Here is a 143,440-nt window from a genome sequence, read left to right on the forward strand (position 1 = left end):
AGTTTTCACTTCAATGCACCGTCTTTAACTCGTTTTTAGTTGGCCAAACGGAAAAGGAAAAAAGATTTTTCCCGAGTAAATTGCTTTTCTAAAAAACCCGTCAATAGTAAATTAGCAAATGCTTATTTGAGAATAAGTTGTTGAGAACCTTTCAAGATAATTTATCCTTCCGATATCAACATTAGTTTTTCCAATGATAGAAAGAAATGTAAAAATCACGAGGGATCCAAAGTCTTTCGATACATATACTCGCCAAATAATATCGACATATATCGAATGACTGATGAACTCGACAAATTTCAAAACTTAGATATGATTCCAGTGCGATATTTGATTAGGGTAAAGTTTTGAACCCCACAATTCAATATACACTCATCATGTATCCACATGACATTCTGAGGCAAGTAATGAATAGCTTTCCCTTGCCGTAGGATCAACCTATTCTTTTCAGCCCCTTCAATGATCCTATTGATGACTGATATGAACACTTTTACACAATTGGGAGCTTTGGCATTGCCAAAGTTGGGCCAACTGTTCTCCCAAAAAAGAGTTGAAAAATCCAAGATTTACCCTATAAAATGCGCACACACGGGCGACCAAGTTGGAAATTTTCCTGACCTACCAGATTGGAAACCTTGCCAAGGAAATGCTGATGCATTGGTGAAGTTGGTGTGACCGCAAAAGTTTTGTACATGGCTTTCTTGGATCCTGGTTCTCTCACCATATGCGGAAGAGAAAGAGAGAGAGAGAGAGTCCAAGAGGATCAAACACAGGAACCAAGTGAGAAGGATACTCTGCAAATTTGTAAGCTTTCATTTGATCCCACCTCACTCTTTAGCTTTGATGCTGTCTAGCTACAGAGAGAGAGAGAGAGAGAGAGAGAGAGAGAGAGAGAGAGAGAGAGGAGCACAACTCAACTTTGCTTCAGTTCCAAGCCTGCAAGAACTGTGGTGGTTACTCTGTTTACCAGTCAATGTCATAATAACTCCCACCCCCATGTCTTATTTGAGTCTTCTTTCACATATTCATGCCACCTTCTCTCTCTTCCCTCTCATTTTCACATTTCCTCGCCCGCCTTCTTCTTATTCTTTTTCTCTTCCTGGCAAATTGTTGATGGGTTCGACGTAACTTTTGATCCTCAAGGATAGCCATTGCAAGTTAACCTCAGAAAATCTTGAGTTGACTAAACTTTCTGGGCATTCTCTCAAAGCACTTGAGCTCAGAGTCTCATTAATGGTACTTTTTTTCTTGCTTTCTCTACAAACCAGTTCATGCCTTCTTGCTCTCACTTTCTTGAGAAAATTTTGCCTGGTATATGGTTGCAATCTTGCGTTTTCTGCTTCCAGCAAATGAAGAGGTCTATGAGACTAGAGTTCAAATTCTTAATTGACAAAATAATGCTACATTTCACTACCATCACACCTGCTTAAGAGTTGATTTTACTCATTGTACAACTTAGACTTGGTTTTTTATGTCCAGGCCCTTCTTTTCCCATTCAAAAAATTGAGCGTAAAACTCAAAACGAGCAACTTCTTTTTAAATATATTAGTATGTTTCAACATGGGCTTGCCTTTACCGAATCACTCTAAATAGACAAATCCATTCGACAGCATCTAGTCTCAAAAAAGTGAATTACGAAGGGCAGAGGAATTGAATTGTATGTTTTGCATCAGAAGAATTTGTGTCATCAACTAATTATGCAAAAAGATTGTAGTTTGAGGAATCTGCTGCGAGTTTAGATGTTCTTTTGGAATGAAACAGTTGAAAGAACTGGTTTCTATCATTCCTAATGTTTTTCTTTTTCAATCTGTCAATGTACTGCAGTTTACCTGAGGGTCATTGCCTGAATGACAGGAGCCAAGAGGCAATTCTGAGCTAGGAGCGCTAGTTCAAGTATCACGGGAAAGAGATCATCGAAAAGCCCCAGGCTATACGAGAAGTACCAGTTGGGTTGCATGTCTTGGGATTTGATGAACGTTCCTGAGCTTCTGCCTGGTCGTTTACATATGAAGCTGCTCACAGATGCGAGGCATTCAGAGAATAGGCACAACCATGGTGAGAATTCAAACTGGACCGCATCACTTATCAAGAAACCATCGACATGATTATCATTTTAATACGCTTTCCAGTTCAAAGTTTATCAGTTGCAACACGGAAGGGTTAACTAAATATGCTCAGAAATGCAGCATCCAACATCCACGCACAAAAGAAAATAAATGTCAAATATAAAAAAGTTAAGTTTGAAGTGTAGAATTTATTGATTTATTTACCTTTGCAGACGATGTGCATATGAAAGGGAGACCTAAAACTCTTCACACGTCGGATAAGAAGAGCCAAGGTGCTGTTGTAAGTCTATTTATTGTTCCCTCTGCTATTGAGATCACCCAAATTTTTGCATATTTATATTCAAAATCTAAACTCAGCCATCGGTTGCATTTACATTTTCTGGTGGAACATTCTTGTAATTGTAGTCTCCACTTCTGTCTCTTGTTTTATTTCTTAACATTTGCTGGATGAAGCAAACCATCTGACCGCCAATCTGTAACCTCTAGGGCGAACAGGATCACACAACTTCGGTTGTCAAGTTCAGAGATGAATGTGTAAATAAAATGAGGCAAAAGGAGAGGCTCATGAGCAACCGGTTAAAGAGAGAGAATGCTGAAGCAAAACAGGAAATGAAACATTTTCTCGAGACTCCAAGTCACTCATCCAAAAGCCTAGGGAAGACACACCGTAGGCGTCGACGAAATGATTCAAATATGGGTTCTCCACGGAAACTTCCCCATCCTATGTTAGTGGATGGACCTTCTCAGTCGACATTCAGAGGACTATTTTGCCATCAGGTACACCCCAGAAGCGGAGGAGGGATTGGCTGTAGAAGCATCAGTGTGGCAGTAAATAAAGATTTGAAGAAGACGAATGTCCAATCCCTTCATAGGAACGAAGTGGCGGAGGCACTGGTAAATCAGAAGTTCGTCAACGGTGGCCACTTTGGTGATGATCGGACGGGCCACAAGTCTAAGCAATTCTTGGAAGCGTTGCACGTGCTGAATTCCAACAAACAATTATTCTCTAAACTCCTGGATGACCGAGACTCTGTATTAGCGAAGCACATCCAAGAATTGCGGGACTCTCAGGAAAAAGAACAAAAGTGTGATAGTACTATTGATACAAGTGTGATTCAAGAGAAAAGTACAGGTATGCTTTCCTGGAAGAAGATCATGAGCTGGGGAAAACTCCGTCCCAAGAGAAGCAGTGAAGAGCACTTTTCAACAGTGGTTTTAGGGCCTGGACCACAAAGCGCAGGAAACATCGAGAAAAGCGGCTCATCTTCACAAACAAACAATAGCATAAGAAATGAGGTCCCAGCCATTAGACAGTCACACTTTCCATTTCAAGGTTTGAGAAGGAAAACGAGGAATGCTACTGAGCTAAGAAGAACAAAGAAGGGACAGATGCCTAAATTTTCAGTTGATATCGAGATGAAAGATATTGCAGGTGAGCATGACAGTCCCCGAGCGAAAATCGGACGTGAATCTGCTACAACAGGCGGAGGTGCTTGTCCAGGAAGTCACAGAGATCACAAGGAAGTAAACTTCAATATGGCTGAAGCTAGGATACATCTCTCTCAGCCATTAAGTAAAGATCTGAATAAAAAGGTTTCTGAAGAGCAGTTCATTAATACAAGAAGGAGGTCACTCTCTTTGCCTGGGCAAGACTTGTTGTCCTTCCTCAATTCCGGGAGAACCGAAGAAGTTGGGATGTTTACCGCTCAGATGAGGTTCAGCTCCTACAGCTACTATCTAAACAATCAGAACAGACTGGGGATTCACAAGGAAAATGATAATAATGTTCCGAGCCCACCGAGGCCAAATGAGGAGGTCCCCACGCTGAATGATGATACTTGCAGGAATCCCGATGATCCGTTTAATCATGCTAAAGCAAACCTAGAAATGCAAGAGAAACTTCTCGAAACTGAAATGCATGAAATTACCCCTTTCCCTTTTGATTCAGGCTCCGAAGATATATCTTTACCTTGCGAGCTTGGTCAAGCTCCTTCTAACCAGGCGCATCTTGGCATTGCTGAAGAATCTGTTATTGCAGAAACAACAAATAATATGCTCCCAAATAGTGTCAATCCTTTCAAAGAACCTGAAGCATTGAATTGCGGGCCATATTGTTGCGCTAATCAGAGCATCAGTGCAACTAAGGACCCCCACAAAGGAGAATGCTTATGTTGCTTTGAATTGGTAACACTTTCTCTTGTCAACTTTAGTCGATAAGTTGTTGACTTCATTGTTCTACTATCACCTATATGTCTTTTTCTCTGCCCTGTCCTCTTCTAACAGTTCCTACTGTCATTCTAGGATATTTTATACAGCTTACAACTTCGTATCTTTGACATTTTCAGGATTCACCTCTACAAAATCAACCGGAAACTTCTTTGGTGGATGATTCCTTATTAAGAGCTACAAATGCCCAGAATGCAGATAATGTGATTACTTCCAGAACTACTGTGAGCTTGGATAGAACCATGTCTGAACCGGGTAGGATTCACTTTGGAAAAGAGACATTAATCTTATTCTGTTCTTTTTTCCTTTCTTTTGGTATTCTGTTTCATTGACCTAAGTATGTTGTGACACTTGCAGCTGATCCACCATCAGGGTCACCTGAAATTGCTTTAGTGACTTCCCCATCAGACTCCAAATTTTCTACCAATAAGGCTGATGATAAGCTTGGATTCACATCTGAGTATGTGAGGTCACTTTTGATAGCTTCGGATTTGAACTGGAATGAACTCCTGGTGAAGTACCCCGAGTCGGAGCAATTTCTTCCCCCGTTTTTATTTAGTGCAATAGGGACGCAGCCAGATCGGTCCGGCATCGATCACACGCTCCTCTTTGATTATGTTGATGAAATCCTCCAAGAAGTTGCAAACGAGTGGTATTTCAGATTTCTCAGACTAAATACTAAGATGGTTCCACCAGATGAAAATGTGGCTCGTGAGGCGATCAAATGGGTAGATTGGAACCTCGTCTTCCAAACGAGGTTAGGCACTTTGGAGCAGCTCGTCAAAGAGGACTTGGCAAAGCCTCAAGTTTGGGTGGATACTCGAAAGGATGCCGAAGGAATTGTTAACAAGATGGTAGAGAGCATCCTAGAGGATATAATAGAGGAGATGGAGTCGAATTGCTAATATGAAGGGGAACTTTTGTACCGAGGATTAAATGATGATCGGAAATCCCGCAAAAAAGCAGCAGCCATCAGTGAATTTTCCTGTAATTATATTTAATGATGTGTGGAAAAAGCTTGAGATGGACCAAGAAACTAGCGAGTTTTGTTGTAAGGCCAAGGATTCATCTGTGGCGCCATCAAGTTCACTCGATGGATCCAAGTTACAATTACTCACACATAGTCCGACAGCAAGTTTTGATAAAAAAAACTCGTAACTTTTTCTAGGATTTGCTATACTGCGATTACTAAAAGAGGCTGAACAGTTTTGGGATGATTGTAGGAAATTTGACTCCCTGGATAGTCATTTCAACTATCAGTAAGGAGATAATAGATAAAATTGGCAGTTTTGCTAGTTACTTGACACTCTCGCTAAATTCCATTAGATTCATGTCATGCCGTTTTGTCTCCAGGTTTGCTGAATATTCAAGTTTTGGTTGAGTTGGCCAATGGCCTATGCTGGAATTTGTCAACAGATGGCTTTTGCGCTTTAATGTTCCCCTTTACCAGACGTTTGATAAAACTATTTAGGGGCAGGTATGCTTTTAAAGCAAAATTGAAGGACATAATGAGTGCTCTGGAGTTTGGATGATATGAATTCTTCAAGAAAAAGACAATTGAATTTGATCCGAAACGAAAATGCGTTGCATCCAAATTTGTGTTTATTCGGAAGCAGTCTGCAAATTGATGGTGTAGCAATCGTTTTGAGGAGACAATATCGGGCAGCTGCGGATCAAGTAAGACCCACATGCGCGGTTATTGCATTGTGCTACTTTCAGATGATTTAAGGAGCTCCAAGATTGAATACTTTTATTAAGCAGTGTCCTCATGGAACCGTGCCTGTCGCAAGAGCCACAAAGGAAGATCTACTGATCGCAAAACGGTTTTCACAACATGGACAAAGACCATTCCCAAGTGTGATGGGGCGCAAAAAGATAATGTAACGGGTAAACGCGTAAGCAATTCTTACAGTACTTATGGCAAATATAAAGTTTCTCCGGTAGTTCGGAGAATGCAGAGTGCTCTGCTTACGTTCTAGTCAACAATATCCGACAAATTACTCATTATTCCCTTGCAATATAGTCGGTGTCGACGTTATATACAGGTGGCCATTATGCAGCAAGGGCACAGATAAATGTCTGGAGTCCTAGCATGAAGGACGGCCGATTCGGCAGTGCGAGCATTTGGGTCGTGGATCTTGTGGCACCAGTCGATAGTACGCAGGCAGGCTAGATAGTAAGTAAATGCCTTGCATCTTTTTTCCTCTGGGGATGAAAAGTCGAGTTTTTTCGCTTCTGCGGTCTAATAACAGAATATTACAATTATCTGTCAAAGGCACGGACAACTTGCATAGAGTTAGCCGGTGTCCTAGTCACATAGAAGACTGTCGACAAAGTTTTTGAGGCTCGTTAATGCTTGCTCTTATACATGTTTAGGCCGATGATTCATGACATGATGCTATATAAATTAGTATGAACTCACCTTTTCCAGACGGTAACGATGTGCTGTAGCATAGTGAAAGACGAATGTTATGCTTTGTTTCTACTCTCTCTGTTTTTCTTTCAATTACTGTCGAAAGAAAGCAAAATATGGTTTGAATTGAACCATAGATGGTCTGGTTTATTTCTAGTACCTGTCATTCACCCCAGGTAAATCCACACTTATATGGGAACTCAGCTGCCAACCATAAGCTATATTGTACTATCTTTAAGCTTCTGTCGTCCAGTTTATAAATCAGAAATTTTCATCTTTTCTTCCTAATCCTTCTCTCTATTGCAGATCAGCTCCAAAGTGCCCCTCGGCCTCGTCCTAAGCCCAGTTTCCCAACACCGTGGGCAGCATTATGACCTTGTTCTAACTTATATATCAGGTTACAAAAAAAGAGCCTCGTCGGTGCTCCGACATCAAGACCTTCATGTACTGTCACAAGTAAACATCGACTATAACATGACTAAGGCTCGAGCTACATAAAGTGCCAGTATAAGCATTTCCCCCACGGTACTATTAGCTAGTCTTTGCCCCCAGTTCGCGTGTTTTCGACCTGCCTTTTCCGTCTCCTGACCTGCAGGACAACAAATCGAGGAACTGTTGCCCGTTCTTCGGCGAGAGCAGCGCGCGTCGGGGACTGGCCAAAGGAGCTATTCATGGTGATGGCCGATTTGGGCGCGACTCAAGCCAGGTGGGGAGGTGGTCATTTCCCTGAAGAAGGAACCAATGGATCAGCCTATGTGTGCCAGATCCAGGTCTCAGATCAGCAGGGCAATTTTCACTGACCCACTTGACGAGTCCTTCGTTGGGGTTGTGGATGATCCTGGGCGTTACAATGCCAATGCAAGCCATGATTTGGGTGGTCCTAGGGGTCACTTCTTGTATTACGGTGGTCCTGACCAATGCGTTTTGAGTGGGGATGGGAATGTGAACATGCTCAATACTCGAGTGGGCATGGGCCAAAAAAGAAGGAATAGATGCTGTTGGGGAGGGATGAGAGCGATCGGATGCTAGTGGTGGCAAAGTGGCTTTTGAAACTCATAAGCATTTTACGCGAGTACGTTAGTTTAGTTGTGGAATTTTCTTTAAAGTTTGATTAACATCTAAAGAATAAAGATGATTCTATTTTATTTTCTTTTTTGGTTCATTTCCCTTTTCTACATAGCATTTTAGCCTCTGTACTGTTATTTTGAAGACAATTTAAGTACCCTATCATTGCTAACGATATAAGATTTTATGCTATTGCCGTATTTTATCGACGGAAAAAATACAATCGATGATTCAATAATTGCTCGACAAATATGTTGTTGTGTAGCAAACCCAAAACTTGTTTGTCATATGAGATGTGTAATTTTAGAGAATGATTTAACTTTATCGATCATGTAACAAAGGTCTTCTTTTTGTCGACAAATATGACATTTAACGGCTATATAGACAGACAAAAAAAGCCAGCGATTGCAACAAAAATCAAAGCTCAAGGGGCAATTTAAAATTTGCAAAGCTCGGGGCCATTTTCAGAAACTTTTCGAAAATTGGGGACTATTGTCCAACATCGTCAAAGTTTAACCCGGGGGGGGTGGGGTTTCGAGCAATAATCCCATTTTTACATCTCCTTCCTATTTCTGGGCTAAAAAGACATAAGAAATTCCATAAAATTTTCCCACAAAAAAATTGCCTCCATAAGAATAACTCCTTTTCCTGCCACGTGTCCACCAGAAAAATGGGGAATTTTAACATAATTTCGGGAAGATATTATTCCCACTTCCTTTCTTTTTGGGTTAATATTACGAAAAACCCCAAACTGGTACATCTGTGACAAATTTACCCCAAACTATTTTTTTGACCACAAAAAATCCCAAACCGGTACACCTGCGACAATTTTACCTCGAATTATTTTTTTGACCACCAAAAATCCCAAACTGGTACACCTGCGACAATTTTACCACGAACTAATTTTTTAATGTTATTTTTTTGAATATTTTTTATTTTTCCTTTCCTTTTTTTTTTCCCTCATTTTCAACCTCTGGTTGGTGAGGTTAGCCCCGCCGGCCGCTGGCGAGGCCGACCTCGCCGGCAACTGGTGAGGTCGGCCTTGCCCGCCCTTGGCGAGGTTTGACCTCGCCAGTTGCCGACGAGGGGTCGTCCTCGCCGTCGCTGGCGAGGCTCGGCCCCGCCGGCAACTGGCGAGGTCAGCCGAGGCTCAACCTCGTCGCTTCTGGGCGAGGCCGACCTCGCCAGTTGCCGGCGAGTTCAAGCCTCGCCAGATCTGGCGGGGGCTCGAACTCTCTGTCGCTCTAGCGAGGGCTCGAACTCGCCGGCGTTGGCGAGGTCGGCCTTGCCTAGAAGCGGCAAGGTTGAGCCTCGGCCGACCTCGCCAGTTGCCGGCGGGGCCGTGCCTTGCCAGCGACAGCGAGGATGACCCCTCGTCGGCAACTGGCGAGGTCAAACCTTGCCAAGGGTGGGCAAGGCCGACCTTGCCAGTTGCCGGTGAGGTCGGCCTCGCCAGCGGCCGGCAGGGCCGACCTCTCCGGCCCCCGCCTCTGGCCGGTCGCCTGTCTGGCGACCGGCCAGTGGTTGAAGATGAAGGAAAAAAGAAAAGAAAAGGAAAGGAAAAAGAAAAGAAAACAAAAAACAAATAAAAAAATTTGAAAAAATAAAAAATAATATTAAAAAATTAGTTCGTGGTAAAATTGTCACAGATGTAACAGTTTAGGGCTTTTGGTGATCAAAAAAATAGTTCGGGATAAAATTGTTACAGGTGTATTAGTTAAGAATTTTTTGTGATCAAAAAAATAATTTAGAGTAAATTTATCACGAACATACCAATTTAAGATTTTTCGTAATATTAACCCATTCTTTTTTGCCCCATTTAGCACCCTTGCCACACATTCACGGCGGCACTTCCCGCCAAACTCCACTAAAACCCTAGCCCCTCTCTCTCCCTCGCTCCGCTTAAACCCTGCAGGGCCTGAACACACACCGCCTCCGCCGCCGCCGCCGAGATGGACGCCAAAGAAGTCAAGTCCGACCTCGTGCTCATCCTCGACTACGGCTCCCAGTACACCCACCTCATCACCCGCCGCATCCGGAGCCTCTCCGTCTTCTCCCTCTGCATCTCCGGCACCTCGCCGCTCAAGGCCATCACCGACCACAGCCCGCGCGTGGTGATCCTCTCCGGCGGCCCCCACTCGGTCCACTCGGCCGGCTCGCCGAGCTTCCCCGAGGGGTTCGCCGAGTGGGCCGAGGGCAACGGGGTGTACGTGCTGGGGATCTGCTACGGGCTGCAGCTGGTCGTGCAGAGGCTGGGAGGGGAGGTCAGGATCGGGGAGAAGCAGGAGTACGGGAGGATGGAGATCGAGGTGGAGAAGGATTCGGGGCTCTTCGGGTCGAAGCGCGTGGGGGATAGGCAGGCTGTGTGGATGAGTCACGGGGATGAGGTGGTGAGGTTGCCCGAGGGATTCGAAGTCGTCGCGCGGAGCCAGCAGGGGGCGGTGGCCGCCGTCCAGAGTTTAGGGAGGAGGTTCTATGGGCTTCAGTATCATCCTGAGGTTTGGTTTTGATTCTGATTTTGGCTTCTGTTAGGAAAAAAAATCTGTCTTGCACTGGATTTATGGCGGCGACGGCATTTGATTTTTCTTTGCTGTTCTTTTTGGTTTCTTGGTTCACGATGCAAAAGAATTTTCACATAGATTTGGTTATGTAAGTTTTAATTAGTGGAAGTTTAGATTTTGGGTTATTGGTTCGTGAGTTCACTTCGGGTTTGATTAAGTTCAACTGAAGTGGGAGGCAACTTGTTGCACAGCCTGATTTGTGCATATTTCATGTGAATTTCGTTGCTGACTTCCTCAAAATAAGAAATTTTCTTGAGTAATTTGGTTAATTAAAGCATTTAGTAGATATGACCGATTAGGCTTGAGCTTGATGGTCTTCTCTTGCTGCCGAGTTGTGACTGGATTTTGAGATCACCGCATGTCTCTCCTCATAAATGTTGGCTGTTGAATATGGTGCAGGTTACTCACTCACCTGAAGGAATGGAAACACTGCGCTACTTTCTTTTTGACATTTGTGGAGTCACTGCAGGGTGGAAGATGGAAAATGTAATGGATGAAGAGATTAAAGTGATAAAGGAAACAGTGGGGCCTGAAGATCATGTCATTTGCGCATTATCTGGAGGTGTTGATTCAACAGTTGCCGCAACTCTTGTTCACAAGGCTATTGGAGAGAGGCTTCATTGTGTTTTTGTTGACAATGGTCTTCTGAGGTGAGTTTGAGCCTCCTTTTTGGGGAAATCTTTTGTGTGGTCTTGCCATTTTATGTCCTCTGCCTTACTTTGCTTCTTATAGGTACAAGGAGCAGGAGCGTGTCATGAAAACCTTTGAAAGAGATCTACATCTGCCAGTTACTTGTGTCGATGCGACTGAGCAGTTCCTTAGCAAGTTAAAGGGTGTAGAAGATCCTGAGGTGAAGAGAAAGATAATTGGAAAGGAATTTATTTGCATCTTCGATGCTTTTGCCCATGATCTGGAGAAAAAGTTGGGGAAGAAACCTGCATATTTGGTCCAAGGAACTTTATATCCCGATGTGATCGAATCATGTCCTCCCCCAGGGACTGGAAGGTCACACTCACACACAATTAAGAGTCATCACAATGTTGGAGGACTTCCCAAGGATATGAAATTGAAGCTGATTGAACCGCTGAAGCTTCTATTCAAGGATGAGGTATTATTTCTTCTTGGCTTGTTGTTGCTTGTCTTTATTTTGGTTCTGACTTGTCTGGTTTTTAACTAGCTTTATTTATTTCTCTTAAGGTTCGTCAACTTGGAAAGATATTGGATGTTCCCGAAGGATTTCTGAAGCGTCACCCATTTCCTGGTCCTGGCCTTGCAGTTCGAGTTTTGGGCGACGTAACGAAAGATGATGCTTTAGATATCCTTCGCCAGGTATGTGTTGTTAAGGCATGTCACAAATGTTTCTCCACTTTCTTCACTTTGAAGGCATGACCTTTGTCTTCTTGTTTTGTCTTCTCAAGGTGGATGAAATATTTATTCAATCAATCAAGGATGCTGGACTATATGATAACATTTGGCAAGCCTTTGCTGTGTTTCTTCCAGTAAGGTCTGTTGGAGTTCAGGGTGATCAAAGGACACATTCTCATGTTGTTGCTCTTAGAGCGGTCACAAGTCAAGACGGAATGACGGCAGATTGGTAAGCAGGCAGTTCCTTTAGGGCTTGTCATACTTCTTTCTTGTCTTTGGAAAAGAATGTCATCTTGCCAGCTTGTATTGTGGGAGGCTTGTCTCTAGGATTGGATAATGGCTTGTAAAGCCCACTAACTACGTCGGCATCTCTTGCATTTTCGTTGCTCTGATATTTCTTGTTCTCGGTCTTTTACTTGTGCATGTGTGTTTCAACAATTTCTTTGCCTTTTTCTTGCTTATCTGGATGACGGTCTTTATTAAAGGGCATTTAAGGGCCCTCGTATCTATGGAGTTTCCTTTTAATTTTTTCCTTTTCGGAATGCCGAGTGCTTATATGTCAATTACAAACAATTTCAGGTATCAGTTTGATCACAAGTTCCTTGACCACGTATCACGAAAGATATGCAACAGTGTTCGAGGTGTCAATAGAGTTGTTCTGGACATCACATCGAAGCCTCCATCAACAATTGAGTGGGAGTGAGACCATTATGCAAGAAAATTGTCTGGATTTATTATATTTATGATCAGATTTGAATGCTCATTTTTGGGACATAAATTTTCCAGTAACTAGGGAAAATTTATGTGATGTGGTAGGACATACGTCATACTCATGCTCTTAGAGGTAGAGTTTTGAGATCGTGTATTATTTAGATGGAAAATGGCACAAAGTTCTAAAAGAAATCTGTGTTATGCATAGTCTTTATAACTTGTTCTTGGTACTCAGTTTGTGAAATGGCAGATTGGTTTGCCGAACTCTTATCCTGATATGTGGTACATATTGCAAGGCATATTTGCCTGATTCTAAAATAACATTGAGGCGTGTGTGCGTTACTGATCGAAGCTTGTCCGACTACCAATTATAATAAAGCACTACTAAAGGCTTTATTAAGCACCAATACCTCCTCTCATCCCGTGTATTATTGCTGCTGAGATAGGGGTTGAACTCTTTTCTACATTTTTTCTCCCGGCAAATCTTATTGCTTGCTTATTTCAGTGATAGTACAGTGTTTCTTTGGCTATATTTATGGTGGGTAATCAGTATGACCTGTCCCTACCAATATTATGTTAATAGTTCCCTTTATGCCACCTGGTCTACGCTACAAATCATGGTAGCCTTTGTGGTTTTATTCCTACCACTTTATGTTGGAGTGCGGCAATTGACGACTCGAAAAGTTTTTTAATGATTGCTCATCATTTTTGCATTTGAAACTAACACAAAGCAGCGAATGACAATTTTGATATATAAAATTCTTCTCTTAAGTACCCTACTCTATAAGTAGCCAACTCTGTGTGCCTACATTCCTAGCTAGCTGAAGTACCCTTGTCCTCTTCTAGTGTAATAATGACCAAATCAAAAATTTCCATTCAACTTCCTGTTCTTGATTTGTCTCAACCTGTAGAGTCCACCTTCCTCTCTGCACTCTCTCAAGCATGTCAAGAATGGGGGTTTTTCTATGTTATCAATCACGGTATACCTGAAAGTATATTCAGTGAGCTTTGTTTGCTATCGGAGCATATATTCAGCCTTCCTCAGGAATTGAAACTCAAACTAGGTCCATCATCATCAATCCAGACCTACACTCCACGTTTTATAGCATCTCCTTACTTTGAAAGTTTACGAGTGTCTGGACCCAACTTTATGGCCTCTGCAAAGGCGTCTGCTGATGAACTTTTTGGCTCACAAAATCATGAAATAAGGTAACTTTCTTTGGTCTTTCTCTGCCTTTTTATCACGCACTATTTTGTTTTTGAATTTGGTTTCTTTGCTTTTATTCTGCCAGCAATGCGTTGCAAGAGTATGGAAGCAAGGTGATTGAGGTGTCAAAGATAGTTATAGAGGTTCTGTTGAAGTGCTTGGGCAATGATTACGAAGAGAAGTATCACAAGACAGAATTCAGCAACTGTCATGGTTATTTGAGGATTGTAAATTATTCCCCACCTGAAAATGTAAAAGAAAAAGAGGTCGAAGGACTTGGAATGCATACTGATATGAGTTGCATAACACTAGTCTATCAAGATGAGATTGGTGGGCTTCAGATGAGATCCAAGGAAGGGGAGTGGTTGAATATAGATCCTTGCAAGGGTTCTTTGGTGGTTAATATTGGAGATTTGATGCAGGCTTGGAGCAATGGAAGGTTTAGGTCATCTGAACACCGAGTTGTTCTTAAGCAACCAGTGAACCGCCATTCTCTGGCTTTCTTTTGGTGTTTTGAGGATGAGAAGGTGATATTGGCACCCAATGATGTTGTGGGGAAAGGTAACGCAAGGATTTACAAGCCATTTGTCTGTGCTGACTATCTGAAATTTAGGGAGAGTAACGAGGAAGGAAAGTTTGAGAAAATTGGATACACTGTCAAGGATTTTGCAGGGGTTAAGATTCAAGCAACAGTCACTACAATGCTATAAGTACTGTTTAACATGTGATATGTGGTTCTGTATGGTGAATTCGCTATTCATATTCATGTTCCTGGTTTTTCATACTCTGCCGTCGAAGATGGTTGATGATGGAGAAATTGCTCTGCAGTAATGTTCAGATTGCTTCCACTCCTTCCTGCCCCCTTTCTATGTTTCGATAGCAGTATTTAAGATTCAGTATTTAAGATTGTCTCTTTGTATCTGGAATTGGTGTGGTTTTGTTGTGTGATTTGTATCAGTGTTTGGCTTATACTTGACATGGGAAGAGCAGGGGAGCGATGTCGATTGAAACTAAGTTGTAGGAGATTTTGTGCCAAATGTACTAGTTGTTAGTTTGAAAGGAGAAAAGACGAAACATGTAATGTTGATATTGCATTCCGTTGAAATGGAATTCAACAAATGCATTTTAATTCTTGTGCGCTTGAATTATTTATTATTTATCTCGGGGAGGCAATGGCCCTACACTTTTCCCTTGTTTCCATGTCGCTACTTAATTGGATAGATGGTGGTGATGGTATCATAATCTTGAACTTCTTGTTTCATCACTATTGAAATGAATTCCAAATGCTAGTTCTTCCTTCACTGACATTGCTCTCTGCAAAAGCACAATAAGGTGCGAGATATTGAGCTAGAGCAATTAATCCTTGGTGGTGTGGCTAAAACATTGGCTTTCTTGATCTCTACTGCCCTGCCCTCCTTTTGATTGATGATTTACCTTTTTCGAACTTGCTAGATTCGACTAGTGTCCTTTTGATTGAACAATTATGTTGCCGACGGAACATACTTCACCTTTCATATGTCACTGTTTTGATATGGTGGGGCACGAGTGATATTTCTGGGAGATTCGTTTAGAAAGTTAATATAGAAAGTTTCATGGGTATGCTTTTTTCTACTTCTTAATCATTGTGGGAAATAAAATTCAGAAGAACGTAAATTTTGTAAATTTTACATATACTGACACTATAATCTCTCTGCCTTGCTTACTCCCAACTGCTTCTGTTTATTGATGGCGGCGTCCATAAATGCTTCGTCTCTGATGTGTATTGCACAGTATATTTTTGGTAAATGCTTCTTGTGTGAAGCAGAAATTCTCTTTCCCAGATCTTTTTAGTAGCTGTAGCAAGTACTGTGAAGGGATCTAGTAGAGACCATGTTCTTGATTGTATGATTTACTAAAGGGAACTGTCAAATGAACCAGTAATTGGAGTTCCAGAAAGCAGGAACTGGTCTGTGATTGGAGTCATATTGATTTTGTGAGATTGCTGCACATTTGACGGCGTGATGACATAGGGACTAAGAATAAACGATAAAATCACCCGACTAAATTTAAATTTTGGATGTGCATAATGATGGACACGAGGAAGAACTTTAATCAAACCAGGCGCTGCTATAGTACCAAAATATTTACTTCAACCCCATCAAGATGGTGCTTGTTCATCTTTTTCCATACCTGGGTCTTGATTATGTCTGTTGGAGGTTTTTAACCACTTCAAGCAGATCTTTGCATAAAGCAAGAACACTATACTTTACTGTCCAATTAAAGGAAGGGGGGAGTTTATTTTATAATATCACCAGCCTAATCGTCTTTAGATTTGGTGGTATCTATCTCCAATGCATTCGCCTTTGTCTTTGGTTTGTCCTTTTGTCGATGTTGGCGTCCTTCTCCGCTTTTTTTTTTTTTGCTTAAAGAAAGCAAACTTGCATTACTTTATAAAGATTTTAAGATGGGACATCATTCTTTGGCCTCTGTTAAAGCATGGGTTCAGTGAGATTTCAATATGACTGGCTGAAAAGGTTGATACTACAATATGTGGTTTATCAAGGGAAAAAGTCACAAAAAATACCTACCAAACTATGTTCACTATAATACATTTACCCTAAACTTTTTCTTGTGATATAAAATACCCAATAGGTATAATACATTTACCCTCCGTCAATATTCCGTCTAATGATTATGTCACGTGGACGCCATGTCAAAACCGTTTATTTTCCGATATCTATATAAGCAGATTTTTAAGAGTGTTCATTGGCGGAACTTTGACAGAGAGCAAATGTGTCACACTTATATAAGTTTAAAATTTTTGGTGTCATAGAAAAAGTTAGGGTAAATATGTTATAGTGGATATAATTTGAGGTTTTTGGTGGACTTTGCCCATTTATTAACTAATAAATCTTGTAAGGAGCATCTTTCTCACCTTCCCATAAAGCCTCCATTATAATATTTGACCTCCTTCACTTCAACCTGGTCTTGATGGTTTTTCCACAGTTTCTGTCTCTTCTCTAATTAACTTCTACTTTTTTCCTTTGTTTTGAGGTGATTTGGGTTTCTGATTATTTCACCTTTTCAAGGAAGACGCATACCACAAGTAAGTAATTTTCTCAGTAATTTCGGTTCTCAAATGAGTTAGCCAGGCAGGAGTGGAGCAGAACAGTCCCCTAAGATGGGTAACAAAGTTTCATGTCTGAAACTTTTTATACTTGTTTTTGCTAGGCTAGGGTTGCATGTTCTTTTGCCAAAAGGGAGCCTAAGCTTTGGGAGGGCCTCCATGGCTTATCTATTTAGTATACATGGACGATGGACTTCACGGATGCGTTCCTTATTTTAATGTGTCGGTGCATGCACGCCTCGTTATTCTCTGAAAATTTTACATCACGGTAATCCCATAATCCAGACGAGGATCGAGATTGAGCCTTCTAAGGATCCGCTCTGGTTCATTATATATATTTGTTGACAGTCCCCTAGGCCGAGTGACAAATTTTCATGACTGAAATTTTTTGTACTTTTTTTTACTAGACTAGGGTTGCGTGTACTTTTTCAATTAATTAGCTAATGCTTGAAGTGCTTCCTCCTCCAAGTTTCCTCAAAATATATCAGTAAAAGCTCATTAGAAGGAATAGACCCTGATCTGAGATAGGCACAAATCTTCATTCTGACCCTGAAAGAATGAAATCGATATTTCCGAAAAATTTATTCTCCATTTATTAGAGTATCCTATCAGGAAGAACATCAGTAATGACTTCTCAAAATGATTATGGTTAACTTGTCAAGCTATCCTAAGGATATATCAGTCAGTAAATGATCTTCAGCATTTCTGAGCGACTCCCCAAAGCGCTTGTTTGATCGCTGCAGCTGTTGTTTTTGTTCTTGTTGATCTCTGCAACCGCAAGAAAATAATAGAAAATGTTAATCCTTGCGGGCGAATCAATGATTTATTTTGCTACCTGTCTTATTATACTGGCATTATCTGGACTAAACATGAAAGTACATAATATATCACAATCCAATCCCGCTCAATTTCTTAGTCGAGCTAATTTCTGTAACTTCATAAGGAAAATGCAATTTAACCTGAGTCTATACCTTGGATTGAACGGTCACAGAAAGAATACCGTCGCTGCTCGATGACTGAACTGAGTGAGAATCCAAACTGAAATGGCTCAAAGCTTCAATTATCTCTATCATTACTCCTTCCTTCCAAAGACACCTCATCTCAATTAGCACGTCTTCATCATTCACACGAACACTTAAATAATCAATTGGACCATCTCTAAGATAACTGGTATCTGTTTCTGTCGCGTCACAGTTGTGAGCTTTCCTTTTTGTAGCTACTGGCCGCTTGCTGAGACCCTTCCGAGGACTGCAGCAGTTATCAGATGTCCTCTCTGTACTTTCTTGGGGTTTTCCTCCAGAGATTGCTAATAATTCGTTTGACGACCTGCTCAACTCCAACTCTTCCACCCTTCTCTGAAGCTCCTTCACGTACTCGATTGTGTCATCTAGTATCAATACTTTGTCAGCCTGGATTATGCGATTCCGCAATATTCATTTGAATGTTAGCTAGTGCCAATAGAATGATGAAGGGATCATTGTTTTCCCACGTTGAAGGCATATAAATATACATACCTTGTTTACTGATGGGATGATCGAGTAAAGAACAGAAAACTGATCGTTTATCTTTTCCCTTTGCCTAATTCCAGATAGTGTATGGTCTGGACCGAGTTCATCTTTCAAAGCCATCCACATCCCATCTCCCTTGCAACTTACTCTGCAAAAGTTGAGCATGCTCCTCGCATGCAGCTGAGGTACTTCAAGCAAGATCTTCTTCAGCAACTTCTGTGGAACGCATTTTTCTCTCTGCCATTTGAGTTGTCCTTTCTTCCAACCAATGAAACTTGACACTGGTTCACCCCATTCACAATGTGGTCCTGATCTTAATCCGTTGGAGGTTTTCAAGATAGATGAAAGCATGGTCTGGTAGTGCAAAACGTCACCTCGAAGGTCTACCCTGTTTAGTTCTTCGTTATTGCATTCTTGAAGGTTTTCTGGCCAATGATCGTTGGACTTCTCAATATTAGGAATTGAAATGGATGTTCCAGTTTCTAAGAAGGATTGCGAAATAGAATCTCTGGAATTTCCGGATTGATGGATGTGGTAACTAAGCTCATCATTCTTGATCTGCCAACTTTGTATTCGGGAAGCAACCCCATTTAATTCTCCAATAACACACGAGTCATCAAGTTGTTGGTTGGGATCAAGCCCATTCGAACTGGTATTAAGTGAAGTTATTCCTTCCTCTGCTTCTACTGAAATCATTATGCTTTCTTCAGTAGTATCTCTAGCATAAGGGTCGGATCTCTTCAAGTCTGAAGACTTTAAGAGGGAGGTTTTGACATATCGAATGAGATTACGATCTTCCAAAACCTTCCAAAGCATTTGAAAAGGAAAAATAAGGAAACTTGGTATAGATTTCCTCTGCATTTGCAACTTCAAAATACTGGAGAAACCATAATGGAGGGTTGCGACATTATACCAGTTCGGTTGTGCCAAGCTCAATGATGCCATCCAAAAACAGGAAGCACACAACAGTCTGAAAAGCGAGAAAGAGGATACAAGGAGAGTTATCTAGTCAAGAAGAGACTTTGAAACTGTCCAAATTACAAAGCAGTGATTCTTCTTTCGTGTTGGAATCATTTCATTGTCGATGGTGAGGAATCTAAGTGAAAGCAATCAAAAGTTAGCTGGTAACATTTTGTGAACAGATATAATACCTGGATTGATGCGCTCTGGAGAATGTGGTTGTTGAATCCCCATATTACAGAACAATATCAGCACAGTAAGCAAATGTCAGATTTGACCGTCCATCATAACTTATAAGTGCATAGGGTCATCAAATAATGGCAAACTTTTAACAATTAACATTGCTTCTCAAGTAAGATCATCACCAACCTTAGCAAGCAGAGACCGACTGAACACTTCGCTATCTGCACAGTGTGCATTGGATAGCCAAATCATTTGACCAGTTGCTAAACTTTGTCCGGGCAAACTGCAGGTTAATGAAGTGAAGAACCATTGTTTGCGAACTGGTGAGTACTGAACATAAGCTGCTTTTACAAATTGGAATAGGAAAGAGAAAAAGGCATAACATGGCACAGAGTGGTTTAAGTAACACTACTTGTAAGAAAGGAATTTACCATTGCCCAATGTTGAAGATGAAGGACATACAAACCAAGTAATACCATTCTGTATCGGCAAGATCTTCTGGGGATAACGCAACTGAAGGCCTTCTACGAGTTTGTGGATTGGATTCAATGCCCGAGAGGGATTCATATAGTTCTCTTAGCTGCTCACTTCTATGCAAATCCATATGGTCTCCTCCATTGAGTTCTATAGCTTGTGTCGTCCTCCTGGTTTTTATGTCACCATTATAATACCCGCCACCCCATTCCAGTACCCTGCACGAAACTCAATTTTTTTCAGCTAGAAGAAACATGACGAGCCTCAAACCAATTCACTTCTCATATCTCAAGGCAAGCCGACGCATAGGAAGATTTTATTCTTGTAGGCATGACAATCCCAATTATGAACAGAAATTCAAGAAGCTAAGTGGCATACGAAGAATCTAAACAAGCTAATATGAATACCAAATAAGGAAAAACCAAGCTGATATGACTATAGGAATGCAACTCTATAATTGAAAAGAGAAAAAGCCGGCTGTTGGAATCAATGACCATTGCATTACAGATCCAATGCTCTAACCTCAGAGTCAAGCGGGCAAGCAATAATATTCAAATTTATCATCATTGTTAGTTTTTATTTATGTTAATCCTAAACTAGACCTACTAACTGCATTGACACTCTGAAACTCAGGAGAACAAGCAGCCTTTTTTTTTTTTGGGTCACTAGGAGAACAAGCAACCTTAGATAGAAGCCTATGCAGAAAAATATTTTACAACAAATATGTACAAGAACAGAGATGTGGCCATTAGTATACCCTGGTTGTGCAGCTGAAATTGACCAGAAGATTGCATAGCTCCATTGGATATTCCTCACAGCAAGAGCAAGCTGTTCCTTCAAGTGCTCCCTAATTGTCCCCTGGTTTTGGACTCCAGTTGACATTTCCAAAATTTCTTCTCGACACACGCAAACAAAAAGAAAAAGAAAAAAGAATGAATACGAAATTCCCAATCAATGCAGTTACACTTGTTCTTCCGTCTCCTTCACTCTCAACACCGAAACCATCGTTTTTCACTTCTTTCTTTTGCCCTTCATTCTATGCAAATTATGTTTCTCACAGTTACCAAAAAAGCGTATAATTAGCTCAGATTGTCTAATGATGTACCAGAAAAAAGACGACACAGGTGGGGTTTATCATCCATGGAGCACAAACAACATAGGTAGCTTCCAAAAGCTGAGCTCAGTTACTAAATTCCAAGCACAGAATGTTTTTATTTTTGTTGCATATTTCTAAATCAAGAATTGGATAGGAAGAAAAAAGAAGAAGCATGTAACCACCGATTGTTTACTAACATATATCGAACAACAAAGAAAAGAAAAAAAAAGAAGGAAAAGAAAAGAAAAAAGAGAAACGAAACTAAATCTTCTTACAGTATAATTTTTGGAAACAAGATCTCATGCCGAGTTATGAGGCCCCAGCATATTCCACATACTCAAGATAAGGCGGAGCCATTAATGGTGGCAGAGCAGCAGGGAGAAGCCGTACTGACCCCCATTGTAAATTTCCTTTTATTTTTATAAAAAGTAATGGTTGAACTGAAGATCGTTTAGCCTCTGGAGTTCATGAATTCTAAGAACCAAGTTGAGAACCGACCAGAGAACCATTCTTCACGAGGAAAATAAAAAGAGAAAAGGCAAGAGAATAGAACTGAAACACTTGGGTCCTACAAAGAGACCCCCCTGTCACTCACTACCTTTCTTTCTTTTGATGCTGGTTTTGCCAATCTTTTTCACCGCCCAAACACGACAAAGAGAAAAAGCAAACTCATGAGAGAGAGAGAGAGATTCAAAAAGTTAGAACAGAAGTGAACACAATTCACGTTGCGCTTACATGTTGAAGCTTGAAGTTACCACAGTCTCAGCTCTCTCACTTCCAGTCTTGAATCAATGTGATACTGATTTTCTTTTCAGAGAGAGAGAGAGAGAGGGAGAGAATGGAGGTGGTGCGACCAACGGGGAAGAGTGGTCTCATGAGCATTTAAGCATTTGCAGAGTCGTGACAGTTTTATTTTTAATTTTTTCTCGGGTCATCTAACTTTTAGTTTTAGATCGACTACGTATGATCCGGTCGCATCTGCTGGATTTTGGGGTTGGGTAGTGGGATTTGGTAGGTTATAATAAGCAACAGACCAAAAATAGTCATTAAATTGGTCGCGCAGATCGAGAGAATATTGCGTATGGCCGTTCACTAAGTCCAAAATCCGCTTGATAATATTCTCCTAACTCAAGTCATGTATAAGATTGGACTTAAATTAAGGGCATGCTTGTTTGGGAGATAGAATTTTTCACAAATTAGTTTTGTGGACTTTTACGTGTTTGGTTTGCTGAAAATGATCGGTTAATGAAAAATCATTTACGGTCAAAGAAAATATATATGCTTAAAGTTAAGAAAATGAATTCCCTAACCGAAATCAGAGAAAACGTTTTTCTAGAAAACGGTTTCCCAAAAAATATTTTCCTTTATTATGAAAATTTTCCCGAAATAAGCATACCCTAAATGCAAATGAGAGTGAAAAAACTGAGTTTCCATAGAAGTATACGTGACAATTTTCACATATAGATGTGGTGAAAAATCCTAAGCCCTAATTTGAGTTAAATTACGTAAGAAAATCCCACCTAAAAAACTTAAACAAATAAATAAAAGAAGATTACATATACATAACATATTTAAGTTAAGTCGATCCTCAGACATGCATGACTTGGCTCATTTTAATAAAATAGGCAACGCCCTCCTATTTTATGTGTGTCAGTTATTGTGAGCTCACCGCGCGCAATGAGTTCGAGAGAAAAGCGTCGGGATTCGAACTACTTGACCTGTGCTTCGATACCAAAAAAGTTTCAATCTAAAAGCTTAAGTCAATAGGTCGAATGTGTCCATCTATTACGAACTTAGTCTAGTGAGTTCTATTACTTCTTTAAGCCTTCGTATAGTCGAGTGAGTTCGTAATCTGAATTTTTCTGCCGTGCAACTCGGGTTTCTCAAGATTCAAAAGTTTCAAATTTAGTAACGAAACAATTTAGTGGGTCAAAACTCATCAGCAATGGAGTCAAATTATTGCACTAAAATAATCTATACCGATTACCCCACTCACTGTGGGAACTAGCCGCCGGCATTTTTACGAAACATCTGATGGATTAAATAAAGAATACAAGAAGATGATTTTACTGTTTTTTTTCAAGTGCAACCGAATCACTCTCAGTCTCCATGCTCTTCCCAATCCTTACCATTTCTAATATGGCACAAGGAGATAGATGCCAGATTAAAAACTTTGAAGGGTCTATGATGATAACAAAATCTTCTGGAAGGTGGACGAGATTGCTTTTATAACGATCTCTTTGCACCGATAATATATGCTCTAATTTTTCGAGAAAATAACCCTCGAAGAAAGCTATGGGACTTCGAAATGGTCAAAAGTCGTTTGGACGATAATTGGCTCGACCTGTCCCCTGACGTCTTCGACCATCCTTGTCCTAAGGAATAATGAGACACACGGTTGGAGTAACGAAATTGGCAACTGGTTTTGGGGGAATTGGTCATACATATCGCGAACGCCGTTGCATCATCACTAGTGCCCTCTAGGGTCTGGACAAAAAATTAGTAATTTCGTTTTGACCAGCTCGAAGTTAATTGCTCACGAAGTTTCCGCATTGGAGACGTCATGAGCAGCTTGTTTAAGACCGATTATGGAGCGTTATTAGTTTATTGCACATGTACGTGCAGGAATAGTTCCATAAAAAAATTTCATGGAGCCCATGAAATAAACGATACGTACAACATATATACCTTCCTCATGATCTATCTACTTGTAATCCGTCAATCATAGGCCTATCAGAAGAAGCGAATATACCCATCATGGATAATAAAGAAAGTGTAGCAACAAATGTACGACAATTACCATTTAACGATTATTACTATTCCCGCAAGAGAGTAAGGGTTTTCATGGCACGTACTGCTCAACGATCACCATTTTCTCAATTTCTATCAGCCAGGGGTTCTCTAAAAAATTTCCAACATTGTGTAGGATAATTTAAGAAAAGGAAGTGATTTGACACCAGTTTTTTTATTTTGTGCAATAGCACAGGAAAAGGCGTTAGAATCAACCCGAAGTCAAGAAAGTTGTCCAAAAAGTTCTAAACCTATTATACTTTTATTAATTCAGTTCTAAACATTTCAATTTTGCCAATTGAGTCCATCTAGTCAATTTTGATCGGAAATCGATGACGGGGAATCCTACGTAGTGTAGCTAGCGCTGACGTGGGCAATTTTTAATAATATTTTAATATTTTATAATTAATTAATTAATTTTTTCTTTTCTCTCTCTTTTCCTTCTTCACTTTTGTTACTGTGGCTGGAGGTCGGTGAGGGTTTCAGGGCCCTCATTGGCCGCGGGGGAGGCCATCATGGCTGTGGGCGACCAACCTCACCCACGGTCGCGCGATGGCCTCCCCCAACCGGGCACGGCCGAGTGAGGCAGTCTCGGCCCTCACCAGCGACTAGCAAGGGCTTGATGACCCTCACCCAGTGGCCGGCGAGGGCCCGGCGACCCTCGCTGGCCATAATAAGAAAGCAGTGAAGAAGGAAAAGAGAAAGAAAAGAAAAAAAAGGAAAAATAAATAAATAATTCTAAAAAATATTATAATAGTATAATATTATTAAAAATTGTTTACGTCAGCGCCAACCGCATCACGTAAGACGGCCAGTGTCCATGTCAAATTGACTGGATGGACTTAATTGGCAAAACGTGAAAATGTTTATGACTCAATTAGCAAAATGTTTAGAGCTGAATTGGCAAAAGTGCAATATGCCCGAAGTTAGTCATGACTCGTGAGAAGCCCGAGGAAATATTTTTCTCCTTTCCTCTTGTGACGAGATTATGAAGATTTTTGCTCCTATATTTTCAGCAATTCAATCATGCACAAGCACATCTCACATATCCTCTGCCACAAACTTTAGCCAAAAACAGAGAGAAAAAGTTTGATTGAATGTCACATTGTATCAGATAAAAGGGCAAGGGAAAAAAAAGGGCACAAAATTTTACACGTAATCACTCTCTTGTGAAATTATTCTATGAATTCACATGTGATATTTATTTTATTTTATTTTGGGCACCATCTCGGAGAGATACTCGGCGTAATAGACGGAGGCATGCAATAGGACTAAGTGGCAGTTCAACTAGACCCCAAGCTATTGACAATTCCGGTGAATGATAGACCGTAAGTGGTTAGTACTTTCACCTTCTTGCTTGCCCATACAACACCAAGCGGGTAGGCCGATGATGACTAGTAAAAACTTGGGTTCTTTTCACGTATGGAGTTTTTTTCACGTATGGAGTTAGCTGTGCAGACAATTGATCACCCTGTTGTTTTTGACACACTCGTGTGTAGGAAAGAGTCCAAAACAGAATTACAGACGCTTATATGACAGATTCGCCTAGCTTGTTATATCCACTTTTTCCATAGCATCATTGATATGGTCTTGATAAGTAATCTATAGAGGTAGATTCTTGCAAGTCCCCTTAAAAGTCTACAGAAATGGAGACGTGACCCTTAGTTCAGATGCTGTAAGGTGCACCGCATGTTTTAGCTTGAGATTTAGGGTTCGTACGTAGGAGTAGGTTGTGGCCCAAAATCGGTGGGATATGATAAAGCCCGGTGTACATTAGATGAAAGCATTTCAGTACATGACTAGTTTCAAACGTGAAATCTCTCTCTATCTGGGGTTTTGAATGTTTGGACTTTAATACATATGGTTGGTCGGCGTATATTAGAGTCGCTTTCGAATATTCGGTTTTTATGAGGTCGGTTTAAATTAACGGGAGAATGTGATAGGGCCAGCGAGTGCGCAAGCATTTATCTAATTCGGATAGATCGTGCAACTCTGTAATAATAATTATCTGTCATACACGAACAATAATGATCTTCACACATATTACCTTGAAACAAACCTAAAAATCAACAAAACATCACAATCGAAAACATGAAATATTACTCGCTTGAGAGGTTGAGATCTCACCGCAAGAATTATTGGACGGTGCAGATTCACTTTTCTTTTCTTTTTCTTTTTTTCCATTTTTCTCCTTTTCCCCCCTTTCGACATTTTTTTCCTAAACAAAATGAAGTATAGACAAACGGTCTTGATCTCTCACGAGTGATGAAATATCATATAAGTAGTCGAGATGTCGTGTTCTTATGTGATGTAAGCATTGATGCTTTTTATTCACTTCGTACATACATTGATATGCATTTTATCGTCTTCTACTTGAAAGCTCCAACCTTTTTGTATCTTTCGTTATTTCAATTTTTGTATCTTCTCAAAAAATGAAATCTATTTGTTCCTATCGTTTCGATACAAAAAGAAAAAAAGTGGGCCTCAATTCACCTGGACGAATCTGCTGTTCCATTTCCTAGAAAAGCATATCTTTTTTCCCTTCCGTACTAATAGATCTATGAAAGAGTTGGTAAGTGTAAAAGAACTATTCGTAAAAAGAAATTACCATTCACCTAATTTTCGACAACTTAGTAGTGACCTAATGACACTTTTATGAAATTGCGAACTCTTTTTGACAAATTTTAAATTACCAACGTTCCTTATTTTTTACCAACTTTTATTGCGTTACTTGTCAACGCTTTAAACTTATCAACTCTTATAGGAATTTGTCAATCTTGTCTGAACAAATTTTTTTTTCGATTAAATTACCAACTTATTTTGAGCTAACAACTTCCATAATATCATAAAAAAATCCCAAAATGGTAAATTCGTGCCACACTTATCCCAACTTTATCCCAAGAGTTTGGTAGATATGTCATGGATGTATCAGTTTAAGATTTTTTGTTATATAAAAATTAGTTTGGAATAAATATGGTATGGGTGTACCGGTTGGGATTCTTGGTGACAAAAAAAAATTAGTTTTGGTTAAATGTGGCACCTGTATATCACTTTGAGATTTTTTGTCGTATTAGCTTGTACCAGTTTAAGATTTTTTGTGGTATTAGCCCATTTTTTATTATCATCTCTTTTTGTCATTTACCAACTTTTATTTGTCATTTCTTACATACCTTAATATGAAGTTACCAATTTTTATTTGCGAGACTTCATAACTTTTCACCCATTAGAGTACTGACTAGTTTTAGTTTACCATTTGAGTTACTTACCTGTGTCCATTTTTTTTCCCTGAATTTTCTAACTTTTCTATTGAGTTAACCATTGTTATTTTCCTTACATGCCAACTGTAAAATTTACCAATCGTAATTAGAGTAATTACCAATTTTTCTTCAATCAAGTTACCGATTAGTGTTGCAGTGCCAACTTTTATTGAGTTAGTTAACAAAGTTTATTTTTTTTTTCTAAGTTATCAAGTTCTCTTATCTCCGCTGCTAAAAAAAGTTCTCTTATCTCTGACAAAAAAGGCTTATGTTGTCATAAACCAATTTTATTTTAGGGTTAATACCACGAAAAACCCAAAACTGATACACTTATGATAAATTTACCACAAATTAATTTTTTTATCACCAAAAATCCCAAACTGGTACACATATGACAAATTACCCCAAACTAATTTTTTGATTAAAAAACCCCAAATTGGTACATTTGTGACAAATTTACCCCCCATTAGTTTCCGTTAAATTTAATTAATACCACAAAAAATCACAAATTGGTACACCTATGATAAACAGAGGGTAAAACCCAAAAATAGTACATTTGTCAACTGCCGCGTGTTATTTAACAAAGCAATTTGACTGGAAAATTTACCGAAAACTAACGGAGGGTAAAGTTGTCACTGGTGTACCAGTTTGGGGTTTTTGGCGGTCAAAAAATTAGTTTAGAGTAAATTTATCACAGGTGTACCAGTTTGAGGTTTTTCGTGGTATTAATCCTTTATTATTACCTTTTTAAACAACGGCTTAAACTTACAATCGAGCTATTACATAAAAGTACCAATATTCATTTGTGTGACTTACCAACTTTTCTCCTATTAAGTTACTAATTAGTTTTGGATTGCTAGCTCTCATTTGAATTACTACCGATGTTTACTTATTTATTGACTTAAATTGACCAATGAGTCATCACTTTTTTTTTGCCTTAGTTATTGAGTTCTTTTACCAACTCTTTTTAAAAATTACCAACCTTAGTTAGAGTGATTTCTAACTTTTCGCCAAGAAAGTTCTTACATAATTTTGCGTTACTAACTCTTATTTGAGTTAGTTATCAATGTTAATTTGGCCATTGTCAATTTCTCTTATATTTGATAGAAAAAAGAAACTTCTCTCATTATTTACTAACTTTTATTTACCTTTCATATCAAATGCTTATATTTACAAAGTATAATATGAAATTACCAACCTTTATTTGTATGACTTACCAACTTTTCTCCAGTTAAGTTACTAACTAGTTTTGAGTTATCAATTCTCATTGGAGTTGCTTACTAACGTTTATTTATTTATTCTTAAATTTACCAATGAGTTATCACTTGTTCTTGCCTTGCGTACTAATCTTTTTAATTAACAAACTTTTTTTGTTAGAAATTACAAGCCTCAATTAGAGTGATTACGAACTTTTCTCCACTTAAGTTATAACTAATTTTGCGTTGTTAGATCTTAGTTACTTCCATTTTCTTAGTTTTTTAATTACCAACTTCTTTTATCTCTATAATTTTTTTCTTTTTCCAACTTTCATATACATTTCTTTATCAATGTCTTAAATTTTACAAATTATTACATAAAATTACCGACATTTGTTTATGTGACTTACTAACTTTTCTCCAATTAAGTTACCAATTAGGTTTGGGTTACTAACTCTCATTTGAGTTGCTCACCAACTTTTTATTTATTTTTGCTCATTTGCCCAATTTTTGTGTTGAGTTATGATTTCATTCGCCTTATGTATCAATCATTTCTACAATTAAGCTGCCAACTAGTTTTGTTAAGTAACTTTTATCTAAGTTAGTTATTGATATTTTTCTTCTTCTTTTTTAAATTGCCAACTTTCTCTTATCTCTAACCAAAAAAAAATCATCTTATCTTTTACCAACTTTTATCATTCTTACAACACACTACAATTATAAGCTACCATGTGAAATTACCAACATTTATTTAAGCGGCTTTAACCAAAATTTTTACTAGTAAAGATACCAAATAGAAAAGTTGATAAGTTAAGAAAAAACAAATAAACATTAGTAACTTTTGAAAGTTGGTAGCTCAAAACTAGTTGGTTACTTAATTGGGAAAAATTGATGTATAAATCAATTAAATTAAAGTTGTTAATTTCATATAACAGTTTGTAAATTTAAGACGCAGTTGAGAAAGGTAATTTAAAGTTGATAAAGATAAGAAAAGTTCGTAATTAAAAGGAAAAAAAAAGCTTCATATATAACTTAAATGATAGTTTGTAACTAATTTTCTAGTTGGTAATTTAATCGGAGAAAAATTGATAAGTTACCGTAATTAAGGTCAATAATTTGTAAAAAGAGTTGGTAAATTTAAGGCTTTGCATATAAATGTAAATAAAAATTTGTAATCAATAAGACAGAATTAAATTTACCCATCTCACAGGTTTTTCCTAGAAGACATGGACATCGCCTATAAATTGATAAAAAAGACACAATAGCAGAGCTAAATTCGTCTATGTTTAATTTGGTTTCACATCGACAACAAAGACAACAGGAGGACTTGACTCATTGTAGTATCATTGATCTACATTTTCGTCTGATGATGCACTTAATTATTTTTAAATCCGCCACCCAATCATCTAATCAGACTGGCAATATGTTTCCTGGGAACATTCTCCCGCATACGATAAACCAGACCTTTCAGCCGGCCATTCTGAACCACATTCTGCGTCTTTAATAGTAACACGCAGCTCGTCGAGGCTATTTCTAGGTTCCAATCGAATCCCGCTGAGCCAGTGCACTTTTCAGTTTGAGGCTCACCACGGCGATTGTCACTTCGCTACCGGAGTTTGGTGCCCGCACCACTTTTTTCAGTTTTAATCAAAGCCGAGCGGCGAGAATGATGGATGAAGATGTTGACCTGCCTGTTGCGGCTCCACATGGTGCTTTTGAGTTCACAGGCAGTAAACAGATGTGCAACAAATTATGTGTGACGGACCAGGCGGCGGCGCGCGGGGAGGAGGGATGGCGGTGCGTCTGCACCTTGGTCCTCGGATGTGTGCAGGGAAGGGAGGGGGAGCCTCTCTTGTCCCACATCGCCTAGGGGGAAGTCCTAAACTGGCTTATAAGGCTTGGGGTTCTATATTTGGTAATGCGTTTTAAAGCTGTGAGGGTCAGTGGGCTTAAAGCGGATAATATTACATAGTGTAGACCCGAGGTATTACATTATGAACATCCAGCATGACAAGCTTTGGAAGACATGAAGATCAGCCTCAATCATCCACATCCCCATTAGTTCTAGTCTTGATGATCTCTCTGCTCAAACCCTTTTCAGCTTCAGCTGCACACTTTGACAACACATCTTTCAATTTCCCATCCTTTGGCTCTGAGACCCTCAAGCTCTTAAACTTTCGGAGGAATGCCTCTGTGCCGTCTCCTTACCTACATCTCAGCCTCTGCCAACCGAACCAGAGCCTCAACCGCATCAGCGGCCGACCTATGTATTCCAGGAAAGTGCACCATTGGGACGAGGCCACGAGGAATGAGGCGGATTTCACTGCCGGGGTTATGTTCAGCATCGACTCTCAACATAGAAATGATTCTGGCGACGGACTGACCTTCTTTGTTGTTCCTTGGGGCTTGAGCATGCCGGGCGGCTTGGAAGGAGGCCAGCTAGGTCTTTCGAAGGACTCGCCTGTGGCTTTCGAGGGCGGCCCTCACCTGGGCAAGGGTCTCGTCGACTTCGCTTGTGGCTTTCAAGGGCGGCCTCGCCTAGAGCAAAGGTTGCCTCGCCGGCCGCTAGCGAGGACAGGCCTTGCCTATGGCCGGTGATGGTGGCCCTCGCCAGATCGGGCAAGGGCGACCTTCGCCCAACCCTTTTCGAGCATCACCGGTGGCCGGCGACCACTGAAGAACAAACTAGAAAAAGAAAAAAAAGAAAGAAAAAAGGAAGAAAAAAGAAAAAAAAATGGAAAAAATTCAAGAAAAGGTAAATGATGAAAATGCTCTTGACCATCCGAAAGTCAAGCCCTTCCTTGAAATTGACATAGCCACTTTGGGCTTTTATTTGAAACAAGATCCACTTTAGACCTTTATGTGAGAAAATGAGAGCACTTCATGCCCTTATTTAAAACATTGTCTACTTCGGACCCTTATTTGGAATTCTCTTTTTTTTTTATTGTTGCATTGAAACAATATATATGGCAAGTGAAACTTTTTATTTTTCCCTTGAAAACCGGTTAAGCAAGTAGTTCGGTTCCATTGTCGTTGCTCAATGACAAACAAATTAATTTTTAGAAGGAGAGGATGAAACTAGCATATATTACTTAGTTTTCCTTTAAAGTGACAAACTATGATTATATATCTATAAAATGGAAAATTATGATTAGATATTTAGATAAGCGGGTCATACTTAAGTATCCAACAAAAATTCGTCGCGTTACTATACAATTTATTATTTTCAGGGATTTGGTGTATGCATTTGAGTCATTTGACATTTCATATGTGCAATTCATTTATCGTAAATATAAGTTTTATGTCATCCTTTCTTAGAGGATGATCGCCAATTCCTATAAAAGTAATGTTGCGGACTCATTTTATTGGAAAAAGTTGAGGGATAATGATGGTACAATCACTCGAATTTTTACCTGTTTTACAATTGAGCATCTCAACTCTTTTCTTCTGTGTAATCAAATAGCTCAACTTTTTCAATGTTGGACATTAAAGATGTCCCTTTATATCAAGGATGGAAAATGTCTACGTGGACACTAACGCCGTTAAATAGCCATTAATCATCAATATTGGCGTCGAATGTCACCCTTTGAGATGATTCCACATCAATAGATACATATTGGGCAGCTGAAATCATCCAAGTCAACACACACACTCTCTCCCCTTATCGCTCGATTCCTAAATGGAGATGCTATATTTTTTTGCTAAGTAAGCGAGCCACGTCACCAATTTTTCTTAACGTTTGCCAAGTAAACGAGTCAGGCCAACAAAACCACATGACATGTGAATTTATTTAATGGAGGCCTCACATTGAGCCAAATTTAAAAGGTTGAGATACTTGATTGAACATAAAGTAATAGATAGACAGTCGACTTAAGAATAGGCAAAAATTCAGGTATTTACCGTGTCATTATTTAAAAAATTGAAAGGCGTGGACACTAAAAAATTATGTGGACCATCCAAAGGACATATGAGAATACTTTTCTTTTTCTCTTTTTGCCAAAGGCATACGAAACTACTTAAAACATGCATTTATAATCTTTTGAACTGCCATCTTTTCGACCAAAAAAAAAAATTGCCACCTTCATTTCTGTATAATATTGCGGCTCGTCCCGTTCGCAAGATGGCGAACATAACCATTTTATTGTTTAGTCTCTTCTCAATAATTATTTCACCGCTTGGTTTTCAGAATTTTAGGAGTAGCTATTCCCTGTTCCTTTCACCCTAACATCAACAAAGATTCCCACGCAATAGCTCATTTTTGGTAATTGTGCTTATTTTGCTAACGTACTTCATTTCGTTCATAAGAGTAAAATTCCGATTGAAACTCGAGATCCCTCTCAAAATGGCATTGTTAGACATGATCTAACCTAAATAAATATTTTAAGTACCGTACGACATTATACTAGTAATGAATGAGAAAGGCGAGTGCAACAACTTATCGATAATGACCTCTATTTCGGTGATTTTCACATACATCACTCTTAAATAGACATCATTTTCGAAAAATAAATATAGACATTATTGAGGCAGTATATTTTTCATTTCTTTTGTACAGAGCGAGGCATTTGCTTAAAGCCAAACGCATCTAAGACGACTAGGCGAGACCTTCAGGTTAGTTATATGTTGAATCTTGGCATCTTCGAGGGGAGTTTGGGAGGCTTTGCCTTCAAGTTCAACACGGCCATTGCCTCTTCAATGGAAGGCCGAGACCCAGCAAAGGGATGAGCACACGACAGACCCAAAATCATAAAGGCCTTCGCCTGTTTCTCGTCATAATCCTTGCCGAGCCTCATGTCCACCAGACGAAGAAGTTTCTTGCGCCAGTGCATGCTCAAGTTGCTGCGCCGGCTCAAGCTCCGGCACCCATAACGCTTCCAAACCCACAGCACAAGGCCACCTTGCGCCGCTAGTTCCGAGTCAAAGACGCTCCTCCCACATACTAATTCCAAAAGGACCACTCCGAAACTATAAATGTCAGATTCCTTACTTGCCTTGCCCGTTTGATAGCATTCCGGAGCCAAGTAACCCGGCGTTCCTTTCACTTGGGTTGAGTTTGGCCCTCTGGTGTGGTCAACTAGCCTAGCCAAGCCGAAATCTCCCAATTTGGCATTGAACTTTTCATCGAGCATGGTGTTGCTAGATTTGATATCCCTATGAATCACGCATTGATCACATTGTTCGTGCAGGTAGTGCAGCGCCGAGGCCAATCCCCGAGCAATGTTATACCTCCTTTCCCATGTCAACAAGGTTCTGCCTTTAAACAGATGATCCTCCAAGCTACCTTCTCTCATGAATTCATAAACCAGGACGAATTTATTCGCTTCGTGACAATAGCCTATGAGTTGCACCAAGTTTTTGTGCCTAAGTTGGCTTAACAACATCACCTCGGATATATACTCCTTAATCCCTTGGTGCGAATCGGAGTTTATTATCTTCACAGCGACCTTTGTGTGAGCGCCTCTTATGTGCCCTTCGTACACGACCCCAAAACCTCCTTTTCCCAGAATTCTGTCAGCTGCAAAAGAACCGGTCGCCATCATCAACTCTTCATAGGAGTACTTCTTGGGTCCACTCAACTTTTCGAACTCTTCCGTTAATTTTGTGCTATGTTCGCTTTCTTCTCCACCTCTCTTGGTCTCGGTTATGTTCTCTTCATTTAATGACGAGCTATGGTGACCTTCTTCTCCACCTCTCGCACTATTGTCACCTTCTTCTCCACCTCTCTTGGTCTCGGTTATGTTCTCTTGAGTTGATGTCGCGCTATGGTGACCTTCTTCTCGACCTCTCGCACTACTGTCACCTTCTTCTCCACATCTCTTGGTCTCGGTTATGTTCAGTTCAGTTAATGTCACGCTATGGTGACCTTCTTCTCCACCTCTCGCACTATTGTCACCTTCTTCTCGACCTCTCTTGGTCTCGGTTATGTTGTCTTCAGTTAATGTTGCGCTATGGTAACCTTCTTCTCCACCTCTCGCACTATTGTCACCTTCTCCTCCTCCTCTCTTGGCCTCGGTTATGTTGTCTTCGGTTAATTTTGCACTATGGTCGCCTTCTTCTCCAGCTCTCTTGGTCTCAATTATGTTGTCTTTGGTTAATTTCACGCTATAATCGCCTTCTTTTGCACCTCTCCCGGTTGTCTGAAGTGCATTATTTCCCACTGGCATATCATTGCTCAGGTAAGGAGGACGGGCGACTTTTGATGTCTCAAGTACCAAAGCAACGACGATCGATCCCAATCCAACGATGGCTATGGTAAGCAATGACCCCGGGGGCTGTGGCTTGGAGCTAAATACATAAGGGTGGGCGAGAAACGCCAATGCAACTCCATAGGCAGCTCCGAAAACAACAACACAATCGACTCTGGCAAACATGAATACATCAACAGTCAGCAACTAATTCTAATGCTAACCTCAGTAGAATGTCTCGTGAGAAACCAAGTGTCTTCTTTTTATCACAACCAAGAGGAAAGTTTACATGGCTCAGATGGCACCACAAAGAAAAACTTCATCCATGTCTAATTGTCTATGGTCACCCATAAGGTCAAATGTTTGCTTCAGAAACGTGTGCAGTATCGAAACTGGAGGACCAAATCCCACATAGAAAGGTCAAATGGTTTAGACTCTCTCAAACTTTGGTGTCAATAGTCCATGTTGTAATCGTAGGATTAAGTGTCCGTCATCAGCTTCTCTCAAAAGGCTTGGTCCTCTAAAAAGACCCAATAACTTCCACGGCGAGACCTCGCTTCAATGGCCGTGATCATATAAATTACCTTATGATTATCGGTGTCATAGAGACCACAATGGGGCAAGCTTAACTTACTAGAATTGCGAATTACACCTAAACTAAGGGCCCTTGTTGACCTTGTTCAAGTCCATCAATTTTACAGCATGAATTTAGAAAGTGCACAAGCAGGAGTCAAAAGAAGGGTAAGGGTGCGCATGACAAAATTTCTGTGCCTGGGAACTGATTGTGCTAAAAAATGATTCTTTTTGATTCTGTGCTCAGGAACTGATTTTAAGCATTTGAAAGTATTTTGTAAAGGTCCGAAATTTTCATTCCTAGAATAGAAAAAGAACAGAAATGCATTTAGTAACGGTACAAAATTTCTTTTTATTAATAATATTTTTAAATATTTAAAATTTCTTTCTTTCTTTTTCTTTTTTTTCTTTTTTTTTCTTTTTTTTTCTCCTCCTTCTTGGCTATGGCTTGGTCGCCAACCATAGGCCAAGGCCAGTGAGGATCCCCCTTGTCGGCGAGGGTGAGGGCTGCCCTCCCCCAGGCCGCCAGCAGTGAGGGTCGCCCTCAAGGCTCGCGGCCTGGGAGAGGCCCGCCCTCGTCGGATCTGGCGAGGGCTGGATTTTCCCTGCCGCCCTAGGTAGATCCGGCGAGGGCGGCCCTCGCCCAGGCAGCGAGCCTTGAGGGTGGCCTTCGCCGGCTTGGGCGAGAGCTAGAAAAAGGCCGGCGAGGGCCACGCTGGCCCTTGCCTGTGTTGCCAGTGGTCGGTGGTCGGCCAGGCATGAAGAAGAAGAAGAACAGTGAAGAACAAGAAAGAAGAAGAAAGAAAAAAAAAATTTCTTATCCAATTCTGATTCTTGTTCCAAGAATCAAGAAGCTACTTTTTTTTTTTGCTTCTTGATTTTGTTCCAAAACTGATTCTGAGAACAAAAAATTAAACAAACGGATTTCTGTTCCCAAATTGATTTCGAGAACAAAAGAACAAAATTTTTTACTATTTGGCATGTTGTCATGCGCACCCTAAGAAAACAAAGAGTTTGAGTGCTCCGTGGGGACAAGGAATAGAGAGAGAGAGAGAGTACCTTCGAGTGGAATCGAGCCTGTGGGATCGATCCATGGGGTCAAACGCGGCCTGGCGAATCAGAGAGAGTAGGTGATGAATTGAGTGTCGAGCTTGGCCAGCAACTGGAGCACAAGTTGAACTGAGATCGGCAATGCATCAGAGTCAAGGTCGAGCCATCGACAACGTCGAAGAGGGTCTTGCTGTATGTAGTAGACGAGGAAGGTTAGAAAAAAAGAGTTTAAAAGAAAAAGAGTTTAGAAAAAAGAGGGACCGCACTTTTTCCGCACCTCTATTTCCTTATCGTCGCCCTAAAAACGAACTTGGAGAATTCTTTCCTTCCTTTGCTCTCTCTCTCTCTGTTTTCCTTTTTGTTCTTATCTTGGATTTTGTTTATAACGTAAAATGGTGGAAACAACCCAAGCTGTGGGGACCTTTGAGGAAGTCGACGGGAAGCTTCCCTTTGAGCAAGGAAATATTAAGTGGTTTACAAGCGCCACGTCAACGGCTAACGTGACGTGCGCTTATTCATTAGTAACCAATTACAAATTGAAACATGGAATCAAAAAAATAAATTAAAAGGATATGTTCACTAAAAATCCCAAAACTTATGACGAAAGTACAATTGAGTCCTAAAACTTACAAAAAGTGCAATCAAGTCCTAAAACTTGTCAAAATGTTTCAAATGAATCCTGAAGTTAATACTGTCAAATTTACTAACGGAAAATACTGACGTGGCCCTTACGTGGCACTAACGTGGCTTATTTTAATATTTTATCTCTCATATGTGGCTAAAACGACGTCGTTTTGTCTTAAATTTGATTTTCATACTAATTTTATTTAAATTAAATATAAAAAATAAGCAAAATTAAAAATTAAAGAAAAACAAAAGAAAAGGCAGGTTTGCCCTCCGCGCGGCCCTCCCCAGAACTGGGCAAGGGTCGTTTTTAAGGTGGTTTGCAGAGGATGGAAGACCACATGCAAATGTTCCCACTGCTGAACCCTAACCGGACCCACCTGCACATGCACTCCTCCCCCTTTGACTGTTTCCACTCCCTCGTCATCCTCCTCTTCTTCTTCCTCTTCTTCTTCCTCTTTCTCTTTTGTATTTTGACGCAGCGCAAAGCGTATAAGGAACGATAACATGCAAACGTATAGGAAATCTGAAATTTTAATATTTAAAATTTTGTCGTCTCAAATATGAATAAACGCCTTTTATATGAGGTGTTAACCCTAACCCTACTAGGACTCTAGCAAACCCAAAATTACAAAATTGCCACTAGTAGCAAAACAATAAAGCCCAAAAGAAAATACTAAAAAAATTGAAAAATCCATCTAAACGACTCTGCATCGCCAAAATTCATCATTAGTCATGGCCAAAGGCATGAGAATTGATTAGGAGACCGTTTTGCTGCAACCGATCGAATTTGAGTTCCAAAATCGTCGACCTCTGAGTCCGCCGGTCCTAAAAGCATCTTCCTCCCTTCGACTTCCGTTGGGATTTCTACCTGTCCAATCGGCCCAAAAACGCACTGCTAATACTCTCCACATCATTCTCCTCCACTTGAGAAAAACTCGTCCTCAAGTTAGAATTAGGATTTGGATACAAAGGCTCAATGGATTCATGAAACGGTGACAAATCAGCAACATTGAAAGTATTAGAAATACCCATGCTACGTGGAAGGTCTATAACATAAGCATTATCGTTGATCTTCCTACTGACAGTGTAAGGTCCGTACTTCTTTGGCTGCAACTTGCTCTAAGAACCAATGGGAAACCGGTCCTTACGAGGAAACACCATGACTTGATCACCTACTGCAAACACTAACTTTCGCCTGTGTTTATCTGCTGCAGCCTTATACTTCTGATTAGCCTCTTCCAACTTCTGTTTGACTTCCTGATGCACCTCTACAATCTGCTTAGCCACATGATCTGCCGCTACACTCTTGTTTGCTTGTTTGGGCAACTGAACCAAATCCAGGTTATGCAGAGGTGCCTTTGTATAAATGACTGAAAATGGTGACTTATCAGTAGAACGGTGAACTGTATTGTTGTAAGCAAACTCTGCCTGCGATAAAGCAATATCTCACTTCTTCGGTTTGTCACCACAAATACTTTGAATTAAATTACCTAGAGTTCTATTGACCACCTCTCTCTGCCCATCAGTCTGAGGGTGAGCCGTGCTACTGAAGTTCAAAGATGAATCAAATAGCTTCCACAAGGTCCACCAAAAATGCCCCAGAAATTTGTTGTCCCTATCAGGGGTAATAGATTTAGGGACGCCATGCAAACGAACCACTTTCTTAAAGAATAATTTGGCCACACTTACTGCATCAGAAGTCTTCCTGCAAGGAATGAAGTGTGTCATCTTGGAAAATCTGTCAACCACTGCGTTTGCCAGGACCTTGGCCAAAGAATTCATTGCTGCGAATGAACATGTTCGACTACAAAATTACCGTCCCCTACTCTAGTAAAGAACACAGCACTGACTCATTTCTTGGCCTTCTTCACCGGTGTCGTCTTCAGCTTCGTGGGGGCAACCTTCTTCACAGGGCGTTGCCTTCGCAAAAGTCTGCACCACCTTCGCCGCGGGCTTCAACTTTGGCTTCTCGGCCGCCTTTCTCTTCACACCCACCACAGCTGCTTTGGGCTTGGCGGCAGCAGCAGCCTTTGCCTTGGGAGTTGCCGCCTTCGACCAAAAGGGAAAAAAGGTTTGCCCTCTCCCAACCTCGTCCCTAAGCTCGTTGTTGCTCACGAAAAACTGCGATAACCCGAAGCGCTTGTCGAGGGGCGGGTGACCGCCCCTCGGCCTCTGCCTCACTCCCTTTCGAGTGCGCGAGGGACGGTGTTAATGTACTTCGTCGGCGATGGCGGGGAACGGCCGCTTGACGAACGCCAGAGTAGAAACGAGCGGAGAAGCAAAATCTGAGAGCCAAAAAAGAGATTCAAAATTTGAAAGCACGTTTGCTGGAGAGAGAAACGCTGGAGAGGAAATATATTTGCTTTTCTTGTTCGTCTTCTGATGAATTATTAGGTGCATTTCACACACCACGTAGGATTTACAATAAATCATACATTGATCGACACGTGTCCATATCGGGCCCACCCGTCAAAAAATTGTCTCCCCCTCCCCTCTCTCTCACGCGTCTCCATCTCCTCTGCAACCCCACGCCCAACCTCCTCTCTCTAAAACCTTCGCTCATGCCTGACTCTCTCTCTCTCTCTCTCTCTCTCTAAAACCTTCGCTCATGCCCGACTCACGATTAGCTCTGCTCTCTAGTCCAACGAACCACGCCACCGCCTCCGCCTCCGCTTCCTATCCATCTCCGGTGACAACTTTTGAGGTATTAAACCTTCGAGGACTCCGGAATCATGGGGCTTGTCGTACACGACATAGAACCCGTTGTCCTCGCTGACGTCACGAGAGTACCAATCGTCGACGCCGAAAGCCGAGGTCAAGCTCGTCTTCGGCTTGAAGACCAACTGCAGCAGCTTCTGGACCAACCGTGAGATTCGGGAGTGATTCTTCGCCGTCGTTGAGGTCGCCGGTTGTGGCTGCGGTTGCAGAGGAGAAGGGGGAAGGCGCGGCGGTCAAGGTGGTGAGCATGGATACGGTGATGGCGGAGATGGCGGAGTCGAGCTTGAAGGACTTGAGCTTGAAGAACAGTGTCGAGCGAAGGTTAGAGTGTGGGGGGGGGGGGGGGGGGGCGGGGTTGGGCTTGGGGTTGCAGAGATGGAGAGCAGAGCGCGTGAGAGAGATTGGAGGGGGAGACAATTTTCTGACGGGTGGACTCGATATGAACACGTGTCGATCAATGTATGATTTATTGTAAATCCTACGTGGTGTGTGAAATGCACCTAATATTTTCTCATGAGGAAAGGAAAGGATGGAGAGGAGAGGAGAGAGAATTGAAGAGCAGAGGGAGAGGGCGCGTAGGGCTAGTGTGCAGGCTAAGAAAGAGGATGGAAATTATTTTTAGCGGAGAAAATTGTGGGCTGGCGAGTCGGCCCCACAATCGCCACGTGGATCACGTGGTGCTTCCTGAGTGGTCCGGTCTCCGTGGAGGTCCCGGACCACCTAATATTTTCTCGCACGGAAGACTTTTTTGACGCATTTCGATTTGCTTTCACATTGACCGAACCTCCCCGAGCGAGCGCACTTTTCCGTCTGGCGCACCGCGGCGATCATCACTTTCACCACTTTATCAGAGGCGAGTGTAATATTTGGATTTAAAAAAAGAAGAAGCAAAAAGTTGAAAAGTCAAAGAAAAAAACAGAAAGTGGCCTTCTGCTCATTTTAAGACCGCACAGTAACGGGAAAAGAAAGAGACGCTCACCGAGAAAGAAGAAAAGAGGGAAAAGAAAGAAAAGAGAAGAGGAAAGGAAAAACGAGAGGATGGTTGCCGATTCGACTTCGTATTACAATGCCTGGTAAGTATTCGCGCCCCTCGTTCAGCCAATTGGAAAAGTTTTCTGGGTTAGGGCTCATATTTGGGAGTTATGTGTTATTCGAGCGGCAAAGTTCGATTTTTAAGTCGTTGAGCTATTAATATACATAAAATTGGTAGTTTAGGTTGTTGTGGGGCTGTGGGATTTTATGGTTTGCCGGATACAAATTTTTGAAGTTGCGCGCGTGGTGAACAATGCGCGACCAACGGCTTTTAGGCCGATTTCATCAGTTTTCGGCTCGATTTTGGGTCGGCCAAGTTAGGGTTTTTGTAGTTCTTTAAATGGGCTTTCTTTTGACTATAGGCTTGCTTGGAACGGGGTTCGGTGGAAGAAGTTATGGCGTGATCAAGTTTCGTGTTCAAGCTTTGCATTGCAGACGACTTTGAGTAATAGCTTTGGATGAGCGATTTGTGGGCGCCTTTTAGTCGTTATGTTAGCGTCTAAGCTTAGTTTGATCGAGTCATAGTTGAGGTAGCGTTTTACTCTATTTTAACATTGTTTCTCGCTTATTTGATATGATTGCGAGTTCGACGATTCGAGTAATCTTCCTTTTTAGTTAATTGAAAAGGGATTGAGAATGTTTTATGAAGTGGTCTAAAATGACCAATTGTGAATGCTTTGGTTAAATGCTTTGTGAAAGGAATTGTAAAAGCTGTACGTATTGATTACGAAATGTTTTATGAAATGCATTCTAACTGATAAATGGAATTGTAAAAGGTTATGTAATTTGGTTTGTAAAACCGGTTTATGAAATAATTTTCTGGTGTTGATTGTGCGTTGTTGGAAAAATGTTTTGGTTGATATGGCTCATATCGCTATGATGAGAACCCATTGTGGGGGGAGTATGCATACTGTTAGGACGTTCTTCTGGACTGAACCACCGGCTATATAAATGGTAGACCTAGCCAAGGGCGGTAAACTTGGTCGCCTTTGTCACGGCGTTAAACGTGACCATAGTTCAATGATGACTATAAGATTAGTTGATGGAATTGACTACCGATGTGTGATTGATGAGATTAATCAATGGAATAGATCATTAATAATTGTTTGTTATTATTGAGTAAGTTTTGATGACTAATCTTGTATGTATAGAGTTTTGTTAAAAAATTATCATACATTTTCAATATTTTACGTATATCGTATATTGGATTTTAAGATGATGAGATTGATATCATTTTATAATGATGCATAGTGATTGTTCGATTCTCTTGGAAGAAATGTATTACTCACTGGGCCGTGGTAACTCATTCCTTTCATCTTTTGTGTTTTTCAGGTTCCTCAGTTAGTGGCTGACAGTTCGAGAGCGCTTTTGATGGGGACTTTTGAGAATTGATTTTTTTTTAGGTAAGGTTTGAGGCTTTGTCCTTCGAGCGAAATGACGGCTGTGTCACTACCCCCATTCCTGTGGGATTTGGGGTGTGACAAGCGTTCGTAATTGATCCTGGCGCACCGTTGCGATCATCACTTTCACCACTTTTTCTGTTTTATCAGAGGTGAGCGCTGAGAACGATGAAGATGTTAACCTGCCTGCGCGGCGCTTTGAGTTCATAGGCAGTAACCAGGTCTGCCAGAAATTAAGAACATCCAACATGAAAAGCTTTGGAAGACATAAAGATCAGCCTCAACCTCCCACGCCCACATTAGTACTACTTGTCTTGATGATCTCTCTGCTCAAACCCTTCTCAGCTGCTTCCGCTCTACACTTTGACAATCCATGTTTCATGTTCCCATATGGCTTTGCGATCCCCAAGAGGTTAGCCAATGCTTCTGAGCGGCCTCCTTACCTCAGCCCAAGCCAGCCAAACGGAAGACTCAACGGCATCAGCCGCCGAGCTACGTATTCCAGCAAAGTGCATTTTTGGGACAAGGCCACGGGGGATGTGGTGGATTGCACTACCCAGTATACGGCCAGCACCGACTCTCGACAGGGAAACCCTTTCGGTGACGCACTCACCATATTTGTTGGTCCTTATTACGGCACAGCTGTGGATTTGGGGAAACTGCATCGGTGGGGCCAGACCACCTCCGTGTTTGTGGCGCCTTGGACTAATTGGTGTACCGACTATCAACAGGCAAAGACTCACAGTTTCCTTTCTACTGATGCTTCTCAGGGCCATGTAGCTCGTCCCAACAGCGATTGTGTTGCAGTTCACGTTGACCATGTCAAGAATACGTGGAGTGTGGACGTTCCATGTGTCGGTAAAGACTCGAACGACCCCTGGTCCATGGCCGATGTCCGAAGGGAGATCGTCAAAGTCATGAAGGACGGGTCGGTCGCTCATATTACGTACAACCCGTGTGCGAAAAGTTTGAGCGTGGTCTGGAGGGATAATGATGGGAATTCCAGTAATGAAGTCAGTCGTCACTACGACGCACGCAGCTCAACTGCGTATTTGCCAGAGGTGGTGGGTGTTTGTGTCATAGCTCCCCCTGAATCTGCATTTGAGTATCGCTTTGCCCAGACATCGGAATTACGCTTGGACTCACTGCTTTTGGTGGAAAAGGTTACCGACTCTTGGTTGAAGTCGCTACTGGGCGGTGTCGTCGTATTGGTGGTGACCATTGTTGCTTGGGTAAATTATAGGTCAAAAGTCTCCGGTCCAGAGACACAGAGAGGTGGACAAGGAGGCAACCGCAGCGCAAACTTAACCGAAGAGTTCGAAAAGTTGAGCGGAACCAAGAAGTTCTCCTATAAAGAGTTGATGATCGCGACTGATTCTTTTGCACGTGACAGAATTCTGGGAGAAGGGGGTTTCGGGATAGTGTACAAAGGGCACATAGGAGGCGCTCGCAAACGGGTCGCTGTAAAGAAATTAAAATCTGGTTCACACCGAGGGATAAAGGAGTATATATCCGAGGTGAAGTCATTAAGCCAACTTAGGCACAGAAACTTGGTGCAACTTATAGGTTATTATCACAAGGCGAATGAATTCGTCCTGGTTTACGAATTTATGAGCAGAGGTAGCTTGGAGGATAATCTATTTAAAGGCAGACCCTTGTTGACATGGGAAAGGAGGTACAACATCGCTCTAGGATTAGCCTCGGCGGTGCATTACTTGCACAAACAATGTAATCAATGCGTGATCCATAGGGATATCAAATCCAGCAACATCATGCTCAATAAAAGGTTTGAGGCGAAATTGGGAGATTTTGGCTTGGCTAGGCTGGTTGACCACACTGGAGGGCCAAAAGTGTTAAGGAAAATTCCCAATAGATTTTGAAGTTGACAAAACTGTCTATGAGTGTTTTGTAAGTCTGATAAATGCTTTGAAGTATTTTGATTCAGGAAGTTGTTTTTGGAAGAAAAGCATATGTCAATTTTGATCTAGTTCGTGTTCAGATTGTGAAAGAACTTCAAGCAAAAGAAATTCAGACTCAGAACGAGAAGTTCAGACTCAGAACGAGAAAGTTCAAACGCAGAATTTCTTCAGACGCAGAAATTCTTCAGACGCAGGCGCTGAAATTATTCAGACGCAGACGCTAAAATTATTCGGACGCAGAATTCGAACGAAACATACGGCTAGTGATCCGGTATGGATTTCACAGAAGGAAAGTTTTGATTGTCTCAATCTAAGGCTATAATTGATTGACAATCAAACATTACGACAAGTATACATTACAACGGATAAAGCTCTACTTATGGAAACCAAGATTCTGATTGTATGGGCGACCAGAATCAGCGGGATTCAGATTTTATCAACCAACGGCTACTCAATCCATTTTATACAAATCTGTCCAAAGGTGAATATTGGAAGATGATCCTCTGAAGACTGTCCAACGGCTAGTTTGGAAGTGGAGGAGTATAAAAGGAGATCAACGAGGAGCAGAAGGTAGAGAACGAAATCAAGAATCAACAAGTCCAAAGTCTGAGCATACTCCGATTCAATCTCTTGTCTTTCGTGAGCTTAAACGTGTAATCATTTGAGAGGTGTAGACAGTGTTATAAGTGTGTGCTTAGGTGTGAGATAGTGTGATCTATCGGCTTGGTATAAGCAGCACCAGCTTTGGGGAGAAGTGCTTGGGTTTAAGCGGCACAACTTGTCAGAACTTCTCATTGATTTGATTAGTGGAATCCGCCAAGGGCATGGTAAGCATGGGAGAGTGGACGTAGGCTTGCTATAAGCCGAACCACTATAAACTTGTGTGCAGTTTTTCTATCCCTTATCTCTTACTTTACATTCTGCACATCAAGAGCACTGTCTATATAAACTGTCTTGAATCTGAATTTTATTCAGACTCAACTGTGATCTTTCATTTCCGCATAAATTGATAAAAATTGTTTAACATCACCTATTCACCCCCCCCCCCCCTCTAGGTGATCCTTGCTAGCTACATCAAAAAGCAACCGAAGTGATAAGAACACTAGGTTACATGGCTCCGGAATACTATCGAATGGGTGAGACAAGTACGGAATCTGATGTCTATAGTTTTGGAGTCGTCCTTTTGGAAATAGTATGCGGGAGAAGAGTCATCGAAGACGAAGGCCACCTTGTTGAGTGGGTTCGGGAGCAATATGGGCGGGGAAAGTTGCCTGTGGACTCGAAGCTCGGCAGAGATTTCGACAAGAAACAGGTGAAGGCCTTGATGATTGCGGGGCTTTGGTGTGCTCATCCCAATGTTAGCCATCGGCCCTCGATTGAAGAGGCAATGGCCGTTTTGAACTTAAGGGCAGATCTTTCCAATCTCCCCTCAGATCTGCGACGGTCTCAATGGAAGGTCTGGTCTAGAGGCTTTCGGTTTTGGGCAAATGCCTCGCTCTGAGTGCAAGAAATGATGCCTCTTTTAGCGGTGCATGCATGTCATCTTCAAGCAAAAAGTTACACTTTTGTATATACGTTTATCGTACAGACAAAAAAAGTATATACGTTTATTGTGTCTCTTAATGTTGCCTTTTGTTTCCGAAGTTGATGTTACGATATCCATGGATAGTACAAAAAGATGTTCTTCAGGAGTTGCCGTTGTCTGTTCACATTCTCAGTATTGCATAGTAGCACAGTAGTGTTATACTGGCCAAGCAGTGAATTGAAGAAAAAGAAACAAGAGATTCTTGTAGCAGGTCTTGCAAGATACAATTTGGCAACTTCCTACAACCGTCTAATAGATGGCATGAAGAAACAAGATTCACAAGATACTAAACAAAGCAGGACATCATCTTAGGAAAATGCTAAAAGCTTTCGACTCTACTTCACTCTCATCGCGCATTGAACCATCAGCCACCTTGGAAATCTGAACCCAGCAAACCCCTCGGAAAAGAATCGTCAATTACATATGCCGGATTCATCATTTCATAACTTTGGCCGATCATTCTACCAGTTTCAAATGTTGGCAATTATTCTCCTGTTTAATTGATACCCAAACTGAACTCGTTATAATAAACTTTCCCGCAAATTATCCAAAAGTTCTACTTCAAAACCCAATCAGACCAAGTATCTAGCTGATGTATAAAGAAATCTTTTGTCTAATTGATTAATAGGTTATCCTATAAGCTATATATGATACATATGTATTAATAGCCATAATTGAGCAGTTACACGTGTTCTGCGTTTGTATGATGCACGTAAACATGTTGCTAAACTACTAAACTAACTCTTTAGATGGATGCCAAATATCATTCTCCATCTAACTGTGAACTAAAGTCATTAAAAAGAGATAAACTTGAAATTTCATATTTCAGATTCTCAACACCAGGTTTTCAAAGTTTTTGAGAATTTTTCGTTTGATTATCCTTTTTGTCTTTAATTTTTTTATAGCGATTTAGATGGTATTGCAACAAAAATCCGATGAGTTCTAACCTTAACGTGCGGGTAGACCTCGTGGGCCTTGGACCTGCATACTACAAAGAAAGAAAGTCTCTGCATTTTGTTCTACGTGGACCCTTCGATGTTTAAGTCGGAAAGAAAGTACTGAGAACGTGAGAATTTGCCCTTTACTGAGAGCTTATTCATGGTGAGCCTCTCTGCATGTCGGCATGCTTCATGGGCAATCTCAAAGCTCTCTAGTACGATAAATCATGCCGATATCAAATGATGTTTCGTAGATCAACTCCCACAAGTCAAACTAAGTTCGTATCCGGATCTTGTCAAAGATACCTCGTCATCATCCATATGCCCAAGACCCAATAATCGGAAATGGAACACTTCCTCGTAACTTGGCCCGAAGAGATTCGGTCGAGGGTCAATTGAATTTAAGACGTCAAAACGTTTTCTTGATGCGCATAGCTCGATTTTACCTATCAAATTATCTGTCCACCTTATTATTATCCATGTTCTCAAGGAGACTCTCGCCACTAATGAGTTTGCAGCATTAAAATTTGAATTGAATAGATCAATTTCTCTTTTTTAAGCGTCACTCCAATTTGGATTATATGCTGTACAACCGAGGAAGCTTGTTTCGGCTCGTAGCGAGTCGAGCTTGTCCAGGTTTCTTTGGATTCTCCGATTCTTTTGCATTGCTTTGGTCATCGTTCCCTTATAGAGTTCATTCAACTTTTTCCCTTCTGGGATTTCGAATGACGATGCATTTGTTTTCAAATTTCTCTGTTGCCGGAAAAATTAGCGGGTAAGAAGAGGAAACTGGTTTTCTCAAGTCCATGACTTAGCATTCAGTCGTCAATTTAAGACTCGATGCATTCACCCACATTAACTTTTTTAATTCGTAGCTGTAGGTGACTCAGTGGGATGTCTAATGTACATAGACTTGTTTACAACTGACTGTGCAAGTGTCGTAAAACAGTTTTATGATTGTGTTACGACGTTCTTTTACTTAATAAGGACATGTAGTAATGTTGTACCGCACACCTCATGTACCGTAGAAGTGCCCGTGACTTTGCATTCGGTTCGTCCATTCTGTCGTCAATTTCAGATTTGATACATTCACCCGCAATAACTTTTAAATGGATTATGCTTGTTAAGGGCTCTGGCAATGGAGATTTCAAAATTATAGGTGACTCAGTGGGAAATTCTGAAGTACACCACACTTGTTTACAATGAACCGTCATAACTGTTGTAATATAATTTTTCAAGGTGTTGGACGATTTTGTACTTAATAACTACTAGTAGTAATGTTGAATGGCATGGGGGGTGCCCGTGACTCAGTAGCCTCTTTGATGAGAAAAAACATCGTCATTGTAGATTATGCACCATGGAGTCATCACTGTTGAGGAAAATTCCTATTAATTTTGAAGTTGACAAAACCTTCCACATAATTATAAGTCTGATGCTTATTCTGAACTAATTTATTCCAGGTATTTATGTTCTGGAAACTTAGAAGGAAATTATTCAGACTTTACAAACTGTCAAGTATGTTTTTGAAGACCCACATAATCTAGTTTCTGAGATTCAGACGCAGAAGTTATTCGGATGCGAATACGGTAAGCGAAGTTATTCGGATACGGTATGCGAAGCGAAGTTATTCGAGATGCGACGCAGACGCAGACGTTGACGAATTTCTTGGGACGTTGAGAATTCGGAACGAAACACAGCAGCTAGTGATCTGGCATGGATTTCACAAAAGGAATGTTCTGATTGTCTCAATCTCAATCAAATTGATTGACAATCAAACATCACGACAATAATGCATTACAACGGACAAAACTCTACTTATGGAAACCAAGATTCTGATTGTATGGGCGACCAGAATCAGCGGGATTCAGAATCTGTCATCCAACGGCTACTCAATCCTTATTATACAAATCTGTCCAAAGTGAAGATTGGAAGATGATCCTCTGAAAGCTGTCCAACGGCTAGTAGAGGAATATTTAAGGAGATCAACGAGCAGCAGAAGGAACACAGAATAAAGAATCAACAAGTCCAAAGTCTGAGCATACTCCAATCATTTCTCTTGTCATTCTGAGCCAAACATTAAGATCTTGAGGGACACTTTGTAAGAGTGATTGTGTGAGATAGAGAATCCTATCATACACAAGAGTATTAACACTCAGAAGTTGTAATTCCCCTTGATTACATAGTGAAATCCCGGTCGGTAGGGTCAAGCGTGGGAGAGTGGACGTAGGCTTGCTATAAGCCGAACCACTATAAACTTGTGTGCAGATTCTCTATTCCTTATCTCTTACTTTACATTCTGTACATCAAGAGCACCGTCTTTATAATCTGTCTTGAATCTGAATTTTATTCAGACTCTACTGTGATTTATTTTGTTTCCGCATAAATTATCAAAAATTGTTTAAGATCACTTATTCACCCCCCTCTAGGTGATCCTTGCTAGCTACATCAATTGGTATCAGAGCAGGTTGCTCATTTATTGAAGTGTCTTACTTCTGAGCTAACGATCTATATGGCTAGCTATGGTGCTCCGGGGCTCATTGAAGGACGAGCAACAACAGACCACCATATTTCGATGGCAAGGAATATAGTGTCTGGAAGAATAAGATAAAGGCATTCATAAAGTCAATTGATCACATGCAATGGGATGTCATCATCAGAGGAGTCAATCCAAGATCTTCTGATTCAAAAGAAAAGGCAGATGCAAGCATAGCAGCAGATCCTCTATTATCTCAAACTGAGATATCCAAAAGAGAAACCTTAGATTCCAAAGCAATTTATTCTCTCTATTGTGCTTTATCACCTATTGAATATAAAAAAATTGCTGCTTGTGAATCAGCTAAGGAAATCTGGGATACTCTCCTTGTTACTTATGAAGGAACAGATCGTGCCAAGGAAACTCAAATCAATCTTTTGCTTGGTCAATATGAATCCTTCAAAATGAAGCCTGGAGAATCAATTGCTGATTTGTATGACAGATTTACTGATATAGTAAATGGTCTTGCTTATCAAGGACAACCAGTTCCAGATACAATGAAAGTCAACAAACTTCTGAGAGGACTGACAAATCAGTGGGATAACATCAAAATATCTCTTCGAGAAACACAAAGGATCAAGCCTCTATCAGTGAATGAGTTAATTGGAACTCTTCAATCATATGAGATTGAGAAACGGAATGAGGAGAATGAATCCAGAGGTAATAAGTCAATTGCTTTGAAGACTAACATTGATTCTGATGCAGATTCTGAAGATGAAGACGTTGATGATGAACTAGCTCTCTTTATAAAGAAGTATAAGAAAATGAAGATCAAAGGAAGAAACCTCAGAGGTAAGAAGCCTTTTGAGAAGAAGAAGTTTTTCGATGAAACAGAGAGATCAAAGGATGTTATATGCTTTCACTGTAAGAAACGTGGACATATTGAGCCAAATTGTCCACTTCTGAAAAAGAAGACCAAGTTTGAGAAAGCAAAGAAGGCTTTAAAAGCAGAAACCTGGAGTGAAACAGAGTGTGAAGACAGTGATGAAGATATCTCAAATTTCTGTCTAATGGCTAAGTCATACTCAGACTCTGATTCAGATTCTGATCCCAAAGTGGAGATTGAGGTAAAACATTCTGGCATGCCTATTGAAGTATCAAATTACATTGATGAATTATGCTTTGAATTCAAGACTGCTCTTAAATGCATCTCTTCTTTGAAAAAGGAAAATTCATCACTGAGGCAACAGGATGTTTCACAAAAAGAAAAAATCGATTTCCTTCAAAAAGAATTTCATCAAGTCAAGGAAAGTCGAGATTTTCTTTCCAAAGAAAATGCGGTTTTGAAAAAGCAAGTTTCAGAAATTACTTCCAAGTTTTCAAAGGGTTCAGAAACCTTGAAGCATATCCTTTCTATCCAAATTCCTTACTACAACAAATCTGGTCTCGGATTTGTGAAGGAAAGTGATAGCTTGATTGATTTTCCAAAGGTCAAGGAGAGATTAAAACAAAGACCTCCTCGACAAGCTTATAAAAACCATTTCAAAAGGAATTTTGTAAAACCTGTTGGCCGAAGTGCACTCAGGTGCTCAAAATGCGGAGATCCACAACATTTTGAGAATGAATGTCCTAAGGTCTGGAGACCTGTTAGAAGAGATTTTGTTAAGACAGCTTATACTAATGCTCAAGGACCCAAACAAATTTGGGTACCAAAGAAAACTTGAGATGTTGTGATTTTTGCAGGTTACCACAAAGAGAAAAAGGAAGTGGTACCTAGACAGTGGATGCTCTAGACATATGACAGGAGATCTAAGTATATTCGTTGATCTACACAATCTGAATGGTGGAAAAGTTTCATTTGGAGGAAATACCAAAGGAAAAATCGTTGGCAAAGGAACAGTTGAAATTGGAGGACTTACAATCAATGATGTCTCTTTGGTGAAAGGACTCAACTACAACTTGATAAGCATAAGCCAACTATGTGATACAGGTTTCAGAATCAACTTTCAAGAAGATACATGCTCAGGGACAAGCAAAGATTCGTCTCAAACATTTACAGGAAGAAGACATGGCAATATCTATCTTCTAGATGTCAATCCAAACTCCACTCATTGCTTGATCTCAATCAAAGAGGATGAAGATCTATGGCATAGAAAATTGGGGCATATCAGTATGAAACAAATCTCAAAGATCTCAAACAAGAAACTGGTTCGAGGTCTACCAGATTTGAAATACAAGAAAACAGAGTTATGCAATGCTTGTACACTAGGAAAGCAAGTAAGGAGCTCTTTCAAGTCTATACATCATGTTTCCACTAATCGTGCTTTGCAGCTTCTTCATATGGATCTATTTGGACCAACCAAAACACAAAGTATTGGTGGTAAGAAATATTGTTTAGTTATTGTTGATGACTTCACAAGATTTACTTCGGTGTTCTTCCTTGCTCATAAAAATGAAGCATTTTCATATTTTTCAAAATTTGCAAAAAGAGTTCAGAATGAAAATGGCTATTCTATTTCTAGCATTAAAACTGATCATGGGGGAGAATTTGAAAATCAAAGTTTTTCAGATTTTTGTGAGGAAAATGGCTTTCAACACAATTTTTCTACTCCTTATACACCAGAACAAAATGGTGTTGTGGAGAGGAAAAATCGTTCTTTGCAAGAAATGGCAAGAACTCTGTTGATTGAAAGCAAAATTTCTTTTCATTTCTGGGCAGATACAGTTTTTACAGCATGTTATATCATTAACAGAGCTTTTCTCAGACCCATTCTTGAGAAAACCCCCTATGAGCTTTACAAAGGTAGAAAGCCCAACATTTCATATTTTCGTATAAAGTCTTCAACAAAAAGTCTCAGACTGTGGAAGAATCAATGAATGTAAAGTTTGAAGAAAACATTCAGACTCACAGAGATGAATCTGAACCATCTCCCAACATTCAAGAGTTATCAGAAGATCATCAACAATTAGTATCAGAAGGAAAAGAAGGAAAAGAAGATACAATACAGACTCAACCAGAAAGTTCAGAGTCTGTAGATATTCACAAAGAAATATTTGACAAAAACTGGAAACATAAATCCAGTCATCCGAAGAACCTTATTATTAGAGAAATAGAAGATGGTATCAAGACTAGATCCAAACACAAGGAGAACATCAGCAACTTGGCCTTGATATCAGAAATAGAACCAAAAGAAGTTGGTGAAGCATTATCAGATGAAAGCTGGATCGAAGCTATGCAGGAGGAACTTCAGCAGTTCAGAATCAATAAAGTTTGGGAGCTTATGCTAAGACCCAAAAATCATCCAGTAATTGGAACAAAATGGGTATTCAGAAACAAACTGGATGACAAAGGGAAAGTTACAAGAAACAAAGCAAGACTGGTTGCAAAAGGCTATTCTCAAGAAGAAGGCATAGATTATGATGAAACATATGCACCAGTTGCAAGGTTAGAAGCCATTCGGCTACTATTAGCTTATGCTTGTTTCCATAACTTTAAATTTTTTCAGATGGACGTGAAAAGTGCCTTTCTGAATGGATATATCAAAGAAGAAGTATATGTGGAACAACCACCTGGTTTTGAAGAACCAAAGAAGACTGATTATGTCTACAGACTCAAAAAGGCTCTTTACGGTCTGAAACAAGCACCCAGAGCTTGGTACGAAAGGTTAAGTAACTTCCTTCTGCAAAATGATTTCACCAAAGGTAAGATTGATACAACTTTATTTATTAAGAGAAAGGGTAAGGATTTTCTACTTGTTCAAATTTATGTTGATGATATAATCTTTGGATCCTCTAACGAATTGCTTTGCAAGGAATTCTCAAAAAATATGCAGAATGAGTTCGAGATGAGTATGATGGGAGAACTAACATTCTTTCTTGGCCTTCAAGTGAAACAAACCAAAGATGGTACATTCTTTTGCCAAGAGAAGTATGCAGAAGAGATTATCAAGAAGTTTGGATTACAGAATTACAAGAAGACAGACATCCCCATGTCTCATTCATCCAAACTGGACAAAGATGAAAATGGTTAAAAGGTTGATCAGAAGGTATATAGAAGCATGATAGGTTCATTATTGTATCTAACTGCATCTAGACCTGACATTCTATTTAGTATTTGCATGTGTGCAAGATTTCAATCAGACCCAAGGGAATCTCATTTTTCTGCAGTAAAGAGAATAATCAAATACATTGGAACATATCCAATGTTAGGCCTTTGGTATTCCAAAGATTCAGATTTTACTCTTACTGGATATTCTGATGCTGATTTAGCTGGATGTAAAGTGGACAGGAAAAGTACTTCGGCTTATACCATATTTCGATGGCAAGAAATATAGTGTCTGGAAGAATAAGATGAATGCATTCATAAAGTCAATTGATCACATGCAATGGGATGTCATCATCAGAGGAGTCAATCCAAGATCTTTTGATTCAAAAGAAAAGTCAATCCAACATCGTCATTGTAGATTATGCACCATGGAGTCATCACGAATGGCATGATATGGCCTCACCATGCTGAGCAAAATCAGGGATCAATTGTGACATCTTGTTCGAATTAATGAACTTGTTGCCCATAAGTTTGTGTTCCAAACTTCTTTTTGTCATATGGTTAGTTTCTTATGATGGCTTCGGTAGCCAGCCAGCATCTTATTTGTGATCTTTAGTTTGTTTGTAAATTGTGTGTTTTTGTAAAAAAGTGACTCTTCCTTCAAACTCCAGGAGTCCGTCATTAAGCTGCTTGCTCTGGTTCTTTTCGAATGGAGGGTCTGTTGGCAGATGAAATGCCACAACCGGAAGGCTTTGACAGATAATTTACTTCTTATGGTAAAAATCACTTCAAATATCTTTATACCTTGAGCTTCTTGTAGTTCTAACATGCCGAGTTTAACTTATCGATTCAATACCTTGATCAGAAAGCAATATATTATGGGTGCTATCCACAGCTGTTAGTGAGAAATACTTAAGTTTTTTAAGTCCGGGGAATTTTATTAGTCTCTATATAGCCTGAGAATGATAGCGTGAGAATCCCAGCAAAATCAGGACTACTACGTCTGGAGTCGTAGTAGTGTGCATAGATTTATTTGCATTTACTATGAGTATCGGATGAACCAAATAAGGCGATGGTTAATTCTTTGTGTTGCAGTTTTGCCTCTGTTAGTGATCGCTGTAGTATCTGCCTATTGGAGGGGGATTTGAGAATGTCTACAAGTCAGACCAGTAAAACACCGACATGGAGTCAACCTTCGATCCAGTAGCGGTGTAACCTAGTTGAGCGGGCATCCTTTGAGTTTGCTGATGTTGTCCATAAAGAGGGTGTGCCCGCGCATTCTGAAACTTTTCGGCAGGAAAAGGCAGATCCCGAGTCCAAATCATCTGAAATACTGATGGTAAACTTTTAAAAGAGTTAATAGTATAAGGGGTTACCAATCAAGGAAAATGAAAGTTAGTAGCTCAATAATAAAGATAGTAAATTAAAAAAATAATCAAGTGAAAGTAGGTAACCTAAAACTAATTGGTAATGTAACAGGACAAAACTTAGGGAAGTTGGTAATTTCATAAAACTATTGTTACGCTACCAACAAGTTATTTACTAAAAGAGATGATGGGAAATTTATTAATTTGGAAAAAAATATTCGTGCTTTAGGGCACCACGATAGAATTCTGCCAATTCACCCATCTCACCAGCTTCTGCCTAGGAGACATGGCCGTTGCCTTTAAATTGATTGAAAAAAAAACACACACACAATAGCATAACTCAATTCTTCAGTATTTAATTTGTTTTCACATCGATAAATAAGACAATAGGAAGATTTGACTCATTATAATATTACTGAACTAACTGCACGCATATGACATATCATTACATTTATAATAAGTCCACTTGGTTTGGTGTGACGATGCCTTTGATTATTTTCTAATCCACCACCCGGTAGAGTGAACCAGACATTATAGCCGGCCATCTACCACATTCTGTTGCCTTTCTTAGCAACACTGCCGTTCGTCGGGGCTATTTGTGTTTCCAATCGAACCCCACCACGGTGATCGTCACTTTGGCCGACGGATTTTGGTGCCTGCACCAGTTTTTCAGTTTTATCAAAACCAAGTGATGAGAATAATGAAGATGTCAACCTGCCAAGGAGGCTCTCGCGGGCGGTGACCAGATCTGCAAAAATCAAGAACACCCTGTATGAGAAGCTTTGGCAGACATAAAGATCAACCTCAAGCACCCACATCCACATTAGTACTAGTCTTGATGATCTCTCTGCTCAGCTCAGACCCTTCTCAGCTTCAGCTATACTCTTTGACAGCACATCTTTCAATTTCCCATCCTTTGGCTCTGAGAGCCTCAAGCTCTTAGACATTCAGGGGAATGCCTATGTACGGTCTCCTTACCTATATCTCTGTTGGGATTTTGACATCCAAATTCCATAGAATTGAACGAGAAGTGTGTGGATGAAAGTGTCCCACATAGGATAGAAGAGGTGATGGGAGATAGTTTATTTTGAGGAGCCTCTCAAATAAGTTTGGGCCCTTAGGGGTACCCCACTTTTATGGAAGAGAGAGGACCTACGCCAAGCTGGGTCGGTTTCCCCGCACGCGCCGCCGGCTGGCTCGGGCCGGGTTCCTGTCAATTTTATTTTTCCCGAATTTATTCTTTTTGTTTCGAACAGATATGTCTGTTCGTAGATTCGGGTTCTACCATCTGTCCAAGAGTGACCAAGTATAACCGAACCGAACGAAATTATTCGCTTGGTGACTCTTCATTTTCGTCCTTCTATATCCGAAATGTTCGCTTGGTGACTATTCATTTTTTCGCACATGACCGAACGAAACTCTTCAGTTATTAACAACTGTTCATACCAACTCTTCATTTTTTTTAATAACATCCGTGAGAGAGTCATTCTTTGGTTTTTCCGAAAAGTCATATTGCTGCACTCTCATTCTTCATCATTATCATTTTATGCGATTATTCTGCGAAGTTGCGTTCGAAGGTTTCCTTTGAAGAAGTACCACTTCATAGGAAAGGTGATCCGTTCTATCCTGGGAGGCAATTGTTCAATAACCTTTGGGTACCGGTAGAGGGGATAAATTGTCTTAAGGACACAACGTCAATTTGTTGGGCTCGGATCAATCGTCAAATTCGGATCACTCATTTCAGGTTTGTCGAACAACTTTACTTTATTTTGCACATACAAACACACGTATACGGACAACAATCTTAAGACAATTTCTATTATCGTGTTTGTATGGTTACATTCTCAATCATTTCTGTCTTCGTGTCAGAAATGGCTACAACATCGATGACGCCTATTGCGTCTGTTTCAACTCATGGAGAGAAGCCGAAAAAGTTCAATGGGGCTGATTTTAAGAGATGTCAACAGAAGATGTTGTTCTACCTCACTACAAGGAACTTGGCAAGGTTCCTCGTTGAGGATGCTCCTAACTTGGATGAAGGAGAGACAAGCAAGGAAAAATTTGCTGCTGTAGATGCATGGAAGCATTCTGACTTCCTGTGTCGCAACTATGTCCTCAATGGTCTGGACAATTCCCTCTACAACGTCTATAGTCCGTTGAAAACGGCTAAGGAGTTGTGGGAAAGTTTGGACAAGAAATACAAAACAGAATATGCTGGGTTGAAGAAATTCATCGTCGGCAAATTTCTGGACTTCTAGATGGTGGATTCTAAGATCGTCTTAAGTCAAGTTCAAGAACGTCAAGTGATTATGCATGACATTCATGCTGAAGATATGATGATTAGTGAATCATTTCAAGTGGCTGCTTTCATTGAAAAGTTACCACCGTCTTGGAAAGATTTCAAGAATTATCTCAAACACAAAAGAAAGGAATTATCACTTGAAAACTTAATTGTTCAATCGAGGATAGAGGAAGACAATAGGAATTCTGAGAAGAAAGTTGGCAGCAATTTGGCGGTCTCAAGGGCCAACGTTGTTGAAGAAGGATAAAAAACCAACAAGAAGAGGAAAAACTATGGAGAGGGATCCACCTAAGGCCTGAAAAAATTTGTTGGCAAATGCTACAATTGTGGAAAGCCTGGACATCGTGCCAAAGACTGTCGAGTCAAGAAAAGACAGAAGACTAAGGCGAATGTGGTGGAACAGATTTCCAATGGTGTTGATGATATCAATCTTACTGCTATGATATCTGAGTGCAATATGGTGGGAAACCCCAAAGAATGGTGGATTGATACTGGAGCAACTCGTCATATTTGTGCCAATAAATCAATGTTCTCATCTTACATGCCTATGGAAGGTGATGAAAAACTCTACATGGGTAATTCATCAACCTCTAAGGTTGAAGGTGTTGGAAATGTTGCTCTAAAAATGACATCTGGGAAAGTTGTGACACTAAACAATGTGCTACATGTGCCAAACATACGCAAGAATTTAGTGTCCAGATCTCTTCTTAGCAAGAATTGTTTCAAGTTGGTGTTTGTGTCTGATAAGTTTGTACTCTCCAAGAATGAGATGTATGTAGGAAAGGGTTACCTTAGTGATGGTCTTTTCAAGTTGAATGTAATGACTGTTGTACCCAATGATGTTATGAATAAAGTTGTTTCTGCTTATGTGCTTGAGTCTCCTAATTTATGGCATGCTAGATTAGGACACGTTAATTATAAGTCAATAAAGAAATTAATGAACATGGGGTTATTGCCAAAATTCGATTGTTCAAGTGAAAAATGCCAAGTGTGTGTTGAATCTAAATTTTCTAAGCCTCTGTTTCATTTTATAGATAATAGAATCACAGAACCTTTAGATTTAATACACACAGACTTATGTGATTTGAAAGCAATATCGACAAGGGGTGGTAAGAAGTATTTTATTATTTTTATAGATGACTGCTCGAGGTATTGTTATGTTTATTTGCTCAGTAGCAAAGATGAGGCTGTGAATGCTTTTAGAACTTATAAGTCCGAAGTTGAAACTCAGTTGAATAAGAAAATTAAAATAATAAGGAGTGACAGAGGAGGTGAATATGAATTTCCTTTTGAAGAAATTTGTTCTGAGTTTGGTATTATTCACCAAATTACTCATCCTTATACGCCGCAATCTAATGGAGTGGCGGAAAGGAAAAACCGGTCTTTAAAGGAAACAATGAATGCATTGTTGAATAGTTCCGATTTACCACAGAATTTGTGGGAGGAAGCTGTTTTGACGGCGAATTTTATTTTAAATAGAGTACCCCACAGAAAGACACAACAAACTCCCTATGAGAAGTGAAAATGCAGAACGCCTAATTTGAAATATCTCAAAGTGTGGGGGTGTTTGACTAAGGTTGCGATTCCTAAATCGAAAAAGGTTAAAATAGGACCGAAAACCATTGATTGTGTCTTCATTGGATATGCTATTAATAGTAATGCATATCGATTTCTTGTTCATAAGTCTGAGGTCCCAGATATACATGTTAATACGATCATTGAGTCAAGAGACGCTTCGTTCTTTGAGAATATATTTCCGTATAACATAGTATATGAGCCAATTAATAATGATAAGAGGCCTCGGGACACTACACCTAGAAGCGGTCCTATGGAGGATGAACCTAGACGTAGTAAAAGACAAAGAAATTATAGTCTTTTGGACCTGATTTTCTAACATATTTGTTAGAGAATGAGCCTCAGACTTTTAAAGAGGCTGTGATATTCCCAGAAGCCCCATTCTGGAAAGAAACTATTAATAGTGAAGTTGAATTCATCTTGTCAAACCATACATGGGAATTGGTTGACCTTCCTCCTGATAATAAACCACTACAACGTAAATGGATTTTCAAGAGGAAAATGAAAGCGGATGGTGTTATTGATAAATATAAGGCTAGGCTTGTAGTAAAAGGATACAAGCAACGAGAAGGTCTTGATTATTTTGATACTTATTCACCTGTTACTAGAATTACATCCATAAGGATGCTAATTGCCATAACAGCGGTGTATAAGCTTGAAATCCATCAAATGGATGTGAAAACGGCTTTCTTAAACAGGGATTTGGAAGAAGAAATATATTTGGAACAACCCGAAGGGTTCATTGTTCCAGGATAAGAGAAGAAAGTATGTTGGCTTATCAAGTCACTTATGGATTACAACAAGCACCAAAACATTGGCATGCTAAATTCGACCAAGTCATGTTATCGAATGATTTTAAGATTAATGAGTGTGATAAATGTGTATATGTTAAGAACACTCATAATGGTTTTGCCATTTTGTGCTTATATGTATACGACATGCTTATAATGGGTAGCGATTGTGAGGTTGTTAAGGCGACCAAATGCATGCTCATAAGTAAATTTGACATGAAAGATATGAGGGTTGCAGATGTTATTTTAGGAGTTAAAATCCACAAGATATATGGAGGATTAGCTCTATCACAGTCCCATTATATTGAGACGATTCTTGAAAAGTGCAAGAATCTAGACATTGTACCAGTAAAGACCCCGATAGATGTTAATTTGCATCTTTCAAAGAATACTGGTGAAAGTAAAGCTCAAAATGAGTATGTTAGTATACTAGGCAGTCTAATGTATGTCATGAACTATACTAGGTCGGACATAGCTTGTGCTGTGAGCAAGCTAAGTCGATTTATAGTTAGTCCAAATGAAAATCATTGGAAAGCTATGAAACGTATATTGGGCTATTTGAAGCATACTCAAAATTATGCTTTACATTACACAGAGAATCCAGCGGTACTTGAAGAATATTGTGATGCAAATTGGATAACCGGCACAAGAGACACAAAATCCACAAGTAGGTATGTGTTTATACTTGGTGGGGGAGCAGTGTCTTGAAAATCATCCAAACAAACTTGTATTGCGAGGTCTATTATGGAAGCATAATTTATTGTTTTGGATAAGGCCGGTGAAGAAGCTGAGTGGCTTCAAAATTTCTTAGAAGACATTCCTAATTAGTCTAAACCAATGCCAGCTGTGTGTATCATTGTGATAGTCAAGCGACAATAGGCAGGGCAAGGAATGTCATGTATAACGAAAAGTCCCGACATATACATCGAAGACACGATACCGTAAGACAACTACTCTCTAGTGGAATTATCACGATTGACTATGTGAAGTCAAAAGATAATGTTGCGGATCCATTAACAAAAGGCCTAACTAGAGAGATGGTTGTAAAAATATCAAGGGGAATGGGTTTAACGCCTATAAAATAAGTCATCATAGCGGAAACCCTACCTAGTTGACTGGAGATCCCAAGATCTAGGTTCAAAGGGACAACCAAGTTATGCAGGCGAAGTAGTGTACTGTCGACTCTTACTCATTCCCGTATGGAGACAGTACTGACATGTGGAGGTTAAGTGTAAGCTTTTAATGATTCTGATTCGGGTATGTGATATACCACACAATCAGAAATCACATATGTGAGTGTGAAGTGAGGACCGCTTCTATGAAGAATTTGAAAGGCCAAATTCTCAAAAGTACTCATGAAACCAGGCGGTGTTCATGGCCAAAACGAACACAACAGTGAGAACCAACTTTGTTTGAGAGATAGTTGTGTGATTCCTATTGTCTGGACTTACACTAAAGGTCGACGGTTCAAAGACATCAAGTCTACTGATTGACCGAATAAGTCCAATAGGTCTCACTAGGGAAAGTTCAAAGTCTTAAACTACTTATCCCAATGCAACGTTCTCTCATGAAATAATCGCACTTGGCATCTCATGCATACACGAAGAGTTATGATATCAGAACTTCTCATTCATGTGGGGGATTGTTGGGATTTTGGCATTCAAATCCCATATAATTGAATGAGAAGTGTGTGGATGAAAGTGTCTCACATAGGATAGAAGAGGTGATGGAAGATGGTTTATTTTAAGGAGCCTCTCAAATGGGTTTGGGCCCCAAGGGGTACCCCACTTTTTGTGGAAGAGAGAGGACCTACGCCAAGCTGGGTTGGTTTCCCCGCGCGCGCCGCCGCCCATCCGGCTGGCTCGGATTGGGCCGGGCCCGGGTTCCCGTCAGTTTTATTTTTCTTGAATTTATTCTTTTTGTTTCGAACAGATATGTCTGTTCGTAGGTTCAGGTTCTACCATCTGTCCAAGAGTGAAAGTGACCAAGTATAACCGAACCGAACGAAATTGTTCGCTTGGTGACTCTTCATTTTCGTCCTTCTGTATCCGAAATGTTCGCTTGGTGACTATTCATTTTTTCGCACATGACCAAACGAAACTCTTCGGTTATTAGCAACTGTTCATTCCAACTCTTCATTTTTTTAATAACATCCGTGAGAGAGTCATTCTCTGGTTTTTCTGAAAAGTCATGTTGCTGCACTCTCATTCTTCATCATTATCATTTTGTGCGATTATTCTGCGAAGTTGCATTCGAAGGTTTCCTTTGAAGAAGTACCGCTTCATAGGAAAGGCGATCCGTTCTATCCTGGGAGGCAATTGTTCAATAACCTTTGGGTACCGGTAGAGGAGACAAATTGTCTTAAGGACACAACATCAATTCGTTGGGCTCGGATCAATTGTCAAATTCGAATCACTCATTTCAGGTTTGTCGAACAACTTTACTTTATTTTGCACATATAAACACATATATATGTACAACAATCTCAACCTAAGCCACCCAAACCGGAGCCTTAATGACATCAGCGGCAGAGCAACGTACTCCTGGAAAGTGCATCTTTGGGTTGAAGCCATGGGGAACCCGGTGGATATCACTAACCGATTTACGTTCAGCATTGACTCTCAACGGAGAAATGGGGGTGAGCAACCTGGGGAAGCCACGAACCGGCTTTATTCAGCCGGTTCAAAACCGGTTCACAGCGGGACCGGTCTGGTTACTTGTTCTCAATTCCAAGGTTGATTCCAGGATAGAACCAGGACTGAGTCAGTTCACCCCTAACCTTAAATAAGTTCTTTTTTTACTCTTTTTCTTTATCAGCCTTGCCGTGTCTCTCTCATCTCACTCTCAAAATCTAACCTTCCTTGCTGACTACAGCAAGATCCTCCTCAACATTGTCGATGACTCGACCACGACTCCAACACGTCGCTGATCTTGGTGCCGCTCGCATGGCTCGTGCTCCCGGTCCTGGGCAAGCTCGACACTCAATTCCTCACCCACTCTCTTAGATTCGCCAGGCCTTCTTTGATACCGTGGATCGACTTCAGTGGCGCGGTTCCTCTCTGACGTACTCTCTCTATTCCTTGTCCCCTCAAAGCACTCGAACTCTTTTTTCTGAGCCTTCTTTTGACTCCTGCTTGTGCACTTTCCATATTCATACTGAAAAATTGACGAGGACTTGAACAAGGTCAACGAAGGCCCTTAGTTTAGGGGTAATTGGCATTTCTTGTAAGTTAAGGTTGCCTTGTTGTGGTCCATATGACACCGATAGTCATAAGGTGATTTATATGATTGCGACCAATAAAGCGAGGTCTCGCCGTAGAAGTTATTGGGTCTTTTTAGAGGATCAAGCCTTTTGAGAGAAGCTGATGACGGACACTTAATTCTACGATTACTACATGGACTATTGACACCGAAGTTTGAGAGTCTAAACCATTTGACCTTTCTATGTGAGATTTGGTCCTCAAGTTTCGATACTGCACACATTTCTGAAGCTAACATTTGACCTTATGGGTCACCATAGACAATTAGACATGGATGAAGTTTTTCTTTGTGGTGCCATCTGAGCCATGTAAACTTCCTCTTGGTTGTGATAAAAAAAAGACACTTGGTTTCTCACGAGACATTCTACTGAGGTTAGCATTAGAATTTGTTGCTGATTGTTGATGTATTCATGTTTGCCATAGTCGATTGTGTTGTTGTTGTGTTCGGAGCTGCCTATGGAGTTCCATATGTATTTAGCTCCGAGCCACAGCCCCCGGGGTCATTGCTTACCACAGCCATCGCTGGATTGATCGTTGTTGCTTTGGCACTTGATACGTCAAAAATCCCCTGTCCTCCTTACCTGAGCAATGATATGCCAGTGGGAAATAATGCACCTAAGACAACCGGGAGAGGTGCAAAAGAAGGCGATTATAGCGCGAAATTAACCAAAAGCTGAGTGGACCCAAGAAGTTCTCCTATAAAAAGTTGATGACCGCGACCGATTCCTTTGCAGATGACAGGATTCTGTGAAGAGGAGGTTTCGGGATCATGTACGAGGGGCACCTAGGAGGCGCTCGCACTCACACACGAGTCGCTGTAAAGACAATAAACCCTGATTCGCGCCAAGGGATAAAGGAGTATATATCCGAGGTGAAGTCATTAAGCCAACTTAGGCACAGAAACTTGGTGCAACTTATAGAATATTGTCACGAGGCAAAAAACTTCGCCCTGGTTTACGAATTCATTGGAGGAGGTAGCTTAGAGGATCATCTGTTTAAATGCAGACCCCTATTGACATGGGAAAGGAGGTACAACATCACTCTGGATTAGCCTCGGTGCTGCATTGTTAGAAATTAAACCAAATTTGTTAGTACTTGTTTCCTTTTTGAGTCTGTTCGTATTTCCATATTTTGATAGATATTGTGAGATATTGTTTCTAGTTATATTTTAGGAAAGTTTCCTAAGTCAATTAGATTTCCTAATTAGAATAGGTTTCCCAGAAAGAGATTTCCTATTTCGAATCAAACTATGGTCTATATATAGTCTATTTCTTTTGTAATTGAGACATGCAATAGAAAGGCACGAATTGCGATCGTTTCACCTTAAAAAATTTCTCCATCAAATCAATATTGTTGCAGCGCCTCTGACGCTCAACAAATTGGTATCAGAGCTTACGGTTCGTGATCATGGCCTCAACGAACAATCAGCTTCCTCTTCAATACCCTCGTCTTACCAAAGAAAATTATGGTAACTGGGCTGTTAGAATGAAAGCTCTACTCGGCGCCTACGGTGTGTGAGAATTTGTTAACACTAGCTATGATGAGCCAGAGGATGAAGCCACGTTGAACCAGAATCAGAGGAATGCCTTGGAGAAGGCTCGAACGAAAGATCAATATGCCCTGTCGATCATCTATCAAGCGTTAGATGATTCCATGTTCGAAAAAGTTTCGAACGCCACTACTGCTAAAGAGGCATGGGAGATTCTTCAAAAACACACATCAATGAGTTTAGAAAGTTCAGAAGATTCGCCTTCAAACCTTGAGAGGCGAATTCGAGGTAATTCGTATGAAAGAATCTGAATCGATTGCTGATTATTTCACGAGAATTTTGGCAATTGTTAATCAGATGAAAAGAAATGGAGAAGAAGTTTCTGATGTTCGTGTTGTTGAGAAAATACTTCGGTCCTTAGACAAGAAGTATGATTATATTGCGGTTGCAATCGAAGAATCCAAAGACTTGGATGCCATGACGGTCGATGAACTTATGGGTTCATTACAAGCCCATGAAGAAAGGTTTAGAAAGAAAAAGATTGAACCGGTGGAGGAAGTTCTCCAAACGTAGTTAACCATACGAGATGAAAAGGAGCAAAGAAGAGATCCCGTACAAAATCGCGGGACAAATCAAGATCGTGATCGAGGTCGTGGCCGAGGTCACTTTCGAGGAAGAGGTCGCGGATGAAGCAGAGGAGATCCTGCTCAAATTGATGGAGGATACCAGTACCAAAGAGGTGTTCGTGGAAGAGGAAAGAACTCGACAAGCCAATGGTATGATAAATCTAAAATCCGATGTTATCATTGCAATAAACTTGGCCATTATGCTTCTAACTGCTGGAATAAAGAAAGTAGCAGACCAGACGAAAAGGCGAACTTGGTAAATAATGATGATCAAGTTCTCTTATTGGCATTCAAAGAAGATGAAGAAGGTCAAATCTAAAATCCGATGTTATCATTGTAATAAACTTGGCCATTATGCTTCTAACTGCTGGAATAAAGAAAGTAGCAGACCAGACGGAAAGGCGAACTTGGTAAATAATGATGATCAAGTTCTCTTATTGGCATTCAAAGAAGATGAAGAAGGTCAAAGCGATACGTGGTATTTGGATACCGGCGCAAGTAATCACATGTGTAGGAGAAAGGAGATGTTTGCCGAGTTAAATGAGACAATTAAAGGGAATGTCTCATTCGGTGATAACTCTAAAATTCTTGTTGAAGGGAAAGGTACAATTTTGATTCGCTTAAAGAATGGTGCACGTCAGTTTATTATTAATGTTTATTATGTTCCAAAAATGTCAAGCAATATCTTGAGTTTGGGACAATTTCTGGAGAAAGGTTATACTGTTCATATGAGAGATCTTAATCTTATGTTGAGAGATCGGAATAATAAATTGATTGCAAATGTGAAGATGTCGAAGAACAGGATGTTTATTCTTAATATAAAGAGTGAGATGTCTCGATGTCTAAAGACATGCGTATATGATCCTTCATGGTTGTGACATTTGAGGTTTGGCCATCTCAATTTTGGCGGACTCAATTTGCTTTCTCGCAAGAAGATGGTTTATGGCTTACCACATATTGATCATCCCGATCAATTATGTGAAGGATGTGTTATCGGCAAGCATTCCAGAACTAGCTTTCCGAAGGAGGCGACTTATCGAGCGAAGAAGCCACTTGAGTTGATTCATTCTGATTTGTATGGCCCGATCAATCCTCACTCATATGGTAATCATCGATATTTTGTTACTTTTATTGATGATTTTACTCGGAAAACTTGGGTGTATTTTTTGAAAGAAAAGACAGAAGTGCTTGATATTTTCAAACAATTCAAGAACCTGGCTGAAAAGGAAAGCGGCTATTTTATCAAGGCTTTGAGGACTGATCGTGGTGGAGAATTCACCTCAGCCATATTCAACAAATTCTGTGAAAATCATGGTATTTGGCGTTTCTTGACGGCCCCGTATTCTCCTCAACAAAAAGGTGTGGCTGAACGGAAAAATAGAACCATTCTTGATATGGTTCGAAGCATGTTGAAGAGCAAAAATTTGTCCAAGGAATTTTGGGCAGAAGCTGTTTCGTGTGCCGTCTATCTTCAAAATAGATGTCCAACATATGGACTTGAAGGCGTAACTCCACAAGAGGCATGGACCGGGAGAACACCAAGTGTTTCGCACTTGAGAATTTTTGGGAACATTGCATATGCTCATGTCCTGGATAAAAAAAGATTGAAACTTGAAGACAAGAGCAAAAAGCTCATCTTTATCGGGTATGATTCATCATCCAAAGCCTATCGATTATTTGACCCTAACACTTTGAAAGTGTATGTAAGTAGAGATGTCAAGTTCGATGAAGATGGAATGTGGGAAGAAAATCTAAAAGAAGAAGCGAATGTTCGTGATGATTCCGATCAAATAGAGTTGAAAGATCAACCTTCACCTTCTTCTCCAACATCTTATTCAAGTTCATCAACACCATCCTCTTCAAATAGTGTCGATGAACCGCTAGTGCCAAGATCAAGAAGATTGTCTGAAATTTACGAAGTTACCGAAGAGCTTCATCTTATATGTCTTCTTGCAGATTATGAACCACTTGCTTATGATGATGCGGCCAAAGAAGAAAAGTGGAGGAAAGCCATGAACGAAGAAATTGAAGCCATCGAGAAAAATCAAACATGGGAGCTTGCTAATCTTCCGAAGGACAAGAAATCAATTGGTGTTAAATGGTGTACAAGACCAAGAAGAATGAGAAAGGTGAAGTAACAAGGTACAAAGCTAGATTAGTAGCGAAGGGGTACAAGCAAAAAGCCAGAATCGACTATGATGAAATTTTTGCCCCTGTCATCCGCATGAAAACGATTAGATTGATTATTTCCATTGCTGCTCAAAATAATTGGCGGATTTATCAAATGGATGTCAAATCAGCATTCTTGAATGGCATCCTTGAAGAAGAAATTTATGTCGAACAACCCGAGGGGTTTGTTGTGAAAGGTTATGAAGGCAAAGTGCTAAGGTTGAAGAAAGCTCTATATGGGCTTAAACAAGCACCGAGAGCATGGAATTCCAGAATTGATGCATATTTCAAGGCGAATGGATTCTCTCAATGTCCATACGAGCATGCACTCTATTTGAAGCAAGAAAAATGTGATATTCTACTCTTTGTTTATATGTTGATGATCTTGTTTTTACGGGAAATAATTCGGCGATGATTGATGCTTTTAAGGCATCGATGGTGAAAGAATTTGAGATGACCGATAATGGTCTCATGAATTATTTCCTTGGTATCGAAGTGAAGCAAAGTGCCGATGGGATTTTTATTTCCCAAAAAGGATATGCAGAAAATATCCTTGAAAAATTCAACATGAAGAACTGTATGTCGGTCAATACACCAATGGAGTGTGGAACCAAGCTTTCGAAGTTTGATGATGGTGCCGATGTTGATTCGATATATTATAGAAGCTTGATTGGAAGTTTGAGATACTTGACATGCACGAGACCGGATATTATGTATAGTGTTGGAATTGTTAGTCGATACATGGAGAAGCCGAAATCATCTCATCTTAAAGCTGCAAAGAGAATACTTCAGTACATCAAAGGTACTATTTCTCATGGTTTACACTATTATTGCTCTGAATCTTTTAAACTTAGAGCTTATTCGGATAGTGATTATGGTGGAGATATCGACGATCGAAAAAGCACCACGGGATTTGTATTTTTCTTGTGCGACACTGCTTTCACGTGGTCATCAAAGAAGCAATCAAGTGTTACTCTGTCGACATGTGAAGCTGAATATGTAGCTGCATCTTCATGCGTTTGTCATGCAATATGGTTGAGAAGACTACTCAAAGATATTCTTATGGAGCAGAAGAAAGCAACGGAGATTTTTGTTGATAATGTTTCTGCTATTGCTTTGGCGAAAAATCCAGTTTTTCATGAACGAAGTAAACATATCGATGTTCGATATCACTTCATCCGAGAACAAAGTTAAAGAGAATGAAGTTGAAGTATTGCATGTGAAGACCGGAGATCAAGTAGCGAGATATTTTTACTAAACCTCTCAAGATCGATGCTTTTCGAAAGTTCAAGAGCCTGCTTGGAATGATCGATGGAAGAGAATTTGGTTTAGGGGGGAGTGTTAGAAATTAAACCAAATTTGTTAGTACTTGTTTCCTTTTTGAGTCTGTTCGTATTTCCATATTTTGATAGATATTGTGAGATATTGTTTCTAGTTATATTTTAGGAAAGTTTCCTAAGTCAATTATATTTCCTAATTAGAATAGGTTTCCTAGAAAGAGGTTTCCTATTTCGAATCAAACTATGGTCTATATATAGTCTATTTCTTTTGTAATTAAGACATGCAATAGAAAGGCGCGAATTGCGATCGTTTCACCTTCAAAAATTTCTTCCATCAAATCAATATTGTTGCCGTGCCTCTGACGCTCAACATGCATTACCTGCACAAACAATGTCATCAATGTGTGATCCATAGGGATATCAAATCTAGCAATATCATACTCGATCAGAAGTTTGTGGCCAAATTGGGAGATTTCGGCTTGGCTAGGCTAGTTGACCACACCAGAGGGCTAAACTCAACCCTAGTGAAAGGAACGCCGAGTTACTTGGCTCCGAAATGCTATCAAACGGGCAAGACAAGTAAAGAATCCGACATCTACAGTTTCGGAGTGGTCCTCCTGGAAATAGTATGTGGGAGAAGAGTTTTCGACTTGGAACTAGCTGAGCAAGGCCTAGGCCTTTTTCAGTGGGTTTGGAAGCATTATCGGTGGAGGGGCCGGCGCAGGAATTTTCTCCTTACTGTGGACCAGAGGCTCGGCAAGGACTTCAACAAGAAACAGGCAGAGGCCTTGATGATGGTGGGGCTGTGGTGTGCTCATCCCATTGCTGGGTCTCGGCCTTCGATTGAAGAGGCAATGGCTGTTTTGAACTTGAAGGCAAAACCTCCCAAACTCCCCTCAAAGATGCCGAGTTTCAGCATATAATTAACCCGAAGGTCTGGTCTTAGATGCGTTTGGCTTTATGCAAATGCCTCGCTCTGTAAAAAGAAAAAAAAATATGCCTAAATGATGTCTATATTTATTTTTCGAAAATGATGCTATTTAAGTGTGATGTATGTGAAAATCACCGAAATAGAGGTCATTCTCGAAAAGCTATTGTACTCGCCTTCTTAGTCATTACTGATAGTAATGTTGTACGGTACTTAAAATATTTATTTAGATTAGATCACGTCGAATAGTGTCATTTCAAGAGGGATCTCGAGTTGCTATTGAGATTTTACTCTTATGAACGAAATGAATTGCGATGGCGAAATGAGCCATCACAAAAAATGAGCTACTGCATGGGAATCTTTGTTGCCATTGGGGTGAAAGGAACAGGGAATAATATTCCTAAAATTTTGAACCAAGTAGTGAAATAGTTGATGAGAATAGAATAAAAATAAAATGGTTATGTCCGTCATCATGCGAAAGGGACGAGCCGCAATATTATACAGAAATGAAGATAGCAGTTCAAAAGATGGTAAATGCATGTTTTAAGTAGTTTCTCATGTCTTTGGCAAAGAGAGAAAAAGGAAAGTATTTTCATATGTCCTTTGGATGGTGCACATAATTTTTTAGTGTCCACGTTGTCACGACCTTCCCGAACGGTGTGCCAACTAAGGATTGGCTAATTGATTACTAAGTTTAAATCTAACTCGAACTCTTTCAAGTCTATATCAATTCACGACTTAGGCTCAAATTATTAACATGCAAATCAATTTTATTTAAGAGTCGCCACTAATTAGTTTTCGGTAAATCGATTAGATACACAAGTAAAGCATGAAAGAATTACTTTACTTTTACGAACCATAGATTCAATGAATTTGGGGACTTGATTCCACTAATTAATCAACTAGCAGCCTTCTTGCAAATCATGAGTCATAATAGCACAACTTAAAGGGAAACATCAATCAATTTATTGAAAGTGCGCAAACAAGTAATAATCGAGATAGAAATACGCAAACAATGACCTAGCACTTATCTCTAAGAATATTCAAAACCCTATTGGAAAGCCTTAAAAGCTTGTTTCATTTTGAGTATGATTTTTTTTATCAAAAGATTTTCACATAAATCTATTTTTTTAAAGCTTTTCCTAATTTTTAGAAAAAATAAAAATTTTGGAATTTTTAAAAAAAATTAAATTATTAAAACTTCGGCCCTTTCCCTTCCTTGCTCAACAACGTGCATCCAAAAAGCCAAGCCCTGCGGCAGAGCACAGGGGACCAGACTTTCCATGTTGCTTTCTTGGGATTTTCCCGGTGAGGCCCACCCCACCTGCAATGCCCACCATTGTCCATTTGCAAAAGGGGCGGCCATCAATTATTGTCGTGCGCAGGGCTTTGATATTTTTCGCGTGTGCGCACGTGGTTGGATCCTTTTCACTCGGTTCCTCGTCTACAATCATTTGTGCTGAATCAGGTTTTTCAACAGCACGTGGGGCCCTTTTTACACTGTCACAAGCAACGAAACCACGAGGCGCTTTCCGTTTCCCACCGCCCTCTCCTCTCGTGCGCGTTGTCTTGACACTATCGGTATTTGGATCGAATACGTAATCCATTTGCGAGCGCCGTGACGTTGCTCACCCAGCTATTGACGGACGTGTACGCGCGCGGACCAAGCATTAACCAAATCGATTTCTCTGTTCATCTCGTGCAAACAATCTCATGTACGTGCCACCCTTCCGGACTCTGGCTCCATGGCCCGCAAAATCAAAGGGGGTATTCCATGAATTCGTGGTTCGTGGGCTAAGGACACGATTTAGGTGGCCTATGTGGATAAGTACGCATGATAGTAGATTCACATAGCTGTACAACTTTTCCCAATAAAGAATACATACCAATACTAGGAATGTCAAAATCAAACCGAAAAATTGAACCGAGATACGAACCGAGTCAAAAATTTTGTGCATTTCGATTTGGTTCGATTTTCAGTTTGAATAATCAAAACTAACCATTTTTGTTTTTTAATTCGGTTTATTTCAGTTCAGTTCTGATCGAAGTTCGAAACGGAACTCCGAACCGAACTGAAAATAACCTTATAAAAGGGCTAAAACTAAAACTAGAATGGGCAGTCATTTCTCTCTCTAACGCATCTCTTTTACTGTCTCTTTCTCTCTCTATTTCTGCAACTCTCTTCTTCATCGGCTGTCACTCGAATCCTCCGTTTTCTTTTGCTTGCTCATCTTTATCACCTCGTCGTGGTCAGCCACGTCCTTCACTTGCTTCGTTTGACTGGTGATTGCAAGAGACCAAAGATAAAAAAAAAAAAAAAAAAAAACACATATGGTACTTTGACCAAGCAGTAACAGAACTTAAACGAAGAGAAACATGAAACCCACAAAAGGGGAGAAGGAAACGGAAGGGAATTTCTACTATTTCTCGACCCAAGGTTGAGCTCTGCAAAATCGGCGCCATTCTTGAACTCCTGAAGAAGAAACCCTCTCATTCCTCCTCTCTCTCTCTTCTGTGAGAAATTTTCCAACTCTAATTGATAGATTGAGCTCTGCAGCAGCACGGCCCTCGCAGAATCGGAGCAAAGGACGGCGCTCCGGCACATCGTGTTTGTAATTGCCGCCTCGGCCAAGCTCTGGGAATAGAAGAAGCTGAGCCGTGAATAAAAAGCAAAAAAAAAAGAAGAAAGAAAGAAAAGAAGAAGCCGAAAATCAAACCGAACCAAATTAGTTTTTCGGTTCGATTCATATTCGGTTCAAGCAAGATTCGATTCGGTTCAAAAGTACACCCTTAATGATTTGATTCGGTTCGATTTTGTTGAAAAATCAAATCAAACCGAACCGTTTACCCACCTAACCAATACCTGACAAAAGCTGGAGTGGTTCATACCACTCCATCCTAAAGACCTAACCTTGGCCACCCTTTCCAAGATTTTGAAATGTCAAAGGACCCAATATGTACTTCTAGATTAACGACAGATCACAGATTAACAACCATGAGAAGATTGTAGCTGATTTCTTGAACGTTCTTCAACCAGAGAACATAAATTCATTAGTTTTCTTGATGTCCCTCTTAGCAATTTGAAGACTTGACTAGCAGCAGTTGCCGAAAAAAAAGAACAAAATGAAACGTCATATCAGATTACATGTGTGAATACTATGCTGGAGTTGGGCCATGATGGGATACATTTCGTCACTTCCTCCACAACAAGCACGAGGAATGAAAATCGCTGGTCAAATTGTAATCTTGTGGGAACACTCAACGAAAGAGGCAGACGCCGGGTGAGTACCTCACCCAGCGACAGCAAGGTTGAGCCTCGCTAGTGGCCTGCGAGGGCGATCCTTGCCTCTAGTTTCGGCGACCTACTAGAGGATCAAGATGAAAGGAAGAAAAAAAAAAAAAAGAAAGGAAAAAAGAAGGGAAAAATAAAAATAAATAATTCAAAAAAATATTCAAATATTATTAAAAAATTATTCACGTTAGCGCTGTCCGCGCAACGTAGGACGATTGGCGTCCATGTCAGTGCCGGCTATCCAAAATTGACCGGATGGACTCAATTGACACAAATGCAAAAAGTTTAGGACTGGATTGACAAAAAAATATTTATGATTGGATTGGCACATTTACAATAGGTTTATGACTGTTTTGGTAATTTTTCCCAAAACACAGCCTTTCTCATTCATTACTAGTAGTTATGTTGTACGGTACTTAAAATAATTATATAGGCTAAATTAGTCGAATAGTGTCGTTTCAAGAGAGACTCATATAAACAAAATGAAGTGCATTAGCAAAATAAAGCGAAATTACCAAATGCGAGTTTAAAATGGATTTGAGGTCAATATTGCCACCTCTAGTTAAAAATGAATGAGAGCACTCAAGCAAATCTCCCCAAAGTGAATTGGTCAAAATTTAACGTTTATAATTTTCGCACCTTAGTAATTTGAATTTTCTTCCCTCTAGAAATACAGCAAATTTGTTTTCTTTACAACAACTCCCACATAACCAATTACAAGTAGCTTTTTCACAGCATTACCATCGCAAAATCTCACTTAATTTTTAGCGCGATTATATAGTAAGCTATCAAGAGTTAGCCTGTGGCTACTGACTCGCCAAAGAAAACATTATAAGTTAAGTCGCGTGGATGGTTAGATCAGAATTTATATGCATCAAAAGAATTTGGTTTCTAGTAGAATATCTTTGATTCACCGCACAAGCTACTTTTCCGCAACCATTGGCTGTTCTGCTCTTGTACCTTCTTCTATGGAGAAAATTACTAACTGATGGCGAAAGCGAAATAGAATAATGTCGCGGTCATTCAGTTATGTAGGTGGTATGTAGTAGGTATTATGATTAATTAATTCATGTAGTGAATTTAAAACGACTTGATGCCGCAAAGTCCACAAATTCCCTGAAGTGGATGACAGAGAGAGCGAGAGAGAGACCGGACGTTTGTTGCCATTCCATACTTTCTCTCTCGAAAAGATCATTAGCCATAAAGCAATAATTAGTAGCTACGTAGACGTACTCATAGGCTAGGCCGGGCCGGTTGGACCCGGCGAGCCTTAAGATGATTCGGACGAGTTTGATCGAAAAGTATTTGACGGAAAAACCGGATTCGCGATAGACCCAAAATCTCAATACGATTTCTAATGACGAGCGAACATGAACAAATAAGAATTTGAGTTTTTGAGTTGCGTTTTGCACCCTCTTTGCTCTTTTTTTGCGAGAAACATCGATAGAAATGCATAGTAGAGGATGAGATTAGATGCCCGCGAAATTCATATGAGCAGAAACCGATTTATAAAGTTTAAGCTAGCGGTGAAGGCACGAGGCTTCCTAATGAACAGGGGTTCGACTTTGTAAATCATGCGGGTGCAATTCGATCATCCTGCTAAAAGATCTGTAGAGTTCTCCTCCTCCTTTTTTTTTTTTTTTTATCCCTTGCTGTCTTTTGCTTCGCTAAAGACGACAAGCATTCTCGATTAATTAATTGTAAAGCTCCTCTTGTCAGCTGCTTGTATATTGATGGGACCAGCGAATGCGTAAGCGCTTACGCAAAAGTCATACGGGTCAACCAGGCAGTCGTTTGACCAAAAAAAAATTCAGGCAGTCTTTTAATAATAATTAAAGTACATTCCGAAGCCTCTCACAGACTGGAATTAGAAAAACCTTGTGATGGGACCAGCGAATGCGTAAGCGCTTACGTAAAAGTCGTACGGGTCAATCAGGCAGTCTTTTAATAATAATTAAAGTTAATACTAAAACAAATCCAAAACTAATATATATGTAATAAAATTACCCTAATTTAATTTTTCACCATAAAAAATTCCAAACTGATATACCTCTAATAAATTTATCATAAATTAATTTTTTTACTATAAAAAATCTCAAACCGGTACATTGATAACAAATTTACCCTCTATTAAATTGGATTAATACCACAAAAAATCACAAATTAGTAAATATGTGACAAACAGAGGGTAAAACCCTAAACTGATATACTCGTCAATTGCCACATGTTATCAAACTCAAAAATTTGACGATAAAATTTAATGGAAACTAATATAGAGTAAAATTGTTATAAATATAACAATTTAAAGTTTTTTGTACTAAAAAATTAGCTTAAAATAAATTTATTATAAATATATTAATTTAAGATTTTTTGTGATATTAATTCTAATGATTATTTTGTGGAGAAATGAGAGCAATACGCTCCCATAAAGTTTTGGAGAGCGACGGCTTGCTATTCACTGGATAACTTGCTCTTCCGGTCACAAAAAAGTTGTGGCCTCTTAACATATGATAAGCTTCCAAAAGGTTATTTAGTTTTAGGTTACGCTTACCTCAACGGAAAACCTTAATGATCATGGCCACTACGCCTACATATTAATGCAATAACTTATCAAAGTAAACAATTTGTGACATGTAATTATGATCACATGCATTGTCAATAATGTGTTTTATTTTATATCATTGACGAAACATTTCAAGGTATAATATGTGAAATCATCATAAAATTATATGAACTACAATTTATGAAATGGATTTATCTCATTTTATATCTTTTGAAACTAATAGTTATAAAATATTTATCTTGCCCTTTGGAACAATTTTTCATACATTGTTGCTGCTTGGACTTAAAGTTGTCTCATACAAACAGATTCGGAAAATTGTCCAAAAAGTTCAAAACCTATTGTACGATGGCCAATTCAATCTTAAACCTTTCAATTGTGCTAATTTAGTCATAAACCTTTTGTCGATTTTCCAATATAGTCCTTCCTGCTAATTTTGGCCGAAAATCATAGATGTGGGTGCTAGACGTCTTGTATAGCACGGTCAGTGCTGACATGAAAAATTTTACAATATTTTTTAATTTTTTTTTTAAATTAATTTTAATTTTATTTATTTATTTTTTCCACCGTTAAGTGTCACCATTCTAAATTTTTTTTTAAAAATTGCAAATATTATCTACATTAGCGTTGACCATACCACGTAGGACGACCGGTGTCCACGTAAGTGATTTTTGGCCAAAATTGGTTGGAAAAACTACATTGGCAAATTATCAAAAGTTTTGAGATCAAATTATTACAATTGAAAAGTTTAGAATTGAATTGGCCTTCATACAATACGTTTTGAACTTTTGGGACAATTATGCTCGAATAGATTTGTACCTTATTCATATTCCTCTAGCTTAAAATGCGTGCAATCTTTCTAATTCATATTTGTTAGGATTGCAATGAGGTGGATTTAGGACGGTTGACTCTATTTCATCGAAAATGGTCAATCCTAAATAAAGATCGAGCCTGTCCTCAATCCGGTTTGGATTCCAAATAAGAATCTCAAATACATCCCTCTTAAATATGCGGGAGCCTGAAACTTAATTAATTCACATATTTGTATATTTTGAATGTATAGATATATCAACTAAAAAATGAATTATTACCAAGATAAGTTAGTGCTCCACAATCCAATTCTCGAAAACCAATTATTTTTATAAGCTGCAATTGGTCATTTGAATTTTTTTGTCGGATGGAAAAGGAGTAATAAGATAATGATGATATTTGTAATATATTTTGTCGAATCAAGTGGCCATTCTCTTAGCTTACGTGACCAGAGTTGCGATTGTCACACAACCTTCGCTTGGTCAAGCAACCACCGTGACTCTCACAGTGCGGCTAGCAATAGAGAGAGAATAACAAGACAACTACTCCGTCCATGAAGACAATTGCTCGCTCGGCGCCTCACCTCGATTGCCGTAGCCGTCAACCATCGCATGGCTCCTGTTGCTGTCTAATCTCGCAGTTGTAACTTCACCACGACAATCACTATCGACCAGAGTCACGAGTTCTCTCCACTGCGGGTCTGTCCACGTCTCTCGCCAACCATTATTCTTTGTCATCTTCATCAGCAGCCTTCTATTGTCATTGTTGTAAGCTGTCCTTCTGGTGTCATCGCAAGCTCATGCTCCACTTGACAAGCACATTCCTTTGTTTTCAGTGTTCGTCAAAAGAGTTAGATCTGAATTGATATAAATATAAAAGATTTATGATTATTTTTGTAATTTTCCCATTTTCACATTGATAAATAAGACATAGAAAAACTCAACTCATTATAATATTACCGATTTAAATACACGTGTATGTCATATCATTATATTTATAATAGTGGGGGATCATGGGACAAAAAAATAAATTTACTTGGTTTCGTGTGATGATGCCCTTAATTATTTTTTAATCCACCACCCAGTAGAATGAACCAGACATTACAGCCGACCATCAACCACATTCTGTTGTCTTTCTTAGCAGCACGCCGTTCGTCGAGCCAATTTGTGTTTCCAATGGAACCCCACCACCGGGATTGTCACTTTGGCCACCGGTTTTTGGTGCACGCACCATTTTTTCAGTTTTTTCAAAGCCGAGCAGTGAGAATAATGAAGATGTTAACCTGCCCACGCGGCTCCACACGGCGCTCTGAGCTCGCAGGCGGTGACCGAATCTGCAAAAGTTATGAACACCCGATATGAAAAGCTTTGGAAGACATAAAGATCAGCCTCAAGCGCCCCCATCCACATTAGTACTAGCCTTGATGATCTCTCTGCTCAAAACCCAGCCATCCTCTTTTGACAACACATATTTCAATTTCCCATCCTTTGGCTCTGAGAGCCTCAAGCTCGTAAGACATTCAAGGAATACCTATGTACCGTCTACTTACCTATATCTCAGCCTAAGCCACCCGAACAGGAGCCTCAATGACATCAGCGGCGGAGCTACGTATTCCTGGAAAGTGCATCTTTGGGATGAGGCGACGGGGAATCCAGTGGTTATGGCTAACTGATTTACGTTCAGCATCAACTCTCAATAGAGAAGGGGTGAGTAACCCGGGGAAGACGCGAACTAGCTTTACTCAGCCGGTTCAAAACCGGTTCACAATGGGACCTGTCTAGTTACCTATTCTCAATTTCAAGGCCGGTTTCAGGATGGAACAGGGATGGAACCAGGACCGAACCGGTTCACCGCTTGTTGGCTGGGTCCTTTTTCTTTGTGCGGCCCAGCTGACGTGCTAAAAAAAGAAGAAAAGGAGGCCAGGAAGTCAAAAGAATAAAAAGGGAGGGCTGTTTCATGGAGAGCAAGTGGAGAAGAAGAGAGAGAGCGCGTTCCTCTGTCGCGTTCACAGAGGAACGCGCGGAGAAGAAAGCAGAAGGGGCTACGGCTTTTGGTCTAGATTCAAAGGCCAAATGTTGTCAGAATTGGCTCAAATTTCAGTATATTGTTCGTGAGATTGAGGCGTACGAGTTGATCGGTTTTATTCGTTGAAAATCTTCTCCAAATTGTCTTTCCTTTTATCCAATCACGGTTAGAGTTCTTGCTCGAAGTACTGTCGTATTGTTGATGTTGAATCTTGAGCGTGTGACTAGAGAAGAACTTTTGTGTATCATCTATTCTTGATAATTAGTGAAAGCTTTTGAGTGATTTGTGATTTTTTATGCATTGGGTTTTTCACGTAAAATCTTGGTATCGCTGTTACTTTTATTTCTTTGATATTCCAACATTACATTTACTCATTTTGAGGTTGCATTCCTGGAATATATTGCTGGTTGTTGATAGGGTTAATCGATTTTGGTCAATTTAATTTTGGGGAAGAAATTGATCCTAAATTGAGTTAGTTCTTGGTGAATCGTTATTCTCCTTAGCAGCCCTAATCATAGATAAGTTCTTTTTGACTCTTTTTCTTCATTAGTCTTGCCGTGTCTGTCTCTCATCTCATTCTTATACTCTAACCTTCCTCCCCGACTACAGCAAGATCCTCTTCGACATTGTTGATGCCTCGACATCAACAAACTCGATGCCGAGGCGTCGCTGACAATGTCGATGACAATGTCGATGACTCGACCTCAACGCCGACGCATCGCCGATCCTCTCAGATTCGCCAGGCCACCGGTGACCCCACGCATCAGTCCCGGAGGCTCGATTCCACTCGGAGGTAATCTCTTTATTCCTCGTCCCCTCGAAGCACTCAAACTCTTGTTTTCTTAGCCTTCTTTTGACTCCTGCTTGTGCACTTTCTATATTCATACTGAAAATTTGAAGGACTTGAACAAGGTCATTAAGGGCCCTTAGTTTAGGGGTAATTGGCATTTTTAGTAAGTTAAGGTTGCCCTGTTGTGGTGCCTATGACACCAATAGTCATAAGGTGATTTATATGATTGCGGCCAATGAAGCGAGGTCTTGCCGTGGAAGTTAATGGGTCTTTTTAGAGGATAACGGACACTTAATCCTACGATTACTACATGGACTATTGACCCCAAAGTTTCAGAGAGTCTAAACCATTTGACCTTTCTATGTGAGATTTGGTCCTCAAGTTTCGATATTGCGCGCGTTTCTGAAGCTAACTTTTGACCTTATGGGTGATCATAGACAATTAGACATGGATGAAGTGTTTTTTTTTTGTGATGCCATCAAAGCCATGTGAACTTTCCTCTTGGTTGTGGCCAAAAGAAGACACTTGGTTTCTCATGAGACATTCTACTGAGAGTAGCTTTAGAATTAGTTGGTGACTGTTGATGTGTTCATGTTTGCCAGAGGCGATGATGTTGGTGCCGCGGCTGCCATTGTTGCTGCATTGGTGCTTCCCATCATCCTCCTTTATAAATTTGGCTTCTGGCGACTGCTCTGGATGGCATTGCTTAGTTTCTGGCGACTGCTCTCGGGGTTGGCATTGCTTAGCTTCTGGCTACTGCTCTGGGTGGGATTGCCTGCCATGACCGTGTTTGGATTGATCGTATTGGGAACGAACGCTGTTGATTGGGTACGTGATTGGTCAGAAGTTGCCCGTCCTCCCATGAGCAACGATACGCCAGTGGGAGGTAAAGCACCTACGACAACCGGGAGAGGTGGAGAAGAAGGCAACGATAGCACGACGGAAGAGTTGGCAAACTCATGTGGGCCCAAGAAGTTCTCCTATGCAGAGTTGAGGATCGCGACCAATTCTTTTGCAACTGACCAGAAATTGGGAGAAGGAGGTTTCGGGATCGTGTACAAAGGGCACATAGGTAAAGATCGCACACCGGTCGCTGTGAAGAAAATAAGATCTGGTTCCTGCCAAGGGAGAGAGGAGTTTATATGCGAGGTGAAATCGTTGAGCCAACTTGGGCACAGACACTTGGTGCAACTTAAAGGCTATTGTCACGAGGCGAATAAATTCGTCCTGGTTTACGAATTCATGAGACAAGGTAGCTTGGCGGATCACCTGTTTGAAAACAAACCCTTGTTGACATGGAAAAGGAGGTACAACATCGCTCTGGGATTAGCCTCGGCGCTGCATTACCTGCACAAACAATTTCGTCGATGCGTGATCCACAGGGATATCAAATCTAGCAATGTCATGCTCAATAAAAAATTCGTGGCCAAATTGGGAGATTTCGGCTTGGCTAAGCTAGTTGGCCACACTAGAGGGCCAAACACGACCGAAGTGAAAGGAACACTAGGTTACTTGGCTCCGGAATACTTTAAAACGGGTAGGGCAAGTAAGGAATCTGACATCTACAGTTTTGGAGTGGTCCTTTTGGAAATAGGATGTGGAAGAATAGCTGTCGACCGAGGACGAGACCCACAAAACCTTGTAGAGTGGGTTTGGAAGAAATATGGGCCAAAGAAGTTGCTCCACGCAGTGGATGAGAGGCTCTGCAAGAATTTTGACAAGAAACAGGCGGAGGCCTTGATGATTGTGGGGCTGTGGTGTACTCATCCCATTGAGTCTCGGCCTTCGATTGAAGCGGCAATGGCCGTTTTGAACTTGATGGCAAAGCCTCCCAAACTGCCCTTGAAGATGCCAAGTTTCAACATATAATTGAGTCAAAGTTCTGGTCTAGATGCATTTGGCTTAGTAGCTCATTTTGGTAATTGCTTATTTTGCTTGCACACTTCATTTCCATTCGTAAGAGTGATATTCCGATTGCAACTCGAGATCCCTTTTGAAATGACACTATTTGACATGATTTAATCTAAATAAATATTTTAACTACCGTACAACACTACTCTTGGTAATAGACATCATCGAGGCACTGTATCTTTCTTCTTATTTTTTTCAGAGCTCACTTATTTAATTATCTAATCATAATTTTTCATTTTATAGATGTATAATCATAGTTTTTCACTTTTAAGGAAAATTACTGCAAGTACCTAAAGTAATATGCTAGTTTCATCCTCTCCTTCTACATATTAATTTGTTTGCCATTGTGAAACAATTTATGAAAATGGCTTTAAGGGCAACTCGTGGATAATGAAGGTGACTAGTATAGCGATGTTTGATGATTCTGGATCTTCTGGTCGCCGAAAACTCATGTCGTGGAATATCCAAGTCAGCAAAAATTGAGACTGGCCTCAATTCCAAGAAGTAGAAAACCAAAGCCCATCCCGCTTGGCCCACTGCCGACGCCAGTGCTGGTGAAGAGTGAGTCGACGGAGACGCGTGGCGGGAGGGCACGTGCAGGGCGCGCGGGGCCGTTGGCTTGGCTGGAAATGGCGTGGCGGAGGTTGGTCGTTGCCAGCCAATCTGACAGGCTCAATCAAAAATCTCTCTTTCCCTCTGCTTTGTCTGCTCTGTCTCTGTGTTTCCGATTTGTTTTTTCTCGAATGTCTGGATAGAAATAATGATCTAATCATTTCGTACGAGAAGAACGGGTATTAAAGACTGGACACTGGCCATAACTTGTCCCGGTACATTTTACTCATGCTTAACTTAATTGGTCATGATTCCAAGTAAGAAGGAGACGAATTTCGACGATGTCCAGCCGTAAGCCAGCCGTAAATGCTTAGCAGGGTAGGCACTAGATTGAACACATTGCCTCTTTGATCGAGGGAGACTTAACCATTATGACCTCCGACACTTTGGTATTTTCTTCAACTTGTAATCCTTCAGACAAGACGACATGTCTCCATTAAAATCGTTTTTCTCTCTCCGTTGTCCATTCGCATGATTGTATGGTGAATATCTGTTCACATCTCCAAACTAAAGCAAAGCCTTAGAACCTATTAAATGGGAAATTATCGATGAAAACAACATGACGATTAGGTGGTGATAAAACATGCTAATTAGATGGAGAAAGAAAATATTTTAAAAAAAGTCAAGTCAGCATTTTTCGTTAGTCAAATTAGACGGAATTAACGGAATGACTCGGATGCACCAATTTGATAAGTTTTAGAACTTGATTAAACTTTTTAAAAGTTATAGGACTCAATTGTAATTTCGCAACAAGTTTTAAAGCTTTCAATACACTTATCTCATTATTTCTAATCCACAGCCCAATCACGCAATCAAAATATAACACTCCAGGTCTATACTGTGTAATATTGTACTTTATCACCTTTGGCGTAACAAAGCTTTACTCAATCACCACATTATGACCTATCAAGCCCATAGTGACCTTCATAGCATATTCTAGGTCTTCCACACCCTCAAGCATCACGGCACGCGCCTCGACCACCAAATTTGATATCTTTGGCAACATACTCCTTGTCTAGCTTGATTTACTCCCTTAGAGTCAGACTTAGATAATAATGACCATCTTTATCTCCTTGTTAAAATCGCTCCTCGAGAACCTTAAGATATATTTCTGGTATCAAATGTAACAATTCGCTTGCTTTTGTTATCCATTACAAGGCAAAGCATGCTTATCTGAATCAGAGCCGACTCTCGATCACGTGTGGGGCCACAGTGATGGCGTTGTGCCTGTAAGAGGTGGAGAGTATGACGGCTCAAGAGACGGTACGCGGGGAGAAGGGATGGCGGCGCGTCCGCGCCTTGGTCCTTGGACGTGCGCAGAGAAGGGAGGGCGAGCCTCTCTTATCCCACATCGCCTGGGGGGAGTCCTGGACTGGCTTATAAGGCTTCTAGTTCTATATTTGTATAACGCGTTTTAAAATCGTGAGGGTCAGTGGATTCAAAGCAGACAATATTACATAGTATAAACCCGGGGTGTACAAATGGGATCAAAGCCGACTCGCGACTGCGTGTGAGGCCATTGTGAGGGCGCTGTGCCCGTAAGGGGTAGAGAGTGTGATGGCCCAGGTGGCGGTTGGCAATGCGTTCGCGTCTCGGTCCTCGGACATGCACATGAAAGGGAGGGGAGCCTCTCTTGTCTCACATCGTCTAGGGGGAGTCCTGGACTGGCTTATAAGGCTTGGGTAATTATATTTGTGCAACACGTTTTAAAGTCGTGAGGGTCAGTGAACCCAAAACGGATAATATTATATAATATAAATTAGGGGTGTTACAGAAAAGACTTTCTTTGAAAAAAAAAAGGTCTTTTTGACACTTTTTGACAATAGAAAGACTTTTTAACGCGTTTTAATTTGCTTTCAAATTGACTGAGCCTCGCCCAGGGAGTGCACTTTATCTTTTCTTTCGTTATTGATTCTGACGCACAGCGGCCATCACTTTTTCTGAGCTGAGCGCTGAGAATGAGGATGAGCCGCGCGGGCCGCTTTGAGCTCCCAGGCGGTGTCCAGATCTGCCAGAAATTTAGAACATCCAACATGAAAAGCTTTGGAGGACATAAAGATCAGCCTCAACCACCCACCCCCACGTTAGTACTACTTGTCTTGATGATCTATCTGCTCAAACCCTTCTCAGCTGCTTCCACTCTACACTTTGACAATCCATGTTTCATGTTCCCATATGGCTTTGCGATCCCCAAGCGCTTAGCCATTCAGGGGAATGCTTCTGAGCGGCCTCCTAACCTCAGCCCAAGCCAGCCAAATGGAAGACTCAACGGCATCAGCGGCCCAGCTACGTATTCCAGCAAAGTGCATTTTTTGGGACAAGGCCACGGGGGATGTGGTGGATTGCGCTACCCAGTATACGGCCAGCACCGACTCTCGACAGGGAAACCCTTTCGGCGATGCACTCGCCATATTTGTCGGTCCTTATTACAGTACAGCTGTGGATTTGGGGAAACTGCATCGGTGGGGCAAGTCCACCTCCGTGTTTGTGGCGCCTTGCACTAATGGGTGTACCGACTGTAAACAGGCAAACACTTCCAGCAACCCTTTCCTTTCTATTGATGCTTCTCAGGGCCATGTAGCTCGTCCCAACAGCGATTGTGTTGCAGTTAACGTTGACCTTGTCAAGAATACGTGGAGTGCGGACGTTCCATGTGTCGGTAAAGATTCAAACGACCCCTGGTCCATGGCCGATGTCCGAAGGGAGATCGTCAAAGTCATGAAGGACGGGTCGGTTGCTAATATTACGTACAACCCGTGTGCGAAAAGTTTTGAGCGTGGTCTGGAGGGATAATGATGGGAATTCCAGTAATGAAGTCAGTCGTCACTACGACGCACGCAGCTCAAGTGCGTATTTGCCAGAGGTGGTGGGTGTTTGTGTCATAGCTCCCCCTGAATCTGCATTTGAGTATCGCTTTGCCCAGACATCGGAATTACGCTTCGGCTCACAGCTTTTGGTGGAAAAGATTACCGACTCTTGGTTGAAGTCGCTACTGTGCGGTGTCGTCGTATTGGTGGTGACCATTGTTGCTTTGGTAAATTATAGGTCAAAAGTCTCCTGTCCAGAGACAGAGAGAGGTGGAGAAGAAGGCAACCGCAGCGCAAAATTAACCGAAGAGTTCGAAAAGTTGAGTGGAACCAAGTTCTCCTGTGAAGAGTTGATGATCGCGACTGATTCTTTTTCACGTGACAGAATTCTGGGAGAAGGGGGTTTCGGGATAGCGTACAAAGGGCACATAGGACGCGCTCGCACACTGCTCGCTGTAAAGAAAATAAAATCTGGTTCACACCAAGGGATAAAGGAGTATATATCCGAGGTGAAGTCATTAAGCCAACTTAGGCACAGAAACTTGGTGCAACTTATAGGTTATTGTCACAAGGCGAATGAATTCGTCCTGGTTTACGAATTTATGAGAGGAGGTAGCTTGGAGGATCATCTATTTAAAGGCAGACCCTTGCTGACATGGGAAAGGAAGTACAACATCGCTCTAGGATTAGCCTCGGCGGTGCACTACCTGCACAAACAATGTAATCAATGCGTGATCCACAGAGATATCAAATCCAGCAACATCATGCTCAATAAAAGGTTTGAGGCCAAATTGGGAGATTTCGGCTTGGCTAGGTTGGTTGACCACACTGGAGGGCCAAAAGCAACCGAAGAGATAGGAAAACCAGGTTACGTGGCTCTGGAATACTATCGAACGGGGTGAGGCAATTAAGGAATCGAATGTCTACAGTTTTGGAGTCGTCCTTTTGGAAATAGAATGCGGGAGAAGAGTCATCGAAGACCAAGGCCACCTTGTTGAGTGGATTCGGGAGCAATATGAGTAGGGGAAGTTGCCTGAGGACTCGAAGCTCAGCAGAGATTTCGACAAGAAACAGGTGAAGGCCTTGATGATCACGGGGCTTTGGTTTGCTCATCCCGATGTTAGCCATAGGCCTTCGATTGAAGAGGCAATGGCCGTTTTGAACTTGAGGGCAGATCTTTCCAATCTCCCCTCAGATCTGCAACGGTCTCAATGGGAGGTCTGGTCTGGAGGCCTTCGGTTTTGGGCAAATGCCTCGCTCTGAGTGCAAGAAATGATGCCTCTTTTGGCGTTGCAAGCATGTCATCTTCAAGCAGAAGGTTACGCTTGTGTATATACGTTTATTATGTGTCTCTTAATGTTGCCTTTGGTTTCCGAAGTTGACGGTTACGATATCCATGGATAGTACAGAAAGATGTTCTTCAGGAGTGCTCGTTGTCTGTTCACATTCTCAGTACTGCATATTAGTACGGTAGCGGGATACTGGCCAAGCAGTGAATTGAAGAAAAAGAAACAAGAGATTCTTGTAGCAGCTCTTGCAAGATACAATTTTGCAACTTCCCACAACCGTCCAATAAATGGCATGAAGAAACAAGGCTCACAAGATACTAAACAAAGCAAGACATCATCTTTGAAGAATGCCATAGGCTTTCTACTCTACTTCACTCTCATCACACATCGAACCATCAGTCAATTTGGAAAACCCGTAGTAATGTTGAACAGTATGCGGGTTGGCCGTGACTCAGTAGCCTCTTTGATGAGAAAAACATCGTTGTCTATTGTGGACCATGGAGTCCTCAGGAATGGCAAACTATGGCCACACCATGCTGAGCAAAATCAGGGATCGATTGGGTCTTGTTCAAATTAATTAACTTGTTGCCCATAAGTTGTCTGTGTTCCAAACTTCTTTTTGTCATATGGTTAGTTTCAAATGATGGCTTCGGTAGCCAGCCAGCATCTTATTTGTGATCTTTAGCTTGTTTGTAAATTGTGTTTTTTCGTAAAAGAGCGACTCTTCCGTAAACTCCAGGAGTCCGTCATTAGGCTGCTTGCTCTGCTTCTTTTCGATTGGAGCGACTGTTGGCAGATGTAATGCCACAACAGGAAGGCTTTGACAGATAATTTACTTCTTATGGTAAAAATCACTCCAAATATCTTTGTACCTTGAGCTTCTTGTAGTTCTAACATGCCGAGTTTAACTTATCTATTCAATACCTTGATCAGAAAGCAATATATTATGGGTGCTATCCACTGCTGTTAGTGAGATATACTTAAGTTTATCAAGTCCGAGGAATTTTATTAGTCTCGATGTAGCCTGAGAATGAGAGCGTAAGATGTAAGAATTTCCTAATGTGGGCTTCATTAATTGAAATTAACTGAATTAGTTTGGTCTAATAAAGGTAAGATATATGGGTTCTTAATAAGTCTAATATGCAATTGGCTGGTGTGGCCGAGTACGGCCCGGCCCGTAATGAGGGCCCGTGGTCGAAGACTCTATAAATAGCGCTCAAGTCCCTCCCCTAACCCGATGATGCACAATTTGACTCACATACGGATTTAGAGAGAACTTTCTTCTCGTGAGTGGCAATCTCATTAGGCCAGTGTTCTAACGAAGGGATAGGGGAGAAGCATTTGAGTTCGTGTTCGGAAATCGTCGCAAATTCCGCGTCAAGTTCGATGGATTCCAAACCAGGTACACGAATCTACAATTTCTCCATTATCGTGTTCCGGTTTCTAATTATGGTGATCCTGGGCGTGCCATTTTCGTGGCCAACATGTGGTATCAGAGCCTGCCATAGATTAGAACTGAAACATGCGGATTAGGACCGTTTTCGTTTTGTCCGAGAGGTTTTTGCCCAGTTTCGAAAATTTTTGTGGGATGAAATTTAAATTTTATTATATATTTGGAATCTACTCGTCGAGACGAGAAAAATGTTGGGCGGAACGTCGCCGGAAGATGCCGGACGCGCCTTCACGCGCCCTGGGCGCGGCGGCGCGTGAAGGCCACGCGCGTCGTGCCAACCGGCGCGTCTTTCCGCCGTAAACCGCATGCTGACGTCACATGAAGTCAGCGAGGCGCGGATCCGGCTTGACCCGGGCCCCGACCCGGATCCTGACCCGACCCGCCCGTTGACCCCGATCCGGATCCTGACCCGACCCGACCGTTGACCCGACCGGTCAACCGGTCGGACCGGGACGTTGACCTTTGACCGGTTGGACCGGTCACCCGGTTGGACCGGTCACCCGGTCGGACCGGCTTTACTGACCGGTTTGACCGGTTTCTCACGCGCGCACGCGCCGCGTCTTCCGGCGGCGCGTGAGGGCGCGTCCAATGTCCGTTTTGGACGTTCTTGGTACCGACACGCTCGTATCGAGATTCTCTACACTGTGGTGTATTTATTTTGCATGTTTGAGGTTTTTACAGATGTGAAAATACGTATAGAACCCTATATATGCGTATTTTTAGGGTATTTTTGCGTATTTTTTTGTATTTCTCTATGGTTTCGGAAATACATATGGTAGCTCACATGTATATCACCACATAAGGACTGTGTAGAGTGTAATTCATTGTCTATCAATGAATGGAACAGTATAATTAGCATGGCATGTAATTTCAAAGACATACGCCCCTGTCTTTACGTCTAGCATTACATGCATATAGTAAATGTGATACATAAAGCTCATATCCCTGGTATGAGAGATTTTCAAGGATTCAGTTGGGTTGTGACCGCCAAAGTGGCACACTTGATTGGGTTTGAGAAATATCGGTCTCATATTGTGGTGGGATGTCTCCTGTTCTATTGCGTGATTATACTCCCAAAGGAGGTGATCTTGTATTGGTTCATGGAGGGGTACATGTATAGCATGTGCTTGAGAAATGACTAATCTTAGTGGTTCACACACCCAAAGGTGGTGATTTCACGAAAAATTAGAATATGTTCTCATGGCCGCTGTCATGTGAAGAGTATACAACTGCATGTCATATTTTCTGCCCAAAGGTGATTATGTGATGATGTATGTAACTCTTTGGATAAGTACTCACATGATGCTGATTGTATTGTTTGTTTGTTTTCCAGTCACCTTTTCTGTAAACGGCAATTCCATTTCCATTGAGGTCCTTACTGGTTTGAACTTTAAGAAATGGAAAGAGGATTTTCTATTTGGAATGGAGCTGGCGGATGTTCACATTGCTCTTACAAAGGATAAGCCGGCAGATATCATGGCCACCAGTACTGAAGCTGAGAAAACGGACTATGCTGCCTGGGAAAAGAGCAATCGGATTTGCTTATTGACAATGAAAAAAATCCATTCAAGAACACTTGAAAAGTGGTTTGCCAGCTGACTGTACTGCTAAGGAAATGATGATAGCCTTAGAGGCTAGAAACCGCATTTCATCTAATGCTGAGGTTGGTACACTTCTTCAAAAGCTCTTCAATATGAAGTATGATGGTACTGCTGGGGTTAGAGATTATGTCCTTAGGATGGTAGACCTAAAGACGAAGCTTCAAGCTCTTAATGTTTCCATTCCTGATGCTTGTATTGTGCATCAAGCCTTGAACACCCTTCCATCTGATTTTGGGATTATAAAGACAAATTATAATTCCCAAGATGAGACTTGGTCAGTGAATGACTTGATAGCAAGGGTGGTGGCAGAGGAAGAGAAACTTAAGAAGGAAAAAGGGCATCTAGCCTTATATGTTTCTGGTTTCCACAAAAAGAAGGATAAGAAGTTCAGAAATCGTACTCATAAAGGTACTCATGAAACTACCGGTCAATCTGACAATATGGGTCCAAAGAAAACATCCTTCAAAAGGGATGGTGGCCACTGCTTCTTTTGTAAGAAGAAAGGTCACATAAAGAAGGACTGTGGAAAGTTTAAAGCTTGGTTGTCCAAACGTGAGCCTACAGGTAATGATTCTTTGGCACTTGTTTGTGAATCCAACCTATCAGAAGCACCATCCAGTTCTTGGTGGCTCGATAGCGGTGCAACTAATCATGTTGCGTTTACCATACAGGGATTCATAAACCGGAGAAAGCCAAATCAGGATGAGTCAAGACTCACTGTGGGAAATAACGAGAAAGCTGATGTTGTGTTTGTGGGAGATGTAATCTTGATTCTAGACTCTGGTTTTAGATTAATGTTGAAAGACACTTTTTATGTACCTTCTTTTAGACGGAACTTAGTTTCCGTATCGTGTTTGGACATGTATGGCTACTCTTTTGAAATTAAGAACAATGTTATTTCTTTGTTTCTTAATTCAAATAAGGTTGGGTGCTGTTATATGTCCAACGGATTGTACAGATTGTGTTTGTCTCCCAATGACATATACGTCGCTTATACGATTGAAAAGGTTGTTTCCAAAAGACCACTACCTAAGGAACAGTCTTATGCATTGTGGCATAAAAGGCTTGGTCATATCTCTAAGGATAGAGTAGAAAGGCTGATAAATACTAACATCCTGCCTGCTCTTAAAGATGACCTAGAGATATGCGTAGACTGTTGTAGAGGTAAAATGACCAAGATAAGGAAGAAAACTGCAGTCCGAAGTTCTGACCTGTTGGAGGTCATTCACACTGATATAAGTGGACCCTATACGGCAACCTTATGTAGAAATTTTTATTTCATTACATTTATTGATGACTATTCTCGATATGGCTATCTGTACTTGATTAAAGAAAAGTCTGAGTCTCTTGACAAGTTCAAGATTTTTCGGACTGAAGTCGAGAAACAGTTGGGAAAGGTCATAAAGGTTGTTAGATCTGACCGAGGTGGAGAGTATTATGGCAAACATGGCGATGCCGGACAGCTTAAGGGGCCATTTGCCAAATACTTAGAGGATTCTGGGATAGTGGCTCAGTTTACTATGCCTGGAAGTCCTGAGCAAAATGGTGTAGCCGAAAGGCGCAATCGCACCCTTATGGAAATGGTGAGGAGTATGATAAGTAGGACAAATTTACCTGTTTTTCTGTGGGGTGAAGCTTTGAAAACAGCTTTGTACATTCTGAATCGTGTACCTACTAAAGCTGTTCCATTGACTCCTTTTGAGTTATGGACTGGACGTAAGCCTAGCTTAAACCATCTTAAGGTTTGGGGATGTCCCGTGAAGTGAAGTTATACAATCCAACATTAAGTAAGTTGGACTCCGTAACCACTCGGTGTTACTTTGTATCTTACCCCGATCATTCGAAGGGATATCGGTTCTATAATCCCAATGGAGGCACAAGAATTGTGGAATCACTGCATGACCAAGTTTCGGAGTTTGATGTGGCCGAAGAAAGTAGTCGCTCACGTACTATTGAGGATAATAGTACGGTTGGTAATGTTGTATCTTTATCTCCTCCCATACAGATAATTGTGGAGACTCCCACACCACAGACTGAACCTGTTGAGGCTCAGGATCCTGTTATTGAGACAGCTCCTAATGAAGTTCCTCAAGGCTCTCGTGCAGGATGAGGCCGTTGTTGTTCCAAGAAGGAGATCCATTAGGGAGAGACGATCGCCTATACCACCGGACTATTTAGTATATATAGGAGAGCAAGACTACGATATTGGTTCTCAGTGGTGATCCAAAGGACTTACACTAAGTCGTTTCTTGTCCTCGCCTGAATCGTGGTTGGATGCAATGAGAGATGAAATGCGTCTATGAAGCATAATGGAGTTTGGGAACTTGTTGAATTACCTGAAGGTCATAGACCCATTGGCTGCAAATGGGTGTATAAGACTAAAAGGGACTCCAAAGGAAAGATTGAGAAGTTTAAAGCCAGACTGGTAGCCAAGGGTTTCACTCAGAGAGAAGGAGTAGACTATGAAGCAACTTTTTCTCCAAGTCTCTTCGAAAGATTCTTTGAGAGTGATCATGGCATTGGTAGCTCATTTCGATATGGAGTTACACCGGATGGATGTTAAACCGCCTTTCTCAATGGAGACCTTAATGAAGAAGTCTATATGATGCACCGAAGGTTTTGCGGCGAGATGATTCAGTACGCTTGTATGTAGACTGAAAAAGTCTATTTATGGTCTCAAGCAAGCTTCTAGACAATGGTACTTGAAGTTTCATAGTGTTGTCGCTTCATTTGGTTTTGTTGAGAACAAAGTAGATCAGTGTATATACTCCAAGGTCAGTGGGAGGAAATTCATTTTCCTTATACTCTATGTTGATGATATTCTGCTTGCAAGCAATGACCTTGGTTTACTGCATGAGACAAAGCGGATGTTGTCAAAAAACTTTGATATGAAAGACCTTGGTGAGGCGTCTTTTGTCCTTGGCATTGAGATTCGTAGGAATCGTTCTCGCCGACTATTGGGTTTATCTCAGAGGGCATATGTTGATCGTATCTTAGAAAGATTCAACATGCAAGAATGCAAGCCAGAATTGCTCACGAAGGGTGATAAGTTGAGTCTGTCACAATGTCCTCATTCAGATTTTGAGAAAGCCCAAATGAAGAATGTACCTTATGCTAGTGCACTTGGGAGTATTATGTATGCTCAAGTATGTACTAGACCGTATATTGCTTTTGCAAATGGGACTTCTAGGCAGATATCAGTCAAATCTAGGACACGATCATTGGGTTGCTGCCAAGAAGGTTTTGAGGTACTTAAAGAGGACAAAAGATTATATGCTGATTTACAAACATGTTCGGGACCTACGCTAGTTGGGTATTCGGATTCGACTTTCTTTGGTCGTCAAGATGAAAAGAAGTCGACAACAAAGTTACATCTTTAAGTTAGCAGGAGGTGCAAGATCATGGAAAAGTGAGAAACAGTAAATCAATGACATCCTCTACCATGCAAGCGGAGTTTGTAGCATGCTTTTCGACCGCTACTCAGGCAATTTGGCTCCGGAACCTCATTAAGGAGTTGATCGTATTTGATTTTGTGGATAGGCCCATACAGCTGTATTGTGACAATAACTCTGCAGTGTTGTTCATTAACAACAACAGAGGTCTCAAGGGGTCTAAGCATATGGAGGTCAAGTACTTGACTATAAAGGAAAAAGTTCGGGATGGTGACATTGCAAAGAGAGCACATTTCAACAGATGATATGATTGCAGATCCGCTAACTAAAGGCCTTCGCCCTTGTGTATTTGATCGACATATCATTAACATGGGCTTAGGAGTATCATGGGATACTGTTGATTAGTGGGAGCTGTTTAGTTTTATGTTGCTCTTATGAAGTTTGTATCTGATTTTGTTACATTTTGTAATATTTGAATATGTATCAACTCTTTTGCATTCAATGAGGTATTTGTGAATGTAGATTTATCAAGTTGAGTATACATATTTGATGAAAATCTCGAGGCATTGTGTAAACCTTGAGTACGTGCTATGGGGCATTCTTAGTATTAGCCTTAACGATATGTCTTGTTACACATAAAGTACAGCTTAACTATCAATGTAAGACATATGAAGGTTCGTTGGAACCATGAAGGATATTCTCTGGTGACACATTAGGTTTTGTGACACTTAAGGAGAGAGAATTTGGACTAACAAAGTGGACAACACATAAAGTATCACTCATTATGAGGTATTGTCCATTTGACACACTACCATATTGAATCCATATCAGTAAAGTTGAAAGCACTCGTGACCATGGAAGGCTCTGCGTGAGTACATGCAGTTACCGCCATGATTCGGTGTTCGAGATTTTATGGGATCGGATTGACTATTAAGAATAATCTCTAGACCAATATAAGGGTGCGCACACAAGTTCGTTTCAATTAATATCGCCCAAGTGGGAGAATGTAAGAATTTCCTAATGTGGGCTTCATTAATTGAAATTAACTGAATTAGTTTGGTCTAATAAAGGTAAGATATATGGGTTCTTAATAAGTCTAATATGGGGCTGGCTGGTGTGGGCCGAGTACGGCCCGGCCCGTAATGAGAGGGCCCGTGGTCGAAGACTCTATAAATAGCGCTCAAGTCCCTCCCCTAACCTGATGATGCACAATTTGACTCACATACGGATTTAGAGAGAACTTTCTTCTCGTGAGTGGCAATCTCATTAGGCCAGTGTTCTAACGAAGGGATAGGGGAGAAGCATTTGAGTTCGTGTTCGGAAATCGTCGCAAATTCCGCGTCAAGTTCGATGGATTCCAAACCAGGTACACGAATCTACAATTTCTCCATTATCGTGTTCCGGTTTCTAATTATGGTGATCCTGGGCGTGCCATTTTCGTGGCCAACATAAGAATCCCAGCAAAATTAGGACTACTACTTCTGGAGTCGTAGTAGTGTGCATAGATTTATTTGCATTTACTACGAGTATCGGATGAACCAAATAGGGCGATGGTTAATTCTTTCTGTTGCCGTTTTGCCTCTGTGAGCATCTGCCCATTGGAGGGGTATTTGAGAATGTCCACGAGTCAGACCAGGAAAACACCTAGAAGGAGTCAACCTTCGATCCAGTAGCGGTGTAACCTAGTTGAGCGGGCATCCTTTGAGTTTGCTGATGTTGTTCATAAAGAGGGTGTGCCCGCACATTCTGAAACTTTTCGGCAGGAAAAGGCAGATCCCCAAGTCCAAATCATCTGAAATACTGATGGTAAACTTTTAAAAGAGTTAATAGCATAAGGGGTTACCAATCAAGGAAAACAAAAGTTAGTAGCTCAATAATAAAGATGGTAAATTAAAAAAATGATCAAATGAAAGTAGATAACCTAAAACTAATTGGTAATATAACATGACAAAACTTACGGAAGTTGGTAATTTCATAAAACTATCGGTATGTTACCAACAAGTTATTTAGTAAAAGACATGACGCGAAATTTATTAACATGGAAAAAAATATTCGTGCTTTAGGGCATCACGATAGAACTCTGCCAATTCATCCATCTCACGAGCTTCTGCCTCGGAGACATGGCCATTGCCTTTAAATTGATTAAAAAAAAACACACGCAATATCATAACTAAATTCTTCAGTATTTAATTTGTTTTCGCATCGATAAAGAAGACAATAGGAAGACTTGACTCATTATAATATTACTGAACTAACTACACGCATATGACATATCATTACATTTATAATAAGTCCACTTGGTTTCGTGTGATGATGCCCTTGAGTATTTTCTAATCCACCACCCGGTACAGTGAACCAGACATTACAGCCGGCCATCCACCACATTCTGTTGCCTTTCTTAGCAATGCTACCATTCGTCGGGGCTATTTGTGTTTCCAATCGAACCCCACCACGGCGATCGTCACTTTGGCCGCCGGATTTTGGTGCCTGCACCAGTTTTTCAATTTTATTGACGAGAATAATGAAGATGTCAACCTGCCAAGGAGGCTTTCGCAAGCGGTGACTCTCTTAGACATTCAGGGGAATGCCTATGTACTGTCTCCTTATCTATATCTCAACCTAAGCCACCAAAACCGGAGCCTTAATGACATCAGCGGCGGAGCTACGTACTCCTGGAAAGTGTATCTTTGGGCTGAAGCCACGGGGAACCCGGTGGATATCACTAACCGATTTACTTTCAGCATTGACTCTCAACGGAGAAATGGGGGTGAGCAACCTGGGGAAGCCACGAACCGGTTTTACTCGGCCAGTTCAAAACCAGCTCACAACAAGACTGGTCTGGTTACCTATTCTCAATTCCAAGGCTGACTCCAGGATAGAACCAGGACTGAGTCAGTTTTCCCCTATCCTTAAATAAGTTCTTTTTCTCTTTTTCCTCATCAGCCTTGCCATGTCTCTCTCATCTCAGTCTCAAAATCTAACCTTCCTCACTGACTATAGCAGGATCCTCTTCGACATTGTCGATGACTCGACCTCGACTCCAACATGTTGCCAATCTTGGTGCCGCTCGCATGGCTTGTGCTCCTGGTGCTGGGCAAGCTCTACGCTCAATTCCTCACCCACTCTCTCAGATTCGCCAGGCCTTCTTTGCTACGGTGGATTGACTCCAGTGGCGCGGTTCCTCTCTGACGTGCTCTCTCTATTCCTTGTCCCCTCAAAGCACTCAAAACTCTTGTTTCTTAGCCTTCTTTTGACTCCTGCTTGTGCACTTTCTATATTCATACTAAAAAATTGATGAGGACTTGAACAAGGTCAACAAGGGCCCTTAGTCTAGGGGTAATTGGCATTTCTAGTAAGTTAAGGTTGTTCTGTTGTGGTCCGCATGACACCGATAGTCATAAGGTGATTTATATGATTGCGGCCAATGAAGCGAGGTCTTGCCGTAGAAGTTATTGGTTTGTTTTAGAGGATCAAGCCTTTTGAGAGAAGCTGATGACGGACACTTAATCCTACAATTACTACGTGGACTATTGACACCAAAGTTTGAAAGAGTCTAAACCATTTGACCTTTCTATGTGAGATTTGGTCCTCAAGTTTCGATATTGCACACATTTCTGAAGCTAACATTTGACCTTATGGGTGATCATAGACAATTAGACGTGTTACTGGTCGATTGATATAGCGTTCCCTCACCCGTGCGGCCTTAGGAATTTCCCCCCAAGTCAGCCTTCCCACGATTACTCACAAGAACTCTACAGAGAGAAACTCTGAAAGTGTATTACTTCTTGAAAATAAGAGGTGTCTAAATGAAGAGAGGAGACTCCATTATAGACAAGTACATGACTGACCGTATCTGTAGATCTCTTCTCGATCTAACGGTGGAGATCGTACTCTCCCAACAACTCAACCTATCGCATTTATTATAGAAGGGTATAATTACCGTATCGCCTGCCCCAAGGAGTATTTTAGAACACATGAAGAAAATACTAGTACTTAGAACACTCGGGGCCCGCCTTCTCGTTCATGGGACGGTCACGGTCCATCGTCCAGAAAACCTCGAGAACGATCCAATTCTTCGGGCCATGACACATGGATGAAGTTTTTCTTTGTGGTGCCATCAGAGCCATGTAAACTTTCCTTTTGTTGTGGCCACAAAAAGACACTCGGTTTCTCACAAGACATTCTACTAAGGTTAGCATTAGAATTAGTTGCTGACTGTTGATGTATTCATGTTTGCCAGAGTCGATTATGATGTTGTTTTCGGAGCTGCCTATGGAGTTGCATTGGCGTTTCTCGCCCACCCATATGTATTTAGCTCCGAGCCACAGCCTCCGGGGTCATTGCTTACCATAGCCATCGCCGGATTGGGATCGATCGTTGTTGCTTTGGTACTTGATAAGTCAAAAGTCGCCCGTCCTCCTTACCTGAGCAATGATATGCCAGTGGGAAATAATGCACCTCAGACAACCGGGAGAGGTGCAAAAGAAGGCGATTATAGCGTGAAATTAACCAAAGAGTTGGCAAAGCTGAGTGGACCTAAGAACTCTCCTATAAAAAGTTGATGACTGCGACCAATTCCTTTGCAGATGACAGGATTTTGGGAAGAGGAGGTTTTGGGATCGTGTCCGAAGGGCACCTAGGAGATGCTCGCACTCGCACACGGGTCGCTATAAAGACTATAAACCTTGATTCGCGCCAAGGGATAAAGGAGTATATATCCGAGGTAAAGTCATTAAGCCAACTTAGGCACAGAAACTTGGTGCAACTTATAGGCTATTGTCACGAGGCAAAAAAATTTGCGCTGGTTTACGAATTCATTGGAGGGGGTAGCTTGGAGGATCATTTGTATAAATACAGACTTTTGTTGACATGGAAAAGGAGGTACAACATCGCTCTGGGATTAGCCTTGGTGCTGCATTACCGGCACAAACAATGTCATCAATGCATGATCCACAGGGACATCAAATCCAGCAACATCATGCTCGATTAGAAGTTTGTGGCCAAATTGGGAGATTTCGGCTTGGCAAGGCTCGATGACCACACCGGAGGGCAAAACTCAACCCAAGCAAAAGGAACACTAGGTTACTTGGCTCCGGAATTGCTATCAAACCGGCAAGGCAAGTAAGGAATATGATATCTACAGTTTCGGAGTGGTCCTCCTGGAAATAGAATGTGGGAGAAGAGTCCTTGACTCGGAACTAGCAGAGCAAGGCCTAGGCCTTGTTCAGTGGGTTTGGAAGCATTATGGGTGGAGGGGTTGGCGCAGGAATTTTCTCCTTGCGGTGGACCAGAGGCTCGGCAAAGACTTTGATAAGAAACAGGCGGAGACCTTGATGATGGTGGGACTGTGGTGTGCTCAGCCCATCGCTGGGTCTCGGCCTTCGATTGAAGAGGCAATGGCCATTTTGATCTTGAAGGCAGACCCTCCCAAACTCCCCTCGAAGATGCCGAGTTTCAGCATATAATTGACACGAAGGTCTGGTCTTAGATGTGTTTGGCTTTATGCAAATGCCTCCCTCTGTAAAAAGAAAAAAAAAATGAAAAATATAATGCCTCAATGATGTCTATATTTATTAAATGAAGTCTATTTAAGTGTGATGTATGTGAAAATTACTGAAATAGAGGTCATTCTCGAAAAGCTGTTGTATTCGCCCTTCTTAGTCATTACCGATAGTAATGTCGTACGGTACTTAAACTATCTATTTAGATTAGATCATGTTGAACAGTGTCATTTCAAGAGGGATCTCGAGTTGCAATCGAAATTTTACTCTTATGAATGCAATGAATTGTGTTAGCGAAATAAGCAATTACCAAAAATGAGCTACTGCAGGAATCCTTGTTGCTGCTATGGTAAGAGGAACAGGCAACAGGGAATAGCTATTCCTAAAATTTTGAACCAAGCAGTGAAATAGTTAATGAGAATACACTAAAAATAAAATGGTTATGTTCGTCATCTTGCGAAAGTGACGAGCCGCGATATTATACAGAAATGAAACTAGCAGTTCAAAAGATGGTAAATGCATGTTGTAAGTAGTTTCATATGTCTTTGGCATAACAAGAAAAAGGAAAGTATTCTCGTATGTCCTTTGGATGGTGCACATAATTTTTTAGTGTCCACGTTGTCACGACCTTCCCAAGCGGTGTGTCAACTAGGGATTGGCTAATGAATTACTAAGTTTAAATCTAGCTTGGATTCTCCCAAATTCATATAAATTCGTGACTTAGGCTCAAGTTATTAACATGCAAATCAATTTTATTTAAGAGTTGCCACTAAGAAGTTTTCAGTAGGTCGATTAGATACACAAGTAAAGCATTGGAGAATTACTTTACTTCTACGAACCATAGATTCAATGAGCTTGGGGACTTGATTCCACTAATTAATCAACTAGTGTACTTTTGGTACCTAATATTGTTCAATCACTAACTAAAATGTTCAAGCAGCCTTCTTGCAAATCATGAGTCATAGTAGCATAGCTTAAAGGGAAACAACAAACAAGTAATAACTGAAATAGAAATAAGCAAGCAACAACCTAGTACTTGTCTCTAACAATATTTAAAACCCTAGTGGAAAGCCCTAAAAGCTTGTTCAATTTTGTGTATAATTCTTTTTTATCAAAGATTTTCACATATTTAGAGAGAAAACTACTCAAAATCTATTTTTTTAAGCTTTTCCTAATTCTTAGAAAAAAATAAAAAATTTCCAAAAATTTTAAATGATTAAAAGTTTCGGCCTTCTCCCTTCCTTGTTCACTCTATGTCTCCCCCTCGACCTCACTCTCTCTTTGAAAAAAAAAAAAAACCGTTGGTGAGTGTACCTGCCACTGCCGCCTCCTCGGGACCGGGATAGGCCCATTTCCAACTAAGATGGCCTCTGAACTTGTGGCTAGCACGGCCGTAGCCCTGCTTTGCCGCCTATCTCCCCTGCATCTTATGAGCGTGCATGAGGTAGAAGAGAGGAGGGGGGGGTAAATGAAGGCCTGAGCTGGGCTGAGAACGGTCAGAGAAAAGAAAAGAAAGAGGTCGGGCTGGTCCAGCCGGAAAGAAAAGAGAGGAAAAAAAGAAAGGAAGGAAGGGGGCCCAAGTCTGGCGGGCCAAGTCGAACCGGCCCGATTTATTTTATTTTATTTTATAAAACCGTATTATTATTTTCTATTCTACATTTTTTGTATTTTTATAGGAAAATGACAACATACTGGACCGGCAAAATCAATTATCAACATGGAATAATCACAAGAGTAGATATGAGGATGCACGAGATTATGGATTTCTTGTGTTGTTGTGGTTTGCAATCTTCATTTTCTTCAGCAAGCAAATACTTAACTTCTAGTTTTTTCCTCTGTTTTGAGGGGATTTGGGTTTCTGATTATTTCAACTTTTCAAGTTACCTGCACACCACAAGTAATTTTCTCTGTTATTTCAGTTCTCAAATGACTAAGCCAGACAGGAGTGGAGCAGGACAGTCCCCTAGGATGAGTAACAAATTTTCATGACTGAAATTTTTTGTATTTCTTTTACTAGACCTGGGTTACATGTACTTTTGCAATGAATTAGCTATCCAAGTCTGCTCAAAATATATCGGTAAAAGCTCATTAGAAGATATAGACGCTGATCTGAGATTGGCACAAATCTTCATTCTGACCCTGAAAGAATGAAATCGAAATTTCCAAAATATCTATTCTCCATTTATTAGAGTATCCTATCAGGAAGAACATCAGTAATGACTTCTCAAAATGATTATGGTTAACTTGTCAAGCTATCCTAGGGATATATCAGTGAGTAAATGATCTTCAGCATTTCTGAGCGACTCCCCAAAGCGCTTGTTTGATCGTTGCAGCTGTTGTTTTTGTTCTTGTTGATCTCTGCAACCGCAAGAAAATAATAGAAAATGTTAATCCTTGTGGGCAAATCAATGATTTATTTTGCTCCGTGTCTTATTATACTGGTATTATCTGGACTAAACATGAAAGTACATAATATATCACAATCCAATCCTGCACAATTTCTTAGTTGAGCTAATTTCTGTCAACTTCATAAGGATTATGCAATTTAACCTGAGTCTATACCTTGGATTGAACGGTCCCAGAAAGAATACCATCGCTGCTCGATGACTGAACTGAGTGAGAATCCAAACTGAAAAGGCTCAAAGCTTCAATTATCTCAAGCATTACTCCTTCCTTCCAAAGACACCTCATCTCAATTAGCACGTCTTCATCATTCACACGAACACTTAAATAATCAATTAGACAATCTCTAAGATAACTGGTATCTGTTTCTGTCGTGTCACAGTTGTGAGCTTTCCTTTTTATAGCTACTGGCCGCTTGCTGAGACCCATCCTAGGACTGCAGCAGTTATCAGATGTCCTCTGTGTACTTTCTTGGGGTTTTCCTCCAGAGATTGCTAATAATTCGTTTGACGACCTGCTCGACTCCAACTCTTCCATTCTTCTCTGAAGCTCCTTCACGTACTCGATTGTGTCATCTAGTATCAATACTTTGTCAACCTGGATCATGTGATACCGCAATATTCATTTAAATGACTTAGCTAGTGCCAATAGAATGATGAAGAGATCATTGTTTTCCCATGTTAAAGGCATATAAATGTACATACCTTGTTTACTGATGGGACGATCGAGTTAAGAACAGAAAACTGCTCGTTTATCTTTTCCCTTTGCTTACTTCCAGATAGTGTATGGTCTGGACTGAGTTCATCTTTCAAAGCCATCCACATCCCATCTCTCTTGCAACTTACTCCGCAAAAGTTGAGCATGCTCCTCGCATGCATCTGAGGTACTTCAAGCAAGATCTTCTTCAGCAACTTCTGTGGAGCACCTTTTTCTCTCTGCCTTTTGAGTTGTCCTTTCTTCCAACCAATGAAACTTGACTCTGGTTCAACCCATTCACTATGTGGTCCTGATCTTAATCCGTTGAAGGTTTTCAAGATAGATGAAAGCATGGTCTGGTAGTGCAAAACGTCACCCTGTTTAGTTCTTCGTTATTGCATTCTTGAAGGTTTTCTGGCCAATGATCGTTGGACTTCTCAATATTAGGAATTGAAATGGATGTTCCAGTTTCTAAGGAGGATTGCGAAATAGAATCTCTGGAATTTCCGGATTGATGGATGTGGTATCTAAGCTCATCATTCTTGATCTGCCAATTTTGTATTCGGGAAGCAACCCCATTTAATTCTCCAATAACACACGAGTCATCAAGTTGTTGGTTGGGATCAAGCCCATTCGAACTGGTATTAAGCGAAGTTATTCCTTCCTCTGCTTCTACTGAAATCATTATGCTTTCTTCAGTATTATCTCTAGCATAAGGGTTGGATCTCTTCAAGTCTGAAGACTTTAAGAGGGAAGTTTTGACATGTCGAATGAGATTACGATCTTCCAAAACCTTCCAAAGCATTTGAAAACGAAAAATACGGAAACTTAGTATAGATTTCCTCTGCATTTGCAACTTCAAAATACTGAAGAAACCATAATGAAGGGTTGCGACATTATACCAGTTCAGTTGTGCCAAGCTCGATGATGCCATCCAAAAACAGGAAGCACACAACAGTCTGAAATGCGAGAAAGAGGATATAAGGAGAGTTATCTAGTCAAGAAGAGACTTTGAAACCGTCCAAATTACAAAGCACTGATTCTTCTTTCGTGTTGGAATCGTTTCATTGTTGAAGGTGAGGAATCTAAGTGAAAGCAATCAAAGTTAGCTGGTAACATTTTGTGAACAGATATAATACCTGAATTGATGCGCTCTGAAGAATGTGGTTGTTGAATCCCCATATTACAGAACAATATCAGCACAGTAAGGGAATGTCAGATTCGACCATCCATCATAAGCGCATAGGGTCATCAAATAATGACAAACTTTTAACAATTAACATTGCTTCTCAAGTAAGATCATCAAAAACCTTAGCAAGCAGAGACCGACTGAACACTTTGCTATCTGCACAGTGTGCATTGGATAGCCAAATCATTTGACCAGTTGCTAAACTTTGTCCGGGCAAACTGCAGGTTAATGAAGTGAAGAACCATTGTTTGCGAACTGGTGAGTACTGAACATAAGCTGCTTTTACAAATTGGAATAGGAAAGAGAAAAAGGCATAACATGGCACAGAGTGGTTTAAGTAACACTACTTGTGAGAAAGGAATTTACCATTGGCCAATGTTGAAGATGAAGGACATACAAACCAAGTAATACCATTCTGTATCGGCAAGATCTTCTGGGGATAACGCAACTGAAGGCCTTCTACGAGTTTGTGGATTGGATTCAATGCCCGAGAGGGATTCATATAGTTCTCTTAGCTGTTCACTTCTATGCAAATCCATATGGTCTCCTCCATTGAGTTCTATAGCTTGTGTCGTCCTCCTGGTTTTTATGTCACCATTATAATACCCGCCACCCCATTCCAGTACCCTGCACGAAACTCAACTTTTTTCAGCTAGAAGAAACATGACGAGCCTCAAACCAATTCACTTCTCATATCTCAAGGCAAGCCGATGCATAGGAAGATTTTATTCTTGTAGGCATGACAATCGCAATTATGAACAGAAATTCAAGAAGCTAAGTGGCATACGAAGAATCTAAACAAGCTAATATGAATACCAAATAAGGAAAAACCAAGCTGATATGACTATAGGAATGCAACTCTATAATTGAAAAGAGAAAAAGCCGGCTGTTGGAATCAATGACCATTGCATTACAGATCTGATGCTCTAACCTCAGAGTCAAGCGGGCAAGCAATAATATTCAAATTTATCATCATTGTTAGTTTTTATTTATGTTAATCCTAAACTAGACCTACTAACTGCATTGACACTCTGAAACTCAGGAGAACAAGCAGCCTTTTTTTTTTTTGGGGTCACTAGGAGAACAAGCAACCTTAGATAGAAGCCTATGCAGAAAAATATTTTACAACAAATATGTACAAGAACAGAGATGTGGCCATTAGTATACCCTGGTTGTGCAGCTGAAATTGACCAGAAGATTGCATAGCTCCATTGGATATTCCTCACAGCAAGAGCAAGCTGTTCCTTCAAGTGCTCTCTAATTGTCCCCTGGTTTTGGACTCCAGTTGACATTTCCAAAATTTCTTCTCGACACACACAAACAAAACGAAAAAGAAAAAGAAAAAAGAATGAATACGAAATTCCCAACCAATGCAGTTACACTTGTTCTTCCGTCTCCTTCACTCTCGACACCGAAACCATCGTTTTTCACTTCTTTCTTTTGCCCTTCATTCTATGCAAATTATGTTTCTCACAGTTACCAAGAAAGCGTATAATTAGCTCAGATTGTCTAATGATGTACCAGAAAAAAGACGACACAGGTGGGGTTTATCATCCATGGAGCACCAGCAACATAGGTAGCTTCCAAAAGCTGAGCTCAGTTACTAAATTCCAAGCACAGAATGTTTTTTTTTTGTTGCATATTTCTAAATCAAGAATTGGATACGAAGAAAAAAGAAGAAGCATGTAACCACCGATTGTTTACTAACATATATCGAACAACAAAGAAAAGAAAAAAAAAAGAAGGAAAAAAAAAGAAAAAAGAGAAACGAAACTAAATCTTCTTACGGTATAATTTTTGGAAACAAGATCTCATGCCCAGTTATGAGGCCCCAGCATATTACACATACTCAAGATAAGGAGGAGCCATTAATGGTGGCAGAGCAGCAGGGAGAAGCCGTACTGACCCCCATTGTAAATTTCCTTTTATTTTTATAAAAAGTAATGGTTGAACTGAAGATCGTTTAGCCTCTGGAGTTCTTGAATTCTAAGAACCAAGTTGAGAACCGACCAGAGAACCATTCTTCACGAGGAAAATAAAAAGAGAAAAGGCAAGAGAATAGAACTGAAACACTTGCGTCCTACAAAGAGACCCCCCTGTCACTCACTACCTTTCTTTCTTTTGATGCTGGTTTTGCCAATCTTTTTCACCGCCCAAACACGATAAAGAGAAAAAGCAAACTCATGAGAGAGAGAGATTCAAAAAGTTAGAACAGAAGTGAACACAATTCACGTTGCGCTTACATGTTGAAGCTTGAAGTTACCACAGTCTCAGCTCTCTCACTTCCAGTCTTGAATCAACGTGATACTGATTTTCTTTTCAGAGAGAGAGAGAGAGAGAGGGAGAGAATGGAGGTGGTGCGACCAACGGGGAAGAGTGGTCTCATGAGCATTTAAGCATTTGCAGAGTCGTGACAGTTTTATTTTTAATTTTTTCTCGGGTCATCTAACTTTTAGTTTTAGATCGACTACGTATGATCCGGTCGCATCTGCTGGATTTTGGGGTTGGGTAGTGGGATTTGGTAGGTTATAATAAGCAACAGACCAAAAATAGTCATTAAATTGGTCGCGCAGATCGAGAGAATATTGCGTATGGCCGTTCACTAAGTCCAAAATCCGCTTGATAATATTCTCCTAACTCAAGTCATATATAAGATCGGACTTAAATTAAGGGTTTGGTAGAAAAAATTTTCCACAAATTAATTTTCTGAACTTTCATGTGTTTTGTTTGCTGAAAATGATCAGTTAATGAAAAATCATTTACGGTCAACGAAAATATGTATGCTTAAAGTTAAGAAAATGAATTCCCTAACCTAAATCAACGAAAACATTTTTCTAGAAAACGGTTTCCCAAAAAACATTTTCCTTTATCATGAAATTTTTCCCGAAATAAGTACACCCTAAATGCAAATGAGAGTGAAAAAATTTGAGTTTCCATAAAAGTATACGTGCCAATTTTTGCATATAGATGTGGTGAAAAATCCTAAGTCCTAATTTGAGTTAAATTACGTAAGAAAATCCAACCTTAAAAACTTAAACAAATAAATAAAGGAAGATTACATATACATAACATATTTTAGTTAAGTCGATCCTCAGACATGCATGACTCGGCTCATTTTAATAAAATAGGCAACGCGCTCCTATTTTATGTGTGTCAGTTATTGTGAGCTCACCACGAGCAATGAGTTCGAGAGAAAAGCGTCGGGATTCGAACTGCTTGACTTGTGCTTCGATACCAAAAAAGTTTCAATCTAAAAGCTTAAGTCAATAGGTCGAATGTGTCCATATATTACGAACTTAGTTGAGTGAGTTCTATTACTTCTTTAAGCCTTCGTATAGTCGAGTGAGTTCGTAATCTGAATTTTTCTGCCGTGCAACTCGGGTTTCTCAAGATTCAAAAGTTTCAAATTTAGTAACGAAACAATTTAGTGGGTCAAAACTCATCAGCAATGGAGTCAAATTATTGCACTAAAATAATCTATACCGATTACCCCACTCACTGTGGGAACTAGCCGCCGGCATTTTTAGGAAACATCTGATGGATTAAATAAAGAATACAAGAAGACGATTTTACAGTTTTTTTTTCAAGTGCAATCGAATCACTCTCAGTCTCCATGCTCTTCCCAATCCTTACCATTTCTAATATGGCACAAGGAGATAGATGCTAGATTAAAAACTTTGAAGGGTCTATGATGATAACAAAATCTTCTGAAAGGCGGACGAGATTGCTTTTATAACGATCTCTTTGCACCGATAATATATGCTCTAATTTTTCGAGAAAATAACCGTCGAAGAAAGCTATGGGACTTCGAAACGGTTGAAGTCGTTTGGACGATAATTGGCTTGACCTGTCCCCCGACGTCTTCGACCATCCTTGTCCTAAGGAATAATGAGACACACGGTTGGAGTAACGAAATTGGCAACTGGTTTTGGGAGAATTGGTCATACATATCACGAACGCCATTGCATCATCACCAGTGCCCTCTAGGGTCTGGACAAAAAAATTAGTAATTTCGTTTTGACCAGCTCGAAGTTAATTGCTCACGAAGTTTCCACATTGGAGACGCCATGAGCAGCTTGTTTAGGACCGATTATGGAGCGTTATTAGTTTATTGCACATGTACGTGCAGGAATAGTTCCATAAAAAAATTTCATGGAGCCCATGAAATAAACGATACGTACAACATATATACCTTCCTCATGATCTATCTACTTAATTGTAATCCGTCAATCATAGGCCTATCAGAAGAAGCGAATATACCCATCATGGATAATGAAGAAAGTGTAGCAACAAATGTACGACAATTACCATTTAACGATTATTACTATTCCCGCAAGAGAGTAAGGGTTTTCATGGCACGTACTGCTCAACGATCACCATTTTCTCAATTTCTATCAGCCAGGGGTTCTCTAAAAAATTTCCAACATTGTGTAGGATAATTTAAGAAAAGGAAGTGATTTGACACCAGTTTTTTTATTTTGTGCAATAGCACAGGAAAAGGCGTTAGAATCAACCCGAAGTCAAGAAAGTTGTCCAAAAAGTTCTAAACCTATTATACTTTTATTAATTCAGTTCTAAACATTTCAATTTTGCCAATTGAGTCCATCTAGTCAATTTTGATCGGAAATCGATGACGGGGAATCCTACGTAGTGTAGCTAGCGCTGACGTGGGCAATTTTTAATAATATTTTAATATTTTATAATTAATTAATTAATTTTTTCTTTTCTCTCTCTTTTCCTTCTTCACTTTTGTTACTGTGGCTGGAGGTCGGTGAGGGTTTCAGGGCCCTCATTGGCCGCGGGGGAGGCCATCATGGCTGTGGGCGACCAACCTCACCCACGGTCGCGCGATGGCCTCCCCCAACCGGGCACGGCCGAGTGAGGCAGTCTCGGCCCTCACCAGCGACTAGCAAGGGCTTGATGACCCTCACCCAGTGGCCGGCGAGGGCCCGGCGACCCTCGCTGGCCATAATAAGAAAGCAGTGAAGAAGGAAAAGAGAAAGAAAAGAAAAAAAAGGAAAAATAAATAAATAATTCTAAAAAATATTATAATAGTATAATATTATTAAAAATTGTTTACGTCAGCGCCAACCGCATCACGTAAGACGGCCAGTGTCCATGTCAAATTGACTGGATGGACTTAATTGGCAAAACGTGAAAATGTTTATGACTCAATTAGCAAAATGTTTAGAGCTGAATTGGCAAAAGTGCAATATGCCCGAAGTTAGTCATGACTCGTGAGAAGCCCGAGGAAATATTTTTCTCCTTTCCTCTTGTGACGAGATTATGAAGATTTTTGCTCCTATATTTTCAGCAATTCAATCATGCACAAGCACATCTCACATATCCTCTGCCACAAACTTTAGCCAAAAACAGAGAGAAAAAGTTTGATTGAATGTCACATTGTATCAGATAAAAGGGCAAGGGAAAAAAAAGGGCACAAAATTTTACACGTAATCACTCTCTTGTGAAATTATTCTATGAATTCACATGTGATATTTATTTTATTTTATTTTGGGCACCATCTCGGAGAGATACTCGGCGTAATAGACGGAGGCATGCAATAGGACTAAGTGGCAGTTCAACTAGACCCCAAGCTATTGACAATTCCGGTGAATGATAGACCGTAAGTGGTTAGTACTTTCACCTTCTTGCTTGCCCATACAACACCAAGCGGGTAGGCCGATGATGACTAGTAAAAACTTGGGTTCTTTTCACGTATGGAGTTTTTTTCACGTATGGAGTTAGCTGTGCAGACAATTGATCACCCTGTTGTTTTTGACACACTCGTGTGTAGGAAAGAGTCCAAAACAGAATTACAGACGCTTATATGACAGATTCGCCTAGCTTGTTATATCCACTTTTTCCATAGCATCATTGATATGGTCTTGATAAGTAATCTATAGAGGTAGATTCTTGCAAGTCCCCTTAAAAGTCTACAGAAATGGAGACGTGACCCTTAGTTCAGATGCTGTAAGGTGCACCGCATGTTTTAGCTTGAGATTTAGGGTTCGTACGTAGGAGTAGGTTGTGGCCCAAAATCGGTGGGATATGATAAAGCCCGGTGTACATTAGATGAAAGCATTTCAGTACATGACTAGTTTCAAACGTGAAATCTCTCTCTATCTGGGGTTTTGAATGTTTGGACTTTAATACATATGGTTGGTCGGCGTATATTAGAGTCGCTTTCGAATATTCGGTTTTTATGAGGTCGGTTTAAATTAACGGGAGAGTGTGATAGGGCCAGCGAGTGCGCAAGCATTTATCTAATTCGGATAGATCGTGCAACTCTGTAATAATAATTATCTGTCATACACGAACAGTAATGATCTTCACACATATTACCTTGAAACAAACCTAAAAATCAACAAAACATCACAATCCAAAACATGAAATATTACTCGCTTGAGAGGTTGAGATCTCACCGCAAGAATTATTGGACGGTGCAGATTCACTTTTCTTTTCTTTTTCTTTTTTTTTTCCATTTTTCTCCTTTTCTCCCCTTTCGACATTTTTTTCCTAAGCAAAATGAAGTATAGACAAACGGTCTTGATCTCTCACGAGTGATGAAATATCATATAAGTAGTCGAGATGTCGTGTTCTTATGTGATGTAAGCATTGATGCTTTTTATTCACATCGTACATACATTGATATGCATTTTATCGTCTTCTACTTGAAAGCTCCAACCTTCTTGTATCTTTCGTTATTTCAATTTTTGTATCTTCTCAAAAAATGAAATCTATTTATTCCTATCGTTTCGATACAAAAAGAAAAAAAGTGGGCCTCAATTCACCTGGACGAATCTGCTGTTCCATTTCCTAGAAAAGCATATCTTTTTTCCCTTCCGTACTAATAGATCTATGAAAGAGTTGGTAAGTGTAAAAGAACTATTCGTAAAAAGAAATTACCATTCACCTAATTTTCGACAACTTAGTAGTGACCTAATGACACTTTTATGAAATTGCGAACTCTTTTTGACAATTTTTAAATTACCAACGTTCCTTATTTTTTACCAACTTTTATTGCGTTACTTGTCAACGCTTTAAACTTATCAACTCTTATAGGAATTTGTCAATCTTGTCTGAACAAATTTTTTTTTCGATTAAATTACCAACTTATTTTGAGTTAACAACTTCCATAATATCATAAAAAAATCCCAAAATGGTAAATTCGTGCCACACTTATCCCAACTTTATCCCAAGAATTTGGTAGATTGGTCACGGGTGTACCAATTTAAGATTTTTTGTTATATAAAAATTAGTTTGGAATAAATATGGTATGATTGTACCGGTTGGGATTCTTGGTGACAAAAAAATTAGTTTTGGTTAAATGTGGCACCTGTATATCACTTTGAGATTTTTTGTCGTATTAGCTTGTACCAGTTTAAGATTTTTTGTGGTATTAGCCCATTTTTTTATTATCATCTCTTTTTGTCATTTACCAACTTTTATTTGTCATTTCTTACATACACCTTAATATGAAGTTACCAATTTTTATTTGCGAGACTTCATAACTTTTCACCCATTAGAGTACTGACTAGTTTTAGTTTACCATTTGAGTTACTTACCTGTGTTCATTTTTTTTCCCTGAATTTACTAACTTTTCTATTGAGTTAACCATTGTTATTTTCCTTACATGCCAACAGTAAAATTTACCAATCGTAATTAGAGTAATTGCCAATTTTTCTTCAATCAAGTTACCGATTAGTATTGTAGTGCCAACTTTTATTGAGTTAGTTAACAAAGTTCATTTTTTTTTCTAAGTTATCAAGTTCTCTTATCTCCGCTGCTAAAAAAAGTTCTCTTATCTCTGACAAAAAAGGCTTATGTTGTCATAAACCAATTTTATTTTAGGGTTAATACCACGAAAAAGCCCAAACTAGTACACTTATGATAAATTTACCACAAACTAATTTTTTTACTACAAAAAATCCCAAACTGGTATACATATGACAAATTACTCCAAACTAATTTTTTGACAAAAAAACCCCAAATTGGTACATTTGTGACGAATTTACCCTCCATTAGTTTCCGTTAAATTTAATTAATACCACAAAAAATCACAAATTGGTACACCTGTGACAAACAGAGGGTAAAACCAAAAAATGGTATATCTGTCAACTGCCGCGTGTTATTTAATAAAGTAATTTGACTGGAAAATTTACCGAAAACTAACGGAGGGTAAATTTGTCACTGGTGTACCAGTTTGGGATTTTTGGCGGTAAAAAAATTAGTTTAGAGTAAATTTGTCACATGTGTACTAGTTTGAGGTTTTTCGTGGTATTAATCCTTTATTATTACCTTTTTAAACAACGGCTTAAACTTACAATCGAGCTATTACATAAAAGTACCAATATTCATTTGTGTGACTTACCAACTTTTCTCCTATTAAGTTACTAATTAGTTTTGGATTGCTAGCTCTCATTTGAATTGCTACCGATGTTTACTTATTTATTGACTTAAATTCACCAATGAGTTATCACTTTTTTTTTTTGCCTTACTTATTGAGTTGTTTTACCAACTCTTTTTAAAAATTACCAACCTTAGTTAGAGTGATTTCTAACTTTTCACCAAGAAAGTTCTTACATAATTTTGCGTTACCAACTCTTATTTGAGTTAGTTATCAATGTTAATTTGGCCATTGTCAATTTCTCTTATATTTGACAGAAAAAAGAAACTTCTCTCATTATTTACTAACTTTTATTTACCTTTCATATCAAATGCTTATATTTACAAACTATAATATGAAATTACCAACCTTTATTTGTATGACTTACCAACTTTTCGCCAGTTAAGTTACTAACTAGTTTTGAGTTATCAATTCTCATTGGAGTTGCTTACTAACGTTTATTTATTTTTTTCTTAAATTTACCAATGAGTTATCACTTGTTCTTGCCTTGCGTACTCATCTTTTTAATTAACAAACTTTTTTTGTTAGAAATTACAAGCCTCAATTAGAGTGATTACGAACTTTTCTCCACTTAAGTTATAACTAATTTTGTGTTGTTAGATCTTAGTTACTTCCATTTTCTTAGTTTTTTAATTACCAACTTCTTTTATCTCTATAATTTTTTTCTTTTTCCAACTTTCATATACATTTCTTATCAATGTCTTAAATTTTACAAATTATTACATAAAATTACCGACATTTGTTTATGTGACTTACTAACTTTTCTCCAATTAAGTTACCAATTAGGTTTGGGTTACTAACTCTCATTTGAGTTGCTCACCAACTTTTTATTTATTTTTGCTCATTTGCCCAATTTTTGTGTTGAGTTATGATTTCATTCGCCTTATGTATCAATCATTTTCTACAATTAAGCTACCAACTAGTTTTGTTAAGTAACTTTTATCTAAGTTAGTTATTGATATTTTTCTTCTTCTTTTTTAAATTGCCAACTTTCTCTTATCTCTAACCACAAAAAAAAAATCATCTTATCTTTTACCAACTTTTATCATTCTTACAACACACTACAATCATAAGCTACCATGTGAAATTACCAACATTTATTTAAGCAACTTTAACCAAAATTTTTACTAGTAAAGATACCAAATAGAAAAGTTGATAAGTTAAGAAAAAAACAAATAAACATTAGTAACTTTTGAAAGTTGGTAGCTCAAAACTAGTTGGTTACTTAATCGGGAAAAATTGATGTATAAATCACTTAAATTAAAGTTGGCAATTTCATATAACAGTTTGTAAATTTAAGATGCAGTTGAGAAAGGTAATTTAAAGTTGATAAAGATAAGAAAAGTTGGTAATTAAAAGAAAAAAAAAAGCTTCATATATAACTTAAATGATAGTTTGTAACTAATTTTCTAGTTGGTAATTTAATCGGAGAAAAATTGATAAGTTACCGTAATTAAGGTCAATAATTTGTAAAAAGAGTTGGTAAATTTAAGGCTTTGCATATAAATGTAAATAAAAATTTGTAATCAATAAGACAGAATTAAATTTACCCATCTCACAGGTTTTTCCTAGAAGACATGGACATCGCCTATAAATTGATAAAAAAGACACAATAGCAGAGCTAAATTCGTCTATGTTTAATTTGGTTTCACATCGACAACAAAGATAACAGGAGGACTTGACTCATTGTAGTATCATTGATCTACATTTTCGTCTGATGATGCCCTTAATTATTTTTAAATCCGCCACCCAATCATCTAATCAGACTGGCAATATGTTTCCTGGGAACATTCTCCCGCATACGATAAGCCAGACCTTTCAGCCGGCCATTCTGAACCACATTCTGCGTCTTTAATAGTAACACGCCGTTCGTCGAGGCTATTTCTAGGTTCCAATCGAATCCCGCTGAGCCAGTGCACTTTTCAGTTTGAGGCTCACCACGGCGATTGTCACTTCGCTACCGGAGTTTGGTGCCCGCACCACTTTTTTCAGTTTTAATCAAAGCCGAGCGGCGAGAATGATGGATGAAGATGTTGACCTGGCTGTTGCGGCTCCACATGGTGCTTTTGAGTTCACAGGCAGTAACCAGATGTGCAACAGATTATGTGTGATGGACCAGGCGGCGGCGCGTGGGGAGGAGGGATGGCGGTGCGTCTGCGCCTTGGTCCTCGGATGTGCGCAAGGAAGGGAGGGGGAGTCTCTCTTGTCCCACATCGCCTAGGGGAAGTCCTAAACTGGCTTATAAGGCTTGGGGTTCTATATTTGTGTAATGCGTTTTAAAGCTGTGAGGGTCAGTGGGCTTAAAGCGGCTAATATTACACGGTGTAGATCCGGGGTGTTACATTATGAACATCCAGCATGACAAGCTTTGGAAGACATGAAGATCAGCCTCAATCATCCACATCCCCCATTAGTTCTAGTCTTGATGATCTCTCTGCTCAAACCCTTTTCAGCTTCAGCTGCACACTTTGACAACACATCTTTCAATTTCCCATCCTTTGGCTCTGAGACGCTCAAGCTCTTAAACTTTCAGAGGAATGCCTCTGTGCCGTCTCCTTACCTACATCTCAGCCTCTGCCAACCGAACCAGAGCCTCAACCGCATCAGCTGCCGAGCTATGTATTCCGGGAAAGTGCACCATTGGGGCGAGGCCACGAGGAATGAGGCGGATTTCACTGCCGGGGTTATGTTCAGCATCGACTCTCAAACATAGAAATGATTCTGGCGACGGACTGACCTTCTTTGTTGCTCCTTGGGGCTTGAGCATGCCGGGCGGCTTGGAAGGAGGCCAGCTAGGTCTTTCGAAGGACTCGCCTGTGGCCTTTCGAGGGCGGCCCTCACCTGGGCAAGGGTCTCGTCGACTTTGCTTGTGGTTTTCAAGGGCGGCCTCGCCTAGAGCAAGGGTTGCCTCGCCGGCTGCTAGCAAGGACAGGCCTTGCCTATGGCCGGTGATGGTGGCCCTCGCCAGATCGGGCAAGGGCGACCTTTGCCCAACCCTTTTCGAGCATCAGCGGTGGCCGGCGACCGGCGAAGAACAAACTAGAAAAAAGAAAAAAAAAGAAAAAAAAAGGAAAAAAAGGAAGAAAAAAGAAAAAAAAAAAGGAAAAAATTCAAGAAAAAGTAAATGATGAAAATGCTCTTGACCATCCGAAAGTCAAGCCCTTTCTTGAAACTGACATAGCCATTTTGGACTTTTATTTGAAACAAGATCCACTTCAGACCTTTACGTGAGAAAATGAGAACACTTCATGCTCTTATTTAAAACATTGTCTACTTTGGACCCTTATTTGGAATTCTCTTTTTGTTTTATTTTATTGTTGCATTGAAACAATATATATGACAAGTGAAACTTTTTATTTTTCCCTTGAAAACCGGTTAAGCAAGTAGTTCGGTTCCATTGTCGTTTCTCAATGACAAACAAATTAATTTTTAGAAGGAGAGGATGAAACTAGCATATATTACTTAGTTTTCCTTTAAAGTGACAAACTATGATTATATATCTATAAAATGGAAAATTATGGTTAGATATTTAGATAAACGGGTCATACTTAAGTATCCAACAAAAATTCGTCGCGTTACTAGACAATTTATTATTTTCAGGGATTTGGTGTATGCATTTGGGTCATTTGACATTTCATATATATGTGCAATTCATTTATCGTAAATATAAGTTTTATGTCATCCTTTCTTAGAGGGTGATCGCCAATTCCTATAAAAGTAATGTTGCGGACTCATTTTATTGGAAAAAGTTGAGGGATAATGACGGTACAATCACTCGAATTTTTACCCGTTTTACAATTGAGCATCTCAACTCTTTTGTTCTGTGCAATCAGGCAGCTCAACTTTTTCAATGTTGGTCATTAAAGATGTCCCTTTATATCAAGGATGGAAAATGTCTACGTGGACACTAACACCGTTAAATAGCCTTTAATCATCAATATTGGCGTCGAATGTCACCCTTTGAGACGATTCCACATCAATAGATACATATTAGGCAGCTGAAATCATCCAAGTCAACACACACACACACTCTCTCCCCTTATCGCTCGATTCCTAAATGAAGATGCTATATTTTTTTGCTAAGTAAGCGAGCCACGTCACCAATTTTGCTTAACGTTTGCCAAGTAAATGAGTCACGCCAACAAAACCACATGACATGTGAATTTATTTAATGGAGACCTCACATTGAGCCAAATTTAAAAGGTTGAGGTACTTGATTGAACATAAAGTAATAGTTAGACAGTCGACTTAAGAATAAGCAAAAATTCAGGTATTTACCGTGTCATTATTTAAAAAATTGAAAGGCGTGGACACTAAAAAATTATGTGGACCATCCAAAGGACATATGAGAATACTTTTCTTTTTCTCTTTTTGCCAAAGGCATACGAAACTACTTAAAACATGCATTTATAATCTTTTGAACTGCCATCTTTTCGACCAAAAAAAAAAATTGCCACCTTCATTTCTGTATAATATTGCGGCTCGTCCCGTTCGCAAGATGGCGAACATAACCATTTTATTTTTTAGTCTCTTCTCAATAATTATTTCACCGCTTGGTTTTCAGAATTTTAGGAGTAGCTATTCCCTGTTCCTTTCACCCTAACATCAACAAATATTCCCACGCAATAGCTCATTTTTGGTAATTGTGCTTATTTTGCTAACGTACTTCATTTCGTTCATAAGAGTAAAATTCCGATTGAAACTCGAGATCCCTCTCAAAATGGCATTGTTAGACATGATCTAACCTAAATAAATATTTTAAGTACCGTACGGCATTATACTAGTAATGAATGAGAAAGGCGAGTGCAACAACTTATCGATAATGACCTCTATTTCGGTGATTTTCACATACATCACTCTTAAATAGACATCATTTTCGAAAAATAAATATAGACATTATTGAGGCAGTATATTTTTCATTTCTTTTGTACAGAGCGAGGCATTTGCTTAAAGCCAAACGCATCTAAGACGACTAGGCGAGACCTTCAGGTTAGTTATATGTTGAATCTTGGCATCTTCGAGGGGAGTTTGGGAGGCTTTGCCTTCAAGTTCAAAACGGCCATTGCCTCTTCAATGGAAGGCCGAGACCCAGCAAAGGGATGAGCACACGACAGCCCCAAAATCATAAAGGCCTTCGCCTGTTTCTCGTCATAATCCTTGGCAAGCCTCATGTCCACCAGACGAAGAAGTTTCTTGCGCCAGTGCATGCTCAAGTTGCTGCGCCGGCTCAAGCTCCGGCACCCATAACGCTTCCAAACCCACAGCACAAGGCCGCCTTGCGCCGCTAGTTCCGAGTCAAAGACGCTCCTCCCACATACTAATTCCAAAAGGACCACTCCGAAACTATAAATGTCAGATTCCTTACTTGCCTTGCCCGTTTGATAGCATTCCGGAGCCAAGTAACCCGGCGTTCCTTTCACTTGGGTTGAGTTTGGCCCTCTGGTGTGGTCAACTAGCCTAGCCAAGCCGAAATCTCCCAATTTGGCATTGAACTTTTCATCGAGCATGGTGTTGCTAGATTTGATATCCCTATGAATCACGCATTGATCACATTGTTCGTGCAGGTAGTGCAGCGCCGAGGCCAATCCCCGAGCGATGTTATACCTCCTTTCCCATGTCAACAAGGTTCTGCCTTTAAACAGATGATCCTCCAAGCTACCTTCTCTCATGAATTCGTAAACCAAGACGAATTTATTCACTTCGTGACAATAGCCTATGAGTTGCACCAAGTTTTTGTGCCTAAGTTGGCTTAACAACATCACCTCGGATATATACTCCTTAATCCCTTGGTGCGAATCGGAGTTTATTATCTTCACAGCGACCTTTGTGCGAGCGCCTCTTATGTGCCCTTCGTACACGATCCCAAAACCTCCTTTTCCCAGAATTCTGTCAGCTGCAAAAGAACCGGTCGCCGTCATCAACTCTTCATAGGAGTACTTCTTGGGTCCACTCAACTTTTCGAACTCTTCTGTTAATTTTGTGCTATGTTCGCTTTCTTCTCCACCTCTCTTGGTCTCGGTTATGTTCTCTTCATTTAATGACGAGCTATGGTGACCTTCTTCTCCACCTCTCGCACTATTGTCACCTTCTTCTCCACCTCTCTTGGTCTCGGTTATGTTCTCTTGAGTTGATGTCGCGCTATGGTGACCTTCTTCTCGACCTCTCGCACTACTGTCACCTTCTTCTCCACATCTCTTGGTCTCGGTTATGTTCAGTTCAGTTAATGTCGCGCTATGGTGACCTTCTTCTCCACCTCTCGCACTATTGTCACCTTCTTCTCGACCTCTCTTGGTCTCGGTTATGTTGTCTTCAGTTAATGTTGCGCTATGGTAACCTTCTTCTCCACCTCTCGCACTATTGTCACCTTCTCCTCCTCCTCTCTTGGCCTCGGTTATGTTGTCTTCGGTTAATTTTGCACTATGGTCGCCTTCTTCTCCAGCTCTCTTGGTCTCAATTATGTTGTCTTTGGTTAATTTCACGCTATAATCGCCTTCTTTTGCACCTCTCCCGGTTGTCTGAAGTGCATTATTTCCCACTGGCATATTATTGCTCAGGTAAGGAGGACGGGCGACTTTTGATGTCTCAAGTACCAAAGCAACGACGATCGATCCCAATCCAACGATGGCTATGGTAAGCAATGACCCCGGGGGCTGTGGCTTGGAGCTCAATACATAAGGGTGGGCGAGAAACGCCAATGCAACTCCGAAAACAACAACACAATCGACTCTGGCAAACATGAATACATCAACAGTCAGCAACTAATTCTAATGCTAACCTCAGTAGAATGTCTCGTGAGAAACCAAGTGTCTTCTTTTTATCACAACCAAGAGGAAAGTTTACATGGCTCAGATGGCACCACAAAGAAAAACTTCATCCATGTCTAATTGTCTATGGTCACCCATAAGGTCAAATGTTTGCTTCAGAAACGTGTGCAGTATCGAAACTGGAGGACCAAATCCCACATAGAAAGGTCAAATGGTTTAGACTCTCTCAAACTTTGGTGTCAATAGTCCATGTTGTAATTGTAGGATTAAGTGTCCGTCATCAGCTTCTCTCAAAAGGCTTGGTCCTCTAAAAAGACCCAATAACTTCCACGGCGAGACCTCGCTTTAATGGCCGTGATCATATAAATTACCTTATGATTATCGGTGTCATAGAGACCACAATGGGGCAAGCTTAACTTACTAGAATTGCGAATTACACCTAAACTAAGGGCCCTTGTTGACCTTGTTCAAGTCCATCAATTTTACAGCATGAATTTAGAAAGTGTACAAGCAGGAGTCAAAAGAAGGCTAAGGGTGCGCATGACAAAATTTCTGTGCCCGGAACCGATTCTCGCTAAAAAATGATTCCTTTTGGTTTCGTGTCCGTGAACCGATTTTAAGCATTTGAAGGTATTTTGTAAAGGTCCAAAATTTTCATTCCTAGAATAGAAAAAGAACAGTAAATGCATTTAAGTAACAAGACAAAATTTCTTTTTATTAATAATATTTTTAAATATTTAAAAATTTCTTTCTTTCTTTTTCCTTTTTTTTCTTTTTTTTTCTCCTCTTTCTTGACCATGGCTTGGTCGCCAACCATAGGCCAGGGCCGGTGAGGATCCCCCTCGTCGGCGAGGGTGAGGGCGCCCTCCCCGTGCCGCCAGCGCCGAGGGTCGCCCTCGAGGCTCGCGGCCTCGGGAGAGGCCCGCCTCGTCGGATCCGGCGAGGGCTGGATTTTCCCCGCCGCCCTAGGTAGATCCGGCGAGGGCAGCCTCGCCCGGTGCAGCGAGCCTTGAGGGTGGCCTTCGCCGGCTTGGGCGAGGGCTAGAAAAGGCCGGCGAGGGCCGCGCTGGCCCTTGCCTGTGTTGCCGGTGGTCGGTGGTCGGCCAGGCATGAAGAAGAAGAAGAACAGTGAAGAACAAGAAAGAAGAAGAAAGGAAAAAAAAAATTTCTTATCCAATTCTGATTCTTGTTCCAAGAATCAAGAAGCTACTTTTTTTTTTCTTGATTCTGTTCCAAAACCGATTCTGAAAACAAAAAATTAAACAAACGAATTTCTGTTCCCAAATTGATTTTGAGAACAAAAGAACAAAATTTTTTACTATTTGGCATGTTGTCATGGGCACCCTAAGAAAACAAAGAGTTTGAGTGCTCCGTGGGGACAAGGAATAGAGAGAGAGAGAGAGTACCTTCGAGTGGAATTGAGCCTATGGGATCGATCCATGGGGTCAAACGCGGCCTAGTGAATCAGAGAGAGCAGGTGACGAATTGAGTGTCGAGCTTGGCCAGCAACTGGAGCACAAGTTGCACTGAGATCGGCGATGCATCGGAGTCAAGGTCGAGCCATCGACAACGTCGAAGAGGGTCTTGCTGTATGTAGTAGGCGAGGAAGGTTAGAAAAAAAGAGTTTAAAAGAAAAAGAGTTTAGAAAAAAGAGGGACCGCACTTTTTCCGCACGTCTATTCCCTTATCGTCGCCCTAAAAACGAAGTTGGAGAATTCTTTCCTTCCTTTGCTCTCTCTCTGTTTTCCTTTTTGTTCTTATCTTGGATTTTGTTTAAAACGTAAAATGGTGGAAACAACCCAAGCTGTGGGGACCTTTGAGGAAGTCGACGGGACGCTTCCCTTTGAGCAAGGAAATATTAAGTGGTTTACAAGCTTCACCTCAACGGCTGACATGACGTGCGCTTATTTATTAGTAACCAATTACGAATTGAAACATGGAATCAAAAAAATAAATTAAAAGGATATGTTCACTAAAAATCCCAAATCTTATGACGAAAATACAATTGAGTCTTAAAACTTGCAAAAAGTGCAATCAAGTTCTAAAACTTGTCAAAATGGTTCAAATGAGTCCTGAAGTTAATATTGTCAAATTTACTAACGGAAAATACTGACGTGGCCCTTACGTGGCACTGACGTGGCTTATTTTAATATTTTATCTCTCATATGTGGCTAAACTGACGTCGTTTTGGCTTAAATTTGATTTTAATACTAATTTTATTTAAATTAAATATAAAAAATAAGCAAAATTAAAAATTAAAGAAAAACAAAAGAAAAGGCAGGTTTGCCCTCCGCGCGGCCCTCTCCCAGAACTAGGCAAGGTTCGTTTTTAAGGTGGTTTGCAGAGGATGGAAGAGCACATGCAAATGTTCCCACTGTCGAACCCTAATCGGACCCACCTGCACATGCACTCCTCCCCCTTCGACCGTTTCCGCTCCTTTTCATCTTCCTCTTCCTCTTTCTCTTTTGTATTTTGACGCAGCGCAAAGCGTATAAGGAACGATAACACGCAAATGTATAGGAAATCTGAAATTTTAATATTTAAAATTTTGTCGTCTCAAACATGAATAAACACCTTTTATGTGACGTGTTAACCCTAACCCTACTAGGACTCTAGCAAACCCAAAATTACAAAATTGCCACTAGTAGCAAAAAAATAAAGCTCAAAAGAAAATACTAAAAAAATTGAAAAATCCATCTAAACGACCTCACATCGCCAAAATTCATCATTAGTCATGGCCAAAGGCATGAGAATTGATTAGGAGACCGTTTCGCTGCAACTGACCGAATTTGAGTTCCAAAATCGTCGACCTCTGAGTCCGCCGGTCCTAAAAGCATCTTTCTCCCTTCGACTTCCGTTGGGATTTCTGCCTATCTAATCGGCCCAAAAACACACTGCTAATACTCTCCACATCATTCTCCTCCACTTGAGAAAAACTCGTCCTCAAGTTAGAATTAGGATATGGATACAAAGGCTCAATGGATTTATGAAACGGTGACAAATCAGCAACATTGAAAGTATTGGAAATGCCCATGCTACGTGGAAGGTCTATAATATAAGCATTATCGTTGATCTTCCTGCTGATAGTATAAGGTCCGTACTTCTTTGGCTGCAACTTGCTGTAAGAACCATTGGGAAACCGGTCCTTACGAAGAAACACCATGACTTGATCGCCTATTGCAAACACCAGCTTTCGCCTGTGTTTATCTCAGCCTTATACTTATGATTAGCCTCTTCCAACTTCTGTTTGACTTCCTGATGCACCTTTACAATCTGCTTAGCCACATGATCTGTTGCTACACTCTTGTTTGCTTGTTTGGGCAACTGAACCAAATCCAGGTTATGCAGAGATGCCTTTGTATAAACGACTGAAAATGGTGACTTATCAATAGAACGGTGAACTGCATTGTTGTAAGCAAACTCTACCTGTGATAAAGCAATATCTCATTGCTTTGGTTTGTCACCACAAATACTTTGAATTAAATAACCTAGAGTTCTATTGACCACCTCTGTCTGCCCATCAGTCTGCGGGTGAGTCGTGTTACTGAAGTTCAAAGATGAATCAAATATGTGACATTCCGAATTTCGGCCAATTTTTGGGATTTATAAAATGTGTAATTCGTCAGTGTGCTTATAGTAAAATCTTGAACGGGAATTGATCACTCCCGGTTATTGTTTTTAAAATTGAGATTTCACTAGAATCGCACTTGATCGAATTTGGCCGTTATTTAGAGTCCAAACTTTGGTGTCGAATTTCTTGGAGTTCCGGGACGAATTTAATTGGACGGTGTCGATATTATTGTGGCCAACCTCGATATTACACGGGATATGTGGAAAGTGAGTTTTTGACCGGGTGCGGATTTGGACTAATAAACCTCTCTCGCGGTGTGTTTTTATTAATATCCTTTGGCCAAATCCTAAATTATTAATTAAGATTTTTCGGGGACTGTTAGATCATTTTTAGATTCAAATCGTGACCGTTGAATCGCGATTATTACGATTTGACTACTCTCTCTCCTCCCATCTTTTTCCGCCCCCCCCCGTTTTTGCGTGTTTGACTCCCCCACCGAGCCCACCAACTCCCCATTATTTCCCCCTCTCTTTCTTCTTATTCTTTTCTTCTCCTTCTTCGTTGGTTTTGCTTCTTCACCGCTGCTGCTTCTGCTCCTCTGCTGCTTGTTGCTTCTGCTTCGCCATCGCTGCTTCTTGTTCCGCTCCCTTCGGCTTCTTCATTTCCAGCCACGGACTGGTCCATTTTCGCCGGAAACAGCCCCCGTCGCCGGCTGTTTTCCAGCCAAGTTTCTAGCTTCGTCGCCCGTTGTCCGTCCCCGCCGTTGCAGCCGCTGCTCCGCTGCTGTCCAGCCACCTAGCCGACACCACCGGACACCATTACACGCCCGGATCAGCCCCCAAGCAGCCCCGACCAGCCACCACAAGCAGCTCGCTCCTTCGCCGTTTGCGGATCGCCTCACCGAAGCCAAACCGTTTTGTGGCTGCTGTTCAGCCCTATTCCGGCCGTGTGTCATCGTTCCGTGTTGTTTTCGAACCATGCAATGCGTAGCCCTCGCCGCCGCCGTCGCGCTCGTGTCGTCGGATTCGCTAACGGGTGAGTTTTCGCACTAATCCCTTGCTTAGTAGGTTAAACTTGATTAGAGCGAATTAGTTTAAGTTAATTATATTTAGTGTTAATTAAATAGGAATTAGTTGTTAAGCTATTGAAATATTATATTAATTTTCGGGAATTAAATAATAATAATTTATTAATTTTAATATTTTATTAATTTTCGGAATTAAAAATATTATTATTTTATTAATATTTTTGTGGAAATTCCGAAATTAAATTGTGTTTATTTTAGGCTTAAATTGTGATGCCTAAGCTAGAATTTGCCTTATATATTGGTTTGTATGCCAAATTGAATTGTTTGGTTATGGTGAAATATAGAATTACGGGTATTTAATTAATAAACCCTGAGGTGTCGGGTTTATTTGTTAAGTTTTATGTGAGAAATATGTTGTGGGTACTTGAATATAGAAGCATGTCAAGTTTGGGAATTTATTGATATGTGCATAATCACGTGTGAATATTTTAGTACATTTTTACGTGTGGAAGTTGCGATATTCCAACGTATTAGCACGGATTATGTTTGCATCGGCTATTGAAAATTATAATGATGGAACATGAGTATTGCTATGTGTGCATGATCACCTAAAGGTTCCTTTCGTGCCCGGTTATATCGGAAAACCGTATACCGGATGACCGCCAACCTAGGGTTTGGCCGTGGCCCTAACGGGTGTCCCCAATTTGGTAATTGGAAGCCGTCTCTGGTAGCAGGGGAGACGTAGTCATTCGCGAATCGGATTCGGAATGAACCCATTTATGGGATATGCCGTCATTGTGGTTGGGTGAGACGATGCCGTGCCCGATGGGGCGGGACGATGCCCCGATATACCGGAAGACTGCCAACCTGAGGCGAATATCGCGGGTTGTGCCGTAGCCCCTGGTGTGGCTGTAGTAATTGGAATACGCGTGAAAGATTGTGGTGGCATTGCGCTTGATTATGAGATGAAATTGCTAGGTACGGTATGGGACGGGCCGAAGCGGTTTCACTTTATAATCGGGACACGTGTGAATGCATTGTGCTTGAGAAGGTTGATGCGTATTCTGATTGCATTATATGCTTATTGCATTATCATGACATACGGTGAATTATAACGTATAGGGCATGTGCATATGCCAAGGCAAGGTAAGGCTGCCTGTGATTGTGTTGTGAAGTACCTGTATGTTCTATATTGAGTTGTCTGCCATCGATGTATCGTTGCATAAGTTAGGTACATCCGAGATGAGTTGACCTCCTAGTCGAGGCTTAGGTCGTGAACTCACTGAGATTTATCTCATCCGTTGTTGTTAACCACTTTTCAGGTCATCCTATATGAGTACACGTACCGTTCCTTGGGAACCGTCTTTTTGAGGGAAAATACCTTTTGAGGTCATCCTCGTAGATAGAGGAGCTAGGTTAACCCCTACCTGTTCTGGTTGTAATCGGGAAGGTCCGCGTGGCGGACTTGTATTATATCAACCCCATGTATTGCTGATGATGTTGTTTAAATTGAGGTGTGTTTTCCTAACTATCCCTGCTGTTGTGATTGGGAGTTTTTAGTTCGCTTCTGCATGCGTTTAATCGTTAGTAATTCGATTGGGTCGGCGATGCATCTTGGGACGTCGCATTTATAACGACCTTGGTGGGATGTTAGCGCGCTCGAGGGTTGGGGCGTGACAAAATAACTTCCACAAGGTTTGCCAAAAATGCCCCAGAAATTTGTTGTCCCTATCCGAGGTAATGGACTTAGGGACGCCATGCAAACGAACCACTTTCTTAAAGAATAATCTGGCCACACTTACTGCATCAGAAGTCTTCCTGCAAGGAATGAAGTGTGCCATCTTGGAAAATCTGTCAACCACAATGAAAACAGAATCCATGCCTCTTTGGGTTCGTGGCAAACCAAGTACAAAATCCATGGACAGATCTTCCCATATATTTTCAGGGACAGGTAAAGGCATATACAGACCCGTATTTTTAGATTGCCCTTTTGCAGTCTGGCAAACATAACACTTCTGCACATACCGGCTGACATCTCTACACAATTGGGGTTAGTAAAATCGTTCCCGGACTGCAGCAGCAGTTTTGTCATGTCCTAGATGTGTAGCTAACCCACCATCATGTAAATCACGAATTACCTTCTCTCGTAATGATGTCCGAGGAAGGCAAAGCTAATTGCCATGCATCAGATAACCATCCAGAATATAGAACTCCTGCACAAGTTGACTAGTAGCATACGTCTCCCAAATCTGCCCAAAATCATAATCGCCTGCATAACAGTCTTTCAACTGGTTGAAACCCAGAATATCCTGGCTCAACGTAATCAACAAGCCAGCCCTCCTGCTCAACGCATCTGCTACAACATTATGCACACCTGATTTGTGCTGTAACTTGAAAGGGAATTTATGTAAGAACTGACACCAACGCGCATGCATATCCTTATTGATCCTCTTTTGACTATTCAAATATTTCAAAGCTTTATGATTAGAATAAAGTACGAATTCTTTGTCAATCAAATAGTGCTCCCACGTCTTCAAAACCCTTACAACAGAATAAAATTCTTTGTCATAAGTGCTCAACTTCTACCTTGTCTCGCTAAGCTTCTCACTGAAATAACAAATTGGTCTGTGCTCTTGAGACAAAACAGCACCAATACCCACTCCACTGGCATCACAATCTACCTCAAACGGCTTATCAAAATTAGGTAAAGCAAGAACAGGCGCGGTACACAACTTTTCCTTCAGAATAGCAAAACTATTCTCGGCTTTCTCTGTGACATCCCCAATTTCAGACCTAGGAAACCGAGGGCTAGTAATAAATGGATGAGCGGGCAACTCGAGCTGAGGGTCGGTAATGGAATGGACAGTATGATCGGAACGAGTGTACTGAGGGTTGGCCATGGTTCGATCGAAAGATTGTCCATGAATTGGCCTAAGGATCGACAGTGGAATGACCCCCCTGACTACGCAAATGATTAGAGTAATATAACTGTGGAATGACCCATCGACCATAAGGGCCGTTAGTAGAACGGTCCGGGATAACTGTGGATCAGTTCGATGTCGGCATGTGTCAATCGCGGATGATACCGCATGGCCATGCATTGGTCCCGGATGACCATGAGTTAATTCCGGGGTACTGGATTCCACGAGGCTAAGTGACAACCGAGGGTCGATCATGGGTCGTTGATACTCGAACGTGGCTTGGTCATGAATCGGTCACGGATTATTGCGTTGAGTTGGGTAGGCCATGGACGAGATATGTGCCAAGCCATGTGCCTAGTAGCTTGGTCGCGGCCTGGGCAAAATTACCAGTCGCGCCGGCCAAGGCCATGTGCCCGGTCATGACCAGCCATCGTGCCCGTTAGCTAGGCCACGGACTAGCTACGTGCCTAGTCGTGTGCCGGCCATTGTGCTCGATCCTTATACTAGGCATTGTGCCCATAAGATCCGATTTTGATCTCGTCCTGTGCCCAAGAAAATATGGCCATGAGCTGTGCATCGTGCCATTCATGAGCCGTTGCGCGTGTTTGGCCATGGATCGACCCTTCACTCGTGTGACCAGGCGTGGTGCTCAGCACGTTGCCCATGCGGCCGGCGAGGCACTCGGCAAGTCGCCTGTGCAGCTCAGCGCAGCGCCCGTGCGGCCCGGCCATGTGCCCGTGTGGCCCAACCGCGTGCCCGTGTGGCCCGGTACTGCACCCGGCCATGCGCCCAGCAGCCCGGTTTGCTTGGGCTTGTTCCATTTTGCTTGGGCTTTGATTTGGTTGTGTTAGATGGTTTTTGGGGATATTCTCGCATCAAACCTCAGGTTGAACGGTCTATTAAGCGTGGACAACCCTCGGAAAATTTGAGAATAGTATGATGTGGGGTTGCGATTGTAACGTCGTTTAGCCGGTTTCGTGTAAACTGATTGGCTCGAGAAATTTTTGTGTGAAACTAGCAACTTAAGAGGCTCCCACGGTTTAGATTTGCTGAGGAAAAGAAGACAAAAATTGTTGACTTGGTCAAAGGCTTCAATTAATGCCATGTATAACCTTCATTATTAGATCCCATGAGGTGTCCCTTCTATTATTGCTTCAAGTTGAGGTGTGCCATGCATTTAAGACACTTTGATGACTCAAGGGCCACCAATAATGGAGCATAAGGCAAAGGCCATTCGGCCAAGCCAAGGGGAGCCGAGAGGAAGGCCATTTGGCCAAGAGAGAGAGAGAGAGAGAGAGAGAGAGAGAGAGAAGCCGCGAGAGAGAGGGAGAGAATGTACCAATAATGCTTGGATAAGCTTTGCTTCTTCATCATTATTTTTGGCTTTAGTTCATGAATGGCATTTAATGCATGTCATGATGATTTTTGACTTAGAAGCCCCTCTATTATTGCCTCATTCTAGAGTGTTCCAAGGCCTCTATAAATGCATGAAACCCGCCCTCCTCCTTCCTTTCTCACGCCAACACCACCCATCACCTTCCTCTCTCTTTGTTTCTTTTTTTTCTTACTTCTTGACCCAAGAAGCCTCATGCCCAAGGAGTCCCGAACCGGCCCATGTTTCTCCTCATTTCCGCCCAAGAGCTCACGGTTTGGCCTTTGTGTGCCTAGTATTGGTCGGCCAAGCAAGGAGAAAGCCCGAAAATTACCCGAGCTCACATGTCTCTAACTCGTTCTCTAGTTCTTGTTAGTCGTTGAGTAAGTGAATTCCCTAATATCGGGAAAGGAAGTTGCAATACGTTGTAACATGGGTTGCTTGGCCCATTTCTTGGTTTCGTGGTTGATTTGCTTGGCCCGTTTCTTGGTCTCATGGTTGATTATAGTCCATTCTTTCTCGACAAATGATGTTCACGTGTGATGCTCATGTTTGATGTTTGTTTGTTGTTTCGTAGCATGAACTTTGCTATTTGAATTGCCATCGATGCCGGTACGGTAAAAGTCGACTCGTGCGAACGGCGATTGTCTCGTCATCGCTTGATATTAGAGTTTTCACTTATTGAGTCTCCCGAATCACTTCCGTTGTTTTTCCTCTTTTCAGGTCCGTGATTTGGCATCTCCTCCAACCCGGTTTGGAAACCCTGTGGAAATGCGAGCCGAACTTCTCGCTGTAATTGACGCCCGGGAGGGCCGTGCGTACCGTCGTATCACAACATATGTGATGGTCGACGAAGGCCGTGAAGAGTTAGTCCCTCACCCGTATGAGGCATGGTATCGCCTAGCACATGGAGAATGGGTTGGACCCCTTTGCGGGTTCAACGGACCATTCGGCGGACCGGGCGGGTCGGCTCCGCGGCAAACCGGGGGTGGAGCGTGAGATGGCCAGGCGGACGAGGAGCGGGAGGAGCGAGAAGGACGAGAAGTAGTAGCGAAGTTAGGAACCGAAGCCAAATTTTTTGTTGTTTGATATTTGGCTTTTGCGGCATCGCCTTTGGAATGGGCATGTAAAATATATGCGTGGCTTGTAAGGGCTCGTAAAGAAGGGCTCGACAAAAATAAGTACGTATCATGTAAATACAATGTGCGTTGTTTGCTTATCTCACTCTCGTTTGTCTCGTTTATTGTTTATTTGCTTCCGCTTGTGCATTTGATTGATTAAAATGAACGGAACGAACTAATACATTTTCGCAAGTCACGGGTCCGTTCGGGTCATATTCGGTCTTAAGCATCGATTGTGATTCTGAATCAGGACGTGACATTCTCTCCCCACAAAAATTTGCCTTTCTTCATACATTCTGTAATTGGGGTTGCTATAGTGCTAAAATTCTTAATGAATCACCTGTAAAAAGTAGCCAACCCATGAAAACTCCTAACTTCAGAAACCGTTTTAGGTGTAGCCACTCCCTGATTACTTTCACCTTCGCCTCATCCACCTCTATTCCCTCAGCAGTGATAATAAATCCCAAGAAAAACAGCTTGTTAGTTAAAAAACTGCACTTCTTAAGATTCATATACAGCTTATTAGCCTGCAATGATGTCAACACCCCCCTCAAGTGCTTCAAATGATCCTCCTCGGTCTTACTATAAATCAAGATATCATCAAAATAAACTACAACAAATTTGCCAAATAAAAGATTTCAAAACCTGATTCATAAGCCTCATGAAAGTACTTGAAGCATTGGAAAGTCTGAAAGACATCACCAACCATTCGTACAACCCCTTCTTTTTTTTGAAAGCTGTCTTCCACTCATCTTCGGGCCGAATTTGAATCTGATGGTACCCATTCTTCAAATCCAGCTTCGAGAACCACTTAGCACCGTGCAACCTATCCAGCATGTCATCCAATCTTGGAATTGGAAAATTGTAGCCCACGGTTATTTTGTTGATGGCTCTGCTGTCTACACACATCCTCTAACTCCCATCTTTCTTAGGAGTCAACAAAGCAGGAACGGCACATGGGCTCATACTATTCTGAATGTGCCCCTTTTGCAGCAGCTCATCCACCTTCTCTTTTAGAATTTCGTTCTCCTTAGGACTCATCCTGTAGTGCCGTAAATTAGGCAGACTAGCACCAGGGATTAAGTCTATATGGTGTTGAATATCCCGCATAGGCGGCAATTCATCTGGAATCTCCACATGCATCAGCTCACTAAACTCCTTCAATAAAGGTTTAATTGATTCGGGCTGCTCCTTCACTTGTAATTCAGCCTTTGTCTCGAACGCCAGTTTCACTATTAGAGCGTGAATTTGTCGGGTCTCCTTAATCTTAGCTTCAAATTTTCTTGTAAGGGTAAGGAAATTATTTTCAGCAGCTTGTTTTCCTTTGTTCTTCAGTGGCAGCAATGTATACTTCACTCCACCTCTCACCAGACTATATCGATTGCTCCTCCCCGAATGCTGTGCATCTACATCATATTGCCATGGCCTTCCAAACAACACGTGGCATACATCCATGTCTACCACATCACAATACAGCTCATCATGATACTTACCAATGGAGAATAGAATTTTGCATCGTTCAGTCACTTGAATGCTTTCCGCTCCAGATTTAATCCATCCTAACGTATATGGGTTAGGATGTTTCTCCACAGGTATCCACAGCTTCTTTACTGCCTCTTTCTTGATAATATTCTCCATGCTACCACTACCAATGACCACCACAAAGATCTTACCCAAAATGGTGCACTTGGTTTGGAATAATTGATGGCGTTGCGAATCATCTTCTTGTTTTGGGGCTAACATCATCCTGCGCACTATGCAAGTTATCTCCCCCTCTTTCTTATCTTCGAGATCTTCTTCCTCACCATCCGGTTCACATCAATATTCATCTTCCTCTTCTTCTCTAGCCGCCATGTTTACTGTCTTCCTTTGAGGGCATTCATTGGATCGGTGTCCTGTCTGATTACACCTGTAACATTTTATCGCCGCCGGTTTAGCATAAGGATTCGGGTTCGCAGTTTTTTGTGATTGTGTCCCCTTGTCTTTCGCTTCATTCATAGGATGCTTTCCTACAGCCTTATCTTCCTGATTTCACCCTGCTTTAAAACGATTGTTGAAACTACTCTTTTCTATTAAACTGCCTGAATTGCTACATCTATAATTTTCGTAGCCTCTTTTACCCCTTTCTTGCCGTATCAATTCTGCCTTTATCGCCATATTTTTCACTTTAGATAGGTTCCGCAGAACCTGCACTCTGATTTTATCTCGAATGAAGGGCTTTAATCCATCGAGATATCTAGCCACCTGCTGTCCCTCCGTCTCCGACAGATTATTTCGCTCCGCCAATCTCATAAATTTTGCCCTATACTCATGCATAGTTCGATTACCCTGCTGGCAACGTTGGTACTGCTGGAACATAATCTGCTCATAGTCAGGTGGAAGGAACTCCTGCTTCAGTAGCCTCTTCATTCTGTGCCAAGTTCGAACTCTCTTTTCCTTGACGATCCCTCCTATTCTGCAATCTCTCCCCCCATACGGACGCACCCCCCTTCAACCTACAGGCCACTAATCACACCCGTTTCTCACTAGGGATCTCCATATAATCGAAGAATTTATCAATATTAGCAATCCAATCCAGAAAATCTTCTATTCCCATACCTCCATTAAAATAAGGTATATCGACTTTTAATTCAAAGTCGTTACCTTCACGATCATCATAACGTCGTCTTCCATTATATTCCCTCCAAAGTCTCCATAGCGATGTTTGCCTCCATAGCCAGCTGGCTCTTCGTCAGCAAACTTGTCTTCCTCTTCTTCCGAACTCTCTAAAAATAAAGGATTATATTGCCTGCAGACAAGAACAGGTCTATCGACAGGATCACCACGAGCAACATCTGGACCCGGCCTTCTGCCATGCTGCCTATTCCGGTTCACATCAATGCCGAGAGCTTCAAATCGATATGCTGTTTCATCAAATCGTTCTTCGATACGATGAAGTCTGTGATCAATTCGTTGATCTAGGTGTTCCATTAAACGTTGCTCCAACTGTTGCAGTGCATCATCCCCAAGGATCGGGCTCCAGTCTCCTGAACATCATCACGAAGACCACCACTTCCTCCACCGGTCGCCATTGGCTCTGATACCACCTGACGCAGCGCAAAGCGTATAAGGAACGATAACATGCAAACATATAGGAAATCTCAAATTTTAATATCTAAAATTCTGTCGTCTCAAACATGAATAAACACCTTTTATATGAGGTGTTAACCCTAACCCTACTAGGACTCTAGCAAACCCAAAATTACAAAATTGCCACTAGTAGCAAAAAAATAAAGCCCAAAAGAAAATACTAAAAAAATTGAAAAATCCATCTAAACGACCCCGCATCGCCAAAATTCATCATTAGTCACAGCCAAAGGCGTGAGAATTGATCAGGAGGCCGTTTCGCTGCAATCGACCGAATTTGAGTTCCAAAATCGTTGACCTCCGAGTCCGCCGGTCCTAGGAGCATCTTCCTCCCTTTGACTTCCGTTGGGATTTCTGCCCGTCAAAACGGCTGGTTTACATCCTGACAATCCTGCTTCGGAAACAATCTCCAAGATGAATTTTCGCTGACTAAGATTGATGCCTTTGTCGGATCGAGTAATTTCAATACCAAGAAAATATTTGGGAGGACCCAAATCTTTGATGTGAAAAGCATAGTGTAGATACTCTTTGAATTTTTCAACATGAGAGTCATCATTTCCCATGATAAGTATGTCATCAACATATATTAATAAATATATTGATGAAGTACCTACAGTCCATGTGAATAAAGCATAATCATGTTTGGAATGCTGAAATCCTGCATTTGTCAGTGCTTCAGTGAATTTGGCATACCATTGTCTAGAAGCTTGTTTAAACCCATATAGAGATTTACGGAGACGACATACTCGAGACTCCCCTGTCTCCATAAATCCTGTGGAAGTTCCATGTAGATTTCTCCATCGAGATCTCCATGCAAAAAAGCATTATGTACATCCATATGATGTAATGGCCAATTGTTAATGGCAGCAATTGACAAGAAGGAACGTACAGTGACCTCTTTGGCAATTGGAGAAAAGGTTTCATGATAATCAAAGCCTTCTCGTTGTGTGAATCCTTTAGCAACTAAACGAGCCTTGTATCGTTCAACAGAGCCATCAGCTTTGAACTTAATTTTGTATACCCATTTACATCCAATTGGCTTCCGATGTGAGGGTAGTGGAACAATATCCCAAGTGTGATTTTCCATGAGGGCATTAAGTTTAGATGTCATGGCATCCTACCATCGAGGATCATGTGCAACTTCATTATATGAAGATGGCTCCTGTTCTTCCGAAATGCGACTAATGCAACACATATGTTCTGGAGATAATTTACTAAAAGAGACATATGAGGAAACCTGATATTGTGTACCTGGTGAACTCATTGCAGAACATATGTAGTCCTTTGTCCATGTAGGTGGACGAATATGCCGTTTCGAATGTTGAGGTTGCTCAACTGGCAATTGTTCATATACTTCTGGAGAGAATTCTTGGGCAGGCTGTGGTGAAGTCTCCATAGGTGATGTAGATGAATGAATATCCTTAGATAATATTGCTGGTGATTTCACTGCTTGATTTGAAGACTCCTTCATAATTTGTGTAGGTGATTCTAGTGCAACAAGGACATATTGAGGAGCCACTGATAAATCCTCATTTGATAAGAACTGATGGCAATCTGATAAAGATGATTTGGATGAGGAAGTCTTCTCGTGGAATGGGAATACATCTTCGTGAAATATAACATCCCTGCTTATGAAAAAATGCCTTGTGGATATTTCCATAACCCTGTATCCTTTTTGAAGAGGGGGGTATCCCATGAAAATACATTGAGTGGCTCGAGGTCCCATTTTGTCCTGAAGCCCCACAGTTGTTGCATAGCATAAACAGCCAAATACTCGAAGGTGATTAATATCCGGCTCTTTTCCATAAAGCAATTCGAAAGGAGTTTGGCCATTAAGAATACGAGTTGGCATACGATTAATTAGATAAGCTACCTTGATCACACAATCTCCCCAAAAAGTTTCAGGAATTGAAGCTTGATATTTTAATCCCCAAGCATAGACATCTCTAAGAGATGTCTATGCTTGCGTTCAACAACTCCATTTTGTTGTGGAGTGTAAGTACAAGAACTTTCATGAAGAATTCCATGGGAAGATAAAAACGATATGCAATCAGAAGTGAAGAATTCACGTCCATTATCTGTATGAATTCTTTGGACAGATTCATTGAATTGATTTCTGACCAAAGAGAGAAATTTTGACATGTAAGAAAAGGTTTGGCTTTTAGATTGCATAGGAAAACCCAAGTAGCACGGGTGTAATCATCAACTATCGTGAGGAAGAAACAAGATCCGTCACGATGAGGGGTATGATAGGGACCCCAGATGTCCATATGGAGTAAGGAAAAAAGACTGGTTGCTCGAGATGTACTAATTGGAAAAGATGCTCGAGATTGTTTAGCCAAGGGACAAATTTGACATTTTGGATGAGGAAAACGTGCACTATGACCCAAACGTTGATGAAAAAGGAGATTTTTATTACTAGTGGTCGCATTACAAGAAATTCTCTTATTTAGTAAAGCTTAATCTCCTGGAGAGTCCATCAAAAAATATAGTCCTTGTGTAATACTACCCAAGCCCATCAGTTTCCCAGTCGAATGGTTCTGAAAGAAGCAATTCTCCGAATTGAATATGGCACGACAGGAATTGTCCTCGCAAACTTTTGAGACAGATAGGAGATTGAATGCAAAATCAGGAATATGTAGGGCATTTTTAAGGATAAGATTAGGATCGAGACGAACAGTGCCAATTTTAGAAACATAGGTGACATTCCCATTTGGTAGACGCACATATATGGAGGATTGTGAATTTCTATGAATATGGGAAAATAGATGTTCATAGCAAATTATATGGTCACTGGCTCCTGAATCAATTATCCATGCATCAGTTGATATTGAATTCGTCTTGTGAAGAATGGTACCTGAGAAACTTGCATTCTTGTCGTTGGTCTTCAGTTGACTTAGAGCTTTCATAATATTCTGATATTGCTCTTGAGTAATTGTTTGATGTGTTCCATCAACTTTTTGCGTAGAGACCTGGTAAGCAGAAAATTCTTTTTCCTTTTTGTCTTTATCATTTGGTCTCCCATGTAATTTCCAGCATGTGTCCATGGTATGGTGCAGTCGTTTGCCCACTAACCTTTGTTGATGATGTGGCATTTCGTGAGCCATAGGATCCTTTATAATTGGGTGCTGATGTGGCTTGATTATGGCCATTGGATTCGGCCAGATTGAAGGACAAATGTGGGCCATCCGATTCAATGCGTGAATCCCAACTGTTCGCTCAAGAACCCTAGGGCATCTCTCATTTTCCTTCGACGCCACAGCAATTCGTCTGGCCCCTTCATTCTCGAAAGCTCCAGTCGCTCCTTGTCCTCTGGTCGTCATCTCCGCCGCTGCAACAATCGATGGGAAGACGACAAGGCTTACTCCTTCACTGATCTTTGCATGTTCGCTCGTCGCCAGACGTTGGCTCTCCTCCTGGATAGACAATTGGTAGATCCGGCCTAGCGGAGGCGCCGGTTCCATTGTGAGAATTTGTGACCGGAAGGACGAGTATGACTCGTTGAGTATCAGTAAGAACCTTGTGGCCTTTTCCCTTTCTTTTATCTCTTTGTATTGTCAGAGTGTGGCCTCGGGTCCTTCGAGCCGCTCCTCAACCGCCTCGAGCTCATTCCACAGAGCCGAGAGCTGGTTGAAGTAAGCAGTAACCGAAAGGTTCCCTTGCTTCAACTCCGACAAAGCTTGATTGATTGTGAATAACCTCGCCCGATCTAGCCGTCCGTACATCTCACGAACGTTTTCCCAAATTTTCTTTGCATCTTCAGTCGGTGGGAGGCTAGTAGCAACTTCTGAAGCTAGGCAATTTCCTATCCAAGTGCGAACCAATTGGTTGCACTTCTTCCAGTGCCTCTGAAGTCGTTCGTCGGAGGGAAAAGGTATGGTTCCGTTGAGGAAGCCATCCTTGTCTTTTGTGACAAGGGCTCGCCAGAGATCCCGAGCCCAAGCATTGTAATTCTCTGGCCTAGTCAATTGCAAGGTAATGAGGCGTAACTCAGGCTTGTCGGCCGGCGAGGTATAGAGTGGGTCGCCGGGCTCGAGACGGCCACCGTTGCCAATTGGGAACGCATATGGTAGATACCCGGGTTGAAGGAATGGGTAGGGATTCGTCCCTAAACTCGGCAGAATGGATCCGGATCCGGATCCGTGACCCGGATTTATCCAACCCGTTCCACCATTCGGGTTGGTTTCGTGCGGTGGATGAATTGGTCCATCCCCATTGGGTTGAGTTCCAGACCCAGCTACATTTTCCTCTCCGTGTGGGCCATGTTGATAATTGGCCCACGCTTGTCCTAGTCCGATGGTCCATTGACCTTGGATGGAATGCCAGTGAGCTGGATGCCACTGAAATGGGCCGAGAATCTGGACTGGAGTAGGTCCAAATGGCCTGGAAATCGGGACTGGAGCAAGTGCAAATGTGGTTGAATGCTGAACAGAAGACCGTCCATCACCAATTGGATTAATTTGATCCGATAATGCTGGAGTTTGAATTTTAGGTGAGTTGAGGGCTTCTTCATTTGTATTCTGATTTTCTGACATGGTATCAAAAATGAATTCCTACTAGGTGGCTGAATTGTTTTGCAAAGTTAGGATTGCAACAACAAAAAGAGAGAACACCGGAGGCAATTCCAGAACTGCGGAAGCTAGGCCAGGAAGGATGGTTCTGATACCATGATAGAAATTGAAGGGAATTGGAGAATTTCTGATTGTATTGTATTGATTTTTATGTATACATGTACATAGTCTATTTATAGTGTACAAATGAAACAAAAAGAGGAAACAATATACAAGAGATCATAATCAAATTAATCAAGGATCGATTAAATCAATTAGTCTCCAAATGATATCCATATCGGAATCTCCAATAATATCATATCTCCAACATGCCTGCCTATTGTATCTCCATTCCGTGGGGACTAGCATGATACTTTGCTAATTGGAAGTATGTGTTTGTTTTGCAGTTTGTGATCATATTTATGGCAGTAATTCGTTGCCGAGCCACATCAGTTCCGCTTGACCCGGCCTACACGGCTGAGGAGTTCAAGTGCTACCTTTCCAACTCGGAATTGAATCTCCTATTAACACCACAAGAAGGAAACCGACCGGCTCAATCCGTTGCTTCCAAGCTTAACATCCCCCACCTAACTGCCAAGCTTCACTCGGCCGATTCCAATATCACTCTCTCTTCGACTGACATAAGGCCGAGTCTCAACTTGGTGTTCATCAACGATCCCTCGGATGTAGCTCTGTTCTTGCACTACTGCGACATACCAAGTCTCCCCAAAGGTGTGCAGTTTACTCAGAAGGAATTGGCTATGGTGGTTCTGTTTAACAAGCATAAATACGCAGAGTCTGATTCTACTGTGATTGAGAATCCATTGCTCCATTATCAACGTTTAGTCCGTGAATTGCTGAGCTATTTAGCTGCCGGAGCTGCCATGGCCCTCCCGACGGCCATGGAGGCTGCAAGGTCCTCGGCTTTGAGACTTTTGGTAGATATGATTCAAGAGGTCAAAAGTTATAGGTCAAAAGTTGCCCATCCATATCAGAGCAATGATATGCCAGAGGGAAATAATGCACCTCAGACCACCGAAGAGAACAAAACCAAGACCGAGAGAGGTGGAGAAGAAGGCGGCCATAACGTTAAATTAATTGAAGAGTTTGAAATGTTGAGTGGACCAAAGAAGTTCTCCTTTGAAGAGGCAATGATCGCTGCGGATTCTTTTGCACATTACAGGATTCTGGGAGAAGGAGGTTTTGGCGATAATGTTGCTTGTGTACGTTCAAAAATTGACTGTCTATACCGGAGCAATGATACGCCAGAGGAAAATAATGCACCTAAGACAACCGAAGAGAACAAAACTGAGACCAAGAGAGGTGGAGAAGAAGGCGGCCATAGCATGAAATTAACCGAAGAGTTTGAAAAGTTGGGTGGACTAAAGAAGTTCTCCTATGAAGAGTTCATGATCGCGACTACAGATGGCAAGATTTTGGGAAAAGGAGGTTTTGGCATCGTGTACAAAGGGCACATAGGAGACGCTCGCACACGGGTCGCTGTGAAGATAATAAACTCTGATTCATGCCAAGGGTTAGAGGAGTATAAATCCGAGGTGATGACGTTAAGCCAACTTAGGCACAAAAACTTGGTGCGACTTTTAGGCTATTGTCATGAGGTGAATAAATTTGTCCTAGTTTACGAATTCATTGGAGGAGATAGCTTGGACGATCATCTGTTTAAAGGCAAACCCTTGTTGACATGGGAAATGAGGTACAACATCGCTCTGGGATCAGCCTTGGCATTGCACTACCTGCACAAACAATGTCATCAATGCGTGATCCACAGGGATATCAAATCAAGCAACGTCATGCTCAATGAAGAGTTAGAGGCCAAATTGGGAGATTTCGGCATGGCTAAGCTAGTCGACCACACCAGAGACCCAAACGTAGCCCAGGTGAAAGGAACACCGGGTTACTGGGCTCCGGAATACTTTCGAACGGGCAAGGCAAGTAAGGAATCTGACATCTACAGTTTCGGAGTGGTCCTTTTGGAAATAGTATGTAGGAGAATTGTCTTTGACCCGGAACTAGTAGAGCAAGGCCTATGCCTTGTTCAGTGGGTTTGGAAGCATTGTGGGTACGAGAGCTGGTGGGGGCGTAGGTTTTAGAATTGATGCGGAATTTATTAGTGGTGCATTTCTGGACCGATTGGACAAATAGAAGTCCAAACGGAAAGCGACACGGTGATGCGATTAGATGGATTTTTTTTCTATTATTTTAGTATTTTTTATGAGTTAATTTTAAGGGTCGTTTTTGTAATTTTGCTATTTGATGCTTATTAACTTTCCTATTATGATTAGATTTCCTATTATGATTAGGTTTCCAATTCAGATTAGGTAACTTTCCTATTATGATTAGGTTTCAATTCAGATTAGGTAACTTTCCTATTATGATTAGGTTTCCTATTGTAATTAGGTTTAACCCCTATAAAAGGGTGTTTAGCGTTTGTTTTGAAGAGATAACATTATTATCATCAATATTGAATTTCGAGATTTTTCTCTCTAAGCAAGGTTTTGCTTGAATTATTCGCTGAACGCTGCGTCAGGTGGTATTAAAGCCTATGGCGACTGGCGGTGGTCTTCGTGACGATGCTTAGGAGACTGGAGCCCTAACCCTTGGGGACGATGCGCTGCAACGTTTGAGCAGCGTTTAATGGAACGCTTGGATCAACGATTCGATCAAAGTCTTCGTCGTTTCGAAGAACGATTTGACTAGTTAACAGAACGATTCGAAGGTCTCGGCGTTGACGTGAACCGGAATCGGCGGAACGACAGAAGGCCGGGTACAGATCTTGCTCGCGGTGATCCTGTTGATAGGCCTGTTCCTGTCCGCAGGCAGAATAATCCTCTGTTTTCAGAGAGTTCGGAAGAAGAAGAAACTGAAAATTTTGATGAGGAACGTGCTGATTATGGTGGCAGAAATCGTCAGGGAGGACTTCAGAGAAGGTATGATAGGAGAGATGGACGACGACGCTATGACGATCGTGAAGGTAACGACTTTAAATTGAAAGTCGATATCCCTTATTTTAATGTTAGTCTGGGTATAGAAGAATTTTTGGATTGGCTTGCTGATATAGATAGATTTTTCGATTATATGGAGACCCCTGGTGAGAAAAGGGTGCGATTAGTAGCTTGTAGATTAAAGGGGGGTGCGTCTGCATGGTGGGAGAGATTACAGAATAAGAGGGAATGAGAAGGGAAAGAGAGAGTTCGAACTTGGACTAGGATGAGGAGGGTGCTGAAGCAAGAATTCCTTCCACCCGACTATGAGCAGATAATGTTCCAGCAGTACCAACGTTGCCAGCAGGGCAATCGGACTGTGCATGAGTATACGGCCGAATTTATGCGATTGGCAGAGCGGAATAATTTATCAAAGACGGAGGGACAGCAGGTGGCCATATATCTTGATGGTTTGAAACCCTTCATTCGAGATAAAATTGGAGTGCAGTTTCTACGAAATTTAACTGAAGCCAAGAATATAGCGATGAAGGCAGAATTGATGCAGCAAGATAAGGGAAGAAGAGGCTACAAAAATTATCGAGGTAGCAGTTTGAGCAGTTCGGTAGAAAAGAGCAGTTTTAATAATCGCTTTAACGCAGGGCGAAATCAGGAAGTAAGACGATAGAAAAACGCCCTATGAACGAGCCGAGGGATAAGGGAACGCAAGTATAGAAAACTGCGAACCTTAACCCTTATACTAAACCAACCACGATAAAGTGTTATAGGTGTAATCAGCCTGGGCACCGTTCTAATGAATGCCCTCAGAGAAAGACCGTAAAGGTAGCAACGAGAAAAGAGGAGGAAGATGGATATTGCTATGCGCCGGATGGTGAGGACGATGATTTTGAAGATGAAGAAGAGGAGAAAGTAAACTGTGTGGTGCGCAGGATGATGTTGGCCCCAAAACAGGAAGATGATTCGCAGCGCCATCAGTGATTCCGAACTAAGTGCACCATTATGGGAAAGATCTTTGCTGTGGTTATTGATAGTGGAAGTATGGAGAATATCATTAGGAAGGAGGCAGTGAAGAAGCTGGGGATACCCGTGGAGAAGCATTCCAATCCCTATACGTTAAGATGGATTAAATTTGGAGCGGAAAGCATTCAGGTAACTGAGCGATGTAAAATTCCATTCTCCATCGGTAAGTATCATGATGAGCTGTATTGTGATGTAGTAGACATGGATGTATGTCATGTGTTATTTGGGAGGCCGTGGCAATTTGATGTAGATGCTCAGCATTCGGGAAGAAGCAATCAGTATAACCTTGTGAAGGATGGAGTGAAGTATACGTTGCTGCCACTGAAGAACAAAGGAAAACAAGCTGCTGAAAATAATTTCCTTACCCTTACGAGGAAATTTGAAGCTGAGGTTAAGGAGACTCGACAGATTCACGTGCTGGTCGTGAAACAAACAATTGAGACTGAGGCTGAATTACAAGTGGAGGAGCAGCCTGAAGCAGTCAGGCCTTTATTGAAGGAATTTAGCGAACTGATGCCTGAAGAGATTCCAGATGGGTTGCCGCCTATGCATGATATTCAGTACCATATAGACTTAATTTCTGGTGCTAGTCTGCCAAATTTACCGCACTACAGGATGAGTCCAAAAGAGAGTGAGATTCTAAAAGAGAAGGTGGAGGAGTTGTTGCGAAAGGGACACATTCAGAATAGCATGAGCCCATGTGCTGTTCCGGCCTTGTTGACTCCTAAGAAAGATGGGAGTTGGCGGATGTGTATAGATAGCAGGGCCATTAATAAAATAACCGTGGATTACAAGTTTTCAATTCCGAGATTGGATGACATGCTGGATAGGTTGCACGGTGCTAAGTGGTTTTCGAAGCTAGATTTGAAGAATGGGTACCATCAGATTCGGATTCGGCCTGGAGATGAGTGGATGACAGCTTTCAAAACAAAGGAGGGGTTGTACGAATGGTTGGTGATGCCTTTCGGACTTTCCAATGCTCCAAGCACTTTCATGAGGCTTATGAATCACGTTCTGAAATCTTTTATTGGCAAATTTGTTGTAGTTTATTTTGATATATCCTGATTTATAGTAAGACTGAGGATGATCATCTGATGTATTTAAGGGAGGTGTTGACAGCCTTACAGATTAATAAGCTGTATATTAATCTTAAGAAGTGCAGTTTTTTAACTAATAAACTGTTATTCTTGGGGTTTATTATTACTGCTAAAGGAATAGAGGTAGATGAGGCGAAGGTAAGAGCAATTAGAGAGTGGCCGACTCGTAAAACAGTTTCTGATGTTAGGAGTTTTCATGGGTTGGCTACTTTTTATCGGCGATTTATTAAGAATTTTAGTACTATTGCAGCCCCAATTACCGAATGTATGAAGAAAGGCAAATTTTTATGGGGAGAGGAAGCTGAGAATAGTTTTGTTATTTTGAAGGAGAAGTTATGTACGGCACATGTTCTTGCTTTACCTGATTTTGATAAACCGTTTGAAGTTGACTGTTATGCTAGTGGAGTGGGTATAGGAGCTGTTTTATCTTAAGAGCGCAGACCAGTTTGCTATTTTAGTGAGAAGCTAAGTAACGCAAGGCAGAAGTGGAGCACTTATGATAAAGAATTCTATTCTGTCGTAAGGGCTTTGAAGACCTGGGAGCATTATCTGATTGGGAAAGAATCATCCTTTATTCTGATCACGAAGCTTTGAAGTATCTGAATAGTCAGAAGAGGATTAGCAAAGATATGCATGCACGATGGTGTTAATTTTTGCAAAAATTTCCTTTCAGATTACAGTATAAGTTAGGTGTGCATAATGTTATAGCAGATGCATTGAGTAGGAGAGCTGGCTTGTTGATTACGTTGAGCCAAGAAATTCTAGGGTTCAAGCAGCTGAAAGACTGTTATGCAGATGATGATAACTTTGGAAAAATTTGGGAGTCATGTGCTGTTGGTCAACATGTACAAGAATTTTATGTGCATGATGGTTATCTAATGCGTGGCAATCAGCTTTGCCTTCCTTGGACATCATTACGAGAGAAGGTAATTCGCGATTTACATGATGGTGGATTAGCTGCACATCTAGGTCGTGATAAAACTATTGCTGCAGTCCGGGAGCGATTTTACTGGCCCCAGTTGCGTAGAGATGTCGGTAGGTACGTACAAAAGTATTATATTTGCCAGACTGCTAAGGGTCAATCTAAGAATATAGGTCTGTATATGCCTTTATCTGTTCCTAACAATATATGGGAAGATCTGTCCATGGATTTTGTGCTTGGTTTACCACGGACACAAAGAGGCATGGATTCTGTTTTCGTTGTGGTTGACAGATTTTCCAAGATGGCGCACTTCATTCCTTGTAGGAAGACTTCTGATGCAGTAAGTGTGGCCAGATTATTCTTTAAGGAAGTGGTTTGTTTGCATGGTGTGCCCAAGTCTATTACCTCATATAGGGATAGCAAATTTCTGGGGCATTTTTGGTGGACATTGTGGAAGTTGTTTGATTCATCTTTGAATTTCAGTAGCACAGCTCACTCGCAGACTGATGGGCAAACATAGGTGGTTAATAGAACTCTGGGAAATTTGATTCGAAGCATTTGTGGAGATAAGCCGAAGCAATGGGATATTGCTTTATCACAAGCAGAGTTTGCTTATAATAATGCAGTTCATAGTTCTATTGGCAGGTCACCTTTTTTAGTTGTTTATACAAAGGCGCCTCAGCATACTCTGGATTTGGTATAATTGCCTAAGCAAGCGGATAAACGTGTAGCAGCGGATCATATGGCTAAACAAATTGTGGAAGTGCATCATGAAGTCAAACAGAAGCTGGAGCAGATAAGCATAGGCGAAAGCAGGTGTTTGCGGTAGGTGATCAAGTCATGATTTTTCTTCGTAAAGAGCGATTACCAGCTGGATCTTACAGTAAATTACAGCCAAATAAGTATGGACCTTACGCTGTCAGCAAGAAGATCAATGATAATGCTTATGTTATAGACCTTCCACATAGCATGGGCATATCCAACACTTTTAATGTTGCTGATTTATTACCGTTTCATGAGTCCACAGAGCCGTTATATCCAGATCCTGATTTTAACTCGAGGACGAGTTCTTTTCAAGTGGAGGAGAATGATGCGGAATTTATTAGTGGTGCATTTCTGGACCGATTGGACAAACAGAAGTCCAAACGGAAAGTAAAACGGTGATGCAATTAGATGGTTTTTTTTCTATTATTTTAGTATTTTTTTATGAGTTAATTTTAAGGGTCGTTTTTGTAATTTTGCTATTTGATGCTTATTAACTTTCCTATTATGATTAGGTTTCCTATTGTAATTAGGTTTAACCCCTATAAAAGGGTGTTTAGGGTTTGTTTTGAAGAGATAACATTATTATCATCAATATTGAATTTCGAGATTTTTCTTTCTAAGCAAGGTTTTGCTTGAATTATTCGCTGAACGCTGCGTCAGGAATTTTCGCCTTCCGGTGGACGAGAGGCTCGGCAAGGATTTCGATAAGAAATAGGTGGAGGCCTTGATGATTGTGGGGCTGTGGTGTGCTCATCCCATTGCTAGGTATTGGCCTTCGATTGAAGAGGCAATGGCCGTTTTGAACTCGATGGCAGAGCCTCCCAAACTCCCTTCGAAGATGCCAAGTTTCAACATATAATTGACCCGAAGGTCTCATCTAGATACGTTTGGGTTAGTAGCTCATTTTGGTGATTGCTTACTTTGCTAACGCACTTCATTTCGTTCCCAAGTGTAAAATTCCAATTGCAACTCGAGATCCCTCTTGAAATGACACTGTTTGACATGATTTAATCTAAATAATTATTTTAACTACCATACAACACTGCTATTGGTAATAAATGAGAAAGGCAGTACAACAACTTTTCGATAATGACCTCTATTTCGAACAAAATAAAAATAGACATCATTTAGGCACTATATCTTTCTTCTTCTTTTTTCAGAGCCCCCTTATTTAAATATCTAATCATAATTTTCCATTTTATACATATATAATCATAGTCTGTCGCTTTTAAGGAAAACTACTGCAAGTACCTAAAGTAATATGCTAGTTTCATCCTCTCCTACTAAAAATCAATTTGTTTGCTATCGTGAAACAAATTTATGAAAATGGCTTTAAGGGCAACTCGTGGATAATGAAGCTAACGAGTATAGTGATGGTTGATGATTCTGGACCTTCTGGTCGCCTAAAACTGAAGTCGTGGAATATCCAAGTCAGCAAAAATTGAGACTGGCCTAAATTCCAAGAAGCGGGAGACCAGGGTCATCGGGCCTGGGCCCATCCCGCTTGGCCCGCTGCCGACGCCAGTGCTGGTGAAGAGTGAGTCGATGGAGGCGCGAGGCGGGAGGGCGAGCACGAGGTGAGCGGGTCCATTGGCTTGGCTGGAAATGGTGCGGCGGAGGTCGGTCGTTGCCAGCCAATCCGACAGGCTCAAATGAAAAATATCTGTCTGCTCTGTCTCTGGGTTCCCGATTTGTTTTTTCTTCTAATGTCTGGATAGAAATAATGATCTAATCATTTCGTACGAGAAGAATGGGTATTGCAGATGGGACACTGACCATAGCTTGTCTTGGTGATTTTACTCACGTGTGACTTAATTGGTCATAATTCCAAGTAAGGAGGAGACGAATTTCGATGACGTCCAGCTGTGAATGCATAACAAGGTACGGCATTAGATTGAACACATTGCCTCTGATCGAGAGGGACTCAACCATTATGACCTCCAACACTTTGGTACTTTCTTCAACTTGTAATCCTTTAGGCAAGAAGACATATTTCCATTAAAATCGTTCTTCTCTCTCTGTTGTTCATTTGCACGATCGTATAGTGAATATCTTTTTACATCTCCAATCTCAAGCCGTAGAGCCTATTCATGGAAAATTATCGATGAGAACAATATGACGATCAGGTGGTGAAAAAACATGCCGAAGCAGAACAAAAGCACTTCAATGGTCTTGCCCGGGTTCCCCTCTTCAAAGCATAAAGCTCCGGCCACATGCAAAGAAAAGATAAAAGAGTGACCTCCCTCGTGGAGAAAATGACGGTATTGCACGATGAAGCAAATGGTGAGTGTCATCTACCTCTTTTTGTGAATACACAACATGACCAATCAATATTATACTCGCAAGCCAGATGCAGTGACACCTTAATAGTATTCCGTAAGTGTGCGCCACCTATTTAGATGGAGCAGTCGAAATGTCGAATTAAATTTGCTACATATAGTGTCACCAACTGCTTGCAATAGTACACGAAAAATTAATGGAACTTACAAAGTAGAGCACGACAGTTCCATATGCTTAACTGGCTTTCAGAACCGCGAAATTCAAAGCGTTACGATCATAGTCGATTATTTTGATAGCATGTCGTCTGTGCAATCTACTCGACAAGATGTCTAAGTACATAAGAGGAAAATGCAAGACAAAAGAGAGTTCAATCACATAATCGCTTCCCGCTTTTGCATCATCTTCTTTGCCAATTGAGTCCATCAGGCCAATTTTGACCGGAAATTGCTAACGTGGATGCCAGCTGTCCTATATGGTGCGGCCAGTGCTGAAGTGGAAATATTTTAATAATATTTTAATATTTTTTGAATTATTTATTTATTTTTTTCTTTTATCTCTCTTTTCCTTCTTCATTGCTTTGTTACTGTGGTCGGCGAAGCCATCGTGGTTGCGGGTAACCAGCCTCGCTTGCGCGATGGCCTCCCCTAGCCGAGCGATGCTAGGCAAGGGAGTCCCGACCCTCGCCTG

At 40.8% G+C, this 143,440-nt stretch overlaps 8 protein-coding genes, 3 long non-coding RNA genes and 5 pseudogenes across 14 annotated transcripts; 10 read left to right on the plus strand and 6 right to left on the minus strand.

The window, feature by feature from the left end:
* Positions 1-430: 430 nt before the first annotated feature.
* On the plus strand, positions 431-5,409 carry LOC115692313 (uncharacterized). Of its 4 annotated transcripts, none has more exons than XM_030619119.2 (6): positions 431-804; positions 1,825-2,055; positions 2,279-2,346; positions 2,553-4,250; positions 4,412-4,547; positions 4,650-5,409. In XM_030619119.2, the coding sequence occupies exons 2-6, from the start codon at positions 1,956-1,958 to the stop codon at positions 5,195-5,197; spliced, it is 2,550 nt and encodes an 849-aa protein (XP_030474979.2). In that variant the 5' UTR covers positions 431-804; positions 1,825-1,955; the 3' UTR covers positions 5,198-5,409. The 4 variants fall into 4 exon arrangements, with proteins under 4 accessions (XP_030474979.2, XP_030474978.2, XP_030474977.2 ...); XM_030619118.2 differs by lacking the exon at positions 431-804 and adding an exon at positions 910-1,236; XM_030619117.2 differs by lacking the exon at positions 431-804 and adding an exon at positions 910-1,236 and having other exon boundaries at positions 1,855-2,055.
* Positions 5,410-7,107: 1,698 nt separating this feature from the next.
* On the minus strand, positions 7,108-7,705 carry LOC130139832 (uncharacterized). Its single transcript, XR_008817893.1, has 2 exons — positions 7,507-7,705; positions 7,108-7,431 (listed from the first exon to the last, which is right to left on the minus strand). It is a non-coding gene; the product is annotated as an uncharacterized LOC130139832 (long non-coding RNA).
* A 1,978-nt stretch (positions 7,706-9,683) lies between these two features.
* Positions 9,684-12,671, plus strand: LOC115662647 (uncharacterized). The gene is made up of 6 exons (XM_030584756.2): positions 9,684-10,268; positions 10,731-10,981; positions 11,064-11,439; positions 11,529-11,660; positions 11,750-11,925; positions 12,276-12,671. Exons 1-6 carry the CDS (start codon positions 9,723-9,725, stop codon positions 12,397-12,399), a joined length of 1,605 nt encoding a protein of 534 aa, XP_030440616.2. The 5' UTR covers positions 9,684-9,722; the 3' UTR covers positions 12,400-12,671.
* Positions 12,672-12,815: 144 nt separating this feature from the next.
* On the plus strand, positions 12,816-14,743 carry LOC115662646 (gibberellin 20-oxidase-like protein). Its single transcript, XM_030584755.2, has 2 exons — positions 12,816-13,616; positions 13,700-14,743. Exons 1-2 carry the CDS (start codon positions 13,261-13,263, stop codon positions 14,322-14,324), a joined length of 981 nt encoding a protein of 326 aa, XP_030440615.1. The 5' UTR covers positions 12,816-13,260; the 3' UTR covers positions 14,325-14,743.
* A 2,546-nt stretch (positions 14,744-17,289) lies between these two features.
* LOC115662644 (transcription factor GLABRA 3-like) lies at positions 17,290-21,141 on the minus strand. Its single transcript, XM_030584753.2, has 8 exons — positions 20,603-21,141; positions 19,803-20,063; positions 19,558-19,654; positions 19,380-19,394; positions 19,142-19,198; positions 18,235-19,032; positions 17,692-18,129; positions 17,290-17,488 (listed from the first exon to the last, which is right to left on the minus strand). Exons 1-8 carry the CDS (start codon positions 20,725-20,727, stop codon positions 17,417-17,419), a joined length of 1,863 nt encoding a protein of 620 aa, XP_030440613.2. The 5' UTR covers positions 20,728-21,141; the 3' UTR covers positions 17,290-17,416.
* Positions 21,142-32,613: 11,472 nt separating this feature from the next.
* On the minus strand, positions 32,614-36,398 carry LOC115662645 (L-type lectin-domain containing receptor kinase IX.1-like). Its single transcript, XM_056317769.1, has 3 exons — positions 36,270-36,398; positions 36,002-36,182; positions 32,614-34,544 (listed from the first exon to the last, which is right to left on the minus strand). Exons 2-3 carry the CDS (start codon positions 36,034-36,036, stop codon positions 32,801-32,803), a joined length of 1,779 nt encoding a protein of 592 aa, XP_056173744.1. The 5' UTR covers positions 36,037-36,182; positions 36,270-36,398; the 3' UTR covers positions 32,614-32,800.
* Positions 36,399-41,961: 5,563 nt separating this feature from the next.
* Positions 41,962-45,189, plus strand: LOC115694468 (L-type lectin-domain containing receptor kinase IX.2-like). The gene is made up of 2 exons (XM_056317645.1): positions 41,962-43,619; positions 44,758-45,189. Exons 1-2 carry the CDS (start codon positions 42,018-42,020, stop codon positions 45,187-45,189), a joined length of 2,034 nt encoding a protein of 677 aa, XP_056173620.1. The 5' UTR covers positions 41,962-42,017.
* A 17,374-nt stretch (positions 45,190-62,563) lies between these two features.
* Positions 62,564-68,516, plus strand: LOC115694470 (L-type lectin-domain containing receptor kinase IX.2-like; annotated as a pseudogene).
* A 2,318-nt stretch (positions 68,517-70,834) lies between these two features.
* Positions 70,835-71,734, minus strand: LOC130139877 (uncharacterized). The gene is made up of 2 exons (XR_008817926.1): positions 71,428-71,734; positions 70,835-71,151 (listed from the first exon to the last, which is right to left on the minus strand). It is a non-coding gene; the product is annotated as an uncharacterized LOC130139877 (long non-coding RNA).
* Positions 71,735-77,886: 6,152 nt separating this feature from the next.
* Positions 77,887-79,862, plus strand: LOC115694467 (L-type lectin-domain containing receptor kinase IX.1-like). The gene is made up of 2 exons (XM_056317770.1): positions 77,887-77,996; positions 78,596-79,862. The coding sequence occupies exon 2, from the start codon at positions 78,690-78,692 to the stop codon at positions 79,860-79,862; it is 1,173 nt and encodes a 390-aa protein (XP_056173745.1). The 5' UTR covers positions 77,887-77,996; positions 78,596-78,689.
* A 2,687-nt stretch (positions 79,863-82,549) lies between these two features.
* On the plus strand, positions 82,550-84,586 carry LOC115694461 (L-type lectin-domain containing receptor kinase IX.1-like; annotated as a pseudogene).
* Positions 84,587-95,494: 10,908 nt separating this feature from the next.
* LOC115694462 (L-type lectin-domain containing receptor kinase IX.1-like) lies at positions 95,495-96,523 on the plus strand (annotated as a pseudogene).
* Positions 96,524-98,718: 2,195 nt separating this feature from the next.
* On the minus strand, positions 98,719-102,178 carry LOC115694466 (transcription factor EGL1-like; annotated as a pseudogene).
* Positions 102,179-114,059: 11,881 nt separating this feature from the next.
* Positions 114,060-115,955, minus strand: LOC115694464 (L-type lectin-domain containing receptor kinase IX.1-like). Its single transcript, XM_056317854.1, has one exon. It carries the CDS (start codon positions 115,797-115,799, stop codon positions 114,252-114,254), a length of 1,548 nt encoding a protein of 515 aa, XP_056173829.1. The 5' UTR covers positions 115,800-115,955; the 3' UTR covers positions 114,060-114,251.
* A 17,260-nt stretch (positions 115,956-133,215) lies between these two features.
* LOC130139894 (uncharacterized) lies at positions 133,216-133,980 on the plus strand. Its single transcript, XR_008817956.1, has 2 exons — positions 133,216-133,651; positions 133,746-133,980. It is a non-coding gene; the product is annotated as an uncharacterized LOC130139894 (long non-coding RNA).
* Positions 133,981-134,038: 58 nt separating this feature from the next.
* Positions 134,039-141,513, plus strand: LOC115694465 (L-type lectin-domain containing receptor kinase IX.1-like; annotated as a pseudogene).
* The last annotated feature ends 1,927 nt before the right edge of the window (positions 141,514-143,440 follow it).

This window comes from Syzygium oleosum, unplaced genomic scaffold, assembly GCF_021117445.2.
Source record: "Syzygium oleosum isolate NSW1041296 unplaced genomic scaffold, Sole_v2.1 Sole_v2.14, whole genome shotgun sequence".
Lineage (NCBI taxonomy): Eukaryota > Viridiplantae > Streptophyta > Magnoliopsida > Myrtales > Myrtaceae > Syzygium > Syzygium oleosum.

Coding starts and splice junctions, on each gene's coding strand:
- LOC115692313 (XM_030619119.2), top strand. CDS start 1,956: ATGTCTTGGGATTTGATGAACGTTCCTGAGCTTCTGCCTGGTCGTTTA. Junction 2,056..2,278: donor AGAGAATAGGCACAACCATG/GTGAGAATTCAA, acceptor TTACCTTTGCAG/ACGATGTGCATATGAAAGGG. Junction 4,251..4,411: donor GCTTATGTTGCTTTGAATTG/GTAACACTTTCT, acceptor TGACATTTTCAG/GATTCACCTCTACAAAATCA.
- LOC115662647 (XM_030584756.2), top strand. CDS start 9,723: ATGGACGCCAAAGAAGTCAAGTCCGACCTCGTGCTCATCCTCGACTAC. Junction 11,661..11,749: donor CTTTAGATATCCTTCGCCAG/GTATGTGTTGTT, acceptor TGTCTTCTCAAG/GTGGATGAAATATTTATTCA. Junction 11,926..12,275: donor GACGGAATGACGGCAGATTG/GTAAGCAGGCAG, acceptor AAACAATTTCAG/GTATCAGTTTGATCACAAGT.
- LOC115662646 (XM_030584755.2), top strand. CDS start 13,261: ATGACCAAATCAAAAATTTCCATTCAACTTCCTGTTCTTGATTTGTCT. Junction 13,617..13,699: donor TCACAAAATCATGAAATAAG/GTAACTTTCTTT, acceptor TTATTCTGCCAG/CAATGCGTTGCAAGAGTATG.
- LOC115662644 (XM_030584753.2), bottom strand. CDS start 20,727: ATGTCAACTGGAGTCCAAAACCAGGGGACAATTAGGGAGCACTTGAAG. Junction 20,064..20,602: donor ATTTCAGCTGCACAACCAGG/GTATACTAATGG, acceptor AGTTTCGTGCAG/GGTACTGGAATGGGGTGGCG. Junction 18,130..18,234: donor TCATCCCATCAGTAAACAAG/GTATGTATATTT, acceptor CGCATAATCCAG/GCTGACAAAGTATTGATACT.
- LOC115662645 (XM_056317769.1), bottom strand. CDS start 36,036: ATGGATCGATCCCACAGGCTCGATTCCACTCGAAG. Junction 34,545..36,001: donor AGGCTCGATTCCACTCGAAG/GTACTCTCTCTC, acceptor CATGTTTGCCAG/AGTCGATTGTGTTGTTGTTT.
- LOC115694468 (XM_056317645.1), top strand. CDS start 42,018: ATGAAAAGCTTTGGAAGACATAAAGATCAGCCTCAACCTCCCACGCCC. Junction 43,620..44,757: donor ACCACACTGGAGGGCCAAAA/GTGTTAAGGAAA, acceptor GATCCTTGCTAG/CTACATCAAAAAGCAACCGA.
- LOC115694467 (XM_056317770.1), top strand. CDS start 78,690: ATGGCATTGCTTAGTTTCTGGCGACTGCTCTCGGGGTTGGCATTGCTT.
- LOC115694464 (XM_056317854.1), bottom strand. CDS start 115,799: ATGCCAGTGGGAAATAATGCACTTCAGACAACCGGGAGAGGTGCAAAA.